The sequence below is a fragment of the Mauremys mutica genome, chromosome 4 (assembly GCF_020497125.1).
Source record: "Mauremys mutica isolate MM-2020 ecotype Southern chromosome 4, ASM2049712v1, whole genome shotgun sequence".
Lineage (NCBI taxonomy): Eukaryota > Metazoa > Chordata > Testudines > Geoemydidae > Mauremys > Mauremys mutica.
The window spans coordinates 125,149,953-125,289,619 of NC_059075.1; the positions used below are offsets into that span (position 1 = coordinate 125,149,953).

Here is a 139,667-nt window from a genome sequence, read left to right on the forward strand (position 1 = left end):
GGAGCCGGGGAGGAGGGCTGGGGGTGAGCCCAGGCGCAGAGGGGGCTGTCCGGGGGGGCGCTGCTCCGGGGCTGCCGCCGGCGGCTGCTGCCTCCTGCGCTTCGCCCTGGCGGCTGCACAAACCCGCGATTCAAACTTCTGTCAAACTCGCAGCGAAACTTCGCGGAGTCACGTGGAGACCCAAAACCCAGCCCCCTGGGGGCACCGGCGCCCTCTGTCCGCAGCCGCGGCACTGCCGGAGTGTCCGGGCCATTGCCAGGCTGGGGGCTGCCTCTCTCACACCCGCCAGGAGCCCGCGGCTCAGGATCGGGGGTGGGGACCCGTGCCCTAAATTCCCCCGATAACTAATGAAAATCAGGGACAGGCACGAAGCCATGAGCTAGGATGAACCATTTTCTCTAATGCACAATAATTAATAGTCGATGATTAGTGACTTTAGCGTAGCAAACCAACAGGAATAGCCACCCCGAATAGATGCAAGCAGCGCCATGGTTCTGCCTCTACCCACCTCTCCTGGGGGCTGGGCACTAAAGCAAACACATAGTAAAGTTTCCCCACCGACCCCCAGGCAGTTTGCAGGTGCATTTGTCACCCCCAAGCGCCTTGTGCACATACTCGCCTGGTGCTGGGACACACAGTAATTCTATAAAAGCAGCAAAGAGTCCTGTAGCACCTTATAGACTAACAGACGTGGGCTTGGCTACACTTACAAGTTGCAGTCACTAGGGAACAGCGGGGGGCTCTTTTAGAGCAATGTGGATTCCGCCCGGGACCCTATGCGGCTTGCCTGTGTCTGTGCCTGAACAGATGCCTCACCCCAAACACTGATGAGGTCCTGCAATTCACCAGTGCTCCATGCTGGGGCTCGTTTGCCGCGTGGAGGCATGGTCACCTGTAACTGATTAAAACTGATTGCACTCCACACCTGGCTGCAGCAAACAGGAAGGAGATTTTTAAATTTCCCGGGGCATTTACAGGGACCTGAGCCAAGAGCAGTAGAGTGCAAACTGATGTGCAGAGTGGCTGAACAGGAATTCTGGGATACCTCCTTATTAAAGCCTCCACCAGCGCTGCAACTTGTAAGTGTAGCCAAGCCCGTATTGGAGCATGAGCTTTCCTGGGTGAATACCCACTTTGTAAGAATACCCACGTTGTCCCATGCGTCTGATGAAGTGGGTATTCACCCAGGAAAGCTTATGCTCTGTTAGTCTATAAGGTGCCACAGGACTCTTTGTTGCTTTTTACAGTAATTCTAAATTCATTAATACCAGTTAGCAGTACTTTCCCTCTTTCCTGTATCGCTCATCTATCTGCCTGCTCCATGCCTACCCTACCATTGCAGTCTGAGCATCTTTGAAGTTCCAGGGGAGGGTCTCCAGTGCCTTTACATAGGGTCAAGCACCAGCTCTGCCATTTTTCAGGTTCAGGAGCCCTTACTGTTTAAAGGACAACTCTTCTAAATGCTCTAAGATCTGCATGCTTACTTGCATTGCCTTGTAATTTGGCGTGCATCATGGGACCACAGGGTAGAATCACTATTCCAGAATTGGGCTCATTTGAGAATGGGGTTCCCAAGCTACAGCACCTCCCTACACAAAAGTATTTCTTAAGGTTGACACATTCTGCCATTTTTTAATTTTTATTGCTCAGACCTGGGGCTCAAAACATGTTTCTGATCATGTCCCAAAATGATCTCAGGATCAACATTCATCCCAGCTAGTGCATGGCATTCACAGCCCCTTTGGGGAAGCAATATTGAAAACATTATTCAAAAAAGGAGTTAAACTCACGGTATAGGCAAGAGCCTAACACTCACATGTTGAACAGATTACAGTGCACATGTGAAGAAAGACTAGCCAAGAGAGCTGCTAGCCTGCTAGCCTTCATATAGCCTCAGGGAGCATGGCCATTGAAAACTGACCAACATGCAGGCACTTTAAGTTTGAAACCTACTCTTATCAGAAATCTGAGAGTGAAATTCACATCTCTCCAGGTTTGTTCCTTTGTTTTTTAATCATTATTATTTTTTGGGGGAAATGTAATCTGAGCAGATCAGATAATTCAGAAGGCACTCAGACTATGTGAATGGTTGGTGGAGGGAAGCAGGAACTAGAGGCAGAAGAGTGGGTGGGAAAAGGGGTTTGGGGCTGCAGTAAGAGAGAGGGATAAATGGGAATGGGCAGGAGGAGAGGAGAATGGGGGAGGAAGGGATACTAAAGAAGAAATGCTCCACTTTCCTCTCACAGGCTTAAAGTTACAGTAACCACCACATAATAAAACTCTCAAGAATGTAGGATATAGACCATATCTGTGATTTCTTTCAGCAACTATACACTGCAAACATTTAAAAGAATGATCATTATCCTCAATGCACTATAAAAAAGTGTACACATATGGGAGTGGGGAGGAGCACTTAGGGCTCACACAGCAACTATGGCCTACTGGAGAGACCACTGGACTGGGACTATTCCTGTCACTTCACCTCTCTGTTCCTCAGTTTCCCCATCTGTAAAATAGGGATAATGATGTAAAATGCTTTCAGATCTACAGATGAAAAGTGCTATATAAGAGCTGGGTATAATTATTACCTAGCCACAGAAGCATACCAACTACAAACCTACCTGATAACTACAACTACCTAAATGACTCCTACAACAAACACTTCTCTTTCTATTAAAAAACCTAGCAAATTCACAGACAAAAACATCATTAATACAGAGTTCATATTGCTCTTTAGGCCTTCCAGAACATCGAGTTCAGCAAAACTCAAACCTCTCAAATCCAGTAACTCAAGAATTAAGGTATTTGAAGCATAAACTTCTGAAAACCAGGAAATACAGGCTTTGAGACACATGTCCACACAACCTTAATGCTACCCTCCTTGAGTGATGATGAGTATGCCCATAACAGCCATATTTGTACTCTATTTGTACTCTGCCTTTGCAGATAGTGCATATCATTCAGGGAATAAGGGCACAGCTGTAGCACAGAGTCAAGCACCTTCTCTTTGCTAAGGCAAAACTTGAGTTTAGGTGAGCATTGCTGATCAGGAGCTACCTACAATTGTTCTACACTCAAACGCCAAGCCTACTCCCCAGAAACAACCCCATACTTGTTAAGTTTTACAGCCCCTTCGCTTCCTTTTACAATCCATTCACCTGTACTCCCAGGAGTCCATCTAACACTGTATTTTCAGTTATCCATCATTAAACCCACAGACCACTCTCATATTCCTCCTCTCTGCTTACAATCCCATGGCAAGAAGATCCTTGTGCACTACTACTGACATAACCTACAGAATTGTGTGCTGACATGAGGTATACTGGATCCCTTAAGGCAGTGGTTCTCAACCAGGGGTACGGGGCCCCCTGGGGGGGGTCTATGATCAGGTTTCAGAGAGGCTGCCAAGCAGGGCCAGCATTAGATTTGCTGGGGACCAAAGTAGAAAGCTGAAGGCCCACCTCATGGGGCTGAAGCCCAGGACCCTGAGCCCTGCAACCCAGGGCTGAAGCTGAAGCCTGATCAACGTAGCTTTGCAGGGCCCCATATGGTATGGGGCCCAGGCAGTTGCCCCACTTGCTACCCCCGGCTTTTATATGCAGAAAACCAGTTGTTCTGGAAGAGGTGGGCCGTGGAGTTTTTATAGTTTGTTGGCAGAGCCTCAGAGAGAAAAAGGTTGAGAACCCCTGCCTTAAGGTACACATGCACCTCTTTCCTTTTGTCACACACATGGGGGTGGGAGGAGCTTAGGCCTCTCTGATCTCCTCATATCACAATCAGAGCTCAGTCAAGTTGCTCCAACTAATGCTTCCACCATTCAGTACAGCTACACTTCAAACAGGGAATGCAGCTGTAGGCCAAACAGGTAATTACCCAGTGACTTTTGCCAGCTCCAAGGGGGCAGAGTTAAGGTTGTGTTGGTGTATACCTCAACTCTTCATTTCCTGGGTTTCAGAAGGTTGAGTGTCACTGAATTTGACATTCTGGAACCCAGCAACCTGAATGTGATGCTCTGTACCTCGGGGGAAGACCCTGAAACCCCATGTTCATCCTTATAATATGATTATGAGGTATGCAATGCAAATTTTGTCATGTCAGGTGTCTTTGGAAGGCTCATTGATGCACTGAGCATTGTTGTTATAGTAAAGTTATAGGTTGTAATTTCCTGTGTATAGTTATGAGGCTGAAAATGTGTCCTCATGGCTTAAAACAAGCCCAGGCAAAACACTCCAGGAGCAGAGGGGCAGTTCACACCTCATCAGGGCATGTATGGGACAAACCCAGCCCAATTTCACTGACCTAGGCAGCAACAAAGGATCTGCTGGACTCCCGAGTGAGTCACCCCACTTCCTTTGGGCAGTTTGGGACTACAATGAGGTAATGCTCACCTGACCCCAAAAGGGGGGGGGCAAAGCCAAGAGGGAAGAAAGAAAATGATAAAAGGGAGTGACGTTTGCCATCCTCTTCCTCTCTCTTCCACCTCTATCTACAGACATCACCACCAAGAAACTGAAGCGCTGAGAGAAAGGGGAGAGCCTGGCTGAAGGGCAATCAGCCAGCTTGTGGTGAGAAGCATCTAAGTTTGTAAGGGCACTGAAAGTGTTAAGATCAGCTTAGAATGCGTTTTGCTTTTATTTCATTTGACCAAATCTGACTTTTTGTGCTTTGACTTATAATCACTTAAAATCTATCTTTTGTAGTAAATAAATACCTGAAGCAGCGTGTTTGGTCTGAAGTGTGTCAAAGACTCCCTTTGGGATAACAAGCCTGGTACATATCAATTTCTTTATTAAATTGACGAACTCATATAAGCTTGCAGCATCCAGCAGGCATAACTGGGCACTGCAAGATGGAGGTTCCTAGGTTTGTGTCTGGGACCAGAGATATTGGCTAGTGTCATTCGGTTGCACAACCCAAGCAGTAGCTGGCCGAAAGTGGTCAGTCACGTAGCTGAGAGCAGCTTACATGCCAGAGGCTGTGCATGAACAGCCTAGGAGTGGGGATTCTCAGAGTAAAGCAGGGTAAGGCTGGCTCCCAGAGTTGAGGATTGGACTGACCTAGCAGATCACTGGTCCAGATAACACCAGGGGAACGTCTCACTGAACTCTGTATTAACAAAGCTTTTTGTCAGCGAATTAAGAAATGAACCCTCTTGTCTATATATTCTTACCTCCCTGAGTGGGATCAGGACCATTGTTATCCCTGTTTTTACACATGAGGAAACTGAGACAGGAAGGGAGGAAATGACTTGCCCAACATCACTCAGCAAATGTGTACAGCCAAGAACAGTCAGGTGCCCTGATACTATGGGGATGGGCATGGAAGCCAGATTAGAGAGACCAGTAGTACTCAGGCTCTTCCATACTAGGACCCATGTTACCTCAGAAAAATTTTTCAAGATGCTCCTCCCATTTATCCATAAAGAAAGCATGGATGGGTGTGACCCCATCAAACCTGTTTGTGAGTTCCTGGTTAATAACCCATTCAGCACCCCTAGCTCTGCTGCTTCCCAGGCCCCTAATTTAACCACTATACCTTGCTTCCTTTTTTGCTTATTTCCCAGTTCCCTGACTTATGTTGGTGATCCGACTGTCCTCTAGATATGAATATGCTGCACAGGGGACTAGAACCTCATGGAGTTTTGCCAGCCTTGTTTCTCTGGTGGTCTGTTCTCCTCCCCCATGGAATGACAGGGAGTTGCCCCCTTTAATGGCAGGTCACTATGCCCCAGTTAACTGAACACCAGAAGTTTTCTTCTGTGCCAGCAGAGAATCCCATGGCCTGCAGTCCCTACTGAGCCTACCTTGGCACTGCTGGGGTGGTGGGCCCCTCTTAGCCATTCTTCTCCCCAGTGTAGAGGCTTTGTTGTCTCCCAGGGTGTGGATCTGAACTTGTTCTCTCACTAGTAACAGATCTGGCTGAGAGGCACAGTCAGACCAGAGCTGGTTTGAGAAAGAGTGAGACAGATGAGAATAAAAGATTGACACTAGTGCTTGTGCAGACCCAGCAACAGGAAGCTATGCTACCATGGGATGGGAAATGGAGGTCACAAAGGGTGGAGGCTAGTAGTGGCGCAGCGTCCCAGTTCCTACTTGGCTGTGGAGCCGACAGCCTCTGCTGTTTGTCCCAGAATCCATCTCCCCTGTTGCTAGGAAAGGCTGTTCTAAGACAAGCCCAGCTCTTTGTCTTTAATTCAGGAATGTCATCATCCCCTTAAGGCTTGTCCAAGCTTACCTTTGTGAGCTGGGGAGGCCCAGCATGGCATAATGGGTTAGTCTCAGAGTGAAATGCAGGGCCAGTATAAGCCAGGACTATGCATCACTTAAGTCTCCAAAATAATCTGGCTGTTGGCATGGGGGTGACTTCCTAGGTTTTCAGAAACAGATCTTCACTAGTGCAATGCCATCCTCCCCAAAGCAGATCCAGCCTCCCCAAGGCCCTGTGCCTCTACACCAGGGGTTCTCAAACTGGGGTTGCACATGCAGCGGTGCAGAAGTAAGGGTGGCAATGGGACGCTAAGTCTGCTGTGAAAAGTGATATTGACAAAGTTTCTTCGCATGCTCCAATATTAAACAGTAACAATTTTAAAAAATAACTTTTCTGCTTATAACAATTTGATAAAAATGTGTGTAGTTTTAATTTAAAAGAGAAAAGGTAAAATCATTTAAAATCATAAAGTTATAAATCTAGCATTTAAACTTAGTGTTAAATATAAAAAATGTGTTTTTAATATTTAAGGGGAAGGGGGGTCGCACTCAGAGGCTTGCTGTGTGCAAGGGGTCACCAGTACAAAAAGTTTGAAAACCACTGCTCCACACTGACTCTTAGACCCTTCTGGTCATCTCCTGGCTAAAGAGCAACATGGGTCCAATAGAACACTCCCCTGTCAATATGCAGTCTCAGAGGTTCCTCTAAAGGGAGCCATGCAGGGCTGGCTCCAGGCACCAGCGAAGGAAGCAGGTACCTGGGGCGGCCAATAGAAAGGGGCAGCACTCCGTGCATTGCTGGGGCAGCACGTCCAGGTCTTCGGCGGCATTTCAGCGGCTTATCAAGTGCTCCACGTTACTTTTCGGCGGCAGTTCGGCGGCGGGTCCTTCACTCCGTCTTTTCTTCTTCAGTGGCACTTCGGCGGCAGCTCAATTGGGGTTTTTTCTATTTTTTTTTTCACCGCTTGGGTCGGCAAAAAAGCTGGAGCAGGCCTTGACCCCATGGCATGGAGAAGTGCAGCGCCTGCATTAATTGGTGGTAGCATAACTGAAGTGGGATTATGGTGACATGAAAGATTAGATTAGATTAGATTATGCATGGGGGACAAGGCATGGGGAGGGTTCATATCCTACCCCTGCCACCTCCCCAGCTGCAAATCCAAATTCTTGCAATGGGGCTTCACCAAAGCCTGAGGTATTGGGAACAACACAGTGCCACAAAGACAACACTTCCCCTTCCGACAGCCTCTCAGAAAAGGGGTTCTTCTTCGAGTGATTGCTCCTATCCATTCCATGTAGGTGTGCGCGCCGCGCGTGCACGGTTCTTCGGAACATTTTTAGCCTAGCAACTCCGGCGGGCCGGCTGGCGCCCCCTGGAGTGGCGCCGCCATGGCGGCGGATATATACCCCAGCCGGCCCGTCCGCTCCTCAGTTCCTTCTTTCCGCCCGTGACGGCTAGTAGGAACAGTGGAGTGATCTGCTTTCCTCCACAGCCTTAGCGTTCTCCGATCGTTAGTGTATATAGTTATCATAGTTGTTAAGTTTTGTTAATAGTTCTATAGTTAGTGTTACGATAGTCATTAGGGAATTAGAGGGGTTAGCCCTCTTCTTCCGCCCCGGTGCGGGCTTATGCCCGGACCGGCGGGTTTCAAGCCCTGCGCGGCTTGCCAGCGGTCTATGCCGGTGAGTGACCCGCACGACTCCTGCCTCCGCTGTCTTGGAGAGTCGCAACGGTCGGACAAGTGCCCCATTTGCGTCGCTTTCAGGCCTCGCACGAGGAAGGAGCGGGACTCACGGTTGAAACAACTCCTCATGGAGTCGGCCCTCCAACCTCCGGCACCAGCACCGGCGGCGCCAAAGACTGCCTCAGCTAGCAGCGCGCCGACCGCACCCAGCCGCCCCGGTGCCGATGATGCATCTTGGCACCCGGCACCGAAGACCCGGCACCGCTCCATCTCCCCGGGAAAGAAGCGCAAAGTGCCGAAGACGGTCTCGGACAAGCACAAGAGACCGTTAGCCCAGCCGCCTCCGACTGTAACGGTGCAGGCTGAGGCTGTGCACAAAACGTGCACCGTGCTGTCGACTCCGGCGCCGCAAGGTCCATCGAGTCCGGCACCGCCCGGCTCCCTGGTACCTACCGAGGAGGAGCTGAGGCTGCCGTCCACGCCCGAGGCGTTCGCGACGGCAAGACATTTGATTGACCTTACCGCTGATGCAAGCGCTCAGCTGCCGGTGCCACCGGTGCGGACTCTCAAATCTATTGGGAAGCCACTTATGATGCGCCCCCCGTCCCCGGGCCTCCGAGCTGATCGCAGCACCGCCGCCAGATCTCGGTCCCGATCTCGCTCACGGCACCGCTCTCCACCGCACCGGGCACGACGATCCACGTCGAGACGACGCTCCCCGTCTCCTCGCCGGTCGCAGTCCCGGTACCGCTCCCAGTCGCGGTACCGGTCGCACTCCCGGCGATGTTCCAAGTCCCGGTTGCCGAGTCGCCGGCACCGCACCAGGTCCGGCTCCAGGCACCGCGAGAGGCGTCGAGAGTCACGCAGTCACTCCAGGCGCCGCCGCACGCGGTCCAGATCCGCATCCCGGCGCCGTCGGTCGAGCTCCCGGCACCGTCGGTCGCGCTCCCGACGCCGCAGGTCGAGCTCCCGGGGCCGCCGGTCGAGCTCCCGGGGCCGAAGGTCGAGCTCCCGGCACCGCCGGTCGAGCTCCCAGCACCGCGCCACGCGCAGGTCCCGTTCGCCGGCTAGACCAAGTGACGACCGGCACCGTCCGTCGGCACCGCGGGGGCACTTTACTCCGGCACCGGACGTCCGCCCGGCCACCGCTTCGGCCCCCCCCGGCCATCAAGAGAGCCCTCAGTCGCTTCCCCTGGGGGCAGCGCAATTGACTTCCGGGCGGGGTCCCTCCCACCAGAACATGGACCTCAACAATGGGGATTTTGGGTGCCTTGGGCCGAACATGAACAGGGGCCTCCCCTTCCGCCGCGACAGCCAGGCTCGGTGCGCTCAGTACCGGTAGCCACGGTCAGCAGGCCACCTCCGTCCCCCACTCCACAGGCCGCCGCTCACGGCACGCACTTAGAGCATGAAACGCGGGCACCTATTCCCGCAGACACGGAGCAGGCACCGGAAGAAGTGCTACCGGGTCCTTCCTCATCCTCCTCCCCCGATGAGGCGGTGGCAGGGGCGTCACCGTCGGAGCCTCCGCCGATCGACCTCAAGGCTCACCAGGACCTTCTCAGAAGGGTAGCTAAGGCCATCAACCTACCCGTGGAAGAAGTCCAGGAGGTCGATGACCCCATCACGGACGTGGTGGGGGCGGAGGCCCCCGTGAGGGTAGCGCTCCCCTTCATCCGGACAATTCAAAAGAACAATGCCGCTATCTGGCAGTCGCCCTCTTCCGTCCCGCCTACAGCGCGCGGGGTTGAGAGGAAGTACTCGGTCCCTCCGAGGGGGTACGAATACCTTTACGTTCACCCGGCTCCGGACTCTCTAGTTGTCCAATCTGTCAATGACCGGGAGCGACACGGACAGCCCGCCGCTGTGCCAAAGTCGAAGGAGTCCAAGCGCATGGACTTGTTAGGCCGAAAAATTTACTCAGCAGGCGGCCTCCAACTCCGCATCGCCAACCAAATGGCCCTGCTCTCGAGATATACATTCAACATCTTGGGCTGCCTAGGGAAATTTGCAGAGCTCACCCCGCAGGATTCCCGCCGAGAATTCTCGGCACTGCTGGAGGAAGGAAAGCTGGCTTCCCGAACCTTAATTAAGGCAGCGGTAGACGCAGCGGACTCGGGGGCCAGGACCATAGCGTCAGGGGTAACCATGCGACGCATTGCATGGCTTCAGTCCTCTACTCTGCCGCCGGAGGTCCAACACACGCTCCAGGACCTTCCTTTTGAGATGCAGGGTCTATTCTCAGAAAAGACTGATACCCGCATTCAGACCCTAAAGGACGGCAGAGTGGCGATCCGCACATTAGGAATGCACACGCCGGCCACCCAAAGGCGTTCCTTCCGGCGTCAACCTTATCGCCCCTTTCAACACAACCGACCTCGCCCGCCTAACAATCGGCGCTCAGCCCCCTTCCGCCGCAGACCATCGGGCGGGCGGCGTAATCAAGCCCAGGGATCGTCCAAGGCCCCTCAAGACCCAAAGACGGCCTTTTGATGGGACGCCCGAGGGCCGCTCACCTCTCTCCAATCAGGATCCACCCCTTCTGTTTTCCGATCGCCTTTCCCGCTTCCTCCAGGCGTGGTCATCTATAACATCAGACAGTTGGGTCCTCAGCACTGTCCAATACGGCTACCGCCTACAGTTCATTTCGCCCCCTCCCTCCCACCCACCCTCCCTGTCCCTCTTCAGGGACCCCTCTCACGAGCAAGTCCTCTTACAGGAGGTCCAATCTCTGTTGAGCGTGGGTGCCATCGAGGAGGTGCCTCCCAGCAGGCGAGGCAGGGGATTCTATTCCAGATACTTCCTCATCCCCAAGGCGAAAGGAGGCCTTCGTCCCATCTTAGACCTCCGGGAGCTCAACAGATACCTGTGCAAGCTCAAGTTTCGAATGGTAACCTTGGGGTCCATTATCCCTTCCTTGGATCCTGGAGACTGGTTTGCTGCCCTCGACATGAGGGATGCCTACTTTCATGTGGCAATCTACCCCCCCCCACAGACGCTTCCTGCGCTTCATGGTCAACGGAGCTCATTACCAGTTCGCAGTGCTCCCCTTCGGCCTCTCCACCGCGCCGAGGGTATTCACCAAGTGCATGGCGGTCGTCGCCGCAGCCCTCCGCCGTCGTCGCATCCACGTCTACCCATATCTCGACGACTGGCTGATTCGGGGCCGCTCCCAAGAGCTGGTGGCGAATCAGGTGACTGAGATTCTACATCTGTTCCGGTCTCTCGGCCTGCTTGTCAACACCGAGAAGTCCCTCTTAGTTCCAGCGCAAAGAGTGGAGTTCATAGGAGCGGTCCTCGACTCCAATCTGGCCAGAGCGTGCCTCCCTCGCACTCGGCACGAGACGTTGGCCTCCCTCATTCGGGAACTGCAGGCCTTTCCGACCACAACAGCGCGATCCTGCCTCCGCCTCCTGGGTCACATGGCAGCGTCCACATTTGTGACCGCACACGCCAGGCTGCGACTTCGCCCATTCCAAATGTGGCTGGCGTCGGTGTACCGCCCTCATCGCGATCCCCTAGACATGGTGGTAACGGTGGCAAAGCCCGCTCTCCAGACGCTCACCTGGTGGCTGGACCCGGAAACGGTCTGCGAGGGAGTTCCGTTCCGCCCGCCTCGCCCGTCAATCACCTTGACGACGGACGCCTCGGCGCTGGGCTGGGGGGCTCACGTAGGAGACCGACACACCCAGGGTCTCTGGTCACCCCAGGAGCTCTCCCTCCATATCAACGTCCGGGAGCTGAGAGCGATCCGCTTAGCTTGTCTCGCCTTTCGGGCTCACCTGCAGAACCGCTGTGTAGCGGTCTACACGGACAACACCACAGCCATGTTTTATGTCAACAAGCAGGGCGGAGCGCGGTCCTCCCCACTTTGCAACGAGGCATTGCTCCTCTGGGATTTCTGCGTAACCCACTCGATTCGCCTCGAAGCGTTTTTTCTGCCAGGAGCGTAGAACACGTTGGCCGACCGCCTCAGCAGGTCCTTCGCCTCTCACGAGTGGTCCCTTCGCCCAGATGTGGCTTATTCCATCTTCCAGAGGTGGGGCTTTCCCCAGATAGACCTCTTTGCTTCCCGGTCCAACCGCAAATGCCACAGGTTCTGCTCCTTCCAAGGTCAAGCTCCAGGCTCCCTCTCAGATGCGTTTCTCCTGTCATGGACAGAGCCTCTTCTCTACGCGTTTCCTCCGTTTCCGCTCGTCCACCGAGTGTTACTCAAGATCCGGAGAGACAGCGCCCGCATCATACTCGTCGCTCCGGCCTGGCCCAGGCAGCACTGGTATACCCTGCTGCTCGAGCTGTCGGTTCGGGAACCCATTCCCCTTCCGCTGTGGCCGGACCTCATAACCCAGGACCTCGGCAGGCTTCGTCACCCGAACCTGCAATCGCTGCATCTTACAGCTTGGTTCCTGAGTGGTTAACCGACGCAGAGAGGGATTGCTCCGCAGCGGTGCAGCAAGTTCTGCTCGAAAGCAGGAAACCTTCAACGCGAACTACTTACCTCCCCAAGTGGAAGCGCTTTGCCCTCTGGTGCGACCAGAGAGGTATCAACCCTTTCTCGGCCCCCATCCAGACTGTCCTCGACTACCTTTGGTACCTCAAAGGTCACGGTCTTGCAATCTCGTCCCTCAGGGTGCACCTGGCAGCGCTGTCAGCATTTCGACCAGCTATAGGAGGTCGCTCGATCTTCTCCAACCCGATGGTATCACGATTCCTTAAAGGGTTAGACCGTCTCTACCCGCAGGTGCGTCCTCCTGCTCCGACATGGGATCTTAACCTGGTCCTCGCCCAGCTCATGGGCCCACCCTTCGAGCCCCTCGCTACGTGCTCTCTCCTCCATCTTACCTGTAAGACGGCCTTCCTCGTGGTGATCACATCCGCCAGACGGGTCTCAGAGCTCCGCGCCCTGACGGCGGGTCCCCCGTATACCGTCTTTCACGGGGACAAGGTGCAGCTCCGACCACACCCGGCCTTCCTCCCCAAGGTGGTGTCGGCCTTCCATCTCAACCAGGAGATCTTCCTCCCGGTCTTCTTCCCGAAGCCGCATGCCTCACCTCGGGAACAGCAGCTGCATACCCTCGACGTCCGCCGAGCACTCGCGTTCTACATCGACCGCACGAAGCCTTTTCGGCGTTCGTCCCAGCTGTTTGTGGCAATAGCTGACCGCATGAAAGGCGAGCCAGTTTCCTCGCAGCGGATTTCTTCCTGGGTGACGTCCTGCATCAGAACGTGTTACGAGCTTGCTCGCGTTCCCCCGTGCCGACTCACCGCACACTCGACGAGGGCACACGCCTCATCGGCCGCTTTCCTGGCCCATGTCCCCATCCAGGACATCTGTAGAGCGGCCACCTGGTCTTCAGTCCATACCTTCGCTTCCCACTACGCGTTGGTGCACCAGTCTCGAGACGACGCAGCCTTCGGCTCTGCGGTATTACACTCCGCCACGTCTCATTCCGACCCCACCGCCTAGGTAAGGCTTGGGAATCACCTACATGGAATGGATAGGAGCAATCACTCGAAGAAGAAAAGACGGTTACTCACCTGTAGTAACTGGTGTTCTTTGAGATGTGTTGCTCCTATCCATTCCAATCCCGCCCTCCTTCCCCACTGTCGGAATAGCCGGCAAGAAGGAACTGAGGAGCGGACGGGCCGGCTGGGGTATATATCCGCCGCCATGGCGGCGCCACTCCAGGGGGCGCCAGCCGGCCCGCCGGAGTTGCTAGGCTAAAAATGTTCCGAAGAACCGTGCACGCGCGGCGCGCACACCTACATGGAATGGATAGGAGCAACACATCTCGAAGAACACCAGTTACTACAGGTGAGTAACCGTCTTTTTCGCCCTCTTCCTGCTGATACAATCTAGCCCATGGGGATTTGCACACAAATGGATTTGAACATGTGGCTGCAAATGACTAAAATCCAATGAGACATACAAAAGAAAAATTGAAACCAGCTAGAATTAGATTCCCCCCCAATCAGTGAGACTTGGCATATCTGTGCTTAGTCTGTCTCAGAAAGTTCATTTCTTACTGCTGATGTAGAATAACTTCCCCTATCTGCCACACAGAAAAGGCCTGGCTTATTGGTTTAAAATAAATCTAATCTGAGATCTGATTTGTTAAAAAGTTAGGGACAGGAAGTGAAAAGCAGAGATCTACAGAGATTTGAGGAAATGATTTCACAAAATCCAGGAGCTGAAATTTAAAAGGCAATTAGAGCCAGTGATCTCCAATGTTCAACTTTAGATACCTCGGGTGAAATCCTGGCCCTATTGAAATCAATGGCAAACTCCCATTTACTTTGATGAGGTGAGGCTTTCATCCTATAGACCTAATTTTCAGAGCTGCCCAAGCTCCACAACTCCAGATGAAGTCAGTCAGAGCTGTGGGAACCCAGCATGTCTGAAAATCCAGCTCTAAATGTCAAACTGGGATCCCAAAAATGATGCACCCAAAATGAGAGACTGCTTTTGCAAGTGTGGACCTTAATGTCATGATTTCTAAGCAACCAATCATTCTGCTGTCTCCAGCAGTGCCTAGGTTCTATACAGTGATAGGCACTTCCTAAATACTATGGATATTTGTTTCTGCTTGCTATTTCCCCCTTCTACGTTCCCCAAAGTGTGACTGTGGTGAGGGGGTGGAGCCAAGGGGATATGAGGAAGCAGCTGGGATTGTGGAGTTCAGAAATTGTAGTTGCAATTGCTGGTGGGAGGAAGGGAAAGATTAAAAAACCAGGCAGCTGGTATCAGCATCCCAGTGGATCAACTGTTTTAAAATGAAGTAGGAGCTCTCCAAAGGGTGACTTCAATGGAGTTTCCAAGCAAAGAGGAAGAAGGTGATCAGAGAGAGGAGAGTCAGAGGAGACATTGAGAAAGGGCATGGAGTCATGAAGTGGGAATGAGGTGGTCTCAGATTCACTTTGGGGAATTAATGTTATTCTCTCATTAATTAATTCTTCAGATTAGTCCACTGTGTATTACTGGGAAATACAAAATAACTTGAAACTTCCAGGTGATGCTATCATTTGTGCGTATTTCCTGCTGAAAAAGCAGAGAGCAATTCAAACTAGTGAAAACAACGAGGAGTCCTTGTGGCACCTTAGAGACTAACAAATTTATTTGGGCATAAGCTTTCGTGGGCTAGAACCCACTTTATTGGATGCATGAAGTGAAAAAAACAGGAGCAGGTATAAATACATGAAAGGATGGGGGTTGCTTTACCAAGTGTGAGGTCAGTCTAATGAGATAAATCAATTAACAGCAGGATACCAAGTAGGGTGACTAGACAGCAAGTGTGAAAAATCGGGACAGGGGGTGGGGAGTAATAGGAGCCCGTATAAAAATAATCCCCAAATATCAGGACTGTCCCTATAAAATCAGGACATCTGATCACCCTAATACCAAGGGAGGAAAAATAACTTTTGAAGTGGTAAGAGAATGGCCCATTACAGACAGTTGACAAGAAGGTGTGAGTACCAGGAGGGAGAAATTAGTATTGGGGAAATTAAGTTTAGGTTTTGTAATGACCCAACCACTCCCAGTCTTTATTCAGGCCTAATCTGATGATGTCCAGTTTGCAAATTAATTCCAGTTCTGCAGCTTCACGTTGGAGTCTGTTTTTGAAGTTTTTTTGTTGAAGAATTGCCACTTTTAAGTCTGTTATTGAGTGACCAGAGAGAGTGAAGTTCTCTCCTACTGGTTTTTGAATGTTATGATTCCTGATGTCTGATTTGTGTCCATTTATTCTTTTGCGTAGAGACTGTCCGGTTTGGCCAATGTACATGGCAGAGGGGCATTGCTGGCACATGATGGCATATATCACATGAGTAGATATGTAGGTGAAGGAGCCCCTGATGGTGTGGCTGATGTGGTTAGGTCCTATGATGGTGTCCCTTGAATAGATATGTGGAAAAAGTTGGCACCAGGGTTTGTAGTAGGGTTTGGTTCCTGGGTTGGTGTTTTTGTTGTGTGGTGTGTAGTTGCTAGTGAGTATTTGTTTCAGGTTCGGGGGCTGTCTGCCAAGGTCTGTGAGAGTGAGGGATCATCTTTCAGGATAGGTTGTAGATCCTTGATGATGTGCTGGAGAGCTTTCAGTTGGGGTCTGTAGGTGACGGATAGTGGCATTCTGTTACTTTCTTTGTTGGGCCTGTCTTGTAGTAGGTGACTTCTCGGTACCCTTCTGGCTCTGTCAGTCTGTATCTTCACTTCACCAGGTGGGTATTGCAGTTTTAAGAATGCTTGATAGAGATTCTGTAGGTGTTTGTCTCTGTCTGAGGGATTGGAGCAAATGCGATTGTATCTTAGAGCTAACTAGCGAGTGAACAGATCTCTAAACATGCTCTAAATTAGCTGTTCTGTACATAATAGGGTGATCTGAATGCCTGATCTCTCACCATCTTCTGGGAGTCTCACTCTGATCTCTCTTGTTGGTGTAAAACTGGTGCAAGTGAGAGGTTAGGCCAAGTCCTGAATCCCAAACCCTTCTCCAGAGATGGTAAACTATCCAAGCCGTTCATATGTTCATTAGGTAGAAAGGTCTCTGAGTCTATAATGGAGTTGTATTATACATCGAATGAGTGGTAATATTGCACAGACATTCCACAAGTGTGTTTATATTTAACTAGCTCTGTGTCTTTGCTCCTGCTTTTAAATCCATTGTATAAAAAATAGGGCTTAATATTTTGGCATGCTAATTAAATACTTATCACAGCATCGGACCTCCCCCCTTCCTCCCCACACACTTGTTAAAGCCATCTGTGTGGGAGGCATAAGGCTAGCTTTGAATGCAGGTGGGTTCCACACTGTAGACAAGTGGAATGGCAAAAAGTTGCACCTGTAAACCACATGGGCAGTTAAAATACATTTGGTTTTATGAAATACTGATGTTGTCTAGACTAATCTATCTATGGAGGCTTTATACCACACTCATCATCTTGATATCTGAGCACCTGGGATGTAGTTATAGTTTCTTAGCCATAACATTTCCATGAATGCAAAGGTGGACACGTGCATCTGTCATATACAGCATTTTGGAATGTACTGTTTCACTAGCAGCTTTAGAATAGCTAAGCAGATGAAGCTAGGATCTTCAACAGGGTAAGGTGTCTACTAGTTTTGAGCTGGCATGAATCAAATGGGGAGGGTGGGCTCAGCAGTCTATACAAGCAGAAACTTATGAGAGGGAAAGAGTTTTTTTATGACGTTCTCTTGCTATATATACTGCACAGCTGGGGATGAAATAGAACTTAAAAGCCTCGATGGTGCTGTCAGGAGTAAGGAATGGAGTCTTTGCTCAAATAACATAACATAAGAACAGCCGTACCGGGTCAGACCAAAGGTCCATCTAGCCCAGTATCCTGTCTACCGAAAGTGGCCAATGCCAGGTGCCCCAGAGGGAGTGAACCTAACAGGCGATGATCAAGTGATCTCTTTCCTGCCATCCATCTCAACCTTCTGACAAACAGAGGCTACGGACACCATTCCTTACCCATCCTGGCTAATAGCCATTTACTTAACCACCATGAATTTATCTAGTTCTCTTTTAAATGCTGTTATAATCAGACAACTCACTCTCTATAGCTTAACCAATGGAACCTTAGAGCATTAAACTCATCCAGGCTGGAATGTGGCCCAGTGGGTAGAGCAGTGCTCTAGCAATAGGAATCCTGGGTTCTACCCCCAATGTGGTCTAGTGGTTAGACCAGGGAACTTGGAGTTAAGATTTTTAGGTTCTCTTCCTGAAACTTGCTCTCTGACTTCATGCAAGTCTCTTCCCTTCTCTGCACTTCAGTTTACCCCATTTGTAAAATGGTGACAATAATAATAATGGAGGGGGTGGGGGAAAATGAATAAATAAATATTCGTGAAGTACTGTGATGCCCTTTTTAAACAATAACAAAAAGATAGACAAAAAATGACTATGAAGAACAAGTGGGTAGCCAAAATAAAAACAATCATTCAGGGCCAGATCCTCCAATTCTGGCATGTCCTAATCTCCCATTGAAGCATTGTATTGGAATTGGAAACAGTTCAGAAAAGGGCAACAAAAATTATTAGGGTTATGGAACTGCTTCCATATAAGAAGAGATTAATAAGACTGGGACCTTTCAGCTTGGAAAAGAGACAACGAAGGGGGGATATGATGGAGGTCTATTAAATCATGACTCGTGGAGAAAGTAAATAAGGAAGTGTTATTTATGCCTTTGCATAACAAAAGAATAAGGGGTGACCTGATTAAATTAATAGGCAGCAGATTTACAAACAAAAGGAAGTATTTTTTCACACAATGCACAGTCAACCTGTGGAACTCCTTGCCAGAGGGTTCAAAAAAGAACTAGATAAATTCATGGAAGATAGGTCCACCAATGGCTATTAGCCAGGTTGGGCAGGGATGGTGTCCCTAGCCTCTGTTTGCCAGAAGCTGGGAATGGGCAACAGGGGATGGATCACTTGATGATTCCCTGTTCTGTTCATTCCCTTTGGGGCACCTGGCTTTGGCCACTGTCGGAAGACAGGGTACAGGGCTAGATGGACCTTTGGTCTGACCCAGTCTGGCCGTTCTTATGAGAATGTTGGGTGCATGAAGAATACACAATCAGGCCCTTAATATTAAATATGGTTTAGTTTGTGGTCCAGTTAACTTTGGGTCTGGAGGGTAATAAATAAATATTTATAGGAAGGTTTCGGTGATAAGGTTAGAATCAGCATGTAACCACTGTTTTTAATAACTTTGCCTTGTTTAAAAGTTCGGGAATGCAGATTCACTCAGTAGTTATTACTAGTGGAGGTAGTGGTCTGAGGATCATATGTGTAAGGGACTGATTCAAAGTCCACTGAAGTCAATGAGAGCCTTTCTATTGACTTAAGTTGGGCTTTGGATCAGGTACGATGAAAGAAATGTCATTTCACAAACAAGTGTGACAACAAAAGCGACATCCAGATATGACATATAAATCCACCTTCCGCTGTGTCTAGGGGGCAGGGGGACGAGATCAGAATGTAGCAACATCAGGGCCGCCCAGAGGGGGGGGGGCAAATGGGGCAATTTGCCCCAGGCCCCGGGCCCCACAGGGGCCCCACGCAAATGCTCCAGCCCTGGCCCCACCTCCGCCTTCCCCCATTCCCCCGGCGCCTCAGTGCGCTGCATTCAGGAGTGGTCCTGGACAGAGCTAAAGCGGCGTGGCTCAGGCAAGGCCTGAGCTCCTCCCACTTGGAGCTGTGTGGTAAGGGGGTGGGTCTGTGAGCTCCAGTGCCGCTGAAGCCGCGCTGCTGCAGCGCTGTCCAGGGGCCAGGGCCACTCCTGGACGCAGCGCATTGAGGCTCTGGGAGAGGGAGGGAGGCAGGGGTAAGCAGCATGGCAAGGGGCCGGGGGGTGGGGCTGGATAAGGGGCAGGGAGTCCCGGGGACAGTCAGGGGACAGGGAGGGGGCAGAGGTTTTGGGGGGGGTAAGCAGCATGGCAAGGGGCCGGGGGGTGGGGCAGTCAGAGGACAGGGAACGGGGGGGTTGGTGGGGTCCCGGGAGGGTGGTTGGGGAGGAGGTATCGGGGGGGCAGTGAGGGGACAAGGAGCAGGATGGGTCAGGAATTCTGAGGGGGGCAGTTGGGGGGCAGGAAGTGGATGGGGGTCAGATAGGGGGCAGTCAGATAGGGGGCAGTCAGAGGGGCCGGGGGGTGGGGCTGGATAAGGGGCAGGGAGTCCCGGGGACAGTCAGGGGACAGGGAGGGGGCAGAGGTTTTGGGGGGGGCGGTCAGGGGGTTGGATTGTGGGCATTCCGGGGGTCTGTAAGGACTTGGCGTGGGGCGGGGTGTGGATAGGGGTTGGGGCAGTCAGAGGACAGGGAACGGGGGGGTTGGTGGGGTCCCGGGAGGGTGGTTGGGGAGGAGGTATCGGGGGGGCAGTGAGGGGACAAGGAGCAGGATGGGTCAGGAATTCTGAGGGGGGCAGTTGGGGGGCAGGAAGTGGATGGGGGTCAGATAGGGGGCAGGGCCAGGCTGTTTGGGGAGGCACAGCCTTCCCTACCCTAAAGCTCATTCAGCAGTTTGAGGCTTGCAGACAGCTATTTAACACAAAGAGCCAAGCAGTTATCTTTTCCATGAGGGAGGGATCACATGAGAATAGAATAGCAATATCCTACACCACCTACCTCCTTCCCAACCCTATCAAGGGAGACCCCCGATCCCCTGGATTACCCGAGGCTCCAGAGGGGTTAATTCAGTGGTTCTCAAACTTTTGTACTGGTGACCCCTTTCACATAGCAAACCTCAGAGTGTGACCCCCTCTTACAAATTAAAAACACTTTTTTATATATTTATATATTATAAATGCTGGAGGCAAAGTGGGGTTTGACGTGGAGGCTGACAGCTCGTGACCCCCAGTAATAACCTTGTGACCCCCTGAGGGGTCCCGCCCTCCAGTTTGAGAATCCCTTGGGTTAATTTAATTTTAGCACCCTGTGTCCATTCACATGCATGTGCTATTTTGAGCATTTCAGTTTTCACAACATAAGCTCATCCCAGATTCTGGAACAAGCTCAAATGTTCAGTTCGTGGAGTATGTACATAAGCTATACTAAAGACAAACCCACAGTAACTGTCTCCAGTTTGTGAGGGACTCCATGGAGCCAGTCTCTAGGAAACAGATACATTCATGGAGGTTAAGTCCATTAATGGCTATTAGCCAAGATGGGTAAGGAATGGTATCCCTAGCCTCTGTTGTCAGAGGGTGGAGATGGATGGCAGGAGAGAGATCACTTGATCATTACCTGTTAGGTTCACTCCCTCTGGGGCACTTGGCATTGGCCACTGTTGGTAGAGAGGATACTGGGCTGAATGGGCTGGCCGTTCTTATGTCCTAAGCTAAATGAGCCCAAAGTTATGGAGACAGATATGAGTCAAGGAAGCCAGCAGAGTATCAGAAACCTGGAAAAATCTCTGACTGGATGGGCTCAGGCGTTTGGTCACAAGCTGAGGTGGTTCAAAAGTTTTGGATTTTTTTTAAGCAGATTTCTTATTGTTTCTTTAAACAAACACAGCAATCAGCAAATATTTGGTCACACACTTCTGAAACCCCAAACCATGTTCAAGTTTTGGCAGACTAATTTCAGCTTTTCAATTAAAAAAACCACAACAAATTTTGAAGGAAAGCAGACATTGTCCATGATTTTTTTCTGCTTTTTAAAAACCCCTAGTTTTCAATCCAGAAAAAGTTTTGACGGAAAATATTTGTCCAACCCTTTTAATGAGCTTTAGTGCCTTTTAGCACTAGCTGATGCTGAGAACCGGTGATACCTTGTAAAGGTGACTTGAAAAGAAGTTTTCTCAAAACTGGGTTTGTGCCGAGATGCGGAAGGTTTTTAAATGTTTATTTTTCCCAGGGCTGCCCGGGGTGGGGCGGGGGAGGCAAGTGGGGCAATTTGCCTTGGGCTCCCCAGGGCCCCCCACAAGAATATAGTATTTTTTTTATGTAAGGGGCCCCTAAATTGCTTTGCCCCAGGTCCCCTGAATCCTCTGGGCGGCCCTGAGCAACATAAACACATGTCAACTGAGTAGACGAGATCAAACATAATATCTTGAGAGCAAAGGTTACATGCATCCCTCATTCACAGGAAGCCATATTTAGGAGCTTCATCATATCTGAAAGCTGGCTCATCCGCTTATCCCAAGTGACTCCTATTGTGTGTCACTAAAATGTACCCCTATGCGGATGATGATAATGGTCCCTTCTGGCTTTAAATCCATTGATTCCCATTTAATCAGGGTTGCTGTAGCGGGGTGGTCACCGGCTCCTGGTCTGAAAGGGGTTAAAAGGCAGCCCTTGGAGAGGGCTGGGGCTGGGAGCCTTAGGCTGGGTTGGTTGGGGAGGCGGCCTCAGCTGTGGCCATGCCCCAAACAGACCCAGCTGGCCCTATAAAGGCCAGGGAAGCCAGGAGCAGACACACAGTCTCCTCTAGCTGTGGAGGGAGACAGGCCTGGCTGCTGGAGAGTTACACAAGGTACCTGGAGTGGAGCAGGGCTAGGGGACGGCCAAAAGAGCTGGAGAGCTCTGGCCTGGAAACCACCCTGGCTGCGGCCTAGTATAAGGCCAAACAGGTACTGGGGTTGCTGGGGACAGCTGAAGGCTAGGCAGAGGCAGCAGGTCCAAACCCAACCTTGCCTGTGATGAGTGGCTTATACTGCAGTCTGTCCCAGGGAGTGGGGGCTAGATGGTGACTGGCAGTAGCCTATGATTGAGGTGAGGTGAGGATAGAGGGTGGGGGTTCCCCAGGGAGGGGAGACCCTGAGAGTGAGGGGTTACTCGCAGGGGGAAGTGCCCCAGATAATGGGGCTCTGGAGTCCTGGAAGGCATGTGGGGGCCCAGTGGCAGTGGGACACTGATCTGCAGAGGGTGCTCCAAGGCTGGAAAATGAGCTAATTCCCAGGACACCAGCAGGAGGCGCCGCAGGGGTGAGTCCTGCACTGTTACAGTTGCTTACATGGGATTTAGGGGGGTGTAAACCTTGTGCTATGGTAAATGTCATGCTGTGTGAAGTGTCAGCACCATATAACCCAAAACAATTACTTAAAGAATAATATGTTCTGTTCCTAGAGCACCTTCTGTCCAAAGATCTCCAGGCTCTATAAGCTTCACAATTCCCTGATAAGGTAAGTCTTACAGATGGGCAAACCAAGGCACAAAAATGTGAAGTGAATCAGCAATGTCATACAACAAATCAGTGGCAGAGCCAGGATAAGTCTGTCTTTTAAAACTCTCCTCCCATAATTTAAAAGATAATTTCTATGTATGAGGTACCATAAAGAATTGAGAATTTTCTCAGCCAGCCAGAGTGCAGGGATGCTGTGTAGTAACTAGCACATAATTGCACACTTCTCAATTATGTAGTTCCCAGGAGTCTGAGTGGCAGAGATTTCTGATTTGTATAATTATGTCACACTTATTTTTCAGCAGTCATGCAGCATAGAAATCCTTGTAGTGGTCCTCAGCTAATCAGAATAGAGGTATTTGGGGAACACCTATACAGGTATTTTTCAATAACTATCTATCTGGGTGGTTCTGGTCACAAAAGAACCATCTGAATAGACCAACAGAACATGCCAGTGCCCATTCTGGCACCAATGGCAACATGCAGCCAAAACCTTCCTCACCTCATCACCTCTCCAGGGTTTGTCACCCCTGCTTACTATGTCACATCTAGAATTTTAATCACACTCTCTTTGTGGTGGGACTTACTATGTCTCTGTGAAGCATCCAGCATCCTTCTATGAGCCAGAAAATAATACTGTAATTATACTCAGACTATGCAAATCTTTGTACTCTGATTGGCTACTGTCTTCCATACAACACAATCAGAGCCCTGAGGTGACAGGATGAAAGCCCATTGCAATAATAAGTAAAAACATAAAGCTGTGTTGGATTAACTTATTAATAACTGTATTCTGGACCAAAAAGTTCTGAGGCCAAAGGCTACTCCAGGATCCAGTTTTCATGCCTACAACAGGAAGCAATCATATCAGAGAGTCATAGATTTGAAAGCCAGAAGAGACTATTATGATCTAGTCTGCCCTGCTACACAACATAGGTTAGAGAATTTCAGCAGATAGATCCTGCATCTAGCCCAATAACTTCTGGCTGGGCTGGACCAGATCTATTAGGACCTCCTATTTGATCCAAAGACTCAAATGATAGAGAAACCACCACATCTGTAGGTCAGTTGTTACCAGTCTGAATTCATCTAGCTTCAGCTTCCAGCCACCGGTTCTTGTCACGTCTTTGTCGGTTAGATTAAAGAGTCCTCTACTTCTCCACATGTAGGGACTTGGAGATTGTGATCCAGTCACCTACCAGGCTTCTTATTAAAGCTTCTGTACTGTGTCAAACTCCTTGGGGAACCAGAAATTCTGAGGTCTAATCCTAATTGGGCCACTTGGTGTGTGACCTTGTTGGTCATAGTTAAGGCTACATTTTAGTCATGGGTAGTTTTAGTAAAATTCATGGGCAGTAAACAAAAATTCACAGCCTGTGACCTGTATATGACTTTTACTATATACATCTAACTAAAACGGGGGTTGGGGGTGCTCTGGGAAGGCAGCCCAGGACCACTGTGGTAAGGGGGAGGGGTGGGCAGGCTCCCTACCCGGCTCCAACCAGCATGTCCCTGGAGCTCCTAGAGGGAGGGGCAACAAGGTGGGCTCCACACGCTGGTCCGGCCACAAGCACCAGCTCTGCAGCTCCCATTGGCCAGGAACCACAGCCAATGGGAGCTATGGAGGTGGTGCCTGAAGATGCGAGCAGTGCGCAGAGCCCCCTGGCTCCTCCGCCTAGGAGCCGAAGAGACATGCCAGTGGGAGCTGGGGAGCCCCCTCCCGAGGTAAACGCTGCCCCACACCCCAACTTCCTGCCCCAGCCCCCTCCTACCCACCCAAACTGCTGCTGCCAGCTCAGGGGCTGCCCGGCCGCTGCAGAAGTCACAGAGGTCACAGGAAAGTCAAGGAATCTGTGACTTCCATGACAGACACACAGACTTAGTCATAGTGACTTGTCCATTTTCCTATGGGGCCACTGATTTTGGGTGCTCACCTGAGATTTTTGCCCAGATTTTTGGAAGTGCTGAGCATCCCCAACTCCAAATGAAGTCAATCAAAACTGTTCCTGCCCATGCCAAGGCTGACTTTGGCTCTAGAAGTTTTCCCTTGTTTTGTCAGCTGGGTGAAATGAGAGATCCGGAGCAGCCATGTTGGTTGTGGGCACCCACATGACTGATATATTTCCAAGGCAGTAGTCAGAGTTCTGAGACTTGCCTTTACCAGATGCTACCATCCAAAGTTTAACAGCAGCACATCCCTGCACTCTGTCTGGCCGTGTTCATTCCATGCCAGTATAGCAGCCACACATCTGAACAGTAACTAGCTAACCACTCATCTTCTCTAAGGAACGATAAGCAGATCAGGAACTGGTGTTTCAGTGCTGGCAGGGCCGGCTCCAAGTTTTTTGCTGCCCCAGGCAAAAACATTTTCCTGCGCCCCCTTGGTCCCACCCCAACTCTGCCCCTTCCTTCCCCATTCCAACCCCTTTCCCAAATCCCTGGCCCCACCTCCTCCCCCAGGCGCACTGCATTTCCCCTCCTACCCCTCCCTCCCAGGCTTGCCTAGGAGGGAGGGGGGAGAAGCGGAGTGGCAGTGCACTCGGGGGAGGAGGCGGAGGTGAGCGGGGGGGGGAGTGGTTCCTCTGCCCCCCCCCAGGTTATTTCCTGCAGCCCTCCCTGCGCCCCCCACCGCTGCAGCTCACCTCCGTTCCGCCCGCTCCCCTGAGCCTGCCGCTCCGCTTCTCCCCGCTCCCTCCCAGGCTTGCCACAAAACAGCTGATTCGCGCTGCAAGCCTGGGAGGGAGCGGGGAGAAGCGGAGCGGCGGCGTGCTCAGGGAAGCAGGCGGCAGTGGAGCGGAGGTGAGCTGAGGGGGAGCAGTTCCTCTGCCCCCTGCCCTGGGTTACTTCCTGAAGCCCTCCCTGTGCCCCTCACCACCGCAGCTCACCTCTGCTCAGGACCGGCTCCTGGCTTTTTGCGCCCCAAGCAACAACAACAAAAAAAGAAAAGGGAGCCAGAGTGCCGCCCCTTGGAAAGTGCCGTCCCAAGCACATGCTTGGAGCGCTGGTGCCTAGAGCCGGCCCTGAGTGCTGGTGCCTTTCTGGATGCATTTCAGATTGACTCATTAATAGATGCAGTCTCAAGACACCAACTAAGCACAAGCAGAGCACAGATTGCCAGTTGTGAGGGAAAGTAAAGGCAATCATCATTAGAGATGCCTTTATCTATATCTGGTCTGGTTGCTGTCTCAGAAATTCAGCCATAGGCAGTGAGGCTATGAATCCAAAACTCCAGTTGGTGCTCTGGTCTCTGGATTCAGCTCAGTTTCTGAAATGTCACTGCTTACTGTGGGGTGAAAGCCACCCCTGTGCAGAGGGCCATCAGAAGGGCTAGCATATATAAAGTCTTTTGAGGGAATGAGTAAGATTTAAATAATACATAGGCCTTGCATTGGTCCTCTGCCTAGGTGTGAATGTCACTCTGGTTGTTTGATCCATCTAAGGTCAGGCTTATATAGCCCCCATTCCTGTAATATGTGAGCACTTTATAATCTTTATAGCATCCCTTGTGAGGTATAGAAGTGACATTTTACAATGGGAAACTGAGGCACAGAGAGGGTAAGTGACTTGCCCGTGGTCAGACAGGAAGTCTCTGACAGAGCAGGAACTCTAAAGGCCTGCCACACCCTAGGCTTTAGGACTAAATGCTGGACTATATCCTTCCTCAAACATAGGTGTCCCACCAACCCACTTTCCCACCAGGTGCAGGCTTTATACCAGGAGAGTGGGCTAAGCAGTGCATAGGGACTATCAACATTCCTAGAAGCTACAGGGTCAAAGTCCAACGCAAATAACTCATTCCATCGAACGAAGTTATGCTGTGTTTTAGATGAGACTTTTGATTCTCTGACCTTGTCTGGTCTGTGTCGGTGACAATAATATATTCCACTGATTGGAAGAATAGGGGATTGGCCTGCCAGCCTCAATTAAAATTTTCCCTTCCTCTTCTGGGATGCTGCGTACTGGCTGGTGGTGGTTCTCCACACTAGAGATGGTTGTAGGGTTGCCAACTGTCTAATCACACAACTGAATGCCCTTACCCTGCCTTTACCCTGAGGCCCCGCCTCCTGCTCACTCCATCCCCTCTCCCTCCGTCGCTCTCTCTCCTCCATCCTCACTCACTTTCACAAGGCTGGGGCAGGGGGTTTGCTGTGGAAAGAGGTGAAGGCTCCAGCTGGGGGTGCAGGCTTTGGGGTGCAGCCAGGGATAAGGGGTTTGGGGTGTAGGAGAGGGCTGGGGCATGGGATTGGGGTGTCGGAGATGTTGCAGGTTCCAGGAGGGGGTTTGGGTGAGGGAGGGGGTTGGGATGCAGGAGGGGGTTCAGGGTACGGGCTCTGGCCTGGCAGCGCTTACCTCAGGCAACTCCCAGAAGCAGCCTGCATGTCCCGCTCCTAGGTGGAGGGACCAGGGGCTCTGCGCACTGCCCACTCCCGCAGATGCCGCCCCCGCAGCTCCCATTGGCCGCTTCTGGGAACCACGCGGAGCCAAGGCAGGCAGGGAGCCTGCCTTAGCCCCACTGCACTGCTGACCCAACTTTTAGCGGCCCAGTCAGTGGTGCTGACTGGAACCGCCAGTGTCCCTTTTCGACCAGGCCAAAAACCAGATGCCTGGCAACCCTAGATGGCTGCTTTTCAGTGGTGTATGTACACGGTTTGTACAGTGCTTTGAGATGAATGGCACCATATTAAACCTCCGTTCTTATCAGCAGGTTTCACCAACAATACTATCTAGTGAGAAATAAGACACTCATCTCCCCAGCTTTCTTTTTTATGAAGGCAATTTTTAACAGGCATAAGCTGTGAAAAAGAGTTGCCAGGCTCCCTAAATAGCAGTTCCATCCTGTCTCACTGCTTGCAGTACCTCTTCCTAAGTCTTGTTTACACTGGGAAATTTACCTGCTATTGATAGTGGTACAGCAGAACTGGTGCTGAACACAGTTTAATTGCCAGCATAAACAGGATTAAATACTGTTCAGTTACATCTACCGAGGCAGTCCATGGTCAGCAAGAGGTTAATTTCCTTGTGTAGAAAAACCTGCTGCAGCTAAGCTCTGAAAGTGGGGCTATGACAGCTCTTCTGTCTGCTGGATTTTGGCTGAATTGTCTGTGGACTCCTAACAGCTCTCTTCATACAAGAAGAATCATTGCAAAGAGAAGGTCTGGATGGTGCAGGGAATTGCTAGCAGACTCTGGAGGCTTTCATACCTAGGTTGCCAGTTTGAATCCAGCTAAACTTGTTACTTCAAAGCATGGGGCCTCCTCCCTTGGCCAGGCCTTCTACCCCATTATATTTATGGCAAACTCACTCTGAGGATGGTGAAGAATGGTGCAGGGTAGGAGCCTTGGGCTGTCTCATTCAGTGTCCCTACAGCATCCTTCCTGGAGTGGAGATGAGGAAGCAGCTGGTTCTGATGCTGCTGCTATTGTTCAGGGCTGGATAATGGGAAAGTGAACTCAGAACCTTCATCAATTAGTGGGGTGACATGAAAGGAAAATCATATTCTTCTGGGGTATATCCATGTCCCACATGCTGGCTGATCTGGTGCCCCTTCTTGCTGGTTGTAAGTCTATAACTTCCCAAAGGTAGCTTTGGAATACCACAAGCACTGATCACTGAAATGGAAGGTGCAGCTAGCCAGAGATGTTAACAGGGTCTGGGGCTACTCTAATTGATGCCAAGTCCCAGGCAGGCCCTCAGCCTAGCCCAGAATTAAGGAGGTGTATAAGTACTTGCTGCACCTCCTGAGGTATGGCTCCTGAGAGGCATGGCTCAGAATCTAGCTCAACGTTTGGAATGTGCTGAGATTTTTTTCCTATTCCAGATAGTTTTTGTAGATGGCTGTTTTGAAGCCAGATTCAGCTCAGTGTTAATATTTAGATGCAGCATCCCCAAGGCAGAAAGTGCTGGAGGTGAGGAGGCTGCTGTCAGCAACCAAGTCATGGCAGTCTAGCCTAATGGTTGGAGCAACAGTCCAGCCTACTATTTAGAGCTGAATCCAGCTGGGGAGAGTCCTGGACTGAAGTCAAAGGTCAGAGCCAAGAGTCAGAAGCCAACGCCTAAGCCAAATGGTAAGCCGGAGTCACAGTCAGAAGGCGTAGCCGAGGATCAGAGTTAGGGTGGAGTGGGGTGCTGAGGCAGAAGCAGGTACTAGCTGGAATTAGGGCAGGGCTAGAGAGAGCAGGGCCACCCCGGGGGAACGGGGGTGGGGGACAAGTGGGGCAATTTGCCCCGGGCCCCACAGGGGCCCCCACGAGAATATAGTATTCTATAGTATTGCAACTTTTTTATGGAAAGGGCCCCCAAAATTGCTTTGCCCCAGGCCCCCTGAATCCTCTGGGCAGCCCTGAGAGAGAGACAGGACCAAGGGCAGCTGCAGACAAGGAGCACATTGAGTAGCTACTGGAGTGCTGCTGCTACTAATGACCTTAAGTATCATCCTGCTGACTCCTACTGCCAATCAGGTGGCTCAGTCAGACAGCTTCTATCAGGGCCAGCTACACTCATTAGGTTGTCAGGAGAATGGCTCAGCTGCAGGCCCCTGACAGTATCCTCCTTCAAGAGTCCCTCCAAGAGGCCATGGGATCTGGTTTCAGAGGGTATTTCTGGTCAAAGACACACGAGTTCTCGAGCCTGGATGTTTTCTACCAGCTCCCATGATCACTCTTCTGATCCATAACCCTCCCAATCCACCAGATAATAGTATTTGCCTCAAACTTGTTTGGAGTCTAGGATCTCATGGACCTCATACTCCTCTTGGCCCAGGACATCTGTGGGAGGTGGGGTTGGTGTAGAGCAGCCAGGACAGGAATTTCCCACCTAGGGTTTGAGAAGAGACACATAAAAAACGGAGTGGACCTTTAAGGATTCTGGCAACTAGAGCCTAAATGCTACAGGGTTTATTTGTTCCGTGATCTTAAATAGGTCAAACTGGTGGTCCAGTTTGGCTGAGAGACAGGTGGATTTGAGATGTTTGGAGGTCAGCCAGACAGTCAGTGTGGCTTGGCGGTTTTGCTCTGCATGATGTTTGTATACCTGCTTGGTAGCTTCCAGGTGTTCAGTATGCTCTTGATGGACCCAATGAAGATGGACAACTAGATCTGCTGCGGTGGGGACTGGGGAAGCTGTAGGTGTGGCTGAATGAAAGCAAGGGTGAAAACCATAGTTTGCATAGAATGGACTATGTTGGGTGGATGCATGGGTGCAGCTGTTGTATGCAAACTCTATGTATAGCAGGAAAGTGACTCAATCATCTTGACAAGAATTGAGAAAACAATGGAGGTATTGTTCAAGGGCCTGGTCCAACTGTTCTGTCAGCCCCTTTTTCTGTGGGCGATAGGCTGAGGAGATAAGCAGTTCCATTCCCAAGAGTTTGCACCAAAAATGGGAAGTGAATTGTGGACCTCCATCTGAGACTATTCCAGTCAACATCCCATGGCACCGAAAAATATAATGTAGAAAAAGGGTGGCATGGCTGGGTGGTTGGGAGAGAACAAATGGAAATGAAGTGCACCGTATTAGTAAGGAGCTAAATGGGGACAAGGATTACAGTGCAATCCTGGGAGTGAGGTAACTCTACGGTGAAATCCAAGAATACCCAGGAACCATCTTTAACACCTTGTGTCAGGGATGGCCCTCTGGGATGTAAAGGATACCTTCTGTGATAAAGTAGACCCTCCTTCAAATGAAACCCCAAACTGGACAGAATACTAGGACCTTTTAGGGTCTGACAGATCTTAGTAGCCTGGAGGTCTTGGGGAAGCAGGGGCATCACATCTGTGTGGTGTCACTCTAATAAAATTAGATGGGTATAAAATGGTAGCTAAGGGATCCATCTCTGACTTGGCGTATTCGTCCTTGCACAACAGGGCATCTGCCTTCCCATTCTGTGATCCAGGACAGTAGCTGATAAGTCAAAACTCACAAAGAAAAACAACTAGCTGGTTAAGGTTACGAGCAGTTCAGAGATATTCCAGATTCTTGTGATCAGTAAGAACCTGGACTGGGAACTGAGTTCCCTCTAGTACGTCTCCACTCTTTGAATGCTACTTTTATTGCAAGTAACTCCTTATCCCAGATATCATAATTCTTCTCAGCAGGGGTTAGTTTTCTTGAATAGACGTTTCAGGGATGGAGTTGGTTGCAAAGACTCATATGTTCTGACAGAATTGCTCCAACAACAAAGCTTGAAGCATCTGCCTCTGGTGAAGAGCTTGGCAAGATCTGGGTGTACACATTCTTTAGCTGATCAGATGCACAGTTTGCATCTACTGACTAGAAGAAGTGGACCCCCTTTTGGAGAAGCACAGTTATCAGGATTACTAAGTGAGAGAATCCTTTGATAAAATGCATGTAGAAACTGGCATAACTGAGAAACCACTGATCACCTCCTATATCCTTCAGGGTATTCCACTCAGAGATGGCAGAAACCTTTTGGGTGACCATTGTTAGCTCTTTGGGGGAAATGATATACCTGAGGAACTCAACTGCGCCTTTGTCGAACTCACATTTCTCCAGTGTAGCATAGAGATGGTTTAGGCAGAACCTGTTGAGAACATGGCATACATGTTGCTTGTGCAGGGTCTGGTTTTCAGAAAAAACAAGAATATCATCCAAATAAATAACCACAAACCAGTTCAATATGTCCCAGAAGATATTGTTGACAAAATGCTGAAATGTCACTGCAGCATTACAAATCCAAAAGGCATAACTAGATATACAAAATGTCCATATCAAGTGAAGAAAACAGTCTTCCACTCATCACCCTCTCTGATTCAGACCAGATTGTAGGCCCCATAAAGTTCCAACAATAAAAATATTGGCTGAGTGGAAGGGGGTAGCAATTTCAGACTGTTACTTTGTTCAGAGCTCAATAGTCAATGCAGAGACTCAAGGAACCATCCTTATTCACCCTGAAAGATTGGAGCATGACAAAGTATCAGTTCTCTTTTTATAAAAAACATTAGCATAATCCCAATATTTCACCAGAATTTCAAAAGCTACTGAAGGAGTCACAGGAACAGCAGCAGTTGCCCTCAGAGTATCTCCTGTGGTCTCTGAATTCACAGGTAGATGGTGCAGATCACAGGGCATTTCTGGTCAGGAACATGGTTTTGGGAGGCAAAGCTGACAACAAAGTCTTGATGTGAAGCATATTGTTCCTGGACCACAGCAGCCGACTGGATCATGGGTGGCGAGCTAAGGATGACGGGGGAGTGAGGTGTACAGATCAGACCAAACTGTAGAACCTCCCTGGTATTCTGGAGCATGGTAACCATCAAGGGTGCCATTTAATGAGTAACCAGGCTGGAGGAGAGGGGAGAATCCATCAAGAGACTCCACCAAACCAGGGTTGCTCTTGTGCTGAGATGGAATATTGTGAATCTGGGCAAAGTCTAAGTCCATGAAATTGTTGGAGGCCCTGAGTCTGAGTGCCCTCAGCTCTACCCTCTGCCATGGTGGGATGCTGCAGCCATAGTAGCAGTTGGAGGGTGCTGGCATGGTGTCCATCCATAGCCAAGGTACCAATAAACACAGAGGGGCTAAAATTCTGGAGTAAGGCAGGGAATACAGTCTCAGTCCAGACCCTCTTATTGAGGCTGAGGCATGGAGTCTTTCTGGTCAAAATATGGCCCGATACTTACGAGAGCATCCCATGTCATGGTGTCCAGATTCCCTACAGTACAGGCATAAGCCTGAAGCATGACACCAGCCCTTCACAATGTCAGAGATACAAGGCCAAACTGGCTGATCTGCCTGGGCTCCTGTGATGAGAATGTGGAACATGCCAGGAACTTGACTGTCTCCCCAGGCAGCGTTCAGTCAGGCAGTTGTCAATGCTGATACACAGTTTGACCAACACGTCCAGGACAGACAGCAGCTCCAGCCATGCCAGCTCATCCTTGATTTCCTTGCTTAGGGCATTTCAGAAGCAGTAGCACTGCATTGCCGCGTTCCATTCAGCGTCTGCTGCTGGGCGCTGGAACTCTGTGGCAAACTTAGCGACTGACCTGTTTCCCTGACGCAGCCCTTGAAGCGCATTCTTGGAAGACTCCACCCAATTTGGATAGTCAAACACAATCACCATGGCTCAGATGAACTCTTCAAATTACCCCATTGGGGGCTAGAAGTCTCTTGGACAGGAGATGCCCAGGCCAGGGCCTACACACTTAGTAGACTAATACAAAGTCCTACTCAGGTCTGGTCAGCACAGAATGATTGGGGCCATAGCATGAATAGGAGCTGGCACGGGTTCATGAAACTACAGAACTTTCCAAGGTCCACACCAAACTTATCCAGCACTGGAATCTCTGGCTCCCTTGAAGCTGGGGCAGCAAACACAGGTGGGATGGCTGGAGCCTGTAGGACTTCAATTTGTACCTGCAGGACCATAACCTGAGCCTGTGGGGTTTGCAGAATTCCCGCAATGTCCTGCAGGGCTGCCCTGATGGAATCCATCTGAAGGGCAATCCGGCCCCTTGCCTACCCTTGTTCAGTCTTTTGGGCTGCTCAAACTCTCAATGACTGAGTTACAGGCAGGCTAGCCTAATGGTTGGAGCAACAGTCCAGCCTACCAGATAAAGCTGAATTCAGCTGGGCCAGGGTGCTGGAGTGAAGCCAAAGGTCAGAGCCAGGAGTCAGAAGCCAAACCCTAAGCCCAAGAGTAAGCCAAAGTCATAGTCAGAAGGCATAGCCAAGAGTTGGCGCTAGAAGCCAAAGCTGAAGGATTAGCTAGAGTCACAGTCAAGAGTCGTAGCCGAGGATTAGAGCCAGGACTCAGAAGCTAGGATGGAGTGGGGTGCTGGGGCAGGAGCAGGACTGCAGAAAGGGACAGGACCAAGTGCAGCCACAGGCAAGGAGCACGGGGAGCAGCCACTAGAACAGGGGTTGGCAACCTTTCAGAAGTGGTGTGCCGAGTCTTCATTTATTCACTCTGATTTAAGGTTTCGCGTGCCAATAACACATTTTAACCTTTTTAGAAGGTCTCTTTCTATAAGTCTATAATATATAACTAAACTGTTGTTGTATGTAAATTAAATAAGGTTTTAAAAATGTTTAAGAAGCTTCATTTAAAATTAAATTAAAATGCAGAGTCCCCCGGACCGGTAGCCAGGACCGGGCAGTGTGAGTGCCATTGAAAATCAGCTCGCATGCCACCTTCAGCATGTGTGCCATAGGTTGCCTACTCCTGCACTAGAATGTTGCTACTACTGAGCTTAAGTATCAGCCTGCTGACTCTCGTAGCCTATCAGGTGGCTCAGTCAATCAGACAACTACTATCAGGGCCAACTGCGCTCAGTTTGGCAGGAGACTGGCTTTGCTGCAGGCTGGCCCCTGACAGCTGCATTGCTGCGAAGTGACCTCAGCCTTAACATGAAAAATTCCCTTTTAAACATCAGCATCTCTATTCGCTTTCAAAATCTTGCCCAACAGACTCTAGGAAGCCAGCAAGATTATCTTTTTCCTCTTCTTATGGCAACAGCAACAGCCTAATGTAAGTGTAGACATGGTATTGTAGGGCCTTGATTTTAACTCACATTGCCTGGTTTTCGCTAATGATGTCTTGCCTAGTCAATCACACTGAAACATAATGGCAACTGTGTAGACTGTCTAATCATTGCCTTCTGCTGGACAGGATCAGAACTGCTCAACTATGCATTTACTAGGCTGAAAGATGGAATGGTTTATGAAGCTTTTCTCTTATTTCACATGTTAGGGGGGTCTTTGCTTTTGGAGCAGAAAGATTTGAGTTCTAACCCTGCTGAACCAGTAAAGGGGTTGCAGTGCACCGTATAATGACACATGTGAAGACCTGGATGGCCACTGATTTATTGCAAGCCATAAAGTCCTTCTCAATTTTCAACCTGTGTCTAAATACCAGGGGTCTCAAACACATGGCCTGTGGAATTATTTTCTGTGACTTGCCATATCTCCCCTCACCCCCCCCCCCGCCTTCGCCCCCCTGAGTGTGCTACGTCCCCACTCCTCTGCCTACCTCCCAGGGCTTCCTGCTGCCAAACAGCTGTTCGGCGGCACTTAGGACTTTCCAGGAGGGAGGGGGGAGGAGCGGGGACGGCATGCTCAGGGGAGGAGGCAGAGAAGAGGTGGGGCTGGGGTGGGGATTTGGGGAAGGGGTTGGGATAGAGGTAGGGAGGGGCAGAGTTGGGGAAGGGGTTGGAATGGGGGTGGGGAAGGGGTGGGAAGAGATGGGGCAGGGGTGGGGCCTCATGGAAGGGGTGGGGTGGAGTGGGGGTGGGGGTGGGGCTGGGGGAAGAGGTGGGGGCTTTTGTATCTTTGTATGAAAAGGTGTCAGTGATGCGGCCCTTGCACCAATACACTAGTCTTCATGTGGCCCTTGTGGTGATTTGAGTTTGAGATACCTGCTCTATACCCTGCCCTCCCTACTATTTATTATGCCGCTCTAGCGCTGTATCTAAAACTATAGATATATATAGTAACTCTAGCTCAGGAACCAATCCATGCAACAAACCTCGATGCCAACTCTGCCCACATATCTACACCAGCAACACCATCACAGGACCTAACCAGATCAGCCACACCATCACCGGTTCATTCACCTGCACATCCACCAATGTAATATATGCCATCATATGCCAGCAATGCCCTTCTGCTATGTACATCGGCCAAACTGGACAGTCTCTAAGGAAAAGTATAAATGGACACAAATCAGATATTAGGAATGGCAATATACAAAAACCTGTAGGAGAACACTTCAACCTCCCTGGCCACACAATAGCAGATCTTAAGGTGGCCATCCTCCAGCAAAAAAACTTTAGGACCAGACTTCTAAGAGAAACTGCTGAGCTTCAGTTCATTTGCAAATTTGACACCATCAGTTTAGGATTAAACAAAGACTGTGAATGGCTTGCCAGCTACAGAACCAGTTTCTCCTCCCTTGGTTTTCACACCTCAACTGCTAGAACAGGGCCTCATCCTCCCTGATTGATCTAACCTCGTTATCTCTAGCTTGCTTCTTGCTTGCTTATATTTACCTGCCCCTGGAAATTTCCACTCTTGCATCCGACGAAGTGGGCATTCACCCACGAAAGCTCATGCTGCAAAACGTCTGTTAGTCTATAAGGTGCCACAGGATTCTTTGCTGCTTTTTCTAAAACTATAGTGGCTGGTTGTTTAAATTTCACCCAATTATGTTTGCAGAATACAACACATCTGTATAGTGTAGAATATATTGTAGGGAAAAACTCTTGCATTGGCTGGGCGTGGGGGATTGAGGCTAGATAATCTCATGGACCTTTTCTATCTCTAACATATCTGTAAAAGCAGCAAAGAGTTCTGTGGCACCTTATAGACTAACAGATGTATTGGAGCATGAGCTTTCGTGGGTGAATACCCACTTCATCGGATGCATATCTGTGTGATTGTTGCATTGCTGGGCACTTTGCAGATGCAGGCAGACGGTCCTGGCATGCAGGAGATACTCCACTGGCTTTGGAAGTGCTAAGTCTCTGCTGAGATAAACCCCGCTGGTTGGATTTACCCCTTTCCCTTTGTTGTGATGGTGAGATGCAACAAAATAACTACTTTGGGAAGGCAATGATGCCTCAGATAAACACCCGGGGATGGATTTCCATTCAAAGGCATCTTCCTGCCTAAAGTCCAACTGTTCCCCTGTTCCTGATCTACTGTAGCTTTATAAATAAAACAACACAAGCTGAGAGTGCTGCAAACTGCTGGTGTAGACACATGAAACTCCTTAGCAGAAGGTGTGAGCAAATATTTTTTTAATCATCACAGTTACCTCTAATTATAATATTTAAATATATCCAATTATAATATTCTAATTATATGTAAAACACCAAGGGGCAGATTCACTGAAGCAGGCTTAGGAAGGTGCAAATGACAGCTCTCTGCACCAACCTGTACCTCCTCCCCCAGCCCTGGGAGGAATTTACCCACTGGATTAATTCCACCCATCACTGCAGTTTTGATTCCAGCCAGGGGCTCCAAAGGATCTTTGCTTACAGAAGCTATTTCTGTGCATCCCTCAGGTTCCTTGCACATGTCCCCTTCCCAACCAAGACTGCTCACTCTTTGGGTTGCAATGGAGGAGGAGGGGTGGGACCGAGGGGTTCGGCATGTAGGAGGGGGCTCAAGGCTGGGACAGAAGGTTGGGGTGCAGGGGGATGAGGACCACGGCTGGGGGTGTGGGATCTGGGGTGGGGCTGAGGATTAGGGGTTTGGGATGCAGGCTGCCCCAGGGCTACAGCAGGGAGAGAGGACTCCCCGCAGCTCTCTCTCCCTGCAGCAGCACCTGGGCTGGGTGGGGAGAGGTGCCTCTTCCCCCTGTGGCATCTCTGGGGCTGGGCCGTGGGAGAAGTGCCTCTCTCCGGCCGTGGCAGGTCCAGGCCAGGCCAGGCTGGTGCTTGAGGAGGGGCACCTCTCTCCCAACCGCAGCAGGTCATCTGCAGTCTGGGCCGCCGGTCACAGTCTGCGGCTTCAGGCTCTTCCCCCCTCCCATCACTGGCAGGCAGCTGGCGGCTCCTGTCTGCCAGTGACAGAGGGCAAGGGTGGAGAGAGGAGTGAGTGGGTGGAGGGTGGGGAGGAGAGAAGCCCTGGGCCGGTGGGCCTAGAGGGATTGGAGAGGAGAGGATGGGCTGGGCCACCAGGACCCCTGCTGAGCGTGGGCCTGCTGCCATTATAAACCTGGTACTGTCCGGGCTGGTTTAGGGCCGGGGGAGGGGCATCACTCCCTGCCGTGGCAGGGCTGGAACTGCGGGAGGGGCATCTCTCCCACCACAGCCCTGAGCACCTGCACAGCTCTTAATAGGCTGCTGTGCAGCCGCGTGGCCACGCAGCTTAGAGGGAACTTAGGTCCACAGTACCACATACAAAAATAATCTGAAGTAAAAGGAGAAGAGAACTCAGGATAGTCCAGACTTAAAGGGGAAGGGGGATTTTATGTCTAGCATTAAAGATCATGGACTAAGACCCTTTGAAAATAAGAGAAGATGCTGACTTAGTTGTGCTGGAGGGCCCTGGTATAACACAAACCATAAGTAGGGCCCTATCAAATTCATGACCATGAAAAACCCATCATGGACCATGAAATCTGATCTACCCCATGAAATCTGGCTATTGTAGGGGAGGGGCTGGATTGGGGCTCCTACTGTGCACTGAGTTTCAACTGCTAGTCCTGGACAGGCTGGGGACAGACAGGACTTCCTCTTCCCTTGCATGGGCTGCTCCCGGGGCTGGGTCAGACTCACCTCCAGGAACCTTCCCCAGCTGCAGGAAGCTCCAGAGCTCTGAAGGCAGCATGACTGCAAGCAGCAGCGCAGAAGTAAGAGTGGCAATACTATACAATGGCACCCTTACTTCTGTGCTGCTGGTGGTAGCAGCGCTGCCTTCAGATCTGGGCAGCTGGAGAGCGGTGGCTGCTGGCTGGGAGCTCAGAGCGTGGGAGGGGCAGAGATGGGGGTGCCCAGCTGGGGGCTCCTACCATGCATCAGGCTCCAGCCCTCCCTAGCTGGGCTGGGACTTCCTCTTACCATGCACGGGCTTCTCCCAGGGATTGGTCAGACCCACCTCTGGGAACCTACCCCAGTTGCAGGAAGCTCCGCAGCTATTGGCTGGGAGCCAGGTCTGGCTCTAGGCACCAGTGCAGCAAGCAGGCGCTTGGGGTAGCCAACAGAGAAGGGCGGCACATCCGGCTCTTCAGCAGCAATTCGGCGGCAGGTCCCTCAAAAACACTGGAGCTGGCCCTGCTGGGAGCCCAGCTCTGAAGGCAGCACCACTGCCAGCAGCAGCCCACCAGGACTAGCAGCTGGAGCCAGGGCTGGCTCCAGGCACCAGCTTAGCAAGCAGGTGCTTGGGGCGGCACATCCAGGTATTCGGCAGCAATTCGGTGGAGGGTCCCTTGCTTCCGCTCGGAGTGAAGGACCTCCCGCTGAATTGCCACAGATCGCGATCGTGGCAATTTTTTTTTTTGGCTGCTTGGGGTGGCAAAACCCCTGGAGCTGACCCTGGCTGGAGCCTAGCACATGGTAGGAGCCCCCAGCTGGGGTGCCCCAGCCCTGTCCCTCCCCAGCTCTGGATCCAGCTCTCAGGAGTTAAAGGGGCCTTGGACTGGCTATAGAGGAAGGGGGGAACCATGGCACCCAGTTGACCATAGGGCCTTGGGTAGTCACCCACATCACCCACCTATAAGGCTGGCTCTGTCCCCTCCAAAAGTGATGACCCCCACACCCTACCATGCCACCCTCACTTCTGCGCTGCTGCTGGCGGCAGTGCTGCCTTCAGAGCTGGGTGCCTGGCCAGCTGCCATCCTCTGGCCAGCCAGCTCTGAAGGCAGCAGTGCAGAAATAAGGGTGGCAATACCTCAACCCCCCTACAATAGCCTTGCAATCCCCCCATGACCCTTTTTTGGGTTGAGACCCCCCCCATTACAATACTGTGAAATTTCAGATTTAAATATTTGAAACAGTGAAATATATGATTTTTAAAATCCTATGACTGTGAAAGTGACCAAAATGGATCATGAATTTGATAGGGCCCCAGCCATGAGTTAACATCTCATAGGGGACTTATATGTACATTCAGAAGAAGATGATTCACAAGTGGATTTCAGTTTTCAATCAATCAGTCTCTAAACCATTAAACCTATGTTTACTGAGTGTTTGCAAAACAGCAAGTCTGAGATTTACAGAGGTCTGAAGGTGGTTTACCAGCAGCGCTGGTAATTCAGAATTTGTGATTTGTACTTCATTATTTATTCTGTACAATATGTAAAAATCATATTTTTAAAAATATTGTAAAAAGTAATACATTTTGGAGTATTTTTGTTGCCTTCTGCTTCTAGAGTTGCTAGGGTGCATTCACTTTGTGATTTGAAAATTTTTGCTGCAACAAAGGGGGGGTGTCTTTTTTTAATATGAAAGCTGAGAGTCTTGTGCAATCTCCTGATCTCTGCAGGTGGGGCTCTAGCAAAATACCACAACCACTGTGAGACTTGTCATGAACTCACCAGTTGTGCCCAGTAGTGAGTGGTGGGGACAAAGGTTACTGCCACCCTGGTCTGGTTACTCTGGACCTGGTGCCCCACTGGGAGCAGGAGCAACAGAACTCAGGACCTGCTGGCCTCGGCCCCTTCTACTGCACCTGTACCGGCCCCGGCCCCAGCTCCCCACTGCTAGGCCCACTCCTCCCACATCCCGCCTCTTTCTCCCTGCTGGGCTCAGCCTCCCCCGCGCGACCTGTGCCGGCCCGCCCCTCACACCTGCTGCCCCACCCCCCTCATTACCATCTGGGTTCTTCCCCCATCGGAAGAATTGAAGAGGGGGGCGGGATCCCCATACACGTTAGACACTGGCAACCAGCAGCCAATCAAGGCTTGGCAAGGTAGCTTTTGACCAATAGCAAAGAGGCAAGACTGGATCCCGCCTCGGACGCCTATTGGCGATGGTACGGTGACGTATTAGGGTGTTTCACCAATTGGGTAGCGAGAGGGGCGGGTCCGCGCAGGCGCAGTACGGAGCCGGTTGCTGACAGGGCCGCTCGCCGCAGGTATCGGGCCTGGCGTGAGACTTGGATCCGGACTCGGCGTTTCCCTGCCCCGCACGCACCGGCCTTCAGCCCCGCGCGCGTCGCCGCCATGTTCCTCACCCGCTCCGAATACGACAGGTGAGTGAGGGCGGGCCCGCCCCGGCGCGGGCCTCGGTCCAGGCCCAGGATCTGCCTCGTCATGGAGCCCGGCTGGGCCTGGGGCTGGGTCACGCCGGGGGCGGCCCAGCCTCCGAGACCCCTGCGCAGCCTCTCCCGCTGAGCCCCCCAGCGCCCGCCCCTCTGCCTGGGGAAATCTGCCCCCATGAGCCTCCCAATTCCCTTTTCTCCTTCCGCCCCCAGCTTCCCAACTGTCTCTTGGTGGGGAAATCCCCGCTTCCAGACCCTGTCCTTGGGCCTCTTCCCTGGTGCTGTCAGTGGGGATGAGAACGAGGCCTCCAGTGATTCCCCTCGGGTGTTCCCATTACCTTCACCTTGGCCCTGAACTGGCCCCCCTTAGTGGGGGAGTACAGACCCCACTACATCCTCACTCTGGAATGGTCTGTAGACTACACCTCTGGTGGGGGCCCACATTTGGAGTCCCTGGGGAATGCTTTAGCCACCCAGCCTTAATGTGTCTGAAGTAGGAAACTTGGGGTTTGTTTATACTGGCACTGTACAGCCCCCTCCGCCGAGCGCTGCAAGTTTCAGCGCTGTAAAGTGCCATTGTAGCCAGTGCACCAGCGCTGGGAGCTACTCCCCTCGTCGGGGTGGCTTTTTTTTAGAGTGCTGGGAGAGCTCTCTCTCAGTGCTATGTCATGACTACACAAGCCATGTTAAAGCACTAAAGTCAAAGGAACACCCTCAGATTATCCCACTACAGTATCTTCCTTTTCCACTCATGGCACCCAACTCTCCCTGAAGTCTCTTGAGATTAAATACCAAAAGTGCTGCAGTATGGCTAAAAGTCTGATGTAAAGCAGCAGTAACCAATTGGAGTCCAAGTTAGCAAGGTCATTTTGGCTCTGTCCACACTACAATTACAGGTGGCCGTAGACTTCGTTACAAGAAAGAGACACATTGGATGGGTTTCAGAGTAGCAGCCGTGTTAGTCTGTATCTGCAAAAAGAACAGGAGTACTTGTGGCACCTTAGAGACTAACAAATAAATTTGTTAGACATATTGGAGAGAGGTAGTTGTAGAGTAGTTGGAGCCTTGTCCCTAATTCAACATATTGTGCCTTTTGTATTGTAGTTTCACTGCTGTTCTTGAACACTTGGGCCCTGTCTATGCCATGGCTCAATCTGCTTTAAATATGGTGGTGGTTAGCAAGTGTTAATATAGTTTCCCTGACCTGAGTAGATGAGGCCTACTCATGTTAGGCCTCCTACTGTCTGGCTTGCAACTCAAACTATAGTGTAGGCAGGGCCTAAGAAGCAGGCTGGGTTAGTCACAGAGTGACTCCGAGTTTTCAGGCTTTTGGTTTCATTTTTAGTTGGACTGAACGCTATGTTTTGCATGGTTATAAAACTGCCATCAAAGCAAATAAATAAAAACTACTCTCAGAAAGTTTAGGTGACCATGTAATCATGAGCTAAGCGTTTTGTGGCGATCTGACAAATGTGAATTTGCACATGCACCCTTGCACTTTGAATGTATTTGGAATTGTTCAAATAACAACTTTTCAATTAAAAAAAATAGCTAATTGTTCCTCATACAGTTACAAATCCTAATACAAACTTGCAATTGTATTCCAAAATGATTGCAATATATATTGATATGACAGCAAAGTCACTGGGTACAAAAACAACACAGGAATATAGAAATCATGGTGAGACAGTTTTTCATTGATTTGAGGTTTATTGCTGAGAAAAATGCAAAGTTAATTAACTTTGATAAATGGCTAAGTTGCAGCTAATGCTTCTACCTTTTTATGGTTTTGTGTGTGTGTGTGTATAATTCAGATGTATAAGATCCTGATCCTGCAAGGAGACTTGTGTGGGCTGAGCCTCACTGAAGTCACTGAGGCTTTGTTTGTGTGCAGTGATCCACCCACGGAGCCCTGTGCAGGTGCAAGAGTCTCTCCATATGGAACTCATTGCAGATTTGAGGCCTCAGGGTAGATCCTTTTGCATGGTAGGGTATAATCCAGAATTCTGTTGCAGCAATTAAAAATAAAAATCTGAGTGACCCTGAAAGAGAGTTAGCAGGAAGATATTTACAACTTCTTTGATGTACTGTAACAATACTATATACATCTCACATTTCTATATGATTAAAATACTGTGGGGAAAATAGCTTTATGTGCTGCAAGGCTACTTCGGACTGGCAGCGTGGTGGGGGTAATTAGGAAGAGAGTAACCTCAAAATGTAGCTTGTTGCTGCTGTTGCGAGTTGTCTTGGTGTCCCATCGAGCTGTTTCTTCCCATCTGAAGTCTCTTCAGTTGTCAGCAGCTTGATTGTTCTACCCTCTATAATATCTCTTTTGGGGATGGGAACCAGCATCTATTTTGCCCATCCCTTGCATGATGATCATCTTCATGGGAGCAGCTGGGGGGCTCATTCAACAGCAATTCCTAACGTAAGTTTGCCTGCAAATTGTGGATCCAGAACAAGATAGTACAGGCACACAGCCCTTCTAGCTCTAGATTTTGGGTAGTTGGTGGGACAAGGCTGCTTGGATTCCTTCCACTCTTTGCAGGAGTGTCTCTTCTCTCTCCCCCCACCCCCTTCCACATATCAATATGGCACTTCGTTCTCCTTCCCACTCCCCCACAAAGGTTTAAATAGATATTCCCTTCATCCCTTTCCACCAATAGGTTCATTTCTTTAGTGTGGTGTTGCTCCTATTTCTAACTGCCCAACCCAAAATACCAATTAAGTCTCTTTTATGAAGAAGGGCTATATGCAGTATTGCTAGAGTAGTCCAAGATTTTTTGTGGGTGGTGGCATGGAATGAGTTCCTGGCATATGCCAGTGGCTGTCTGTGCCCTGGGTATCAGCATCTGGACCAGTCAGGTGGGGCACTGTGCTGTACCAAGTATGAAGTTTCATACAGTTATATTTAAAATGATACTGTCTTCCAAGGTGAGGCAGAAGTCACGTGTTAAGAAATCTCCCAGAGTCCCCACAGATTTCTGGATGTTAGTGAGGCATTTGGTGGTGGCATTGGATTCACGTAGGCTACATCTGCACTACAGCACTTACAGTGGTGCAGCTGCACCGATGCTGCGCTTGTGGTGGAGACACTCTAAGCCAGTGTTTTTCAAAGTACAGATCAGGCCCTGGGTCACCTTGCTGATTCAAATTATAACGATTGTTGCTGCGCAGCAGCTCTAAAGGAACCTGGAGAGGAGAAAGGAAGGAGGTGGGTGGGAACTGGGGAGGGGAGCAAGGTGGGGCTTGCAGGGCTGCTGCAGGCATCTCCCCTGGCCCTCCGGAGCTTGCTGTTGTGGCAGGAGAGAGGGGCCCTTCCCCCGGAGCTCCATGCAGAGGGAGAGAGGGGCCTTTCCCTCGGGGCTGGGGGGAGTCCTCTGGCCCCAGCCCTGGGGCAGCCTGCTTGCTGCACCCCAAGCTTCTCATCCCTGGCCCCACCCCAGAGCCCGCATCTCCAGCTAGTGCCCTTACCCCCCCACATCCCAACCCTCTGCCCCAGCCCTGAGCCCCCTCCAGCACCCTGAACCCCTCATCTCCAGCTCCACCCTAGAGCCCTCACCCCCAGACAGAGCCCTCACCCCCTCATGCCACCCTCTGCCCTTCCCTGGGCCACCTCCCACACTCCTTACCATGGGCTTACTAAGGCTAGTGTCGGTTATGTAAAGTGGGTTAACCTGGAATGTTTTGCAATATTATGATTTTATGAAAACTCTAGTCAAAAGTTATAATTATGTTGGGTTACGAGCATCAACAATTTTCTTCAACTGGGTCATGAGGAAAAAAGTTTGAAAACCGCTGCTCTAAGCCAACGGGAGAGAGCTCTCCTGTCGGGTTGTTAACTCCTGCCTCCGCAAGAGGCAGTAGCTATGTAGGTGGGAAAAACTCTTGCTGAATATAAGCAAGGTAATAGCTTTCCTGAGCCAATAGGAGCATATACTTTTTAGAGTCCAGTGGCCATTCTAGCATTTGCTTGTGGAAGGTCCCTTGAAGCATTACTTCCTACATTTATAATTGGACTCACTGGAATTCTAGGGCATCTTCTGCTTCTTTGTCCAGTCCCTGCTGCTTTTTCACTTCTTCCTCTTTTTAAAACTTGTGGATCTACATCCCTCTAGTCCAGGGGTCGGCAACCTTTCAGAAGTGCTGTGCCGAGTCTTCATGTATTCACTCTAATTTAAGATTTTGCATGCCAGTAATACAATTTAACATTTTAGGTCTCTTTCTATAAGTCTGTAATATATAACTAAATTATTGTTGTATGTAAAGTAAATAAGGTTTTTAAAATGTTTAAGAAGCTTCATTTAAAATTAAATTAAAATGCAGAGCCCCCTGGACCAGTGGCCAGGACCCAGGCAGTGTGAGTGCCACTGAAAATCAGCTCGCGTGCCGCCTTCGGCACGTGTGCCATAGGTTGCCTACACCTGCTCTAGTCAATATCTGCCATGTTGGTGTTCGCTTTCTGAATATACAGGTGGCATGCTGCTGGATGAGGAATGTACCTCTATAAACTTATCCAGCCATTGACTTTAATGCACTCTTTCTGCATTACCAGCTGACTTGACTTAGTGCCATTAGGTCCCTCTGTGGAGTTGAAACAGGAACTATTTTCTCTGATGTTTGTCCTTAAGTTTTTGGCCTTTTCTCTAGCTCTGATTTTGTTTTCTTCATTGCAGGGGTGTGAATACCTTTTCTCCAGAGGGGCGGTTGTTCCAGGTGGAATATGCAATTGAGGCTATCAAGGTATTGCAAACCTCAGCCATTGTTGATACATTGCAATCTGTAGCCCAAATGCTTCTAATTGTGATTGGGTTTAGTCACTAAGGATGGGAGAGCTCTTAAGAAAAGTCCCGTTGTTCATTTCAGTAGTTGACACTCTTCATTTGAAGCGAGGACTGAACCAGTGCCCTATCATTATTTATTGTTCCCTTTTTGTGTACACACACCTGGTGGAGCGCTTATGTTCATACAGTGATGCTGGTTAATAGCAATCCTGATGACATCTTGCAGTTGAGAGCCAATCCCGTTCCATTGATGTTCATGGGCTTCGGGTACTGGCAACAGGCTTGCCACTTATTAACAACTTTTTCTGGAGGAAAGACCTCAGCTGCAGGCAGGTTTGCAGGGCTATAGCAAGGAAAGGAAGCGCTTGAGGCTGCACAGTACGTCTCTCGGCACGCCCCAGTGCTTCCTTCTCTGGCTGCAGCTCCACAAACCTGCCTGTGACCAGGAACTGCCATCCATGTCCCTGGCACTATGGGCTGGGAGGGGAGGCTGTGGGCTGGGCAGTGATAGAGAAGGAGACTTCAGCCCAGATGCTGGGGCTTTCCATAGAGAGTGTAGGTGCTGAGGCCCAACAAGGCTGCACAATACCTCTCCCTGCACTTTCCTGGCTGTGTCCTGTCCTGGCACCAGGGTCTCAGGCTGTCCTAGTGCTTGTTCCCTGGCTGCAGCCCTGCAAACCTGCCTTCTGCTTATTGGCAACTTCTGGACAGCAGCAATTTTTACTGGGAACCAAGATGTTGCTAATAAGCAAAATCTATTGTATAATCAATTGAATTGAATGTTAGTTATCACTTAGGAACGCCACAGCCTGGAGTGGGGGAATGGGAAAGACCTCTTCCCCAAAACTACACAGTCAGCAAAAGTTTGGGGAAACTACTGAATGCCAACATACTGCCAAATGTTGTGACTGGGACCCCCCAGTTCTAACTTGAGATTATTAAAGATCCCATGGCATTTTTGAGAGTTGGCGTTACGCCAACATACAAACCAAATTCTAATGTGAGTAATTACATTCTAGCTCCTTAAATGCCCCCCTATAGCTTCAATTAAAAATATTCACTTGATGCCCTGAACCTTCTTGGGCTAATGGAGCATTGCATTCTGGGATGTGTAGTTTCCACATACCGCCTCTCTCAAAGATTACCATTTTATAACTACACTATTCTGTGTTAACTAGGTGACCTTTATTTTTTTGGCTAATTGCCAAAGAAATCGGGGGTTTGTGAAGTTTGGCAGTGCCTGTTTATAATGGTTGGGAATGTTCTTTCTGTTGCAAGTGATGCAGTTGTCTCATTGCACATGCACAAGATATGTTTTAAATGAATTGAGAGATGGAGGTGTATTTTTTCTAATATGTAAAGAAACCAACAGTTTCTCCCCAAATTTGATGCAGAGGGTTTTAGTGTAAATGGCATTGAGGAAAGAAATCTTTTTTTATAGGTTTCTCGATGGCCTCTATTTAGGAATTAGTGTTAAGGGTCCCTACAGATGAATATCTTCTGTGTTACTATTGCCCACTCAAACACTTTGGCCACAAGGAGCAGGCAAGGTGCAGCTATTCATTTTCGAGTTTTTGGAAGCAAGAACTCTTACATGCATCCTAGTAGTCAGCGTGTTGCTCAGAAAATACATATAATAAAGCTGAAATCTAATCCATAGGATAAACTTGCTTGTCTTTATTGTCAGTTCCACCAATAAGTCTGGAAATGAATTAAATTTATGCTGCTCAAATATTGCCTTAAAGATGCTTGGTACATTATTCCATGTATCGGGAGTACAGGGGGGTCCTTCATTTTACAGGGAATAAATTGGGGCAGTTGGTAATGCAGTCTTTGCAGTACCTCAAACAATAATATTTTGTTTCATAATTACAGTCAAAGCTTTGAATATGGTTCAGGCAAGATATATACTTAATAAGGGATCCAGGTGGTTCAGTCATTGAGAAACATGTAGGTGAAGATGATGCACACAAGAATTCCCTAAATCTGGATGTTGCATTTGACAGTGGCATGATTTAAGGCTTGTCTACATGGGGAAATTTACTGATATAATTATACAAGTAAACTTCCTTGTGTAGGCAAGCTCTTAAAGTTATGAACAGGCAACTGATAGCAAAGTATTTAATCCTAGTTTTGGTGCCCTGTGTGGCCTTTGTTGGTCACCTCACTTCATTATTCATCATTTCCCTGTCTCTAAGAGGAGTGTAATACTTAATTATCTCAGAGGGGAGTTGAGGATGCAGTAATTAAGGCATGAAAAGCGGTATGTGGTGTGAGTGCAAAGTATCTCTCACTTGTACACTAAGTAAATTCTGAGACGGTAGGGGATTTCACAGCAAAGGAAAGAATAAAAGTGACTAAACTAATAAAATTATTCTGAAAATATTAGTTATATCCTGTTTTAAGGCCTCCATGGAAATCAATGCATCTGACTTTAATTTTGTTCTGCAAAAGAAAATTCACAAGGCTCTTTTTAATCTGTAAAATAAAAAAAAAAATCTGAGAGATTACGGTATAGCTCGGGGAAGAGATTAATTACTAATCTGCAAGAAGGTTTCTGGGTCTCAATGAACTTTCAAACTGCACATCCTGAGCAGTTTAACTTCCTCTGGTTCCCAGATCAAATTCTGACCACTTAGTTTAGCTCTCACTGTGCATTATCCTGTATTTGTTGTGAAGGTACATAATTGTAGGTACCTTAGTGCAGCGGTTCTCAAACTTCATAGCACCATGACTCCCTTCTGACTACAAAAATTACTACACAACCCCAGGAGGGGGGACCGAAACCTGAGCCCCGCCGCCCCAGCTGAGGGTGAGGAGCAAAGCAAAGGCCAAGCCCCTCCCCGGGCAGGGGGTCTGTACTCTGAGCTCAGTTGCTCAGGTCTGAAGGCGAAGCCTGAGCCCTGCTGCCCAGGACTGAATCCCTCGGGCTTTGGCCCCAGCAAGTATAACGCCAGCCCTGGCAATCCCATTAAAACGAGGTCGCAACCCACTTTGGGGTCCTGACCCACAGTTTAGAACCCCTGCATTAGAATATGCAGAATCTTTTTCTGCTACTGATGTTGTAGTACAGTAATGGCATCATTCTGGGGGGTAGAGATATTACAAATGATGTAGGTCAAGATGAGCATCCTCATTTTGTGTAATTACTAGGGTGCCTACACTTTGGTATCTAATGTTGTAGACTATGTGTGATGGTGGTAACTGTGTGTGTGTTCTTAGCTTGGCTCCACAGCCATTGGGATTCAGACATCAGAAGGTGTTTGCCTGGCAGTGGAGAAGAGAATCACCTCCTCGCTTATGGAACCCAGCAGTATTGAGAAAATCGTAGAAATAGATTCTCATATAGGTAAGAGTAATGCAGGTTTGTTCCTTCTCATGGTAAGGCCTGTTGCATCCTTCCAGCCCTGACGTGTAATGAAAGCCTCTCCTCCAGAAGAGTTTCATGAGAGACTTGTCTTGAAACATGGCTTCTGAAGTCAGCTCTCAGGCCCTCACGTGGCTTTCTTGGGTGGGAACAAACAAGCAACTCCCAGCAAATACTGGGTACTGGTTTTCCAGGCTCCAGGCCAGCAGGACATAGTTGCAGGAGCAGGAAGCAGCAGCTGAAATGCTCCTCCTGTTTGACCTCCCTAATGAAAGCTCATCCCCAAATTTAGATCTGGGAGGGCACGGAATTATTGCAATGTAAAGGTTTGATCCCAGGCCAGTGTCTGTGCTGGGAGCTCACTGATTGGACCACTAATGTTAGCCTGTTCCTCTGTGCTCAAGGCAGCTTACTGCGTCTGCAGGGGGCCCAAGGAAGACTGATTGCCAAATATGTCAGCTTAAAAAATTAGAGCTCTCCTAAGCACTAGTCTTGTAAGTGATGAGAATTGGGGTGGGCTGTGCTGCTTGTGAAGAGACAGGCTAGATTCCCAGAAAAGAAACTTTCTCCTCTGCTTTCTTATGATACAGCCCTTTCCACAGCTACCAGCAGCCATGTGGTATTACAGGTTGAACAAATCTATTTATTTATAGCCTCTTATTTCAGCCAGCTTATAGCAAGGCGAAGCTTCACTGATGTGGTGCCTCCTGCTGGTCGTCCTGAGAATTAGCTCTTCCAGCCCAGAGCGCCTTGCCTGCCGCTCGCCTGCTGCTGGCCCGTGTCCCTCCTGGACCCTGGTGCCCCTCTACGTCAGGGTTCTGCCCCCAGCAGTAACCCACAGTCTGGGTCTCCCTACCCAGGGAACCCCCCCAACCCTCTATCCCCACCTTGCCTCAGTGGCTACTGCCATTCACCATCTAGCCCCTGCTCACTGGGGCAGACTGCAGTCTATAAACCACCCATCATTGGAAAGGAGGGGTTCAACCAGCTGCCTCTACCTATTCCCAGGCTACACTTCTGTAGCCCCAGTACCTTTCCTGGCCTTTAGCAAGGCTTGCAGCCTGGAAGGTTTTCAGGCTGGAGCTCCGCAGCTCCTCTGGACTTCCCCCAGCCCTGCTCCACTCTAGGTATCCCGCTCAGCTCCCAGGTAGCCAGGTCCTTCTCTCTACAGCTAGAGAGAAACTCTCTGCGCGCCTGGCTCACAGCCCTTTTATAGGGCCAACTGTAGCCTGATTGGGGCGTGGCCCCAGCGGTGGCTCCTTCCCCAGTCAGCCCAGCCTTTCACAGCTGCAGCCCTCTCTGGGGCTGCTTTTAACCCCTGTTCTTCAGGAGTGGGGCAGCCACCTCACTACACAGCTACAAATGTGCAACTTGGTGGTATTGTGTGTGTATATCAGCGACATGCATCTGACGAAGTGGGTATTCACCCATGAAAGCTCATGCTCCAATATTTCTGTTAGTCTATAAGGTACCACAGGACTCTTTGTCGCTTTTTACAGATCCAGACTAACACGGCTGCCCCTCTGATACTTGTGTGTATACCAAATACTGTCAAGCAGAAAGGTGACTCTTCCAGTACTTAGATTTTTGGTCAATAGCCCCACGGGTCCTCCCACTCCAACCCTTCACTCTCACATGTGTTGTAGGTCCCCAGCCTGAATTCTGGCTGCTTTGTGCTACCCAGCCACTAATTAATTCACTCTTACATTATGCCACCTGTGTTCAGGAAGCTGGTGAGTGGCACCCTGTGGAGCCTGATTGCTTTCTCAGACCTCTTACTGTGCCAGTGCCAGCTAATAGAGAAGCAGCCAGCCCTGTTTTCAGGGGAGGTTAACTTTATTCTTTCCAGCTGGTTTGGCTAGTGTCTTGGATTCTCTTCCAAGGTTCCAGATTCGGTTCCTTTGTCAATTCACTGCAGTGGTGGTTTTTTTGCCCTGATGAGCCATAGCTTTAGCCATCTAGCTGAGTAGTAGAACCTCACCTGTCTGGCAATTCTATTTGCATCCAGTGTTCTTCACTTTCTGACCTAAACTGTTGTACAGTGTTACTGAATGCTGTTGCACAGCAGGCACGTTTGGCCCGGTGGGTGAAGGAGTACTTATGTCACTAGTATAGTGCTTTGAGGATTTGGGAGACAAAAGTGGTAGATAACTTCATTTATTAAGTTATTTGTCACAATTTCTCCCCTTTGTTTCAGGCTGTGCCATGAGCGGACTAATAGCTGATGCAAAGACTTTAATTGATAAAGCAAGAGTGGAGACACAGGTAAAGCTTCCTCTGTTGTTATTCCCCCTCCCCAAAACAGTGACCTGATTCTGAGAACAGATTATTTTTGTGGCCAATTGGATGGTCCCGGTACTTGCAGACCTGGGTAGCAAAGGCAAACAATGCTGAGTAGGAGGAGAAACTTGGAGTCAAGCCCAGCAGCTGAAATTTCACAGGTGTTTGGCAGAACTGACTCTCTTGCTCTCATTTGTTGTTTGTTTTGGTCTTTTTAGTAGTGAGAGCTTGGTATGAAGAAGGAACTGCATTAAATTCTCTTGTAGAGGGGCTTTGCCTGGGGGACTCACAGCTGGTATGGGTGGATAAAGGCACATCAGCACTGCTCCTCCCCTTCTTTTGGAGTAACATGAACCCTTCTCTCCTTTCAGCTGAGTGTAGTTCTAAGATGCCCTGGCTTTGCAATCACCCTGTTAGTGGCCCAGGGTCTCAGGCTTCCCTAAGGGAGCAGCAAACTAGTAAAGGGACCAATCCACTACTTCTGAAAGAAGCCCTTGTGAATTGGTATTTCCAAATTACTGGGTTTTTCCCATCCCAAACCAGGCCATGAAGATGCCCTTCTTCTGAGAGGCCCATGTCACAGACACATGTCCTTTAGCTTGGGATGTCACTTCTGAGCACTTCCTTGCATTATCTCCATATGGTAATTGAACGTACTGCCCTCGTAATGCTCCAAGCCCCTGCCAGGTTAGGAAATGGAACTGGAGTCCAGAAGCTGGGAATGGGTGAGAGGGGATGGATCACTTGGTGATTACCTGTTCTGTTCATTCCCTCTGGGGCACCTGGCATTGGCCACTGTCGGAAGACAGGATACTGGGCTAGATGGGCCTTTGGTCTGATCCAGTACGGCCGTTCTTATGAGTCTTCCGCATGGCAGTGAAGAGCACCCTCACAAGGCTACATGGCAGGCTCGTTATCTTTGAGACCCTTTTATTCCATCAGAGCATTGGCTTGTGCATGTGTCCTGTTGAGGATCACGTGCAAGAAATGGCTTTTGGAAAGGGATGGGTAGTTCAAGCCCTTGTATTATCTTCTCCTAGAATCACTGGTTTACATACAATGAAATCATGACAGTAGAGAGTGTGACGCAGGCCGTATCCAACCTAGCCCTGCAGTTTGGAGAGGAGGATGCTGATCCTGGTGCTATGGTGAGTAGGTGCTGGCACAGGACACTTTCTGAGTGTAAAACCGTTGGATTTCCTCTGCCTTAACAGTCCTGGTCTCTCTCAACCCTCCTGTGGTTTTGTTACAGTCTCGTCCATTTGGTGTAGCACTGTTGTTTGGAGGAGTCGATGAAAAAGGACCCCAACTGTAAGTTCAACTCTCTCGCTGATTCATGCTCTTCTTGGGAAGAGGTGGGGCTTCTACCTGGAGCACCACAAGATAGTCTTATTAGACAAGAAATAGGGAATTGCATAGAAATCAACATCTTGAGCTTATCTCAGTATGTGTCTGGGGATACAACAAGCTGCAGTGGTTGCCTGTTCAGTGTTGAACAGAATATCCTTGCAGTAAATCCTGATTTTAAGTCTTATTTAAGTTGAGAATAAAGTGAGAAGGGGAGATCTTTCTTACCCTTCCCCAGAGAACTAGCAGAACCACTCGTAAAATAATATCTGGAGCCTGCTATACCATTCCTTAGGGAGGGGGTGGGAGCGCTTGTAACCAGAAACTCAATGTGCTCCCAAGATCCAGACCTTCCTGGAGTGGTGGGGGGTGGAAGCTCCATGAATGCAGTAGGAGGAACAGCTCAGTCAGAAGAATCTCTAGCTGAAGGTCTGTCTTTCTGGGTAACCATGGCCTCAGTCCCTAACAGAATAACAAAAAATCCTGTTCATGTGAAATGCTTCCGCTAGGGTTGCAAATGATAGTGACAGAAAGGGGTGCAACTCTAATTCTAGTTTGGATACCCTGGTTGTCTGTTGGGTTTGGCATTTGCTTCAGGGCATTTTCTTGACCTTTCAGCCCCTTTGGAATCTTGGTCTGAATTTCATCTTGCCCTCCAAATGCCAGCAGGAGTTACCTGCTGCTGGTGTGTCTTGTCTCAGCAACCCCTCAAATCTGCCATACAGGATGATGCTGGCTTTAGCCACATATGTACCCTGAGCCTCATGTACCCAGGCAAGCTGCCACTCTCTAAATTTCACCAGATGAGTCCTTAGCTTCCAGCTGTAAATTGGGCTCTGCAGCGAACTTGCATCCGATGAAGTGGGTATTCACCCACGAAAGCTCATGCTGCAAAACGTCTGTTAGTCTATAAGGTGCCACAGGATTCTTTGCTGCTGTTTCATTATTGTGAATCTTCTGGGGAAACCCCTTGCAATGCAATGGCATAAGACACTCTTACCTGTATTCCTGGCAGGTTTCACATGGACCCTTCTGGGACATTTGTGCAGTGCGATGCCAAAGCAATTGGATCTGCCTCGGAAGGTGCACAGAGCTCCCTGCAAGAGGTTTATCACAAGGTAATGGAATGAGTTCAGAATTACACCTGCTGATTAGCTAGCTGATGTTTGCAGTGCCCTGGGAAGTAGGTATTACCCCTACTTCATGAGTGGGGAAACTAGGTACGGGGGCTAAATCCTGAAGGGTAATACCAGAACACCCCAATGCTAAGGTATGGTATAAACACACTCCCCAAAGATGATACAGGGACACGCTAACCCCTCCTAAGGATAAGGTCAGGATGACAGCGTGATGGATAGAGATGTTTTGATCGAACCAACAGGTACAAGTTAAAGGGTGGTAACTAACCATATCAGAGAGGCAATATGTAACTTGTTTGTTTCGGTGTATAAAAGAGGGATTGCCGAGGGGGTGTGTCTGTCTGGACTAGTGGGGAGCAGAAGGTCATGCGTGCTCACTGAGCTGCGCCCATTGTAATGGGTATACACGTGTTAAGTGTCCCCATAGAACAGGGGCTCTCATAACAAATATTTTGGTGGCCTCAGAGTGTGGCCACCAACTCTTGCTGGTGGCCGCTCTGACAAACCAGGTTCTCTGTCCCTGTCTCCTACAACCCTTCAGCGAGAGCCTGCTTCAGGCAAGGGGGTTGGGAACTCACCAGCCATTTGCAGAGTCCCAGGCTCCCTTTGCCTTGCCCAGGCAGGAGCGGGGTAGCTGTCCAGGGGAGTGCCCCAGCAACCGAACACTGCAGCCACCTCCGATGCCACGCACACCAGCCCCATGTGCCTCCAGAGGCGCTGTCCAAAGTCCCTGAGGAGGGCACAGATCCCTTCTGGCGGCACCAGCACAAACACCAAGGCAGCGCATCTCGCTGCTTTTGGTAACAGCTATTCAGGAGCAACGGCTGGATGCTGCAGGTAGAGGCCATTGCTTCCCCCCCCTTTTGAAGGCTGTTGTGGCTGAAAAAAAATCCATTGGTGGCAGCATTTGAGAAACACTGCCATAGAGTTTACCAGGTGCTAGGACCGTTTTTCATAAACAATAAACCTGGCCGAACACCTTTGCTACTGATCCGAGTCTGTGATCTTCTTGGGACTTTAACCCATACAGCAGACCTTGATTGATCTGGTCAGAGCCAGTACATTACAACACACATGCAGCCAACAACTGATAGCAGCTAGTCATCCATTCTTGGGTATCCTATAAACCAGGCCCGCACAACATGCGGCCCGCGGAGCGTCACTGTGCGGCCCCCGAGGGGATTCTAAATCCCCCGCACACGGTGCTCTGCGGGCAGCCCAGAGCCCTTTGAATCCCGGCCGCGGCCAGGAATCAAAAGGCTCTGGGTTGCCCGCAGCGGCAGGGAGCCCAGAGCCCTTTAAATCCCAGCTGCGGGCGGGAGTCAGAGGGCTCTGGGCTGCCCGCAGAGATTCCCAACCGCAGCAGGGATTTAAAGGGATCAGGGCTCCCCGCGGCTGCGGGCAGCCCAGAGCCATTTGAATCCCGGCATGCAGCCGCTGTTTGCCTGTGCCCCAACTGCCCCCCAGGATCCCACCCCCTATCTAAATGCTGCTGCTTCTTGTCCCCCGATTGCTCCCTCCCAAGACCCCTGCTCCAACTGCCCCTTGGAACCCCAGCCCCTATCTAAGCCTCCCTTCTCCTTGTCCCCAACTGCCCCCTCCTGAGACCCCCCCAACTTTCCCCTAGGACCCCACCCCCTACCTGTCCCCTGATAAACCCCTGGGACTCCCATGCCTATCTAACTGCTGCCTGTCCCCTGACTGCCCCCCTGAACCTCTGCCCCATCCAACCACCCCTGCTCCCTGTCCCTTGACTGCCCCCTGGAACTCCCTACCCCTTCTCCAAACCCTAGCCCCCTTACCGTGCCACTCAGACCAGCGTGTCTGGCTCCATGCAGCTCCAGACACATTGCTGCCATGCTCCCCCGTGGAGCCCACAGGCAAACCCCACCCCAGCACCTGCCTCCCAGATTTGAACACCTCAAAATTCAGGAGTGCTCAAGCTCAGTTTGGGCAGCTGTTACTTCATTTCTCCCAAATCAAATATACTGATCCACTGTAACTTGCTGTAGAAAAAGCAGGATAAAATTGAGCAAGAAATGCTTATTAGCACTGGAATTGCTATTTTCAACAGCCATTGCCTTTTTGTTTGTTTAAGGAAGACAGTGATATTGCACTGGCAAATTCCCCATAGAAAGAAAGAGTGGAACAAAAGAATAATAAAGGCACCTCAACTTTTCCTCATTTATGGAGGACAGTCTTATAATATGCATCCAGATATCCTCCAATCACACAAGCTGAAAATTGTTCCACTTTACTGCAGCTCTGTAACCATATGGGAACCAATCCTGTCTGTGTTTTGTGCACATCCAAAATTCCTGCTGAATGACCTGCCCTGGGAGTGTTACCAGTGACCCAGGGCTGGGGAGGCAGGAGGTGTGTGTGGGGGGGAGAGGCACTGGTGGGGGAGAGCCCAGGGCTGGGGCAGCAGCAGGCGGGGGAGGGCACTGGTGGGGAGGAAAGGGGGAAGCCCAGCGCTGGGGTGGCAGGGTGTGTGGGTCAGTGGGGGGAGAGCCCAGGATTGGGGCAGCAGGGAGGTACAGGGGGGAGCCCAGGGCTGGGATGGGGGGCAGCGAAATTTTTATTTTGCTTGGGGTGTTGTCAGAGTGGTACCGGTATGGTGCTCTGCTTTCTCCTTGTTGATATCACTCGGCTGCGTGCGTGAGTTCCCTCTGTTTGCTGCCCCAGCTCTGCGCAGATAGCTGACACAGCAGACCCGACGAGAACCCCCAATAACCACAGAGTCCAGTAAGATGCAAAGCCATGTTGGCTAGGTTTATTGCGACCTCGGACACCCGTGCAGGGTCCCCGTAGATTACTTAGTCTACCGGGCGTACTGCGAGAGAGTGCCTCTTGGCAATGGACCCGGCTCGGTGGCGGGACTTTCCACTCCCCCTTTGGCCGGACAACGACACCGCCTCAGGGATGCATTCTTATACACAGATACAAACAAGTTACACATCACACCTGACGTATTGAGGTGCAACCCCTCTACGTAGCAAGGTACAACCCCTCTACGTATTAAGGTGCCGCCTTCTACCTTGTACATGTTGGTTCGATCAAAACAACATTTTACCCTTTTGCCCCTGTCATTGGGATGGGTCGGCCTGTCCTCCTGTTATCTATGGAATGTTTCAGTATAGTGTGTTCTAGTGCTGTGTTTATGCTAGGTGAATATATGTTTATGCAGCATCAGCCCTTTTCATGCCAGCTTCTGTGAGCAGGGCCTACCTCTGGCTTACAGCTTAACTTTGCTTTATGTTAGCAAAGTCTTGACCATTACTTTAGTTCAGGCCTCAGGCCTCATACTGGGCCTTTATACCAAGGTTTATATCTTAGAGCCTCCTCTTACTACATGGGGCAGCAAAAAACCTAGAGCCGACCCTGCCGGGTTCCCCCAGCCGCCGGAGCCCCGAGCCCTTTAATTTGACCCTGAGGGCTCTCAGCCACCTCTTCAGTTGGGAGCCCCCGGTTGATTTAAAATAAAGTATCACCTCCCCACCCCCAACCTTCCTTTTTGGCCTACAGCTGTTTTGGTGGGGCGGTGCTGGGGAAGGAGGGTTTGTTTCTGCAGGGCTGGACAGCCCTGGGGCGAGGTGTTTCTGCGGGGCTGGGAGGTTTCGGCCCTCGGCTGTTTTCTTTGGAGGAATGTGGCCCTCGCCACTTTACGAGTTGTGCAGGCCTGCTATAAACCACTGGCTCTGGACATTGGCTCATGGGGGGGCCTCACATGTTAGAGCACGAAGATGTCTGTGAATATGGAGGTCAAGTTTTCATAATTGTTAAAACATGTACGCAGCAATTTATTACCTTGCCTGAACTACATTCCTCACTACTGCAGTGTTGGTAATACATATAATTTGGTGACATTTTGATTTGCTGCCAATGGTATCTTGACATGATATTTTGGAGCAGGACAGAGGGAGGACATGACTTCTAGGGAGGATGTGATTTTCTTTTTTCAGAGGACTGGTTAGAGGGGTGTGCTAAGCAATGAAACTGAGTGGCTAACTTTTGTGGCTTGTTTTATTTAACAGTCAATGACACTGAAAGAAGCAATCAAGTCATCCCTTGTCATCCTAAAGCAAGTTATGGAGGAGAAACTGAATGCAACTAACATTGAGGTACGTGCTGCTGTACTGTTCTTCCTTGTATAAGTTTGTAGGAGTTTGCAGCATTTGGACTACAAGAAAAGTCTATCCTGTTTATATTCTATGCTTCCCTGGTCCAAGTCTCTGTGGTTGCACAGCAAGTGTGTCCCCTTTTGGTGTCTCACCTGATACTAAATCAGGGCTGGTTTTAGATATTTGTCAAAACAGCAGTGACTGGGATGAGGGGACTTTAAAACAGGGCCAATCCGCAACTCTTAAGCCTTCAATCTCTTCCTGAGGTGGTGATTCTTGTCTGTTTCAACATCTATATATTTCTAATGTGCTCATTGGCATAATATCACTGTGTTGCCACATAACTCCATGTGGCATATCTGAAGTAAGAATGAAATCCTCAATCTTTCTCTTGCTGTGGGCTCTTGGGAAAGTGTTGTTGGGCTCTTCTGCCCTGCTAATTGGAGAATGCTTGTCTGAGTGAATATCTGAATCCTGCAACACTCCCTGAATGTGGCTAGGCTAGGCTTTGTATTACTCTCCAAAACCTTGAAGGGGGGGCCCTGCTGAGAGCACTAACACAAGATCTCAAGAGTTGCCAGAGTGGACATGTCATGCCAGCTGGGCAATTTTTTTAGGGTTTCCCACTGCCATCCTTTCTTGGCACTTCCAAGGAATGAAAATTATACAGCTTCAGGACTTGCTATTCTTAGTCTTGTATCAGTGCAAAAATCCTTGTTAGATAACAAGACCAAAGAGATGGGTTTCCCAGGCTTCAGATCTCTGGGAATGACTTATGTAGAGTCTGTTAACCTCCACTTCCTAGTGATGAGCAGCAGCCTTGCCAGATGTAATTTGGTTCAGACATGCTAATGCTTTTTTTGGGGGCAAATAAAAATTGTTTTCCTCTTGGTAAAGGGTAGGTGAATAGATTTCTTTTTAGCAAGGCTGGTGTATAACATTTGTTTCTATTTCTGGCAGTTTACAAGATAACTGAACCTTAAAATCATGTCATTCTGACTACTAACTTGCTCTTGTGTTTCTTCAGTTACTGATGTGATTTCAACAGCTGCTGTCTCTAGCTGGTAACTTTCAAGCTGAAAGTAATAGGCACACACTCTAATTTTGGGTGCCTCTGTTTTTGACTGCCCACCCTGAGATGCCTGGGGCCTGACTTCTCAGAGTTGTGAGCTGCAGGTGCCTTAGCTCTGGCAGTCCGTGAAGAATCAGTTGCTGAAATTATAATGGAAGTGAGGTGGGGAAGCGAAGCAAGATGACGGTCAGAATGATGTGATTTTACATTTTTGTATGCACAACCTACTAAAGCACAGAAATACTTTGGGTCCAGTATAAATGCTCTGAAGTCCAGTAAACTTCCCTAAGCGCTGTTCCTGAACAGTACCAGCAATAGGAGAGAAGTTTGACTACATTAGATACTAGCAGCCGTTTGAACAACAAAAGCTACTAGCAACAGGCATCTGACACTAGCTGTGCTGCTTGTGTCTAATATTAAATGCTGCTAGTGAGCCCTTCTGAGATGATAAACTGAGCTGTCCTGGAGAGGAGAGTGCCAGGTTGAGTTTGCACACTCAGAGCACAATCTTGTGCCATCCCCAGAAATGTTCCAATTAGCAAGGACTATGTCATGAGCATTTTAACAGGGTAGCAAGCCCCTTAAATGAAATTGGACTCAGCTATCCTTTTTCAGTCCAGGTGTGCTCTAGTTCAGTGTAATGAGGGTGAGGCTGCCCCAGGAGTTATAAACAAGAGCTCAGGATCCTGAGGTACAGTTTAGAATGGAAGAGAGTCCAGAGGCTTGAGAGTAAGGAGCTCAGAGGAAGAGCAGAGCTGGGCCGAGAGCTCAGGGAGGAGATGTCCCTGAAGCCAGATCAGGTTGGGGAAAGCAGAAGGCAAGAAGGCAGTTGGAGGTGGGGCCCCTACAAACTTCCTCAGGCCAGAGTTCTGATGGCTGAGAGTGGCAGAGGGTGATGCCTCTGAACTGGAGAGCTGAAGCTGGAAAGCCAGAGAGGGCTGAAGGACAGATGGGTGAGCCTGCTGATGTCTCAGGCAAGAGCTGGAACTATTCCTGAAAAGGAACAAGGTTGGAGAGAATCCCCAGCTAGAGGCACTGAGATGGGGCATGTTGAGAAAAGCCAGAGCTGTACTTGGTGTTGGACTGTTGGGACAAATGTGCTATTTGGACTGTGCTGGGGGCATCTTGGTTTATGGTAGGTAGCAGGACTTCTGGTAATAAACTAAAACTGCAACAAGGGCTACTTATGTATTCCAAAGGCTGTACTGAGTTTATTTGAGGAATAGAGGGAAACTGAGACAAGGGACCACTTGCAGGGCTGCCATGAGGCTACAGTGGGGTGCCCAGTAAGGGGCCACACATTTACTAGCATGTTTGCTCATTATTACTATCTTACAAATCCAGTATCTTGGTCAGTAAAGCTTTCTTCTGGATGACTGACTTGTAGTACAGTGTGTGAAGAAATCAGTGCAGAGTAATGTGTACAGTATACTTATGTCAGGTCCTCATTTAACAGGGCTTAACTGTCCTCAGCATACCTCTATATGCACTGAGGAATCACTATCAGGTTTAAGTGTGAGAATAATGTACTGAGGATTAAAGGGGCACTGTAGACTGAAATCACCCTTCTAGTTGAGAATGTTTGACTTAGTTACTATATCTGAAAGGCTAGAAGGCAAACTGAAGAGAGAGTTAAGGTTTGGGGTTGGGTTTTTTTTACATTTGACATCACGGTGTTTGGGTTTTTTCACATAGAAGCGGGGTGTAGAAAAACAACATGAAAATGTGGTAAAGGAACAGTTAAAAATATACGTTGACAGCAGGGTTCAGGAGCCAGTGCAGCACCTGAAACGTCTCTCAATTTGCTTTTTCAATGTGACTGTTTCCCTTTACTTAACCTCTTTCCTTACAGACAAGTTTTAAAATCTAGAGCAGTGGTTCGCAACATGTGGTCCACGGGCTGCTGGGCCCAGTCAGCACACAGCTGCGGCCCATGTGACATCCTCAGGGCCATACAGGTAGTATATATATTGTGTGGCTGTGGCCCACATAACACACAGAGAGCGATATGCGGCCCACAATGGTAAATAGGTTGCAAACCACTGGTCTAGAGATTGGACAAATTTGAGTCGTTCACTAGTGTCTTTGAATGGTGGTTTGAGGGCATGGGTAGAGTTGTGCTTAAAGGGTTACCCAGTCAAAGTGGGTCCAGTATCTTAGGCTAAAACTATCAAAAGCAGTTGGTGATTTTTAGGTGCCCAACATGAGACTTCTTAAACAGAGCTGTCTTTCAGAAAGTGCCAACCGCCCGCCATCTGAAAGCCAGGCCTGGTTAAGGTGTCCCATGTTGGGACTCATCATTTAGAAAATGCTGGCCTTAAAAGTTCTTGATTTTTATACTCTTCACCTTTTACATCTTCGATGTTCTTTGCTCCCCTGCTGGTGTCTGTGGGTGACCACAAAGCAGAGCCAGTGGGGCCCAATGGAAGCTCCAGGACATGCAGGGCCTGGGCCCTTTTTGTTCTGCACTTCGGTGCCCAGTCCTTCCTCTTCCATTGATGTATGGCAGCAGCATACTCCCCATTCCCTAGAGAGTGAAGACTTCTGCCTCACTTCCAGAACTCAGTACATCCCAGGGCGGTCCAAGGAATGAAGATTCTGTGCCACACACACTAGCAGCCATGGATGCTCCCCAGTCCCCCTTGTCAGCTGCCACTGCTTCTATTCTTTACTGCTGTCTTTCCATATCAGCCCCATTAAATGGCTCTTCAAATGTTCAGTTGTTCATTTTCCAATTTCTTCTTAATATTTTGGTGCTTGGTCCATGAAGGTTCCAGGCAGTCTGCCCTAGAAACTGAATTCCTTTGGTCCAAACAGCATCAGGAGATCCATGCCCTGCTCTGCCTTGCCTTGATAATGTGCCTCTGTCCTGTTCTCCTGGGGTCACTTCCAAGAGAGTGAACTCCCTCTCAGCCCAGGTCCCCTTGAATCCCTGGCCCTCTTGCTATCTCCATGTGAGCCACTAAACAACTGATTGAGAAATGGCAGTGACTGATGTTCGCTACTGACCAGGTCTGTATTTGAAGTAATGACTTAGATGCAAATTGCCTCTTTGGTTACCAGTTTCCCAAAGATACTCAAGCTCAGTATTAACAAATTGTCCCCTAATGATATGAGTTGTTACAGGCTCATTTTTAGAATGCCTGTGTAACAGGACAGGGCTTGTAACCCTGGTTGTTATAGAAGAGGGCAGCTGGCTCCCTAATCTTGCCTCCTGAAGATGTTGGTCAAAAGATGTTTGCCTGAATCTGATTAGAAATGGGACTGGGCTGAATTGCAGCTTGTCCTCCCCCTCCTCCCCCCCCCCCCCAAGTGTCTGCTGAAAAATTAGTGCTAACCGGTCTGTCCCTGCAGAGGGAGAAGCAGCTGAACCTGAGCCGTTCCCAGTAGATGTTTCCCTGAGCTGCTGCTACGATGAGGAGATTGAGTCAATTAGAAGCTATTTCTGCAGCAGGCAGCTATTTTGGGGAATCAAAGAACATGTTACAGGCTGGAACGATCTTGCTGGGCTGGCGGATCAGGCAGCCGAGAAGGAACAGCTGCTCCATCTCTGGCAGTTTCTCTGTTTCATGCCCTGTGCTGTCACTTACTCACGTATGCAGGCAAACAGTTATACTGAACCCTTTCTTCTTCTCCTTCCAGCTTGCAACGGTGGAGCCCGGAATGAAGTTTCACATGTATACGAAAGAAGAGCTTGAAGAAGTCATCAAGGATATCTGAAAAACACAGGGCTTGAGAGAGAGACTCCCTCAAAAGCCTCATTCCCTGGTCTAAGTGAACTGAAAGAAGTCAGTTCGCTTTGAGTGCCCGTGATTTTATTTCCAGCAGCGTTATGTGCTTGCTCTTTGTAGAAGGCTCTAATGGTTTTTTTTACAGGTTCTGTACATAAACAATCTACAATAAGAAAATGAGAATAAATCCTTTTGTTACTCTATCTTGATTGTCTTGTATTGAAGATCTGGGGTGGGGGGAGATGCGGAACAGATATAGAACGACCTCTGCTGTTTACTGTTTTACCTTGCAGCAGTTTAAGCCCTGCATCTAATGTATGTTCTGCAATCTGGCATCCCTAATAAAACTGCTCTCCCTGCCCTGCTATGCACACTGCTTCTCTGAACGGTATGGTCTGGTGTTCCCAGACATGGCATGACCTCCAGCACCCACTCTGGGGAAGATCCTTTCTGGCAACTCCAATGGCAAAGCTCCCTCTTGTGGAGAATGCTGTAATAACATACTATCTGTAATGAAACATCTGATCCAATGTCACTTATCGGAGACGGATCCCCCTTTGTGTATCCAGTGCGTCAAAAAGACCCCCTGCTAATCCAGATTCATCTCGCCCATTCTCCATGTGTCCAAGGCTTGCCTGTAGTTTTGACTTCTGTTGAAGGTTGTGAAATCAATAACTGGATTTGACATTCTTTCTTAACAGGAGCCTTAAAAGTAGGACCAAAGAGCATGGTAGGATACTTATACCCTTAACTGGAAATGAATTTTAATGTACCAAAGTCCTGTGACTTTATTTTCATAGTTAATTTTCATAGTGACTACTTTTCCCAGATGTGAAATTGCTTTGAGATTTATGGGTGCAGTATTGCCCTGTTAACAATCAGACTAGTGTCATTTATCTCTGGTGATTGTCATTTAAATCAGTGTCCTTTTTGCTTATCTAGAGTGAATCTTATCCCATTATTTGTCTCACTTTTGTTCCCAATTGAGTAACACACAGCATTAGTTTCTCTAACCAGAGGAGAGCTGTAACTTCTGCTGCACAATCTGGGTACAGGGGATTGAGATCAATGTGTGTTGGATTGTTAAAAGTAAAAGGAAGCTCTGCTTAATAATCAAACCACAAATGTTTGTTCCTGTGAAATCAAGGTCTTATTTTACTAATGCTATTTCAGAATTTAGGAAATTAGCTGTGTGGTGGTTCCTGCCAGTAGAGGGGTGTGGCTACAGTTCTGTTGAGTGGGTGGCTCTTTAAACCCTTGCATACGATTGAGGGTGGACCTACCTGAAGTTTCACCTTGTCTTTCTTATTTTGAAAAATTAAACAGTTTCATAATGAAGAAATTAGAACTTTTGTTTTTTGTGAAATAAGCAACTGAGGTAGCATTTTTTAATACAGGCATTGAGAGACTCTGAGTAGTGCAGAGAAGAAAACTTGCTCTGGCAAATGGGAATGCTTAAGACATCAATTTCTGTAGAATTTACTGAAACAGAGAACTAGTATTCTTATGCCTCTGAAAAAAACCTTTTCACTGTGACTCTGAAGTACAAGCTTTCTGTCTCCAGCATTAATTTCATGGTTGCTTTTAGCTTTTTCCAGCAGCAGCATGAAATTGACAAGACTGGTCAGTTTCACTGTTGCTATTCCTTCCCTTGTGGAAGTCTGAACACCAAGAATTGGGTCAGTTTTCTTTTGCTGTTGCTTGGGAATGATCTGAGCAGCAGCAAAGGGATGCAAGGGGGCTGTTGAAGGCAGGAGGAAGACCTCATAATGGAGGCTGGGTAAGGTTAGAATAGCAGAGCCCTCCAGAAGGCTAGGCAGAGGGAAAACTCATCCTTCCAGCTGCTGGGAGCATGAAAGTTTCAAATCGAACACGAATAGACACACAAGGTAGACTCCAAAGCAATGTCCAGACAGCATCCTTATAGGAATCCCAGCATCATCTTTCTAGCAAGAGTGGGAGGCTGGACTTTACCAGCCAATTGTCTGTGGACCTTAAAGGAGAGAAAAAAAAAAAGCCATACTGGGTCAGACCAATGGGCCATCTAGCCAAGTATCCTATCTTCTGACCATGCCCAGTGCGAGATGCTTCAGAGGGAATGGGCAATTTCTCCACACCAGTTATGATTTTATAGATCCCTATCATATCCCTCCTTAGTCATGACTTTTCTAACCTGAACAGTCCCAGTTCTCCTTGTATGGAAGCTATTCCATAACCCTAATCATTTTTATTACTTTGTACCTGTACCTACTGTTCATGGAGGCTCCCTCATATCCGGTACTAGAGTCATTGTATGTTGGATTCTCTTGTTGCTTTGATGACAAGTGTTCAGCTGGTGTTGACTTAAGTGCTGCGTTTATTTGGTTTTATGGCTTCACACATGGGAAGCGAGTTTGATCCTGGATTTGCAAAATACGGTTGCATGTCTTGCGAGTGTAGTGGTTGTTGAGGGGAGAGTTTGAGGCATTGGCCTTCTGACTTGCTCTCTTCTCCTGCAGAGATCTCTCACTCTACTCCTCAAAAGTAGAGAGAGCCTCATGGCACTGACCTCTCCGTCTAGGTCTGTCCAGTGCAACAAGTTCCCACGTTTCAGTGACTAGCATGCTTTGAGGTTGGCCTTCAGGGTGTCTTTATATCTAAGGATAGGTCGACCCTTAGAGTGGGTTCCTGTGCTCCGCTGGCTGTAGAGCACCGCTTTTGCTATATAGGAAACCTCCATGCAGACCAGGTGCCAAACCCAGCAAAGCTGAACCTGGATGAGGATGCTCTCAATGGCAGAGATTTGACACCTCTCAAGGACTTAAGTGTTAGGGCTCCTGTCCTGCCCCTTGATGTTGCAGATGGATCTTAGGCAGCGAAGGTGGACGCTCTCCATTTGTTTGATATGGCATCGGTACAATGTCCATGTGTCGCAAACATGGAAGAGTTGGGTGCGTACAACAGCATGGTAGATTATCTTGGTTCTGAGGTAGACTCCATGCTCCCTTTGGAGGAGCCTGTGGGCGAGCCTGCCAAATGCCAAGTTTCCTTCACCAGGTGCTGAGTGATCTCGTAATCCAACACTGCATTGCTGGAAAGTGTGCTACCCAGGTAGCAGAATTTCCTGCCTGAGTTGAAGGGTGTATTGTTAATTGAGACAACGGGATCATTGTGCTCGTGATGCTGATGGTCTGGTGCTGGCGGGTACAGGCTGATTGTAAAACCAAAGCATTTTGAGGCTGAGGCATAGGCAAAGCAGTTCACGGTAAGCTGATTGTCCTTGGGCGTGTGTTCAATGAGGGCACAGTTGTCAGCAAACAGGAGCGGTCCTAATAGCTGTTTGATTACCTTGTTGCAGGCCCTGAGTCACTGAGATTGAATAGACCCATTCTCCACCCCCATCCAATCTGAACTGGATGTGTACTTCTCCCTCCATCAAAGTCCTGGAATGCGAGCAAGAGCATGGCTGAAAAGACAATGGCAGAGAATGGGAGCCATTCTTCACCCTTGTTTGGTGCCATTGGTGACAGGGAAGGCTTCTGATGAGTCACCACACTCCATCACCCTGGCCATCATGCCACCGTGAAATGAGCAGATGTTAGCAATCACCTTCTCTGTGCAGCCAAATTTAAGAAGGCGTTCCCATAGGCCCTCGTGATTCACCGTGTTGATGGCCTTGGCCAGGTCAGCAAACACTATGTACAGGTCCTTGTTCTGTTCACGAGCCTTCTGTTATGTTTGTCAGGCTGAAAAAATAATGTCCAGGGTGTCACAGCCAGCACCAAAGCCACACTGTGACTGAGTCAACTAGGTGAGAGACAAGCCTGTTGGGGACAACCTGAGCAAGGATCAGACACCAGTGAGATGCTGTGATAACTATCGCAGATAGATGTGCTTCCCTTCCTCTTGTAGAGATGGACTATGAAAGCATCCTTATATGCCTGTTGCACCATACCCTGTTCCTATAGAACCTTGAAAAGGCTGGTGGGTTTCCTGATTAGGTGGGCACCTCCACATTTGTACACTTCAGGTTGATGCGACACTATCAGGGCATGGTGACTTGCCTGTGGACAGCTGCCTTTAACTTTGTCTAAAGAAAAGTACACGGTCAGCTCCTCCAGGCCAGGACACTGCAGGAGTGAATCAATGGCATTGTCAGACATAGTTCAGGAGATGATCAATGTACTTTGCTCAGCAAGAGAGAATATTGCCTTTGTCTGTGAGCAACTGGTTACCGTTAGCTGTGAGGACAGTGACTGTACCACTGGATGTTGGGCCATACACAGCACGAAGACCTTCATAGAAGGTCTTCATGTCATGCTTGTCAGCAGCTTCCTGCAGTTCTAGAGCCTTCAGCTCCCACCACTGGTTCTTCATCAGGTTTGCAGTGTTTGGCCTGATGCTACCAGGCCTTCCTTGCTTATTTCTTATCCAAAATTTAGGATGTGTGTGTGGTGTGCATAGTCTCCACTAGCCGGTCTATCTCATGGTCATTCTCATTGAACCAATCTTGGTGTTTCTGCCTTACAAAGCCAAGAACCTTGGATGTGACATCTGAGCTTCTGCCTGGTTGCATCAATGTCTCCAGAGTTCTCTGGGACCTCAGCTAATGCAGTCTCTGGTGTCTGTTCGAACTTTGCTTGTTTGCTGGGGTATTTCATGGCAGCTCATTGATCTTCTTTGGTGGTTTGTGGTGTCTTCTAGGGCACTCTGAGAAGTGTAGCAACATGCTTCTCACAAGGCGATAGTCTGACCAGCATTCGGCTCTTCTCACAGTGTGGGTGATGTGCACATCTTTAATGTCTTTAAACCATACAATTATGTAATCCATCATGTGCCTGTTTTGATCTGGGATGCATCCATATTGTCTTGGCCTGTTGGAAGACTGTGTTGGTAATGGTGAGATTGAGCTTGGCACCCTTGGAGAGAAGTAGTTGGCTGCTGGAGTTTGACCTTCCAATGCTGTGATGGCCTAGCACTCTATTCCCCATGTCAGAACTGGCTCCCACACTAGCATTAAAGTCTCCAAAAAGGCCTGCTTTGTCAGCTCAGGAGGATATGAGCTGCATATCTGCCCTAGTTTGTGGAGAATGACCATCGCCATAAGGCCACCTGTGTGCAGAGTTGTGACTAAGGACTGCCAGCAGCATCCTCTGCCTGTCCCCGTCACCACAGCATTTGGGTAAATTGTTCACATTGAATGAGCTAAATGAGTTTGGCTGAACAACCAGCACTATGAATGGGTTTAAGTGAGAGAGGCTTGCGCAGAGCCTTACCCATGCTCTCACCCAAGCAGCTGTTGCTGCGCTGGTGCAATAAATGCCACAGGAATGGCAGCTGTCGTGCATGCAAGATTTCTATTCGGAATTGTCTTTCTCCTAGGTGAGCTGCCGAGCTGAGCTGAAAAGCCTCATCTACCATAAGCATAGGGATTGGCCAGTGACTACTTATATCACACAGGTTGCCCTTTATATGCCATCACAAGATATGTGCTTCATTGACCTGAGTATTATAATCCCTGACTCTTACTAAAATCTACAGATGAAAAGTAAGTCTCAGCTCCATTTTACAGATGGGGAAACTGAGGTATGGAAGTGAAGTGACTTGCCCCAGGTCACAGCCAGTGGCAGAGCCAGGAATAGAATCTAGGCCTTTTGACTCCCAATCCCACTCTGCCTCCGTGCATATTCCTGACAGGCCTTGTTTGCAGACCTATAATCTCAAAGGTCAGTGCCACTGAAACTTGCCCATTAAAAAGAAATGTAGGATTCAGGTATCTGGAGGTCAATGCTAGTGTTTCCATGGCTTGGATTAATATGATGCACAACAGCATGTTGCCTTTATAGCACCATTCTTCTCTGGTTCTCAATTGTTGTGCAATTAGTCATGGTATCTGACAAGAAGAATCCTGCTGTTCCAGGAGATGGTGCTGTTCCTTTGACTTTCCTTTTCAAGGAAACAAAATACAACAAACACATCTTCCCTGGGTGGGACTCAAAACAAAGAAATGTCCTCTATATCCTATCCTAATCACCTGTTTACTGGTACCAACTATGATCCTGCCATGGTATTCTAACTAAATCAAGGCTTTGCGTTCTGATCTCTGATCCCTCGGCTCTAGGGAGAAACACTTGAAGTTGTTGTGAGTCAGCCAACAAGTCAAACGCAGAACAAGTAGGGCATCTTCGAATAATAGATTTTGCTCTCTTGCCACATCCCACTCAAATGAGTTTCATCTGGGCTCTTTTTGATGCCTTCCCACAGTACTACTCAGATGATATGCAGTGCTGTTAGGCAGTTGTAGAAATGTCAGATATTTGTCCTTATGTTTTTCAAACTTGAAATCCAAATGAATGCATGGAAAAATAGCGTTTGTGGAGGGGATGACACTGATATAAAATTAAGCTCTTTTCTTTCCTGCAGTCCCCCTCTCATTTGCTAGGGAGCATGGAATGAGAACAAAATGAAGAGTCAGAAACTTCTGATTTTTAATCTGTTTGCCCGCTGACTTAATCTGTGGCTTTGGGCAAAGCAAAGTCACGTAACCTGTCTTCTACACATCTGCCAAAGCGAGATAAGCGATCTCACTTCCGCATAGTTATGAGGCTTAGCCACTGTAAAGCTTTCAAGATGGCGAGTGTTACACAGTTGGGTTAGGAATTTTATCCTTTGCGCCTTTCCTTCATCTGAATATCTGTAAACTCCATACCTGCCTTGGGCCAAAGGGGGAGCTTTAATCTCTTTGATGATTCCAGTGGTGGTTTCTGAATGGTCTTACTTTCCGCATGACCCCTGCCATGGAGTTGGAGCTTAATTTGTTACAAAGCTGCTCTTTACCATCAAAAAGCACTGAGTTTCATTGTGTGGGGGTAGAGCTGCACTCTTCAAACAGCAGCATCGCACTGTGGGAGCTGAGGTTTGTTCTCCTTGCTAGGATTCTGAGACTGTGTATGTGTGTGGCCATGGTCCAACTATCTTGCATAACATTTTAAATGTGGATTTGTAAGGGCATAATTATAGCCCAGAATGAAAAACCTTTCAGAATGTTTATGCTAGCGAAACCAGTTAAACGTGCATGTCCATTCACTGATGGAGGAGGCAGAGAAGCTGAACATCTTTTCCAGCCTACCTACTAAAAGTATCTTTTTACATTCCTTCTGTGTAGCGCTATATTGCATCCCTTCACTGAGTCCCCATCTCTTACTCCATCTAATTCAATCTCATTGTTTTACTAATCTCACACCTCATCATGTGTGCTCTCATGTCCCCTTTCTCACTAGGTTTGTATTTCCCCATCTTCTCATTTTACTGATCCTTTTGCCTCCAGTTTTTGGCTTCATGTCTCTGTCATGCTACTTGCCTAGGCCTGGATCAGTTACCAAGCTCCCCCTCTATCTCTCCCTTTCAGTCTAATTCTCCAGCAATTTCTTCCCAGATGTCCCTAAGATCCATGCACTGTCTTGAGGGTGAAGTCCACTGGTGAAGGGCATGTGCCTTAAAGCATGTAAAACATCATGTCAATTTGGGATTCTAAAAGATTTATGTTTTCCAACCTTTGCAAGTAGCCATCTGTTTGTGCTAAATCCTCACCTGTAACTAGAAGCTGCTTTCCACTCATGCCATGGGGTCACTGAGGGTTGGAATTGGGGTTACTCTTGTTCCTGCCCAATTTACCATGGCTTGCACTGCTCACTGGGCCAGCTACCCCTAGCATTGCTACCATGAAGCACTCAAAAAGCTTGATGTGATTTTTGAACCAAAGACTTTAAAAACATTTTAAAGAAATGACCTTCTGGTTTTTAAGCCTTTAGAGCATGCTCTGGGTCCCGCTTTCAACTTTGTTCACGGCCAGGATGGTTAGAAACTTTTATAACTACTTGATTGAGGGCTTGGCTACACTTGAGAGTTGCAGTGCTGGTGGAGGCTTTCCAGCGCTGCAACTTAGTAACTGTCCACACCTGCAAGGCACATCCAGCGCTGCAACTCCCTGGTTGCAGCGCTGGCTGAACACCTGGTCTGCTTGGGGTGTAGCGAGTGTGGACACACACCAGCGCTGTTATTGGCCTCCAGGGTATTAGCAGATATCCCAGAATGCTTTTAACTAAATTACTCTTTGTTTTGTTATGCAGCCTCTCTTTGTTTTGTTGTGAACTCAGAGCTCCGGTGCTCCGGGAGCTGCTTATCTAAAAAACAAACACAGCTCCTGTTTGCTGTGATCAATCTGTACCTGACTGTGAACAATCAAATGAGATAACCCCTGTGAATGAGGCAGGCAGGGAGTGAGTGTTTGCTTGACAGAGAAACAGCGGGGGCAGAGGGGAGAAAGGGAGTCGGTTGGATGCAGGCTGTTTGCAGTTAAGAGTTAAGAGTAAGGGGTCGGGAACATTTTCTGATTTTGCAAGGCAGGAAGTTAACACACAGTGTTGGCTCCAAAAATCCACTCTCTCTCTCTCTCTCCCCCGCTCCCTGTCACACTACACCCCACCCCACCCCCCTCTTTTGAAAAGCAAGTTGCTGCCACTTGAATGCTGGGATAGCTGCCCATAATGCATCACTCCCAACAGCGCTGCAAATGTGGCCACACACCAGCGCTGGTAGCTGTGAGTGTGGCCACACACCAGCGCTGTTCCTACACAGCTGGATGACCAGCGCTGTAAACTCCCAGCGCTGCAACTCTCAAGTGTAGCCAAGCCCTGAGTCTCACATTCACCTGACTTCAGCTGGAGCTGTAAGAAAAACACTGTCAGGTGAATGTCAGATTGTTTGTTTGAAAAGTGTGAATTGGGAGTGCTTTGTTCCAGGTGGGCCTTGAGTGGGCCTGACTGTTATAAAAAGGCAGTCAGCAGCAAACCGGCTGAGCAGCTAACAGCGGAGGCTAACAAGGGGAGTTTGCCTGGGAATTCGCCAGGGGAGAGCCCACCGAGGCTGTCATCTCGCGGGCTTCTGTGCGTTGCTGCAACAGCTGAGGAAGCTCTTAGAAGGAAGAAATTATGGAAGGTGAGCGTTCAGCTATTGTAACCTGCACAGGATATGCCATGTTTGTCTTTCTTCCACAGGACAGAAGTGACTTTATCTGTACAAAGTGCAAGCTGGTCTCCATATTGGAAGAGAAGGTTTGAGATACGGAGCAACAAGTATCGACCCTGCATTGCATAAGAAAAAATAAAGATTTCCTGGACAGACGTCAGGATATGCTTCTACGGGCACAACGTTCTGAAGAATCTGAGCAGGCTGCGCAGAGGGGAGAGGGACGGTGAAGAAATTTGGCAGCATGTGACCTCCAGAAGAAGAGAGGAATGTCCATGTACCAGCAATGCAGATACAGGTGAGCAACCGTTTTCATGTTCTCTCCACAGGTACTAATGTGGAGAGTGGACTAGATGGTACATCTGAGGGAAGGAAGCAGAAGGAGACTTCACCGATTGGAAGGCATGAGATGTACTGTCCTAGGGATGGGGGTTCCACAACCACCGCTCCCAAGAAAAGGAGGTGGGTGGTGGTGGTTGGGGACTCCCTCCTCAGGGGGACTGAGTCATCTATCTGCCGCCTTGACCGAGAAAACCGAGAGGTCTGCTGCTTGCCAGGAGCTAGGATTCACGATGTGACAGAGAGACTGCCGAGACTCATCAAGCCCTTGGATCGCTACCCCTTCCTCCTTCTCCACGTGGGCACCAATGATTCTGCCAAGAATGACCTTGAGCGTATCACTGCAGACTACATGGCTCTGGGAAGAAGGATAAAGGAGTTTGAGGCGCAAGTGGTGTTACCGTCCATCCTCCCTGTGCAGGGAGAAGGCCTGGGTAAAGATCGTCGAATTGTGGAAGTCAACGAATGGCTATGCAGATGGTGTCGGAGAGAAGGCTTTGGATTCTTTGACCATGGGATGGTGTTCCAAGGAGGAGTGCTCCACCTAACGAAGAGAGGGAAGAGCATCTTTGCAAGCAGGCTGGCTAACCTAGTGAGGAGGGCTTTAAACTAGGTTCACCAGGAGAAGGAGACCAAAGCCCTGAGGTAAGTGGGGAAATGGGATACTGGGAGGAAGCATGAGCAGGAGACTGCAAGAGGGGAGGACTCCTGTCTCATTCTGAGAAAGCAGGACAATCAGTGAGTTATCTTAAGTGCTATACACAAATGCAAGAAGCATGGGAAACAAGCAGGGAGAACTGGAAGTCCTGGCACAGTCAAGGAACTATGATGTGATTGGAATAACAGAGACTTGGTGGGATAACTCGCATGACTGGAGTACTGTCATGGATGGATATAAACTGTTCAGGAAAGACAGGCAGGGCAGAAAAGGTGGGGGAGTTGCATTGTATGAAATAGAGCAGTATCACTGCTCAGAGCTCCGGTATGAAACTGCAGAAAAACCAGAGTCTCTGAATTAATTTTAGAAGTGTGAGCAACAAGGGTGATGTCATGGTGGGAGTCTGCTATAGACCACCAGACCAGGGGGATGAGGTGGACAAGGCTTTCTTCCGGCAACTAGCAGAAGTTACTAGATCGCAGGCTCTGGTTCTCATAGGAGACTTTAATCACCTTGATATCTGCTGGGAGAGGAATACAGCAGTGCACAGACAATCCAGGAAGTTTTTGGAAAGTGTAGAGGACAATTTCCTGGTGCAAATACTGGAGGAACCAACTAGGGGCAGAGCTCTTCTAGATCTGTTGCTCACAAACCGAGAAGAATTAGTAGGGGAAGCAAAAGTGGATGGGAACCTGGGAGGCAGTGACCATGAGATGGTCGAGGTCAGGATCCTGACGCAAGGAAGAAAGGAGATTAGCAGAATATGGACCCTGGACTTCAAAAAAGCAGACTTTGACTCCCTCAGGGAACTGATGGGCAGGATCCTCTGGGAAAATAACATGAGGGGGAAAGGAGTCCAGGAGAGCTGGCAGTATTTTAAAGAATCCTTATTGAGGTTGCAGGAAAAAACCATCCCGATGTGTAGAAAGAATAGTAAATATGGCAGGCAACCAGCTTGGCTTAACAGTGAAATCCTTGCTGATCTTAAACGCGAAAAAGCTTATAAGAAGTGGAAGATTGAACAAATGACTAGGGAGGAGTATAAAAATATTGCTCAGGTATGCAGGAGTGAAATCAGGAAGGCCAAATCACACTTGAAGTTGCAGTTAGCAAGAGATGTTAAGAGTAACAAGAAGGGTTTCTTCAGGTATGTTAGCAACAAGAAGAAAGTCAAGCAAAGTGTGGGCCCCTTACTGAATGAGGGAGGCAACCTAGTGACAGAGGATGTGGAAAAAGCTAACGTACTTAATGATTTTTTTGCCTCTGTCTTCACAAACAAGGTCAGTTGCCAGACTGCTGCACTGGGCAGCACAGTATGGAGAGAAGGTGACCAGCCCTCTGTGGAGAAAGAAGTGGTTCGGGACTATTTAGAAAAACTGGACAAGCACAAGTCCATGGGGCCGGATGCACTGCATCCGAGGGTGCTAAAGGAGTTGGCAGATGTGATTGCAGAGCCATTGGCCATTATCTTTGAAAACTCATGGCGATCGGGGGAGTCCTGGATGACTGGAAAAAGGCTAATGTAGTGCCCATCTTTAAAAAAGGGAAGGAGGAGGATCCGGGGAACTACAGGCCAGTCAGCCTCCCCTCAGTCCCTGGAAAAATCATGGAGCAGGTCCTCAAGGAATCAATTCTGAAGCACTTAGAGGAGAGGAAAGTGATCAGGAACAGTCAGCATGGATTCACCAAGGGCAAGTCATGCCTGACTAACCTAATTGCCTTCTATGAGGAGATAACTGGGTCTGAGGGGATGAGGGGAAAGCAGTGGACGTGATATATCTTGACTTTAGCAAAGCTTTTGATAGTCTCCCATAGTATTCTTGCCAGCAAGTTAAAGTAGTATGGACTGGATGAATGAACTGTAAGGTGGATAGAAAGCTGGTTACAGTGGACGAGAAGCTAGATATGAGTCAACAGTGTGCCCTTGTCGCCAAGAAGGCTAATGGGATTTTTGGCTGTATAAGGAGGGGGCCAGCAGATCGAGGGACATGATCATTCCCCTCTATTCGGCATTGGTAAGGCCTCATCTGGAGTACTGTGTCCAGTTTTAGGCCCCACACTACAGGAAGGATGTGGAAACATTTGGAAGAGTCCAGTGGAGGGCAACAAAAATGATTAGGGGGCTGGAGCACATGACTTATGAGGAGAGGCTGAGGGAACTGGGATTGTTTAATCTGCAGAAGAGAAGAATATGGGGGGATTTGATAGCTGCTTTCAACTACTTGAAAGGGGGTTCTAAAGAGGATGGATCCAGACTGTTCTCAGTGGTACCTGATGACAGAACAAGGAGTAATGGTCTCAAGTTGCAGTGGGGGAGGTTTAGGTTGGATATTAGGAAAAACTTTTTCACTAGGAGGGTGGTGAAGCACTAGAATGGGTTACCTAGGGAAGTGGTGGAATCTCCTTCCTTAGAGGTTTTTAAAATCAGGCTTGACAAATCCCTAGCTGGGATGATTTAGTTGGGAATTGGTCCTGCTTTGAGCAGGGGGTGGGACTAGATGACCTCCTGAGGTCCCTTCCAATCCTGAGATTCTATGGTCCTAGATGGAGCCTGCCAGCAGGGTTAGCTTTAAGTCTATTATTAATGTAGAATCATAGAATATCAGGGTTGGAAGGGACCATCTAGTCCCACCCCCTGCTCAAAGCAGGACCAATCCCCAGAACAGGTTTTTACCCCAATTCCCTAAATGGCCCCCTCCAAGATTGAGCTCCCAACCCTGGGTTTAGCAGGTCACTGAGCTATTCCTCCCCCCATAGAACAGGCACCCAGCAAAAAAACCCATCGGGCCACAGCTTGGGGCCTAGCACAAGGCCTGGACTGGGATGCCTGGGTTCTGGTCTCAGCTCTGGGGCCCGGACCCAGTAGGGGAGTAGGGTATTGTACCCGTGGGGTAGCTGGGGGGAGCGTGGAGGGACCAGGCTTCCACAGGGCGCTGCGCCTTTAAATGCTCTGGGGAGCGGGACTTGTAGACACAACATTTCCAGGTTGCAAAATAGGGGCTGTTAAAGTCAACCAATTAAAAAAACAACAAACGTGCTCTGCGCATCCACTAGCCAATCAGAGAACGGTCGCGGGGTAGATTAGGATTGAGGGGAAATAAGATTAACGGTGGGTCTAGCCAATCACTTTATGCGAGGTCAGCCAATGAGCGAGGCGTGTCTGGAAGAAGGTGGTGCTTGGGATGCATGATTGACAAGGAGGGAACCTAATCAGAAGGTAAAGGGTCTGGTCAGGTTCGGCCCATGTTACGTTGCTAGGGGGACGGTGTGAGTGCTTGCGAGATAGAGACGGACAGTTCATGAAGCCAATCAGAATTATGAGGCTCGCTCGGCCACACGAACAGGGAAAGAGCCCTCATGGAGGGCGGGGCTTGTTTCCTGGTACGGAGATTGCCGTTTCCTTTAACCAATGAGAAGTGGGAGCTGGGTGCGTGCTGCCCAATGGGGCGGCTGTAGGCGGGCCGCGGCGAAGCCGGGGTCCGGGCTCTGGCAGGGGCTGGGCTGGTTAGTGGCGATGGGGTTGCGGGAGGCTGCGCTGTGGGGGACCCTCCTGCTGCTGCTGGGACCCAACCGGCTGGAGGGGGGCCGTGGCGGGCCGCTGCGGAGACGGCGGGCGGTGGAGCCGGGCTGCGGGGAGCTGCGCGGGGTCGAGCCCATCCTGGGCAACAACACCTACCAGGTGCGGGGCGGGGGGGCGGACAGACCGACAGACCCCCTTCCCCCCCCCGCCGCTGGGGGCGGACAGACCGACAGACCCCCTTCGCCCCCCCCCCCGCCGCTGGGGGCGGACAGACCGACAGACCCCCTTCGCCCCCCCCCCCGCCGCTGGGGGCGGACAGACCGACAGACCCCCTTCCCCCCCCGCCGCTGGGGGCGGACAGACCGACAGACCCCCTTCGCCCCCCCCCGCCGCTGGGGGCGGACAGACCGACAGACCCCCTTCCCCCCCCGCCGCTGGGGGCGGACAGACCGACAGACAGACCCCCTTCCCCCCCCCCCCGCCGCTGGGGGCGGACAGGCCGACAGACCCCCTTCCCCCCGCCGCCACTGATGGTCTTGCCGTGCCCAGAATAGGGGGTACTGCCCTGTGCCAGCCATGCCTGCCTGGTCTTGGGGGGCTCCCACGCTGCCTTGGTCTTTGCCTCCTATCAGAGCCCCAAGGACGGCAATTCACCTTCCTCCTCTTGCAGGGAGGGGCCCGGAGTGCTAAAGCTGGCCCTCCCACCTTGTTTTCTAGCACTGGTTGCTAGTGCCTTCAAGAAATCGCTGCATACAATAGGTATTGGGGAGGGGGGCAGCTGGTCTTTGCCTGCGCAGCCAGGAGCTGAGGGGGTTAAGTTTGTATAGAGCAGGTTCCTGCCACGTGAGTGTCTATTATGGTAAATGTCAGTGTGACCTTTGGTAAGTCACTTCCTCGGTTGGTGCCTCTGTTTCCCCATCTACTGAATGGGGATAATGGAACCCATTTTGCCTGGAGTTAGAGAGGTATCTTTAATGTCTGAGCACTTGGTTTACCTGCATGTGTCAGCGAAGGGCAGGGTCTTAATGGCTAGTCTGTGCGCTATTGCAGGCCCATAGAGGACCTACAGAGAACCCTTTAACGTTGTGTTAAACACCTCGGTGTGCCTTCACCTGAACAGCATTGTAACTTCTCCCTGACTTTCAAAGTGAGTTTGAAAACAGGTCACCCTGCTGATGCTGAGTGAGCGGCAGAGGGGCCCATACTGCTGCTCCTGTGAGATTGTCAAGCGTCTGAGGTGCTGAGTCTTGTTGCATCTGTGGAACTCTGTAGCAGTCTCTTAAAAAAACAAAACAACGACGACGACAACAACTGTTCCCCCCTGCCCCCCCACCCCACCCCAGTCGTCTGTTAGCCACAGTTCACTGACCTGGTAGAGTGCAATGGCTCCAAAGATTGCACCTGTATGTGTACTGCAGGAACCTGTGCTCCACTGACGAGCATAGGGGCATATAATCCAAACTGTAACAGGCCCTTAACTATAGCAGGGCAATTCAGTGCTGCTGTTGCATTAATAATTTGCTGTAGAAAATCCTATTATTTGGTTCCTTCTATATCCCTCCAGTCTCTCCCTATTCCCTTTATGGCTTTAGCAGATGTTTGTTTCACTCTTGGTGTTTTTCTTTGTGGTTTAATTCTGTATCTGAGATGTATTACCATTTTGGGGATCCCCTGAGAGGCAGAACTGTGTCTGGCAGGTTTACCCCCTTTCCTCTGGGGAGGGGTCTCTTAGCTGGGTAGAGCCTGAGTTAACATTTGATGCAGTGGCTTTTCTTTCTGCATTTTTATATTTTAAACTTTAAGTAATAGCTGAGATGCTATTCCCACAGAAGATGTGGTGTGTCAGCACTTCACCTGAATGCAGTAGCTTCTTAGTACAGTGATTGAAAGAATGAGGTGGAAGATTAAGGAGATGCTGCCAGGTTTGGTAGACCTAAAATCTAATGTCCTGGTTATTTCCCATTTGCACAGACAGCTTAAACTTCAGTCACCTACCCCCACAAAAGCTAAATGGGTTAGTCCTCTCTCCTAGTACAGGCCTCCCCCACCAACAGCCACCTTACCAATTGCTTACTAGCCAGGAGCTAGTAGAAAAAAGGAGATGTTAACCCCAGAAAGATCTAGGAGTACTGTGCTGGAAGTCCCAGCTGCCTTCTGCTTTTCTGTAAATACTCTGTTTTATTGTTCCCTCATGCTCCCATCCTGCTTGCCTGTGGCATCCTGCCTGATACCTTGATTGTAACTCTATGGGGGAAGGAGTATTGTCCTAGTTACTTGTCTGTCCAGCACTTAGCACAGTGGAATCCTGGTCTTTGATGGGGGTTCCTGGTTGCTACTATAATATAGCAACTGGGAAGGGTCCTGGGATTCTTACTATTGTACTATTATCCCCCCCACCTGCCTCAAATAGGTGAGCTTCCTGGCTGCTTGGAAGGGCAGAGGTTTCCTCTACTCATCCCAGAGAGCCTCTGGGCTGCAGCAAGCCGGGGAGGGAGTGTGACTATTATTCCCCTTCTTTCCCCAGCCTCTTCTTTGAACCCTTCTCTCCCAGGAGCAGCTCCAGTGTCTGCCTCTGCTTTTAGCTTTCCAAATTAACAGGTGCTGGGAGAAAGAGACATAGATTCTAAGGCCAGAAGTGATGATCCTGGTCAGTTTTGCCTACTGGCCACAGCATTCTCAGTGCTATTGTTAATCTGAACTGCTCTTGTTAATTTCATGCTGTTGCTTGGCAAAGCTATGAGCAGAAGCAGAGGCACTGTCTGCAGACTCCAGAAGATAGGCAGGTTTTCTTCGCAATCATAAGGACTAAAACCTTAAATTCTGTATCAACGAGTGGTGAAGCCTACCACTCACTAGGTAGTAGTAAACCGGCCTGGCTTGAGTAATTAGGTTTTAAGCCCATTTCTATCAGCCTCTTCTGTACCTGATGTAGGATCAAAAGTTGGGATTCATTTGCTTACTCTTCCTGACATGTTGGAGGTATTTAGTCCCAGTGTAATATTACATCGTTTGTGGGTGCTTTATCCTGCCTTTGTGGTGGATGGGCCCTATGGTATAATGTTGTTCTGCAGTGTATCTGCTGTCATCCTATTGTGTCTGGAGCTGAGACATAAAAACCTTCTCTGGCTTCCTTCCAGGGATTGCAAAGCCCTTTACTAACACTGAGTTTAGCATCCCAACCTCCCTGTAACACAGGCAGTTTTATCCCATTTTATAGTTGAGAAACAGGCTTAGAGAGGGCAAGTGTCTTGCCCAAAGTGAGTATATGACAGATCTCAGAACAGAGCCCATATATCCTGATTCCTGTTTCTTTGCCTTAACCCACACTCCCATCCTCTCTCCCCTTCAGCGCATAGCTTCTGTAGGCATGTAAAAAGCACTTAGTGTCTAAAAGAAACAGGCTGTGTCAGAAATCAGCATTGGGGAATAACATGGTGTCTCAGCTCAGAGAAGAATATGAGCATTTGTTTGCTAGGACTGGCAGTGTTTTGTCCTAGCCATCTGTGATAGAACAGATCGTGTCTGCTGGAGACGAGAGAACGAGCCATAGCTCTTACGCTTTTATTATGGGCCTCTGGACTCCTGAAGAGGGAGTGAAATCTGGTATCTTCTTACACAGCTTTCAGCCTCTGTTTTTGTTTAGCTTGCACTCCCCCAGCCCTTGAGGGTCCTCTCCTCCCAGAGTCTCTGCTTTATGCTTGAGAGGCCCAACATCTCAGCTATGTCTGTGTGTGTGTCTGTGGGGAATATAGTCTGTTCCCCATTCCCCATGGAGGGGAAAGGGTCTGTCAATCTTCAGTCCAGGGAGGCCTGGCCGGAGCTTTCTGTACAACTGAAGTACTGCTCCCTAGTTGGCCAAGTCAGATGACACAAGACACTCCTTCCATCCTCTCCTTGCGCAGGCCAGCTAAGATAATTTCCCAAACCCTCTGCAGATTGCTTCCTGGGTAAACAGCTCTGTCTCACAGCAACACTTCTTCCTGGGATTCTCACTGTACTGGGATTTCAGTTCCAAAGCTTCCAAGCAGCAGTAGGGGTGAGGAGAGAGCCAGTGGGTTTAATTCTATTGGTTGCTGGGCTTTCCTTCTCTGATCAGATGCTGAAACGTGTGCCCACATGTGGCTGCCTCCTGATGGGTTTGAAAACTTCCTAGCTCAAGAATACACCTGCAAATCCAGGGTGGGGGTGAGGCTAGCATCAACCAGTGTGCTCTCCTGCCTTAACTGCCAAGTTAATGCATAGCACCTGCCAGCTGGCTTGTGGAATAATAGCAACTCCTCCTCCCTTTGCAGGTGTTTCCTCTGGGTTAAACATGCCATATGGGCAGACCTGTTTGGGTCTGAAGTGTTTTGTTGCCTTATATGTAAGAAGCAGCGCGGCCTAGGGGGCTGCGCATGGGACTGCGAGACAGCAGCTCTGGGGTTTCCATCCTAGCTTGGAAGCTACACTGGTTTATGCCTTGTGTAAGCCAACGGAAAGTGTTGCAAAACCCCCTCACTGCTTGCAATTCTTCTATCTTACAACACTTCCATGTGTAAACACAACAGTGTTTGGGGGCAGTAAGGGAGTGTGCTTGAGCTTCTCTGTGGCCTGGACATCATAGAAGGGAGCTATGCCGCATGCTGATGCATCGCAATGGTTTTGTCAGAAACCATGTGGCTGTGGGGACAAGTGAGATAGCCAGTTGCTTCATGCCATCGCTGTCCCTGGAGCAACACTGAGTAGAGCTGCTTAGCCTCTGCACCTCAGTTTCTCTACTGTAAAATGGGAGGCTACCTCTACCATTAGGGAGGGATATGGAAAAATCATTGATGCAGTTTGAAAACAGAAAGTGTTAAACAGCTGGGGAATGTTAAACTAGAGGGGAAGGCCTCAGAGCGATTTGCCCTGGATTTGGGAAGCTTTCTGCGTGAGATCTCTTACCTACTTAACCCATTTTGAGTTGCTCGTTGGCAGCCTGGCAGACAGCTTTTCTCTGAAATAAAGTGATTCTTGCCCTCTAAACAGGGTGAGGTCCCAGTTCAATGTGAAGAAAAGGGACTTTCTGGCAGCAGAAGTGGGCCCTGCTCCAGCTCTGCTCATGCTTGAGGACATTTCATTTATTCTGTGTTCAGAGCAGCAGTCGCCCAAGCATTTCCCAGCAGAGCCGGAATTTCCGGTTTAGAGACCGTGCTGACCAGCAGCGCGAATAGGAGAACTCTCTGCTGTCCTGCTTGGTCCCTGCTGCACTGTCAGCCCTTTGCACTCTTGTCCGAGCTTGAGCCATGCAGGGCTGGGTGGTATTTTCTGCCCTACGGCCTCTAGGTTTGGGAAGACACAATGCTCTGTTGCGAGGCTGGGAAGGTCAAGTTCTGAACTCCTCCTCTGGTTTCCAGTGAGGGATGTTGTTTTGTATGATCAAGGGCTGCAGATGCAACCAGCCACCCTCGCTGTGTAATTAAACTGAAGAGGTGGCTTTGCTGAGTGCCAGACCTCTCCAACGGCAAGGGACAGGGCACCTGAATAAGGAAAGGCTTAAAATAAAATTCCTAGCTTTCCACCTTCTCTTTATCGCCCTCCCAAATGGAATTTAAACAGGTGGTAATGAATACCCAGCAGGGATGTAGTGCTCCCATTCTGACATTTCCAGAGTGCTTTGTAGGAATTGCGGTGGCTGCTTCTGGGGTGGAGCCCAGCAGCTGCCAAACAGCCACGCTGCTCCACGGTTTGGGAAAGCAATGGAGAGCCTTGTTTCAAGCAATGTAGTGGCTGTTGGGGTTGGATGAGAACACTGAGGTTAAAGCTTTTACTCTTGAGGAAAAGTACTTGGGGTCTCTAATGACTATAGGTAATCAGGCCCTTGCATTTAGATCTTTCCAGAGATGGAGGATGGTCCAGTGGTTAGGGCTGTGGCCTAGGACTTGAGACACCTGGGTCCAATTCCCAGCCCTGCCACAAACTCCCTGTGTGAGCTGGGGCAAGTCACTTAGCCTCACTTTGTGCTCAGTTCCTCATCTGCGCAATGGGGATAATAATCACGGAGGAAGATTGGAAGGTGCCCAGATAATGGCAGTGGGGCCATCTAGGTACCTTGGATATCGTACAGTATCAGAAAAATGGCTCCTATAGCATCTGGATTTTCATCAAGGATGTTTCTTATCCAGCTACAGCACAATCTGAGCCTGTGGGGTGGATGTGGGTTGTGGTTAGACGGGTGGGGTCCTCTAGATTCAGACTGATCCAGTAGGTCAGCCTGGTGAGTTTTGTTGGCTGTTGGCAGGACTCGGGCATTACTATCCCCTGTATTACTGTACTGGATATACTCTACTGCCCCCGTCCTGTATTTTGCATTTCAGGAGCTGGGTGGCTTGTTTGTGTAAGGGAACATCCTGTCTCCCAGGTGACTGGGTGGAAAGCTGCCTCTCTCTCTAGATGTATTGCCCAGTCTCCTGTTAGCACACGTGGCGTGGGCGTGCTGGGGTATATGTCAGAACGTGGCTGTGCAGCTTTCAAAAAACCCTTAAACCTTGGCAGAACGCTGAGTGATGGTGATGCCAGACTGCAGGAGCTGGGAACAGATGCTGATCTCAGTGTCTCAGAATCCTGGTGTGCTGACAGCTGCATTTCAAAGCATGGTCTCTGTCAGGATAAGATACAGGGTCAGGAAGGACAGAAGGGGGGCTCTTCCCTTCCAAAAAGCAAATCTTAGCTCAGTCATTGGAGACTTGAGACCCTTGTGCTCTCTGCCAGATCTACCTTCCTGCTGCACTGTTGGAGGGGGCCTGATGTGCCAAAGGCTCTTAATAAAAGGCCACGGTGACATAAGTGACCCATACTTCACAGGGTGTGGTTCGCCACAGGGGTGACTTTGTTTTCCTCTGCCCTTCCCAGGGAAGGGGTCAAGGTCCCGCCCTTTCAGCCACTGCTCTAGGATTTGATGGCATTGGTACATGCTGAACCTGAACCCAGCCTAGCTCTCCACATGGTGTGATTTGTTGCCTTCTGTGCTGTCTGGTGCCTCCTGTGCTAATATGCACTGTCTGCTCATGCTCAGGCGTATTGCAAAGGCCTCAGATGCCTAGCTGGACTTTTCTCTCCTAGCACAAATGAGGATTTAAAGTCTTTGCACTGCTGATCGTTTACTGGAGGAAGTGAGCACTGTCAAGGCACAGACCGGATAGAACTTGACAGGTCTCGTCCCTGCCTAGCGTTTAGTGCTAGATGGATGCTCTCTAGGTGGTCAGCCTAGTTGATCCCCAAGGTCCTGTCCGCCTTGGAATCTGTGACCGAATGAGCCATGTGAGGGCTTGTCTACACTGGCACTTTACAGCGCTGCAACTTTCTCGCTCGGGTGTGTGAAAAAATATCCCCCTGAGCGCAGCAAGTTGCAGTGCTGTAAAGCACTCGTGCAAACAGTGCCCCAGCGCTGGAAGCTGCGTCCTTTATGGAGGTGGTTTTTTTTAGAGCGCTGGGAGAGCTCTCTCCCAGCACTGCACCGTTAAAGCGTTGCCAGTGTAGACTAGCCCTGAGCAGGGCCGGCTCCAGACCCCAGCGCGCCAAGCAGGCGTGTGGGGCGGCATTGTCGGGGCAGGGCGGCATTTGGCTCCGGCGGACCTTCTGCAGTCATGCCTGCGGAGGGTCCCCTCTTCCCGCGGCTCCACTTGAGCTCCCGCAGGCATGACTGCGGCGGGCGTGCTGGTCCCGCGGCTCAGACGGAGCTCCCGCAGGCATGCCTGCGGATGCTCCACCGGAGCCGCGAACCAGCGCACCCGCCGCAGACACTTCTGCCCCGGCCGCAGGACCGGCGCCGCCCTGCTTGGGGCGCTGTAATTTATAGAGCCGCCCCTGGCCCTGAGTTCCCCTCTTCCCTCAGCTGTGATCTGAGGGAAGGGATGCTTGGGCTGCATGTGTGCCGGCATACAATCCCCCTCCTCGGACGGGATGAGTGCACATCTTGTCTCCCAGGAAAGATACAACGGAAAGGTTGGCTGGGGGGATGGGTGGGAAGGAGTGAAAACTGGGTTAATGTCTTTTTAATATGGATACTTGGCATTTCCGTAGTGCTGGTCACTGAAGGATCTCAAAGCAGCTTGAACGTCAGTGACTAACTCTCCTTTTGAGAACCATTCTAGAGACTGGGGAGAGCTGGAAATAGGGCCCAGGGTCGCCCAGAGGATTCAGAGGGCCTGGGGCAAAGCAATTTTGGGGGTCCCTTCCATAAAAAATTTACAATACTACACAATACTATATTCTCGTAGGGGGCCCTGTGGGGCCCAGCGCAAATTGCCCCACTTGCTTCCCCCACCCCACCCCGAGGCAGCCCTGGGAAAAATAAACATTTAAAAACCTTCCGCATCTCGGCACAAACCCAGTTTTGAGAGAACTTCTTTTCAAGTCACCTTTACAAGGTATCACTGGTTCTCAGCATCAGCTAGTGCTAAAAGGCACTAAAGCTCATTAAAAGGGTTGGACAAATATTTTCCGTCAACTTTTTCTGGATCAAAAACTAGGGGTTTTTAAAAAGGAGAAAAAAATCACGGACAATGTGTGCTTTCCTTCAAAATTTGTTGTGGTTTTTTTAACTGAAAAGCTGAAATTAGTCTGCCAAAACCTGAATATGGTTTCGGGTTTCAGAAGTGTGTGGCCAAATATTTGCTGATTGCTGTGTTTGATTGTTTAAAGAAACAATAAAAAAATTCTGCTTAAAAAAAATCCAAAACTTTTGAACCAGCTCAGCTTGTGACCAAACACCTGAGCCCATCCAGTCAGAGATTTTTCCAGGTTTCTGATACTCTGCTGGCTTCCTTGACTCATTTCTGTCTCCATAACTTTTGGTTCATTTAGCTTAGAACATAAGAATGGCCATACTGGGTCAAACAAAAGGTCCATCCAGCCCAGTATCCTGTCTACCGACAATGGCCAATGCCAAGTGCCCCAGAGAGAGTAAACCTAACAGGTAACGATCAAATGATCTCTCTCCTGCCATCCATCTCCACCCTCTGACAAACAGAGGCTAGGGACACTATTCCTTACCCATCCTGGCTAATACCATTAATGGACTTAACCTCCATGCATTTATCTGTTTCCTAGAGACTGGCTCCATGGGGTCCCCCACAAACTGGAGATGGTTACTGTGGGTTTGTCTTTAGTATAACTTATGTACATACTCCACGAACTGAGCATTTGAGGTTGTTCCAGAATCTGGGATGAACCTATGTTGTGAAAACTGAAATGCTCAAAATAGCACATGCATGTGAATTGGATACAGGGTGCTAAAATTAAACTAACCCAGGGGTTCTCAAACTAGGGGTCAGGACCCCTCAGGGGGTCATGAGGTGGTTACTGGGGGTTGCGTGCTGTCAGCTTCCACCCCAAACCCAGCTTTGCCTCCAGCATTTATAATAGTGTTAAATATATAAAAAAATATTTTTAATTTATAAGGGGGGTCACACTCAGAGGTTTGCTATGTGAAAGGGGTCACCAATATAAAAGTTTGAGAACCACTGAATTAACCCCTCTGAAGCCTCAGGGAATGCAGGGGAGGGGGGTCTCCCTTGGTAGGGTTGGGAAGGATATTGTTCTTCTCATGTGATCCCTCACCCAGTGGCTAATTTTAAATGAAGCTACCCTCTCCTATGAATCTCCCTATGGCACTGAAATGAAATATAGACCAGGGTAGGCAACCTACGGCACGCGTGCCGAAGGCAGCACGCGAGCTGATTTTCAGTGGCACTCACACTGCCCGGATCCTGGCCACCAGTCTGGGGGACTCTGCATTTTAATTTAATTTTAAATGAAGCTTCTTAAACCTTTTGAAAGCCTTATTTACTTTACATACAACAATAGTTTAGTTATATATTATAGACTTATAGAAAGAGACCTTCTAAAAAAGTTAAAATGTATTACTGGCACGTGGAACCTTAAATTAGAGTGAATACATGAAGACTCGGCACACCACTTCTGAAATTGCCCCACTTGCCCCGCCCCCCCACCCTCTGGGCAGCCCTGCTTATTCCCAGTCCCATTCTCCAGCCCGCACAGGGATGTGGTAGGGTCACAGGAAGTGGTGCTGCGGTCCGAAGGGGCACTCTAATACTGGAGCTTTCCTGGACTGCTCCCTCGGCTGTTCCTGAGGATAGCTTCATTTTCACTGGGGGCTTTTCCCCTTGGCCCAGCCTCCTCCTCCAGTAGGGGAGCTGTCGGACACAAGTCGTTAACCTTTCCCATGACAAGTGGAAGCGATGGGCATTCTCTCGGCTTTGGAAAATGTCCCATTTCACTAGATGTCGTATTTGACATTATGGGTTGTGAAGATGCACAGCACATCTGGGCCTTTATTTTTAGCTATGCTCGTAGGTAATATAAAAAGGTAATAAATATACCAATCTCCTAGAACTGGAAGGGACCTTGAAAGGTCATCGAGTCCAGCCCCTTGCCTTCACTAGCAGGACCAATTTTTGCCCCAGATCCCTAAGTGGCCCCCTCAAGGATTGAACTCACAACCCTTATGAACGTAACAGGGTCAAGTCATCTCTAATAAGACGTGAAATATTAAAAACGAGGGCATTTTTCATACTAATTTTGCCAGAGATTCTCTTCAAGCTTCTACACACAAAATCGTTCCCCACCTTAGAAGGCATTCCCCTTCAGTTAGATCACACCAGCACCGTGGCTGCTTAGCCAGAGCTTTCTGCTGATGCCTTCTAAGCAGCAATGCTCAGGTTCCTGTCACTGTTATCTCCTTCTCTAAGCACTGTTGATAATAGAAGAGCTGATCAAATGGACACTTCTGCTTTTTAAAAAAAGCACAACAAAGCCTGTCTGTCTGTCTCTAACCCGTGTGTCCTGGTCAGTTTCCAACTGATGTGGCTAGCTCCTAGCTCAGTGGTTTGCAAACTTTAGCAACCTGAGGACCCCCACTTTCATTTAAAAATGTTCATGGACCCCCAAGTCAGCTTCTGTTTTTCCCCAGGGGTGCTCAACCCCCGCTCAGCCCCAGGCCCCACCCCACTCCTTCCCCCAAGGCCCCACCTCTTCCCACTCCTGCTCCACCCCTGCCACTCCTCTTCCCTGCCTCTGCCCTCCCCTGAGCATGCCCTGTCCCTACTCCTCCTGTTCCCCCCTCCAGTGCATTCTGCACACTGCAAAACAGCTGTCCAGCAGCGTGCAGGAGGTGCTGGGAGGGAGGGGAAGGAGTTGATCAGTGGGGCTGGCGCCCCAGACATGACTCGCAGACCCCCCCAGAGGTCCGCGGGCCCCAGTTTGAGAACTGCTGTCCTAGCTCCTTAGAGCCTTCCTCTAATTGCAGTTGGATTGCACTACCTTTTATGTCTTGACCTCTGCCATTTCTCTGGTGCTGTGGTGTGAGCTCTGCATGGCAGGGGCTGTTTGTGTGGTGCTTAGCAAAATGAGATGCTGATGTTGGTTGGGTTCTCCAGATGCTACCATAACGCAAATAATAAAGGAACAGCTGCCATGTTCCATTCCAACTTCAGTGCCCTGGGAAGAGATCTCTTCATGCCCCTTACCTGTACACTGTGGTGTTGAGGCTTAGCTGTTAATCACTCTGTGATCATTTATAAAGTGCAAAGTAGCTTTCCTTCTGCCTCCCTGAGGGATAGTCAGCTGAGGTGAAATGCGTTTGAGTTGCCAGCATCTGTGCTAAGGAGATACGTGAATAAGCAAGTTTTAACTGCTTAAGAGGAGTGTCTCTATCCTGCTTCTAGTCAAGCAAGCCCTGAATCCGCCCACTAGCCTTCTAGCATGGTGATGTTCCTGGGTATGGCAGCCTCTCTCATGCAGACAGCTGCATTTAGACAGCAAACTCTGTTGCCTCCTTTGTGCTGCTGCAGATGCCACTCCTAGAGTTCCTAGTTTAGCCCCTGCACTCCTGCTGTGGGCCCAAATGTCATCTCATAGGAGGTGGGAGGGCTGCTATCCACAGAGCCCCTTCTAGCTGTAAGAACTTATTGCAATGTACCTGTAATTAAATGCTAAGCCCATTTTTTCCATTTCTGCCTGAAGAGGAGCCATTAAAATCATCCTTTATTAACAGAGACTGAGTAGCAGGGGCTACGCTACCATGAAGCTTGGCTACTGATGGACCGGTAGGCCAGAAGCACGAGATCTTTTACACTGCTGTGTAGCAGAGTGGCCTCCTGTCACATGGCTGTCCAGTGGATGATTTGATGGCCTCATAGCATGAGGCCTGGCGAGATTAAAGCACAACCTAGTTCCTAGAGAAGCAGAATCTTCCCGATCTCGCTTGGCTGAAGTGGAGGTGGGTTTAGAAAACCTGTTGGGATTGTTGGGTGAGTGAGCCATGTGCCACGGGAGTGACTCAGTGCTCTCAGCAGAACTGTTCCCCATCTTGCGTCAAAGCAGAATCTTTATGTAACTGTTGCCTCCTGGGAGGAGGGGAGCGAGGAGGTGGATTTGCCTGGGGTTGGGGATGGCTAGGACAGTTATGCAAAGTCAGCCTCCGTGTTTGGAGGTGGCTGGTAGCGGGCAGTTTTTTGCCAACCATTTGTAAATTTCCCCCGTGGGTTTCCTCACACCGGAAGCCCTGGCTGTGTTGTCTGGATTACATTCACTTTGGCATGTCTGTAACCTCCGTTGGTATCCCCCGTCCCATCTGTCACACAAGCAGCTAATTTACATTTCTTCCATTTTTTTTAATGAGATGCTAATAGGTGTCTCTCTCATGAATCTGCCAATGCTGCACTGGCTCCCGGGGGGAGGGGCACAGCTGCCCTGACTTCTCTCCCCCTTTCTGCAGCTCATAGGTTCTGCTCTTTGTCTGCACTGTACCATACCCATCACTCTGACACTGCTGCACTGCTGTATGCCATGCCATTTCCTCTTTCCTTCCTTTGCTTGGAAGGTCCCTCTGCCTCCCCCTCTCGTCCAGAACTTTCCTCCTTCACCTGCCTCGTGCGGCTGGTGTAGGCTGCTGCCAGTCCCTGGCTGTGGCAAGTCCCACCTGTGTCTCCCTGCCTCTCTCCTTGTCTGCTGAAAATGCCTCCCCTGTCTCCCAAAGTCCCAGTTCCCTGCACTCAAGCACATCGTCAACCACTTCCTGCACACTCCAAACGGTGAGACTGCATCAAACTCCACACTTGTTCTTGGGTCCATTTCAGAGTCACCCGGGCTAGTGACTCTCTAAGGGCTCGCTCCAGCCCACTTCTTGGATTTTCTGTCTACTCCTCCCCTTGTTTGTATAGCATCAGCTCTCGTCGGTCCTTCACGCCATCCTTGTTGGTGCAAGAGCCTTCTCCACGGCCTCCTTGTCTCCTTTCGTCTTCCTTCTGATCGCCCCAGGAGCCTGCCATTTGCACAGGTCTGGCATAGCTCAATAACCGTGTTGGCACAGCCCTGCCCCTGCGCTACTGAGGCCGTAAGGTGCCCATGGCTGTGAAGAAACAGCATTCTGCACTCTCCCCCAGTTGTTCCCTGGGTCTCTGCTCCCCTCCAGCGAAGGTAACTGGACACTTGAGGTTGAAACTGGTAGTGCTTCTCCTGTCGCAGTGAAGGTATTGAGGGCCTCTCAGAACAGAGCATTCCAAGGTCCCAGGTGTATTTCCATGGTGACTGTCTGGCCATCTCCCAGGTTTTGCCTGTAGAATGCTGGGATTCCTGTTCCCAGAGCCACAGGTGTATCGGAGTCGCTGCTCTGGGAGGGGGAGAGGTTTCTCTGCCTGAAACCCAGATCTCGGTTTATGTCCTATCCAGCTCAGCCACTGATCTAGGATTTTATGGCGTAAGTGCTGGCTGAGCTGTAACATGGCAAGCCTCAAAATGTAGCGAGATTGTGAACAGATTATGAGGCAACCTTTGAGACTGCAGGGCAGGGCACTGATGGCGTTCATTGTTCTGCTCAGGGGAATATTTGCATTGCCAGGTTCCTCCTTGGCACTAACATAGTGCTAGCTAGCCAAATCCCAGCATCACTGCTCTGCTGGCTTCATCTCTCTGGTGTCTCGCTGGGCTCTTGAGGCCGGGTCCAGTTTGTCCCCTTGCTTAATGGGAGCGTTCTGCGCACCTTTTGCTGTGGTCCTGCCTGGCAGCCAGCAGGAGCTGTGGAAAATATTATCTGGAGGCAGATGCCTTTGCAGGGTGGCAGGGCTGCGCTGTTTACTCTAGTGCTCGTGATAAAGTGCACAGCCCAGTTTTACTGCTCTACAAGGCCAAACAAATGCACCAGAGTGTTTCTTGTCGGCGTGGTGGTGCTCTTACAGATGACTAGTTATGTCCAACAGGAAAAGAGTCCAGCTCTGCTTAATTTTCAGCCGTTACTGCCCCTCTGGGTGGGGATCCTTCTCAATGCCAACTGTCTGCTGGGGAGCTCTCTGATAGGAGAGGTGGTGTTAACTCATGAGGGTGTGAGATCTGGGAGCAGTCTGTGCTGCTCACTCTCGTGTTCTTGCAGGGCTGGATTAGAAACAATCGCAGGTCTCATGACGCTTGTGGGGCCCTGGCTCCTGGTTTAGCAATGAAGCCCTATTAGGGGAGGGTGACCACGCCGGGCAAGCATCTGCACTTAAGCAGAACCAAAAGGTGAAATCAGCTTCCCCTAGCAGAGCTGCTATCCTGCACATGTGTTCAAGGGCAGACACAAGGGGAACCTGACTATGCTTTTTCCATATTGCAATAACTCGCTGATGAGTATCAAGTGCTAAGGGGAAAGGCCCCAGGCCCCTGCAAAGCTTTGGGGTAGAGACAGGATGGCTCTGTAGTTCAGATGTGAGCACGTCAGCCCCTTGGAGAGGTGGTCAGTGGGGGCTGAACTTAGCACCTTCGACCCACAAAGCTTGAGTTCTGCTTCACTCTGCCTGCCTAGCACAAGCCGCCCAGTGTTACCTGAACTACCGAAGGGACAAGGTGGTATTGAGAGAGAGGACTCGGGACACCTGCCTATGAGATCTGCCAAGGAGACAAACTCTGAGTTGTCACACGTAGGGTGTGTGGCAAGAATCCACTGGGCATTTCAGCAACATCCCACGTAAGGGGATGTGTGTGGGTCGGTGAAGGAAGCCACCTGAGGGAGCATGAAGCTGGAGAAAAAGCCCCTGCTGGGGTGTGTCTCCTGGCTTTACTGATTCAGCAATAGACTGCCCAGGTAATCCTTAGCGACCTGTGATGAGTGGGGGGGAAATGCCAGTGGGCTGGACAAATCTTGGGCTGGCAGCTGGGTGGTTATTACTGCCTTGGGATGGTGTGTGTAACCGGGAGGTACTCCACCATGCAGATCAAATTTCTCCTGATCCTCTCCCCTCTGGTGACAGGAGGTAGAGGGGCTTGTTGCCTGATCTGGGGTGTGGAGCACAGAAGTTTGGTTGTGACTCCAATCTTTTTCCTTGCAGTATGTCTTTGATGACTTCAGCGGCACTGTGTCACTCTCCTGGGTTGGAGACAGCACTGGAGTAAGTAGTGCATTTGATCTGAATGGGCTTTAAAAGGTAACTCTTCTAAATGACGGGGCAGTGGTGGGGGTGGGCAAGCCGGAGAGGCAGCTGGGAAGCACAACTTGGCTTCCGGGAAGCAGTGTCCAACTTGAGCACAAGCATTCCTGATACTGGACACTCCCAGTGTTCTATGCGCCCAGACATTTAATTCTGCCTAGAAAGGTCCCCAGTGGGGGCTGGTCTAACACTCCAGCTAGATCATTGGCACGAATCTACATAACCTACAGCAGGGGTGCAGTTATGCTGGTAGAACGGTGCTTAAACTGGTGTTGCTTATTTAGGTCCAGTTCCCGGAATGAGCTGCACTGATAGGACACCTTTATCCTCATGTGTCTGTGCCACCCTGGAGCCTCACCCCAGAGCCTGCACCCCCAGCCGGAGCCCTCACCCCTTCCCACATCCCAGCCCTGTGCCTGAGCCCCGGAGCCCACACCCCAACCAGAGCCCTCACGTCCTGCACCCCACCCCTCTGCCCCAGAGCCCGCACCCCCAGCAGGAGCCCTCACCCCTTCTCACATCCCAACCCTCTGCCCCAGCCTTGAGCCCCCTCCCATAACCCAAACCCCTTGGCCCCACCCCCGCCACTCCATCACCTCCATATTGCTGCACAGAACAAAATTCATTCTGCACATGGATGTAAAAAATTAGCAGGAACATTGCAGTGGTCCCTTCGGGCTTTGGGATCTATGGAAGCTCCTGGCATTTGAGGAGTGGGATGGTGCTGGGCCGTGCTCTTGTGTGACTGATGCCCATTAGAAGTGTCTGAACATGGAGCAAGTGAGCTGCTGCTAGGAAACCTTCACAGCCAGCACTGCTCGCTGAGAAGCTGCCGTCGGAGGGTTTATCTATAGAGCTATCGCAAGGTGGCTGCTCCTCCAGCCCCTGGAATTGACCCTCTAAATTACAGCTCCAGGCAGGGCAGGGCTGTGCTGTCTTTATCAGGCAAGGCGACCTACACTCCCGTGGGCTCCTGCAGGAAAGAACTGCTGAGGCAGCCAACCTCCCTCACCCTCATCAGACGGCCGCTGCGTCCCAGACAATGCTGGTTCTCACAGAGCAGCTTGGAGGCTCAAGCCCGTGTCTGAAGTTCTTGGCTCAAGCCCTGGCAGAGTTGGCTCAGCTTCTCAGCCTCCCCTATGTGTGGGCCTGCTGGGCGAGACCAAGGTCTTGTCTGGGCTGTGGACATCAAAGATCCCTTGGCCTTTCTCATGGGGGGGAATGGTTTGTCCTAAAGCCTGGCCAAACCCCTCCCCCCACATCAGTGTTGTGCATTGTGCTGTCCGTAGCTTAGTGCCTTCCACCCTAGAAGTGGCTGCATGTTGGGAGGTGAAGGTGCCGTATATCCCTGTAAGACCATCCTTTGATACTAGCTCATGGCATTTGCTGCCTTAAAGACATTGGGATTGGCTGTTGAAAGAGGTAGGTTGAGCCAATAACCTGTCCCTGGATTGGCTGGAGGCCAGATGACAGTCTGATCGCCTGCGATTTGGGGGTACCTTCCCAGCAGACTCATTTCCTGCCCTGGCAAATACAAACCTTTTTGGCCAGTGAGTCCCTGTCTTGTTAAAGCCGTTCTCCCTGGGAGAAACCACATGAGAGGGGTAAGAGTGGGGTGGAGGGTTGATCAAAGCACTAACTGACTATCCTGAGGTGGATATTTAAGGGGCTGTCAAACCCCTTCTCAGGGTCAGTAAATCCAGTGGCAGGGGTGAGCTGAGGGCTGCACTCGCAAGCTGCCTGGAGGATGAGCTCTCCCCAAGATTGACTCTCTGGTCCTCTTCTTTGGCCAGGTTATTCTCGTCCTGACCACATTCAAGTTACCGCTGCTGTTCGTGAGTTTCAAGCAGTCCAAACTCTACAGGAGGTGAGGCCCCCAGTGCCTGATGCATGCAGCTGATTTGATTAACTCAGTGAATTAGCGAGCTGCATCATCTGGCTGTCGGACCTGATGCTGCAGCTCTCTCTCTCTTGCTTGCGGGAGGCCAGCCGTAAGCGTGGCCTACCCACTAGGGGAGGAGTTGAAGGGAGGCTGAGCTACCAGCAGGTTCAGGCAGCCTCCTGGGGTGTGGTGGGGGAGGCAGGGCTTCTAAACTGGTGCCGACTCACTCCACTGTGTTACCCCAGCTGACAGGTGCTGGGCTGCCATACAGGAATGGGAGATGCCTCGAGTGGGGATAATTGCCAAGTTCTTGGGTGTATCTTGCCTCTGTCTCTGATGTGCCTGGGAGAGGGTGAGGAATGCAAAGAAACTGCCCAGCCCAGTGGGGGGGGTGGCGTGCTACAGGATGACAAGAACAGCTCTGGGCTGCTCTGCTGCTCTGGGAATCTGGGTGTTCGGTCGCTGAGACTCTTTTCATGCCAGTGAGGAGCTAGCACTCGGTGAACCTGGTGCGTGGTGCCCGGTCACTCACTTCCCTCTACAAAATCAGGCCCTGGTTCTGCATGTGCACAAGTGACCAGTACCCACAGCTTCCCAGACTTCTCTGCACTGATGCAAAGGAGTAGTGATCAATGGTTCCATGTCTAGTTGGCAGCCGGTATCAAGTGGAGTGCCCCAAGAGTCGGTGCTGGGGCCGGTTTTATTCAATATCTTCATTAACGATCTGGAGGATGGTGTGGACTGCACCCTTGGCAAGTTTGCAGATGACACTAAACTGGGAGGAGTGGTTGATACGCTGGAGGGTAGGGCTAGGATACAGAGGGACCTAGACAAATTAGAGGATTGGGCCAAAAGAAATATGATGAGGTTCAACAAGGACAAGTGCAGAGTCCTGCACTTAGGACGGAAGAATCCCATGCACTGCTACAGACTAGGGACCGAATGGCTGGGCAGCAGTTCTGCAGAAAAGGACCTAGGGGTTACGGTGGACGAAAAGCTGAATATGAGTCAACAGTGTGCCCTTGTTGCCAAGAAGGCTAATGGCATTTTGGGTTGTATAAGTAGGGGCATTTCCAGCAGATCGAGGGATGTAATCATTCCCCTCTACTCAGCACTGGTGAGGCCTCATTTGGAGTACTGTGTCCAGTTTTGGGCCCCACACTACAAGAAGGATGTGGATAAATTGGAGAAAGTCCAGCGGAGGGCAACAAAAATGATTAGGGGGCTGGAGCACATGACTTATGAGGAGAGGCTGAGGGAACTGGGATTGTTTAGTCTGCAAAAGAGAAGAATGAGGGGGGATTTGATAGCTGCTTTCAACTACCTGAAAGGGGGTTCCAAAGAGGATGGATCTAGACTGTTCTCAGTGGTAGAAGATGACAGAACAAGGAGTAATGGTCTCAAGTTGCAGAGGGAGAGGTTTAGGTTGGATATTAGGAAAAACTATTTCACTAGGAGGGTGGTGAAGGACTGGAATGGGTTACCTAGGGAGGTGGTGAAATCTCCTTCCTTAGAGGTTTTTAAGGTCAGGCTTGACAAAGCCCTGGCTGGGATGATTTAGTTGGGTTTGGTCCTGCTTTGAGCAGGGGGTTGGACTAGATGACCTCCTGAGGTCCCTTCCAACCCTGAGATTTTATGATTCTATGATTACGGGGCTCATTGGAGACTGGAATATCCTCAGTCCTGGGTAAACACCTTTTTGGGGAGGAGGAGCCTTGTAGGCCGGAGCTGAGCAATGCAGGACTGAGCTGGTGGTCTTGTGACTCCCTTTTGGGCCGGTCCTGGGTGATTGGAGCTCTTGCAGGTTGGCTCCTCCCTAGCTCGAGTGTTGGAAAAGCAGCCGTTTGCCATGGAATGCTCTGTCTGCCGGCTGCACTGAGCAGCTGCTTTGAGGTGCCCAGCACAGTCCTGCTTTGAGGCTTTCTAATCCCAGCAGTTGTCCCTGAAGCATCAGTGACACCTTGTCCCCTGTGCTGCATCCCAAGGTGTCTCCTAGACCAGGGACCAGGGCCGGCTCCAGAGCCCAGCGGGGCAAGCACCCGCCTGGGGCGGCCCTTTCCCGGGGGGGCGGCAGGCTGGGCCGGCGGACCTGCCGCAGTCATGCCTGCGGGAGGTCCACCGGAGCCCCGGGAGCAGCGGACCTGCCGCAGGCATGACTGCGGACGGTTGGCTGGTCCCGCGGCTCGGCTGGACCTCCCGCAGGCATGCCTGCGGCAGCTCAACCGGAGCCGCTGGACCAGCGAACCGCCCGCAGCTGCGGGAGGTCCAGCCGAGGCGCGTGACCAGCGGACCCTCCGCAGTCATGCCCGCGGGAGGTCCGCTGCTCCCGCAGCTCGGGGGCGCCTCCCGGGCATGACTGCTTGGGGCGGCCAAATTTGTAGAGCCGCCCCTGCCAGGGACTCTCAACCTTTCTCTGTCTGAGGCTCCCCCAACGTGCTATTAAAAACTCCACGGCCCACCTGTGCCTCAACAACTGGTTTTCTGTATATAAAAGCCAGGGCCAGCATTAGAGGGTAACAAGCAGGACAATTGCCCAGAGCCCCACGCCACAGGAGCCTCCACGAAGCTACATTGCTCAGACTTCTGCTTCAGCCCTGGGTGGTGAGGTTCAGGGCCCCAGGCTTCAGGCCCATGTGGTGGGACTTCAGCTTTCTGCCCTGGGCCCCAGCGAGTCTAACACTGGTGCTGCTTGGCGCCCCCGCCCCTGGAAACCTGCTCACAGCCCCTCAGGAGGCCCCAAACCCCTGCTTGAGAACCACTGCTCTAGAAGAGTCATTATCTACTTTCTTCCCTCTCAGCGAGGACTATGGAAAAACTTTCATAGACATCACAAAGCTCATTAACCACACCTTCATCCGGACGGAGCTTGGAATGGCCATCGGCCCAGAGAACTCGGGGAAGGTAGGAGACAGCTGCTGATGTGCTCTTGGACAGCATGCACTCCCTGGAACTGCTCCTGAGTCAGGGATGGAGCTGGGCTTCATGAGGGCTGCATTCACACTGCATAGCAATGCACTTCTGTTCACTGAAATGCACCTCTCCACATGGCAGTGCTGACTGGTGTTCAGAGGAGGGGTGGTGGTGTGCTCCTGGATACTGCTCCCAACACTCCACTTACCTGCTGGGAGACTGAGGGGAAGTCACGTCACAGCTCTGTGCCTGGGTTTCCCTGTCTGTAGAACGGGGATAGTGCCTTTCTGTCTGGGCTTAGCCAGAGCCTATGAAGCCCTTGGAGCCCCATTGCCAGGAAGTGCACGTTCTGATCCCATTGCCGGGAAATGGGGGCTGAGTGAGCCACACAAAGCCCATTTGTATTGGAGCAGGTCAGTACAGCTGCTGCGGGGGACGTGGCCGAGGCTGACTGTCACGGTGAAGGCGTATGCACCCTCGCTGACCTGGTCTCCCTCTTGCTCCTTGTCTAGGTGATTCTGACGGGGGACATGCCTGTGCCTGGAGGGAGCCAGGGAGGAAAGATCTTCAGATCGTCTGATTATGCTAAGAACTTTGCTCAGACAGATCTCCCCTTTCAGCCCCAGAGTCAGGTCATATACCACCCGCAGAACTCCGACAACCTGCTGGTCCTCAGCACCGAAGTAAGAGACAGGACGCATCCCACTCCCTCTCATCTCTGCTTTTTTACATAGCTGCCAGTATGCTCTGTGAGATGTCCTGGGATTGAGTTCTGTAGCGACACCTGGCGGGGTCGGGTGGTAGCATCCCACAAGGGGAAGAATGACACATCACAGCTGCTGTGTCCTTTAGCCCTTTAGGATTCTGGGGGATGAATGTCTATTCCTGAGTCTGAAACATACGGTCGGTACTTTCCAGGGAGTGTTATGTGGCCTTGTATTTAGAAGCCCTGATGTGTGTTCCATTTCAGAGGGTTGGCTCTGCATTTTTTTAGGCCAGATGCTATTTGAAGCATTAGAGGTAACACAGCCAGTAACCAGCAATCCTGTCTGACTACTGAACTTTTCAGAACAGCCTCTGGGTGTCCAGGAACTTTGGGGAGAAGTGGGAAGAAATCCACAAAGCTGTTTGTCTGGCAAAATGGTGAGTAGCCGAATGGTAACTCGGTGTCCGCTGCTCTAAGCTCTCCTGCCAAAGGAAAGCAGGAGCTGCTCAACACTGCTTGTGGCACTTCCATCAGCTCTCCTGCACTCTTTTTCTGCCCCCTCTCTCTTCCCATAGAGGAAGCCCAACAGCATGCGGGGTCCATGCCACTCATGTTTAATACATTTTGATTTAGAAATAAGTGTCCCATCCCACTGGGGGCTGGGGAGCCTTCCCTGCCATAATGCAATGTCCTGGACTCAGATTCTTCCATCAGGAGCAGCAGCATGGACTGAGTGTTCCCTCAATGGAAGGCTCCACTCTTTTCACATGGAGTGTCTAGAATTCTGCACACAGCCACGGGCTTCTGGCTGGGCTCATCTGGTAACCTGCCTGACTGGCTTCACCTAACTGTCTGCTCTGGAGCCTCCCCATACCCTGGCCAGCCACCCTTCCTTACTGGGGTTATCTGAGTGTCTTTGTTCGTCACACACTTCATTTAGACCTTTGGCTGTCTGATAAATACTCCAGTTCCTGCTTGGCTGCTTCACTTCTCTAATGTGTGTATAAACTACTGTGCCTGTGCTGCACCTGTTCATGTCAGATTCTGCCTATGTATGCCCACAATCTTCCTTCCTGGCTGCTACAGAGGGAGGGGGGCCACTTAGAAGGTGAGAGGACCTTGGATTTTTTGGAATTGATTCCCAGTTTGCTTAGTCTCTCTGGATTTTGAACTCCTTGGAGTCAGCAATGCCACTCAGCATTCTGGTCCTAGATACCAAAGTGACACATGCATCCGATAGCTTTCAGTTCAGACTGGAACAGTTTAGGAACCATGGGCTTGGGTGCCATGAGTTTGATAGGTCTCAGCCCTGCTTCTGGTAGGTAGAAGCTTCATCACAAACTTACTTGTATCTAGTCAAACTAGTCCTTCAGTGACTACCTGGACAGGGCCAGTGTGTGCGGTATGGATGGTATCTGATTGCAGTTCACAGACCCCTTGGATGTTCCCCAGACTTTTGAGCAAAAGGACCCACGCTTCTCTGAAAGGCCCTGTAGCAGTCCTCACTGGTGCATGTGTGGTAGAATCCCAGTATACCATTGGGTTAGAAGCTATCCCTGCTCAGGGAGTCTGGCTTCACCTGTGTCCCCATGTTGTGTAAAATTATGGGCATGTCTACACTGCAATCGGAGATGTGACTGCTGCCTATGTGGGCATGCCTGCGCTAGTTGTAATATAACTAGTGCAGCTAAAAGGAGCAGAGAAGACATGCTGGCAGGGACTCTGGCAATGTGTTCTGGGTGTGCTTGTATAGCCTGCGCCGGTGTATGTGCTGCTGCGTCTTCATGGCTATTTCAGCAATGCTAGTTAGAAGAAAGTTAGCACAGATCTGCCTACCAAAGCTGCAGTTACACCTCCAACTGCAGTGTAGACAGCCTGACACAGCTGTTGATCCGCTTTTCTTATATCAGGTTTCTAAGCACTTTTTTCCCCCTCCTGTCTGTTTCTAGGGGCCCCAACACCATCATCTTCTTCACCACCTACCTGAATGCCTCCTGCAGTAAGTACTCCCTGGTTCCAACTAACAGTTGTGCAGTATCAGCGAATCAAAGCCACTTTGTGTGTGTGTGAGGCCAGAGACTTCACAAGCCTGTTCCCTTCAGCTCCGTGTTCTGAAAACTCCTTAATAAATCATCAGCTGTTAGCAACTGACTCATTTGCCCAAGGAGCTAGGGACAGGCCAGTGAATGGTCCTGAGCCCAAATGCTCTGGAGGTTGGATAGAGCTAATTGGTGGCTATTTTAACATGCGATTCTGAAACCTGTCAACTGTGTGTGTCCCCCTCCTGCCAGGCACCATACAAGGTGACTTAGATGCCTGGATTTACAGGTTAAACAATTTATGTAAATTACATCTCCAGTCTGTTTAAATGTAGCAGTCCCACAGGTCAGAATTCTCCAGGTGCTCTCCAGCGATCACGAAAGCATGATGCCATAATACCCTCACAAAACTCTAAGCAAACCGATGGGTTTGATGCTGGGGAGTGGGTGAGGGAGAACAGAGGCTGGCAGTGCTCATGCTACAGCTCCTTTGTGTGTTGTGGGAGAGTTTGGATGTCGAGAAGTGAGGCGAGATGGATGTCTGGGGGGAGATCTTGCTCTCCTTAGGGGTTCCCAGAGACTTAATCACTGCCAGCTTGAGATGTGATGGTGGGATTCCGAAAGGTGGGTGATGTTGGAGCGCAGATGAATCCGCCCTGTTCCAGGGCTGCGAGCGCAGAAGGTGGAAAGGAAGCTGAACAGGCTGTGTTGTGAAGTAGAGCCATGGTTGTCTGAGGTTTCGGGGGCAGCCTGGTGTGGAATTCTGCCACTGGGCAGGCTGAGGCTAAGCTGCTGATGGCAGGATGTGGGCACGTCAGGGTGGCAAGTCTGTGACAGACAGTCTGGTAGCCTTTAGAGCAGACTGATGCTTCAGGATGAGGTTCTGCCCGGAGTGCAGGCGGGGCTGGGTGAGAAACTGCTGTGGTGAGGCAGGAATGGACTTTAAGGGGGATCAGCACTTCCCAGCCTCGGGGTTTGTCTACACTTAAAACACTGCAGTGGTTCAGTGAAGATGCTACTATGCCGACGGGAGAGCTTCTTCTGCCAGCATGGGTACTTCAGCTCCTTGAGAGGCGATAGCTAGGTTGCCAGAGAATTCTCCCATTGACCTAGCCCTGTCTACACTGCGGGCTTTGGCTTAACTACTTTGTTCACACCCTTGAGTGACGTAGTTATACCAACCTCACCTCAGTGTCCCCTCCTCTACTGCAGCAATATTAATTCTCATTTCCTTCTCTTAAGAAACTGATCTTGGGTTTTTGGAGCTAAAGAAAACCAATGACTTTGGCAAAAGCTTCAAGACCATAGGAAACAAAATCTACTCGTTTGGCCTAGGAGGTCGCTTCCTGTTTACTTCCGTGGTGACAGAGAAGGTAGGAGATTTGCTTTACTCCTTTCTGTCTGGCTTCCAGGTGGCCCTGCGAGTCCACAGAGTCGCAGCCTTTCTTTGTTTCCATGTGGGAGGCCATGCCCCAGGTTTGGATAGATGCCCTGGTTTGGGTTTGTGGGTGCAGGGTCTGTGTGAATGTGATTGTGCCTTAAGGGGCTGGGAACAGGCAGGGGCATAAATGAGCATGTGGCTGTCCAGAGTTGTTCGTCCCATTCCTGTGTCCTGATCTAGTACCGGGACTGTTCTCGCTCCTGCTTCTCTTCCCTGTCACCCTCTCTGATCTGTCTAGGCCCCCGGAGCATAGGCACTGATGAACACTTTGTACTCTTGCATCCGACGAAGTGGGTATTCACCCACGAAAGCTCATGCTCCAAAACGTCTGTTAGTCTATAAGGTGCCACAGGATTCTTTGCTGCTTTTACAGATCCAGACTAACACGGCTACCCCTCTGATACTTGAGTACTGTAGCCATTGGTGGTGCAGCATAAAGATTGTGCTTGTCTTCCAGGGCAATACAAGGAGGATCCATGTCTCGACTGACCAAGGGGAGACCTGGAATATGGCCCAGCTTCCATCTGTGGGTCAGGAGCAGTTCTTCTCCATTCTGGCAGCTAACGAGGACATGGTGTTCATGCATGTGGATGACCCTGGAGGTGAGTGATAGAGGGCAAGTGGGCGATGCGTGCCTGAATAGATCCAAATGTCAGTTCCAATGCTTCATCCAGTTGGAGCTGATTGTAAATCTCTACTCAAGGGAACACTGTAGTCTTCTGATAGCAAACCCTAGGAAATGCAAAGCCAAGCTGACAATTCACGTAACTCCCCTGCTCGTATGTTCTAAGTATAGAAACAACCGTAACTTTGTCCCGTTCTGCACTGACCTGCCTTGTGTACCCGCTGCACCTTCCATGTAGGAGGCAGCATTCTGAAGGAGAGCCCAGCAAGGGCTCTAATTCCTGGTAGCCCATGGCTGTGGGACTCCCATAGCCACATACATACACTATGGTTTTGTACGTTGTGGGTCTGAGATGCATGTGGTTTCCACACTGCCCTGCACCCCATCATTTAAGTTGCGTAAGTTTTGGTCCACACCTTAAGTTTGTTCCCTTATAAGTATTTGCCCTTTATCTGTGCCAAATCTTTCACTGTGGTACTTACGGCAGCTGAAAAATCTGTCCTTTGAATCTTGTGGTCCTGAATCCAGACTGCTTTGATGAAGAGAAGTGCATCAGTCTCCTTTATTTCCTCCGCAGTTGTTCATGGCCTTGGAGGGTAAGAGCAGCTTGTAGTGCTGGAAAGACAAGTGCCCTTCAGTTTAAATTCCCGAGTGCAAACTAGGAGCAAGACCAAAGCAGGCCAGTTAGATCACAAGTCAGTTTTCAGAGTCGCTGATGCAGTCAACATGTTTGTTGCTGGAAAGTAGGACTGTCTTATGAGTAGTGATACAAGGGCAGAGTTAAGGTTACCTGGCTAGCCTTAACTCTGACTTTCCAGGCTTTCTAATGCTTGTGGAGTGTTCCGAACAGTGTGGCATTCTCTCAGAGGCTTTTCCTGTGAGTAACTGATCTTTACAGTCTTAACCCTGACTGAAATATTTTGCTAGGGAATATTCTTTAAGACTTCAGCAGATGGCCCTGCTCCTTCTCAGACCAGTCCCTTTGTGGAGGCTTCCTTTCTAGTGTCAAGACCGGACATCCCATGTAGCTCCCTGCCGTTCCGTTCTCCAGTCATGGAGAGAGCCACATCAGGCTGGTGGACGAGGATTGAGGGGGTCCCCTCTGCGCTCCTTGCTGCTCTCCCCATGCCATAGCTGTATGTGTCACATGAAGTTGCCTGTCAGATACGTGTAAACACTTAAATTATCCCCCCAAATCCCTCCCCAGCAAACTCCTCCATGGCACCAGGCTTCCAGAGTAGCAGATTAAGCCAAACTTCTGCTTTCTAGGCTGCATGCTTTGAGAGTTAATGACTCAGAGTTACACTGAGTGTAATCCTCACTTCTGCACCACTGTCTGGCTTCAGACTTACCAGAAAAGCTGTTCCCGGCACATGATCATGCCTGTGACATTTCAGTTGCACTGGTTTTGGTTTGGCAAAGCTAAGGGGCTCGGGATCAGGGCTTCCCTGGGCATTGGACAGAGAGAGACCTTTGCTCAGATGGCCCTGTTATCAGAGTACTGTCATTGGTTTATCCTCTCACACCCCTGGGGGGCAGGGCTGTTCTCCCTGTTGTACAAATGAGGAACTGAAGCCAGAGAGACTGAGTGACTTGCCCATGGTCTGTGATCAAGCCCGGAGTCCCTGTCTGGCACCCTAACTGCTGAGCCATCGTTCCTGGCAAAGCAGAGGGTGAAAGTGCTGTCTCCAAGGCCAGCTGTAAGGAGAAGCAAAGAATTTGGCATCTAGTAGCGTCACACCACATGAGCGCTGGAGTTCATGGGCCATCTTTGCTTCTCCTCTGGGACTTGCTGCTTCTGTCTGCCCCCACCACCCCTGCCATGTGAACTAGAGATAAATTGCTGATGTGATGCTGTGTCAGCACTGGCAGCATTAGGTGTGACTCTGGCATGTGGAGGCTTGAGTCCGGGTGTGACCAGGAAACTTCCCTGGCCTGGTAACCTGTTTCACAATTACACTGTGGGCACTATCTGATTGCCCAGCTGTATCATCTGTCTGTCTTGCAGATACTGGGTGTGGCACAATCTACACCTCAGATGATCGAGGCCTCATATACTCCAAGTCCCTCGAACGGCATCTCTACACTGGCATTGGGAGTGAAACTGACTTCACCAATGTGACCTCGCTGCGGGGCGTCTATATCACCAGCGTGCTCTCTGAAGGCAAGCGCTCACTCTTGGGGGATGGGCTGCACCCAGCAGGACGGCTGTGGTAGAGCAAAACCCTCGGCATCGGGGAAGGGCCCAGGCTAAAGCTTCAGTCAAGGCAGATCCTTTCTCTTGAATGCTCCTCCCTGTTCCTGGGGGGCGAGATGCTCCCGGGGTCTGCACTAGGCCTCGGGAATGCCTTGGGGCACACCGAGGCCCAGGAAGGATGGGGTGGATCTCTGCTGTCCTTTGCCTGCTCCTGTTTGAGTCCAACCCTTACTCTGTCTGCAGGGCTCACTTGGGCCTGGCTTACAGGACTGGATAGCGTGCAGTCCTTGCTCATGTGAGTAGCCCCATTGAAGTCAGTGGGCCCGTCCTGCTCCCATTGATGCTGGTGGGCCTGCTCACAGGAGTAAAGTATCGGCTGGCCCCTGGATGCAAAACAACTTTCAGTCCAACACCCTTTCTCTGCTCATGCATGAGTCTCCTGCAGGGCTGGAAATGGCCACGTTTGGGTTCAGCCTGGAGGTCTTCAGGGAAGAGCCTGAGTTGGCTTCCAAAAGCCTGGACAAATTTATTCTGGCTGCGTGGGGGGAGGGGGGCGAGACCTAGACCTTTCTATACACAGGACTGTACTCTTTGAGCTTGAAAGCATCAGGTTGTTGGTAGAGCCTCGCTGGGGTTCTGTGCGGCTCAGCAGGCTACGGCACTATGCAGGCACACCTGGGGGCATCGCTGGGAGGAAACACAGCGCTCTCACTGCCGTGTCTGAATTTGCAGCTGAAACGGTGCAATGATATACAAAGGGAGACGAGTAGTCCATGGCAGTATGAGCTAATATGGTGAACGGCGCTAACTGTGCCATGCAGGTCCATTCTGCCTTCTAAGGCAGAGCAGGGAGGGAGCCTGGCTGGCTTAATAATGATTAAAAAAATCCTTGAAACTTGCTTGCTCCTCCTTTGCCTTCAAGGATGGTTCTTCGCCTCCACTGTCTCCTGGACAGCCTGCTGGTGTAACTTGGGAGCTTGCTAATTGCCCATTACTGAACTATTAGCCTGAACCAATCCTTGGGGTCCTACTAGTCTTGAAGCCCTGAACTGGAACAGTCTCAGTGCAGTGATTGTACCTGGAGAGACACTGCCTCAGTGCCGTGTAGCAGGAGCTCTCTACACTGGGAAAAGGGTGCAGCAGAAATATACATGGGTCAGCTGCCAGGGAGAAATCGACTCATCACCTTCTGCTGCAGCCAGGCTGCCTGTTTCACGGGGGTGGGATGTCAGCTAGATGGACGGGACAAGGGTCCCGTCAGACTGTATTGCCCTCTTCAACGGGAGGGCTGAGTTGGAGTGAGCTGAGTGGAATACAAAACACCGAGGGTTTCACACCAAGTGTTTCCCCCTCCCCCCAGACCGTTCCATCCAGTCGGTGATCACGTTCGACCAAGGTGGTGAGTGGCTGCCAGTGAGGATGCCTGTCAACGCTAAGTGTAACTCCACAGCAAAGAACAAGGATGAGGTTTGTCCGTCTGGGGTCCCAGGGCAGCCAGGCTCCGGTGTGGGGCACTGCCGTGTGTCGGGACACAGGCAGGGCAGACTTGGCCCCATAGTTCATTTTTTGTAAGCAATCTTTTATTTAAGACCACTGCATCTTCCTATGCGCAAGTCCAAGGGGACCTGTTCCCGTGGCAGGGCTAGTGGCCCAGACACTGCAGCATCAGGCCTGCGTGCGGCGACTGCTCAGTTTATTCCCATCCTGCAGCGTGAGTGAGATGCGTAATAAAGTGAAGTTCAATAGTGACACCAGCCAAGACTTTACAATGTGTTAACCCAGGCTTTTGTGGGGTATCTTTGGGGGCAAATGGCTGCCTTTCCTGTGTGATTGGTCTGTGCCTCGCACAACATGGAAATGACAGAAGCAGGTAAAGGTCCCTGGCTCTACATTAGTTGAGTGGCCCAGGGTGGGCACAAACCTGAGCTGGGCTTTGCTGAGATGCTGGTGGGAAAATGCCAGGAAGACACCCCCTCCCTCCCAAAATGTGTCATCTTGTCTCCTAACCTGGATTCTCTGATGTTGTTCACAGTGTAGCCTTTACATCTATGCATTGTACGGCATCTCCCTGAATCACAACGTGCCCATGCTGCCTCTGTCTGAGCCCAATGTGGTGGGAATAGTCATCGCTCACGGTAACGAACCTGACTGCTACCAACACAGGGAGAGGGCAAGTGGAGGGGTATGTGGGTGGGGCAGAGGGGTCTCTCAGGATCCATCCTCTGGGCCTTGGGCTGGCAAGTGACAGGTTTAATCCATTTGGGGTGAGTTGCTCGTTCCGACAGAGCAAGGCTGGGGGGGCAAGGGAAGGTCAGAGGAAATAAGTCTGTCTGCCCCTGAGGAAGGGACACTTCCTGGACTTGCTCTAATCCCCGTGGTGTTGGGCTCTGGGTTGCAGGCAGCGTGGGGGATGCCATCTCCGTGGTGAGCCCAGACGTTTACATATCTGATGATGGGGGCTACACCTGGACATGGGTGCTGGAAGGACCCCATCACTACGCCATCCTGGACTCCGGGGGCATCATTGTAGCCATTGAGCACAGCCTCGAGCCGATCAATGTGATTAAGTAAGCCTGAGCTCCACCTGCTAAAGGGGATGGGGTGTGTGTGCGAGGGGTCTGTTCTCTGGTTCCGGGAGGCTCTGGTGAGCGGTAAGTGGAGCTCTGTCCATATAGATTGGTGCTGAGGGAGAAACCAGGCTGCTGTCGGTGTTGGGATTTCCCCTCCCTCCCTTGTTCTGCAGCTGCTTAAAGGATCTTCTATGGGAGTGGGGCTGCTGAGAGTGGAAGGAGCCCTCTCCTTTGGCAGATACTGCTTTGTGCTTAGCGCTCTGTCAGTAAGCTCCCCCTTCTGGGCCTTCACTCCTGTGCACAAGCCAAGCTGCACGGCCTGTGCTGTCTTTCCACACCTCTTCGCCTTTGAACGTAACGGGGTCACAGAAGGTTCCACCTGGTCTCTCCTTGGTTGGGACCCCAGCTCCTCACTGTAAGCCTTTTCTGTCTAGGTTCTCAACGGATGAAGGTCAGTGCTGGCACAAGTACACTTTCTCCAAGGAACCCATTTACTTCACCGGTCTGGCGTCGGAGCCAGGAGCCAGATCTATGAACGTCAGCCTTTGGGGCTACAGAGACTCTGTCTTGCCTCGCAAGTGGGTCTCCTACACCATTGACTTCAATCATCTCCTCAGCAGGAACTGTGAGCGTCTTTTACTTCCTTCCTTTCCATGCAGAGATGGGGGTGCGGAAGGGCTGAGGGGCAAAGTGGGGGAGCAATCTGAATAGATGAGTATGGATGCGTTAGGACTGAGAGATACAGACTGGTTTCAGCTCCCATAACAGTGGAACATCTTCTCCAGAGAGGCTGCTGTAGAGTGACTGTGCCTCTCTAGACTGCACACATCACACTACTGCTCCCTTTCACACCTGGGCATGCTTGTGGGATTTCATGCAGGAATCCAAATTAAGCTGTAGCAATTGGAATCCCCCGTCCCCAGATTTCCTATGATTTGGTCCCATCTAGAATCATAGGGTTAGAAGAGACTGCAAAGGTCAGCTAATCCAACCCCCTGCCAAGATGCAGGACTTGTTGTGTCTAACCCAGAGATGGGCAAACTACAGCCTGGGAGCCACATCCAGCCCTTCAGATGCTTTAATCTGGCCCTCAAGCTCCTGCCGGGGAGCAGGGTCTGGGGCTTGCCTTGCTCCATGCGTGCCGTGGCTTTGTGTGGCTCCCGGAAGCAGTGGCATGTTCCACCACCACCCCCACACCCCGGCTCCTACACGTAGGGGCAGCCAGGGGGCTCTGCATGCTGCCCCTACCCCAAGTGCTGCCCCCACATCTCCCATTGGCCAGCGACCACGGCCAATGGGAGCTGCAGGGGTGGTACCTGTGGACGGGGCAGCGTGCAGAGCTGCCTGGCCATGCCGCTGTATAAGAGCTGGAAAGGGGACATGCCGCTGCTTCCGGAAGGAGCTTGAGGTAAATGCCACCCAGATCCTGCACTCTGATCTCCTCCAGTGCCCCAACCCCCTTCCCCAGCCCTGATCCCCCTCCCGCACCCTGAACTCCTCATTTCTGGTCCCACCCCAGAGCCCGCACCTCCAGCCGGAGCCCTCACCCCCTCCCGCACCCCAACCCCCAGTTTTGTGAGCATTCATGGCCCGCCATACAATTTCCATACCCAGATGTGGCCCTTGGTCCAAAAAGTTTGCCCACCCCTGGTCTAACCTATCCCAGACTGACAGCTCCAGCCTCCTTTTGAAAACCTCCAGTGAAGGAGCTTCCACAAGCTCCCTAGGCATCTGTCCCATTGCACTGTTGTTTTTACAGTTAGGGAGCTTTTCCTGAGGTTTAATCTAAATCTGCTGTGCTGTCGTTTGACCTCATCGCCTCTTGTCCTGCCCTCTGTGGCAAGAGAGAACAACTTTTCTTCCAAGTATCTGAATCATAGAATCATAGAATTCAAGATCAGAAGGGACCATTATGATCATCTAGTCTGACCTCCTGCAAGATGCAGGCCACATAAGCCGATCCACCCACTCCTTAAGCAAGCGACCCCTGCCCCATGCTTCGGAGGAAGGCGAAAAACCTCCAGGGCCACTGCCAATCTACCCTGGAGGAAAATTCCTTCCCGACCCCAAATATGGCGGTCAGCTGAACCCCGAGCATGCGGGCAAGACTCTCCAGCCATACCCTCTGGAAAAAGGCTAACAATATCCTATCATTGACCCATTGTACTAATTACCAGTGTGGCACTTAATTGACCTATTGACTAAGCCCATTATCCTATCATACCATCTCCTCCATAAACTTATCTAGCTTAATCTTAAAGTCATGGAGGTCCTTCGCCCCCACTGTTTCCATTATCAAGTCCCCCCTTAATCTCCTCCTTTCCAAACTACACATAGCCAGTTCCTTCAGCCTTTGCTCGTATGGCTTGTGTTCCATCCCTCTGATCATCTTTGTCACTCGCATCTGGATCCTTTCCAGTTTCTCTACAGCCTTTCTAGACATTGGTGACCAAAACTGGACACCGTACTCCAGCTGAGGCCTAACCAGCATTGAGTAGAGCAGTACTATCATAGAATCTCAGGGTTGGAAGAGACCTCAGGAGGTCATCTAGTCCAACCCCCTGCTCAAAGCAGGACCAGTCCCCAACTAAATCATCCCAGCCAGGGCTTTGTCAAGCCTGACCTTAAAAACCTCTAAGGAAGGAGATTCCACCACTTCCCTAGGTAACCCATTCCAGTGCTTCACCACCCTCCTAGTGAAAAAGTTTTTCCTAATATCTAACCTAAACCTCCCCCACTGCAACTTGAGACCATTACTCCTTGTTCTGTCATCTGATGCCACTGAGAACAATCTGGATCCATCCTCTTTGGAACCCCCTTTCAGGTAGTTGAAAGCAGCTATCAAATCCCCCCTCATTCTTCTCTTCTGCAGACTAAACAATCCCAGTTCCCTCAGCCTCTCCTCATAAGTCATGTGCTCCAGCCCCTTAATCATTTTTGTTGCCCTCTGCTGGACTCGTGCCAATTTTTCCACATCCTTCTTGTAGTGTGGGGCCCAAAACTGGACACAGTACTCCAGATGAGGCCTCACCAATACCGAATAGAGGGGCATGATCATGTCCTTCGATCTGCTGGCAATGCCCCTACTTATACAGCCAAAAATGCCATTAGCCTTCTTGGCAACAAGGGCACACTGTTGACTCATATCCAGCTTCTTGTCCACTGTAACCCCTAGCTCCTTTTCTGCAGAACTGCTTCCTAGCCATTCGGTCCCTAGTCTGTAGCAGTGCATGGGATTCTTCCATCCTAAATGCAGGACTCTGCACTTGTCCTTGTTGAACCTCATCATATTTCTTTTGGCCCAATCCTCTAATTTGTCTAGGTCCCTCTGTATCCTATCCCTACCTTCCAGCATACCTACCACTCCTCCCAGTTTAGTGTCATCTGCAAACTTGCTGAGGGTGTAGGCCACGCCATCCTTCAGATCATTAACGAAGATATTGAACAAAACCGGCCCCAGGACTGCCCCCTGGGGCACTCCGCTTGATACCAGCTGCCAACTAGACATGGAGCCATTGATCACTACCCGTTGAGTCCGATGATCTAGCCAGCTTTTTATCCACCTTACAGTCCACTCATCCAGCCTGTACTACTTTAACTTGCTGGCAAGAATACTGTGGGAGACTGTATCAAAAGGTTTGCTAAAGTCAAGGAATAACACGTCCACTGCTTTCTGCTCATCCACAGTGCCAGTTATCTCTTGATAGAAGGCAATTAGGTTAGTCAGGCATGACTTGCCCTTGGTGAATCCATGCTGACTGTTCCTGATCACTTTCCTCTCCTCTAAGTGCTTCGAAACTGATTCCTTGAGGACCTGCTCCATGATTTTTCCAGGGACGGAGGTGAGGCTGACTGGCCTGTAGTTCCCCAGATCCTCCTCCTTCCCTTTTTTAAAGATGGGCACTACATTAGCCTTTTTCCAGTCATCCGGGACCTCCCCCAATCGCCATGAGTTTTCAAAGATAGTGGCCAATGGCTCTGCAATCACATTCGCCAACTCCTTTAGCACCCTTGGATGCAGTGCATGGGGACTATCGCCTCCCATGACTTGCATGCTATACCTCTGTTAATGCAACCTAAAATTGCATTTGCTTTTTTTTGCATCTGCTTCACATTGCTGACTCATGTTGAGGTTGTGATCCACCACAGCTCCCAGATCTTTCTCAGCAGTGCTGCTGCCATTATCCCCCATTCTGTATCTGTGCATTTGGTTTTTCTTCCCTAAGTATAGCACCTCACGTTTGTCTTTGTTGAATTTAATTTTGTTGTCTATAACCTTGTTCTCCAATTTATCACATTCCCTCTGAAATTTAGTTCTATCCTCCAAAGTGTTTGCAACCTCCCTTGTCTTCCCCATCCCGCCCCCACCAGCTTTGTGTTATCTGCAAACTTGATCTATTCCTACATCTAGTCATTAATAAAAAAAAGATGTTAAACAGCACCGGGCCCAAAACAGATCCCTGTGCAACCCCACTTGACATCCCTCCAATCTGACATCATTCCATTAATAGTTACTCTTTGTTTGCGGTTCTTTTAACCAATTATGTATCCACTTAATGATAATTCCGTCAAGCCCACATTTCTCCAGCTTACCTCTCAGAATGTCATGTGGGACTTGTCAAAAGCCTTGGTGAAGTCCAGGTATATTATGTCCAGCGCACTACCCCTATCCACCAAACCAGTTATCCTGTCAAAGAAGGAAATCAAGCTGGTTTGGCATGATTTGTTCTTGGTAAACCCAGGCTGGTTGCTAGTGATCACCCCTTTATCCTCCAGGCATTTGGAAATGGAATGTTTTATACGTTGCTCTAGTAGCTTCCCAGGCATCGTGGGGATGAACAGCATCCGGCCCTGCTGACTTGAATTCATTCAAATTGGTCAGAAGATCTCGGACATGTTCTTTACTTATCCCGATCTGCAGCCCTTCCCCTTTGTTGTCTGTGATAACTTTGTTAGTCGTCCGGTCACAAGTTATTTTTTTGTGAGAAGACTGAAGCAAAAGAGACATTGAGCAGCTCTGCTTTCTTATCATCTGTTACCAGCTCCATTGAGCAGCGGGACCACACTATCCCCGATCTGTCTTTTTTTATTCTGACGTATTTGTAGAACCCTCTCTGTTGTCTCTAACGTTTCTTGCCAGTTTTAACTTCTTCCTTGCCTGGGTTTTCCTGATTTTGTCCCTACACACTTGGCTACTCCTTAGTGACATGCCCCTCCCTCCATTTCCTGGATGTCCCTTTTTGGTTTGTAGAAAGCTAAAAAGCTCCTTGTGCAGCCCCGACGTAGGCTGCTGCTACGGGTGGGGTAGTGCCTATGCTGTGATTCCCTTGCTGTAGAATTGTGCTCCGGCACAGAGCGGTCATTTAGAGCTTTTTGTACCTGTGGTTTGTCTGTGGTGAAACGCTTGAACAGAGTGTGGAATTCTGCAGTGTCTGCTTGAGTCTGCAAACAGCCATGAGGCTAGCTCTGGGTATGAACGCTGGAAGTTTCGTCATTAATCACTGCACTGCTGGTCACTGCAGAACATTGAGGCAGTGTGCTTAACCTGCCCTCCCAAACCGCTCCCACACCTCTCCAGGGTCAAAAGCCCCAACTACCAGTGGCTAGCACCTCCAGTTTCACGCCGACCACTTCCGTGATGCAGTTAGTGGCTGCGAATGCAGGGGCAGCATACAACGGAACTTGCTCTTCACCCACTTCTGTGCTGCCCTCCTTCAGTAAAAGCCTTCACTCCCAAAGCGTGACCAAAGCTGTGCTGGCCCCAGGAGCCTGGGCACAGCCTTGGGTTTCAGCTTGGTGTGGAGAACATGGAGGTGTAGGGGGCTTTGTTTTAATGGGCTCGCCTCTTGCTAGTGGTTAGAGCAGGTGGCTGGGCAAGTTGTGATGTGACTAGGGTGACCAGACAAGAAGTGTGAAAAATCAGGACGGGGGTTGAGGGTAATAGGAGCCTATATAAGAAAAAGACCCAAAAATCGGGACTGTCCCTATAAAATCGGGGCATCTAGTCACCCTAGGTGTGACCTCAGGCAAGGCCCAGACCCCTCAGTAAAACAGGCCTGGTTCCCAAGCTGCAAAGATGCTGCACAGCCTCTCTGAGAGCCTCTGCTGGACGCTGCCATGGTAACATCTTGGGCACTTCGTTTCCTGAGGGTTGTGTAAATGAGAGGAGTCTCCTGCGCTCAGTGCAGAGCTCTGAATCTTCCCAACGTGCTAGATCTCACGGCTCCTCTGAGGCTGGTGCGATAGGGAGTGACACACCCATGGCCACCAGAGCCAGGATAGAAATCAGGGGTTCCTGGATTTAATCTCATGCACGATCCTGTAACTTCCCAGTGAGATGAGGGGGTAGCTCCCATAGGCTACTTGGGAACCGGGGTTCCCTACCAGTGTCCTGAGGCCCACTGGCAGCAAATGACTTCACCGGGCAGTCAAAGCCCTGCGGATGTTGCTAGGGTTTTTCAGGGCAGATTTTAGTGTTGATGGAAAGGAATGTGGTTGATGCTGGCTAGAGCAGGTGGTGTAAAATCCCTCCCCCTTCTCCCAGTGCCCCCAGGTATTACCCATTACTGCCTCTCCTGCGAGCGAGCAGACTGTCCTGCTTCATTGTGCCTGAGTCTGTAGGAGGTTAGGCTGGAATGGCCACACTCCTTTTCTTGCTTTCAGCCCCGTGAGCTGTAGCTCTGGGGTTGGCAGCTGTTGCCTAGGGTCAGTTCCTGTCTTCTCAATTACATCGTCTCGTGCCTGGAGTCTGATCACCTTTCTCCTCTCGTAGGTGAGGACGATGACTATACTATCTGGCTGGCTCACTCCAGCGAGCCCGGCAGCCGCACTGATGGCTGCGTCCTGGGCTATAAGGAGCAGTACCTGCGTCTCCGCAAGTCATCTGTCTGTCAGAACGGCCGGGATTACGTGACGATGAAGCAGCCATCGGTCTGCCCGTGCACGCTGGAGGACTACCTCTGGTATGGGGAGCAAAGGCTCGCTCCCCTTGCGTGGCAAGGGGGCTGGCATAGTTGGGCAAGGGGTGATGTCTACTCTGCTAAGGTTACTAGAGTGGCACTGCATCAGGTGGCACTCTCGTCTGGGGCTCAGGTGGTGGCATAGGAGCTGCCTTCGTGCTGGACCCACTTGCGTGGATCATCTAGCCTGGTTGGCGTGTAGGGTTTGTCAGAGCATCGCCCAGCGAGTCAGGGATCCCACTCCTAGTGCCTGGCAAAGGCAACCTGCTCAGAGTGCACCACACATGGTGCCATGCGTAACTAGGGCATGGGGGGATCTCTAACCAGACCCTGACTTCCCTACGGTGTATGTGGGAGTGCCAAGAGCTCACCCACAGGCCTAGCACAGCATGTATCCGCTTGGCTAAAAGAGTCCACTTCAGGTGCTCCAGGACTGTCTGTGTGACAGCGCTCTAGCCGGCTAGGTGAGTTTCACCTCTGAGCCATCACTCAGTGTGTCGCTCACGCCCGTCTCTGCTTTTTGTCCTTGCGCTGCAGCGATTTTGGCTATTTCCGCCCTGAAAACCAGTCTGTCTGCGTGGAGCAGCCGGAGCTGAAAGGCCACGACCTGGAGTTCTGTCTCTATGGCAGGCAGGAGCTACTGACGACTAGTGGGTAAAGTGGCTTTTTATCAGGGATTCGCTCAGCAAACCCTGGCCCTAGATAGGGGCAGGAGCAGCATGGCAGGGACTCCTGGGAGCAGGAGGATAGATCTTGCTGCTGCCAGTGGGTAGGGCTACAGGGTGGGAATTAGGAGGACCTGGGTTCTGTGCCAGGCTGTGTCACCAATTCCCCCTCTGGGCAACGATGGCACTTCCCAGCCGGGCCCCAGGGCTTTGGGACAAGTGCAGCTGTAGCACACTCAAGTGGGAAACTGCCCTTCTGGTCCTGGGAGGCCAGTGCTGGGCACAGACCCCTGCTGCTGGGCACAGACCCCTGCTGCTGGCCTTGTGCTGTTTGGGGGGGCAGTCGGTCATGGAGCCAGACCTCAGGGGAGCTGCCCAGCTTCAGGAGGCTGTTCCTCTGGCCAGATAGGGCTGGAGATCTCCCAGCAGGTCTGGGCGTAGCTTTTGGATCCTGGCTAGGAAACCACATTGCTCTGCACACTTTCTGCCCCTCTCAGGGTGGGGGTGGGGGGTTTGATGTCTCCAAGAATGGCCAGACAATCTCTGAGCTGGCCTGGGAAGCTCCCTCTTGATCATCAGGCCCTGCAGGCGCTTTCTTCCCTGACATTCCAGGTATCGTAAGATCCCAGGAGACAAATGTAGCGGTGGGAAGAGTCCGAGCCGTGAGGTGACGGACCTGAAGAGGAAATGTACAAGCAACTTGTTGACCCCCAGCCAGCTGGTAGGTGATAGCAAACGTGTGGGGAGCCAGCCAATACCAGGGCGTGAAGTGCTTGGGACCCTTGGGGTGCAAGGTTCTTGTACAAACGCCAGGAACTGGAGCAGTCTTGGTTTAAATTTCATGTTTTGTGAATTTAGCAAAGCTTCCTTCTCTCTCTCTCTCTGCAGTCCGCTGCCTCCAGCTCCGCTCCCATAATCCTGGCTGTCGCGGGCGTAATGCTCCTCACCATCATAGCTGGAGTCCTGATCATTAAGAAATACGTCTGCGGGGGCAGGTGAGGTTTGGGAGGGGTTTCACATGCAGTCGCTCTGGCTGAAGTATTACACATCTCATAGATTTTAAAGCCAGAAGGGGCCATCGTGATCATCTAGTCTGACCTCCTGCACGTCACAGGCCACAGAACCTCACCCACTCACTCCTGTAGCAGACACCTAACCTCTGGCTGAGTCCTCAAATCATGGTTTAAAGCCGTCAGGTTACAGAGAATCCACCATTGACTCTAGTTTAAACCTGCAATTGACTCATGCCCCATGCTGCAGAAGAAGGTGAAAAAACCCCAGGGTCTCTGCCAATCTGAGCTGGGGGAAAATTCCCTCCCAACCTGAAATCTGGTGATTAGCTAGACCCTGAGCATGTGGGCAAGACCCAGCAGCCAGACACCTGGGCAGGAATTCTCTGTAGTAACTTGGAGCCCTCCCCATCTAGTGTCCCATCACTGGTCATAAGGGATTTTTGCTACTGGCCGTCGCTGCTGGGCCACATGCCATTGTAGGCAGTCTCATCGCACCATCTCCTCTATAAACTTATCAGGCTCAGGCTTGAAGCCAGTTAGGTTTTCTGCCCCCTCAGCAGATTCGGCCATGCTGGAATCCAAGGTGTACATGCAGCACCCTGGCTAAAAGTAGCAGTGTAGCCCAGTGGCACAGCTCCAGCGCAGGCTGTCCGAGATCCCGGGCACCTGCTCGTGTTGCTAGTGGTTGTACCTCAGACTGCGGCGTAGGCATATCCTGAGGTGGCTCTGAAATCTACCAGCTTCAGTTAAGTGAAGGTCATTGATGGTTAGCAGCTCCTGAATCCTTCCCACAGTCACTAACCATTCCACTGCAGAGTATGGGGCACCTTAAAGGCCTGGAAGTCTTCCCCCAGCGCTGGCTGCGTTAGAAGGTCTTGCTGTTTGACATGCCAGAGGTGCAATAGACAGCATGGCATGGCCTTGACTCCCGTGTCTGCTCCACCCCCAGGTTCCTGGTCCATCGCTATTCTGTCCTGCAGCAGCACGCAGAGGCTAACGGGGTGGAAGGGGTTGAAGCTCTGGATGCAGCCAGCCCTGCTAATAAAGGGGGCTACCACGATGATTCTGACGAGGTAGGTGATTGGAGGGTGATGCAGATGCAGCAGAGAGCAATGCCTGAGCATGGCATGTCCTCCTCGGTGTCCTGGGGAACCAGGGCTTGAGTTGGACACTGGAAGGATGGGGTTAAGAATGGCTGCTGCTCCCATGCAGGGAGGGGACTGAATGTCACGGCCATCTGAAACTGCCCCTTTGTTTGAGCAGCCCTGGTGGAGTGCAGACCACAGCCACCGGCAACGGGAGCGTAGGGCTGCCGCTGGAGAACCTGCCTCCCACTCAGTGTCATCCCCAGGCTGCAGAAGGCCAGGCCGGTCATGAATGAGGGCCCTGAGCCGCTCCAGCCGAAGGAGCCTTTGGGGGGGCTGAGTGGGCAGGCCAGTGGGTTCTGAATGGGGCAGCTGGTGGGCTGCAAACGTATTCGAGCCTGGGAATGTCTTCAGTGGCTTGGAGAACACTTGATCTTGGGTCTCCCTTTCAGCCTTGGCGGGGCAGGCTAGTTCCCAAGCGTCTCTGAAAGCCACCCCCATGTGGGCTGAATGGCCTGTGCGAAGTAAGTCAGTCCCAGTCCCATTCCTAGGTGGTCTGTACGAGAGAGTAGCACAGCGGGCCCCTGTGCCGGCTGGCTGAGCCCCGGACACTGCCCCCGCCCCCATTTCCTTAGCCCTCTGGGCCAGGAACTGTATGGTGCATGTGAGAAGCTTGCACTGCAGTGGTGCCTGTCCTGTCGATAACAGGACTTCAGTCCTGGGGCTGATAGGCAGAGGAGTGGGCTTGTGCTGACCTGGTGGCTTTGCCCACCATCCTAGCTATCACACAGGCTGAGATTTTCACGTAGTGCTGAGTTCCCAGGGGCCCCGTGGCTTCCTGAGCATGAGGGAACAGCAGCAAGCATGGTGTCCTGTTCTCTCCCATTCCCGGGGCAGGAGGGGAGTGATCCTGGGCTGGGATCTGACCGAGATCGGGGAGGCTCTGGCGCTGTCTGCCTTGAAGGGTGAGCACTCGTGTTCTCTCCTCAGGACCTCCTGGAGTAGGGGCACGTTGCTGCTCGCTGGCACTGGACAAGTGGGTTTGGACGCTGCCACGGATCTGCAGAACAGCCAACGCCTCCTCCAGCCCACGCTTCTCTGCAGTGGCTGCCCGTCCCCTTTCTGAGGGACTCCACTCTCCTGTCGCTTCCCTTGAGACTGTCCAGAGCCAGCTGCGCTGCAGACCCGGGGAAGAGACAGGGAGCTGCTGCAGCGACCTGGCGGCCCAGAGGCTGGGGGGGAGGGCAGAGGCGTAATTTAACTTTATTTTAATGAGATTTCTTTCCAGCTGTTTGTTTTTTAAGGAAGACTAAATAGGAAGGTGAAACCAGCATTTCACTAAGCACTAACCATGATGAAGGTGCAATTCACCCTGCTGCAGAGAGAAGGCTCTTAACTCCAGCGTCACCCCTCGGGGGCTTATCTCTGCCTCAGCATGGCCTCGGCTGGGCGAAGCTGCTGGTGGCGCTGGCCTATCCCCACCACTTCACCTAGCATGGGCAGGCCTCGGGGCCCCCGCCAGGACGGCATGTCGCTTAGCCAGCACCCCGCAGGGCCACACGCCAAAAATGAGAAGTGATTGGATGAAACCAGCGCGTCAAGTGGAGTTCATCTCCGCGCCAGGAGTAACTGCTGTGACTGGCCCTTGTGGAACCAAAGCACTGAACTGGGAAAGCATCATGTCTGCAAACACTGGCAGCAGCAGCAGGGGAGGGAAAGGGGTTATTTTTAGTTCTAGGAATAAGTGCAACAGAAAACTCAGTAGGAATAAATCTCCTGCTTGTTGGTATGTTCTTCGGGGTGGTGGGAAGCGTGTTCCAGGTGGAGCTGTGCACTGAAATGCCAGTGCTCTGTCGAAGAGCCCCATGGCTTCGTTTAAGGGGGCAGAAGAGAGAGGCTCCTAGTTTTCTAACATCCGCCTGTTTCCCCACCTAAAGCGGTAGGAGACCAGCTGCTTGGTAGCTCCTAGAGCTGCTGTTGATGTGGCCAGGCCTGGCGGTGGCTTGCAGGGACTCTGGCTATTATAAACAGGATCCTCAGTGCCCCACTCTTCCCAGCGGTACCACCTTTGGGTGTGATGTCAACTGGCAAACTGTAAGCTGCTGCTCTAGGCGCATTTCCACTCAGCTGAGTACACTGTAGTGTGTCCATGTCCCTGTTTAAATGTCCAGTTGTCTTCTGCAATAGATGCTGCCCTGCTGATTGTGGAGGGGGTGTCTAGGCCTATGCCTGGCTGGCCTTTGCACTTGGAGGGCTGGGTGATAAAAAGTGAATGTACGGAACAGTCTGACAGATATAACTGGGGTTCGTTCTCCACGGCTGGGTCCCAGTGGGCTGCCATTTGTCCGGTGCCTTGTTAGGCACCAGCGTAGGCCAAGAGCAAGGAACACAGTTCAACCCCAGGCACGCGGGAGACAGGAGTCTCAAGAACTGGTATTTTTCAAACTTGGCTTATTTGAACTGAGCTGGCTTGACTGGAATTGTCCATCTCACTGTCCCATTAGCAGCTTCCCCTCAACTTAACTCTTCTTTGACACTAAATCCATTTATTGCAACTCTTCACGTTGCTAAGTCCCAGCCTTGGCAGGACCTTAGGCATGGCTCTGCTCAGCGTTGCAGCATCAGCGACTTACGAGCATAATGTCATTTTCAAGAGTGCTTGGGCTCTGTCTACACTGCCTGGGTTAGCAGAACTCGAGCTGGCAGACATAGGGGTTGAGCGTCTACATTCGTCTGTAACCCCAGGTTCGGAAGTCTTGAACCCTGGGTCCCAGCCTGAGCTCCAGCATCTATACTGCAGTATGCAGGCCTGAGTCCAGCCACCCCCATCCCAGGCTTCCTAGTTCCCTCCTTAAACGTGGCCACTGAAGCCCTGTGTTCGTAGTGCAGCATGGGAAAACATGACTGTCCAGGGCACAAAAGAAATTTTGGCTCACAGGATTGTGGGTGCTTTCTGCAGACTCCCAGAGCGCGAACCCAGTGGGGCTGCGTCTACACTGCAAAGCAATAGGGCTTGAACCCTGGGTCCCAGCTTGACTCAGGCTCATATCCTCCACCCCTATGGGGTCCTGGATCACTGGGTCCAAACCCTGCGTTAGGATGATTTATGTGTAGACGAAAGGGGGGTTAGGCTTGAGCCTGAGTTCGAACCCTGGGCTTACACTGCAGTGTAGACATACCCCTAGGCTCCGGAGTCTCACTGAAAGTAGGATTTAGGCTCCTAAATCAGTTAAGTGTTGCAACAAGGAGTGGAGCAGCCCTTAAATACCTTCACAAAAATCTGGCTCTAGCTACCGAACTCTTGTTACACTGGGGCTTTCCTTTAAAAATTTACAGGAGGAGCCATGCTGTTCCTGTGGCCACTAGAAGGCGCAGTTTCCCCAGCTGCGGCTGGAAGGCTGCTCTCCGAAGCTGCGCTATGTTTTGGAGTAGCCTATTGCAAGGGAGCGAATGTGATCTGGCGGTGGTGAAGGCAGATCTGGGTGCATTTTCCTGGGCAACACATTGCCAAACTCTACCGTCGTCCCACCAGTATCCGCCAGGTATTTACGCAGCTGGTCATGTAGAATAGGAATGAAGTAGCTTAGCCTGTTTGCCTGGAGAGTGTTTGGCTCCTAGACTTGGTTTAACAAAATTTCTTTTTAAAGAATGAGCTTTTGAGGAGCTTTCCTTTAGAATTTGACTAGCAGCCAAATAGCTGCAGCTGGCCAAAGCGCCAGGAGAAGCTTCGGGTCCACATTCCTCACCAGCTGGGAACAGAGACTGAAGAATAAATGAAAGGTGGCTGCTCTGTCTCTGGGAGTCTCCTGCAGACTGTCTCAAGCACTGCACAGCACGGACATCTGGGGCAGAATCAGACGTCCGTGGCTCTTATTCCTAGAGCGGTCGCTGGAGCTCCAGGCACCAGCCTGCGATGGGAAACAGCAGTAGAGCATTTGGGGGATGGGACGGTCAGATGCATGAATGTAAAACTGGCTACGAATTCTCATGCTCTTGAGACCAGCCTGTTCTGAAGGCGCATTCTCGTTTACAGGCTGTCGAGGAAGCTGGTAAACACTGTGGTTCTCTTTTGCACACCCCCACCCTATTTCCTGCCCCCAAACCCATCAGCCTTGATGTTCACTATGCACGCGGTACATGGGCCATTGGCGTGGAGAGCACCTGCCCCCCAGAAAGCTTGCGTGCCAATGGGGTGAACACAGCCTTGGCGAGAGACAAATGTCATTTTTCTGGTGGGTGACGGTGGATTTCTCCATGGGCCAGTGCCCCCACTGTGCCATGCAACGGCAGCCTTCCTCTCCCTGAGCAAAGCAGGTTGATAATGCTGCATCCCTGTCCCTGCTGAATGGTTGTTGCCCGAGCACTACCCTGGGGATGCTGCTGTTGCGTGGCATTGAGCACCAATGCTGCCCCAATACCCTTGGCTTACCAGCATGGCTGCAGGGCAGATCAACACAGGGATGCTGTGCCAGGTGCCCTGCCCGGGATATGTCACCACGTAACTAAAGCCAGAGCCCCTGCCCTGCCATGTAGAGTATCTCCGGGCTCCAGGCCAAGGGCAGGTCCAGGGGACGGGCTGAGGGGTGTGGAGTGTTCTGTAAACAAACCTGGCTGGGCTATAACTGTACTGGAGAGACAAGGTGGGAGAGGGGGTCTTTTACTGGACGAACGTCTGTTGGTGAGAGAAGTCAGGGCTGGGGAATGACTTTGTACTGGGATTTTTCTGTATATTTGCAATATTTGGGTTAGAAATAAAAACCAAACGGACTTTGTGTTACCTGCTCTGTGGGTGCCTCACTGTGCGAGCGGGAGGGGTTGGCTCCTGCTAGACTCCTCTAAAGCGCCTCTCCCCCCTGGCCCAGCGACAGGCCTCAGCAGACCCCTGTGCACTGTAACAAACACTAGGTGCTTTCTCCCGGGCCCAACTCTCCCCCCCCCCCGTGACTAGCCACCGTAACACACTGTTGGGGCGGGGTCAGGGGATAGCAGCACCATCAATCTGTTTAGCCATGTGCCCCTCTTAAGGGCTCCAGTAAGTCTGTTACTCGGGTGGCCATTTCCCTGCTTAATGCACTTCTCTGGGAACGCACTGATGTCAATAAAATATACAGTTGATTAGACCTATTGAATCTCCATCTTACCAGTGGCAGGAAAACTCCCCTCCCTTTGCTCACATGATCCTTCTGACTTGCAGAGAGAGGCGGGCTTCCATGCCTGGCATCCGTAAGGGGAGCTGTGTGAAAGCAGTGTGGGCTCGCCCTTGGGGCAGGCAGCCAGGGAGCAGCAGGACACTGGGAGGCCGTGCCATGGGCCAAGGCCACTAGTGCTGGAGGCTTTGGGTGATTGTTGGAGTCTGAGGGCTCAGATCAAAGCAGGTGGCTATTGGGTGAGTGTAGAGACCAGAACTGATCCATCCCATCCCACCCCTCCCCTTCCAGGGTCTAACTCAAGAGCCCACTGCACGACTCCCCAGGGCGGTTTGTCCCTGGGCACCTCCCAGGGCTTTTGAAAGGAAAAGCTACTTTAGTGCTTTGAAAACCTATTGGCAGAACGGCTCAGGGCTGTGTGTAGCCACTGTACAAAGCACGCCCCCCGTGTGCTGTAGAAAGCCAGTTCCATAACCGGCGTGGTCAGCATGCAAACCAGCGTGCTCCGCCGCTGAACTAGGGTGACCAGATGTCCTGATTTTATAGGGACAGTCCCGATTTTGGGGGTTTTGTCTTATATGGGCTCCTATTACCCCCCATCCCTGTCCTGATTTTTCACACTTGCTGTCTGGTCACCCTACGCTGAACTGCCATTTGTGTGTTACTGTCACACCCTGGAGACCTGCTCGTGGGTGGGATCCCCCGTGCTAGGTGAACAAAACGACTGCCCCTGCCCTAAGGCACTGAGGAACCTGTACTGTGTGCACTAGATGCCTACGGGCTCTCGTAGAACCTGTTTGTATTGTGGTAGCTGCCTGGGATATGTCCACACTGTGGCTGGGCACGAGCCTCCCAGCCCGGGTAGACAGAGTAGTGCTAGTAGGCAGTGGTGGAGGCCGGCCCCGTGGAGCAGGACCCCAGTGTGCTAGGTGCTGTACAAATGTTACCAATCTGGTTCTGGTTTTCTCAGCATTCATTGAGCTGCTCTGGCACCCAGCGAGGCTGGGGATGTGGGCTCCCAGTACGCGCTTTAGGAAGAACAGCCTTGTGAGGCTTGGGAGCTCAGTCTAATTTTGAGTCGGTTAAGAGGTGACTCTTCTGGCCAGTGCTACCTAGGGAGACAGTCCCTGTAATTCAGGGTCTCTAACTGGGCACCCCAGAGCCTAGCAGGATCCAGGGGTTCCCAGCTGAAGTTAACATCCAATGGGAAAGAAGATGTAACTTCTTGAGGGTGATTAACTGCAGGAGCAGCATAGGCAGCGATGGGGTCACTGGGAGCGTTGTCTGGAGTCTGTAAACAGAGCTTGGGGGGAGCAACTAGTTTAACAAGTCACTGGGCTGCTCACCAATCCCGTCTGCAGGGAAGAACAATTCCCTCCAGTGCAGGAACAGCTGGGTGACGGGCTCTGGCCTGGGCCATGCAGGAGGTCAGACATAGCATCAGCATAGTCCTTAATTCATAATCCTGCTGGCCTTAATTCAGTGAGAATTAGGCCTTGCATTGGACAAAGGGACTTCAAAGCCGGGTGCTTATCTCCTGCTGATGTAACCACAGCGCTTGCTTATCAGACCTTGCCATCTGCATTACTTCGACACTGTGGGATCGGGCATGTTCTGCTCTGTGCATCCCCATCCCAGCCAGTCTCTCTGCTGCCTTGTGCCCTGTTGGGCGGTGCTGTGATTGGGAACAGCTGGGGCAGCACTCTAGGCTGGTGTTTGTTCCATTCTCCGCAGCAAGTTGTGCCTGTGTCCCGCTGGCAATTGGTGTGGGGTGGGCAGCAAGATCCTTGCAATCAATTCCCCTCCCTCACAGCTGCTCCCGGGCTCTGCACCCCCAGAAATCAATCCAAGCAGCCTGGACTTGTGTAAACGCTTCCCCTGAGCCAGGCAGTAGAGTAACACCTTTCCCAACGTGAGGCTGCTCGCCTGTCCCTGGCTGTGGAGGTGAGCGCTCTTAATAAGCACTGTGGCGCCTCTTGACAATCCATGCTAATGATGGACGGTGTTTGGAGGCTTTAATGATGTCTTTAGGGTCTTGGTGAACGCAAACACCAGCTTAATGAAACAGACGGTCTGCCAGTAAATCTTTCTGGCTGGAATTTAGCAGATTTAACCAGTGACACCTGCTCTCAGGGGGGAAGGGGGAGGAGTGTGGGGTGGAAAGCAGCCCGGAAGGAAGGTGGTGGTTGAGGATTCAGGGATGTGATTGTTTGGTGTTGGGGGACCCTGCCATGTTTCTGAGTGTCTTTCTCCGCCACACGCCGTTTGAACCACCAGAGCCTCAGACTGGGGCTTTAGCAGGTAAAAGAAAAAATTAGCTCCTGCGGGCAAAACCTGACTGCATTTCCAGCCCTGCTGTTGGTGCAGTTCAATGAGCGAGTGCCAGGAGCTCTGTTACTGGAACAGAGACATAACCACACGCCCTGGTCCGTCAGAGCCTGCACTGCGTGGCTGCAATTTGTGACGGATCTCCCTGCTTAGGCTGTGGTTGTTTTAAACTTAGAAATATCAAATCTTGTCCCTGCTCCTGCTGGAGATCTGCTTGGAGTAGCAGAGAGCTGGAGCTCAGCTTCCTCGGCTCTCCACTGCAGGGGGATGCTGAATCCTTTATAAAGGGCTCTCTTCCCAGGTGGCCGGAGTTTGGATTGAACACTGTTAATACTGGAGTGTTAAACAGCCTGATTAAAAATCCCATCTTTCCACTGCTCTGGCTCTAGCCCCATGCAATGTCCTGATCTTGCTAGTTCTCCTGTTCTCTGAGGGGTCCTCCAGCAAAACAACAGGGGAGAAAGTGATCAGATTGTTTGATTTGTTCTGTTTTTAGTGCGTTAAAAAAGCAAGAATAACCTTTCCCTTCACTTAATAAAGTTGCTCTTTATACATAAGAAAGAAGTGCCAAAAAAATAATGCTGCCATTTAACACAAAAGTCCTTCCCACTGTTGTGGTAGCAGCAGGGGTGAATCCAGAGCCAGCAGTCCTGGCTCCCATCCTGGCACTGGGAGAGGAGTATTGTCTAGTGGTTGGATCAGGGAAAATGGGAGTTTAGACTGCTGGGTTCTGCCCTGACTCACTGTGTGAACTTGGGGAAATTAACTTCCCCTTTGTCTCCATTTCCTCATCTTTAAGAGGGGCAGAATATCTCCCATCTGGGGATGCTTAGGTGGTCTGTGTTTATAAAATGCTTTGAGACCTGCAGGTGGAGAGCTCTACAGAAGGGCAAAGTATGTGGAACAACTTCCAAAAGTACACGTGATCGACCTGTAAAAGGCAGTGCTGTGATGACAGGACAAATACTCACCAGCCATGGACTTACCAGGACTCCGGTATGCCAACATGGACCATTATTAGTCACCTGACTGAGCCCAGCTCTTGCATCAGATTTTTGAGGTGCATGTCCCTGCATGAAGGGAAGCTATTAGAAATCCCTGCTCTTCCTTTAAATAAGCTAAGCTCTGTCCCAATCCCCTGTGGCAATAGTTGGGCCCAGTTCCCATCTGGCCCAAGCAGGTGGAGCTGGTGTGAAGTCAATGGAGTTGTAGCTGCTTAGGCCAGGTCTCTCTCAAATTCCCTCGTGTTAGAGTTTGGATTCAGCACCTGCTGGGTCCTGTTGAAGGGCAGTGATCTGCTAGAGCAAACATTTATGAATCTGCTTCACATTTGGAAAGGAGTGGGTGCATTCAGTCTGAACGAGCTTCCTTCTACAGCAGGGAAAATAACAGAGCAGGAAAGTCATAGAATCTCAGGGTTGGAAGGGACCGCAGGAGGTCATCTAGTCCAACCTGCTGCTCAAAGCAGGACCAATCCCCAGGCAGATTTTTGCCCAAGATCCCTAAATGGCTCCCTCAAGGATTGAGCTCACAACTCTGGGTTTAGCAGGCCAATGCTCAAACCACTGAGCTATTGCTCCCCCTGTAAGTCTTTGGGGCGAGTGCAGTGTGTGTGACATGTTCTGTAAGCACAGCTCCGGGAAAGCTCGCAGTATCAAAGCCCAGGATGCAGACCACAGTTGTGGTAGTCAGAGCACTGAGTGAATAACTGACTTTTTGGTTCAGTAGCCAAAATTAAAATAATAATAATAATAAATAAATAAAATAAAGGGGTGGGGGGGTGAAACTATTCCCCAGATTTGCCCTGGATTTATGAAAAATACATTTTTTAGCAATATTTCTGTTCACTGAAAATTTGTTACCCGGCTTCACTGTGTGCCTCATGTAGTTCCTTCCCCATCAGCCCCCAGTGTCCTCTGGAACAGCGAGTGCTGTGAGTCAGGCTGGACTGGGGGTTCCAGTCTCGATCCAAACTCCCCAGAAGCTCAGCGATGGCTGGATCCAGGGCGTCGATTTCAGCCTGCTTCTCGGTTATTTGGAACAAGTGGCAGAAGTAAGCAGAGTCCCCTTGCTCACCCCAGTTCGCAGGTGGTTTCTCCACCAGGCTGACTGATGGCCGTCTGTGCCTTGTGGCTGATCTCTGCGCTGGAGCAGGTTGCCTGTTTGCTCAGCCGGAGGGACTGTGATGGGCAGCCCTGGGCAGAGCAGGGGTGTTGCCGCCTCCTGAGGTTTTTCTGGCTGGAGTTTATAAATTGTCTCTCATTAGTCAGCAGGGGTTTGCTCGGGAAAGTGACAAGGTCAAGACAAGAGCAGCTGCCTGGCACTGCAGCTTCATCCAGCTGTTCCCTGCAAGGGGCACCCACGCGCATTGGAGAGGTGAGTCCTTTTGGCTTGGACACATCACGGGCTCCCAGCTTACAGGCCAGGGAGCCAGGAACCTCTCTGCACTGCAGAAGGAGACGCACACAGAGGAGCGGGTTCGTAGAGCTGCATTTCAAATACAGGAAGGATGGGGTGTGTCGGGAACTTGGACATCGGGCCTGCTCCTGCACCACGGAAGTTCAGTTCCTGACTTCGGTGGGAGCAGGATCGGGCCCATCGGGCGAGTCCAACGTGTAGTGCAGGAGAACGAGTGTCTGGACTCATGCAAAGCGTGATTCCAATGAAACTTGGGGGAATCTTCCCGGTGACCAAACGAGAAGCTACCTTCTAACTAGAGCAGCACAGGAAACGCAGCGTCAGTTCCTAGCTCACTGGCCAAACCAAACCCCCGTTCTGAGGGAAGTTTCCTGCTCCCTCTCTGTTGCTCTCTCTGGGTGAGCAAACAGCCTGCCCGTGAGAGGGTGCTGGAGTTCGGGGAGCCTGTCTGCCCTTCAGAAACAGCCACATGTGGAGGTTAGCGGGGAGAAATAACCAACAACAGGGTTGGTATTGGACAAGGCCCAGGCAAACCGGCCCTGCTCCAAAGAGCTTGCTAGGTGCTTTTCCGAGCGCAGCAGAACCTGAGGCGCTCTGGCCTCCTAGACACCCAGCTAGAGCCTCTGTCCCTCAGCCGTGGACACTGGGCTCCTGCACATTCTCCCACTTTCCTGACGTGCTTTGAGCATTTTATTCTCCAGCAGTGCCTGGCTCTCCCAAGGCTGCTCCCCGACCCCCCAGTACGTTTCTCTAGTGGTGCGGTCAGACTCACTCTAATTAAATCCACCTCTTTGAAATTATTTGGCTGCTCCTGCCTTTACTGGGCTCTTAGTGCTACGAATCCACCACTGGCCTCAAACTACAGCTCCCGGGGTGTCAGCCGAGGCTGTCTTGCTCGCTAGCTAAGCAGGAGCCTGGGGTGCCTGGGTTCTGTTCCCTAAGCAGTCACAGATCCCTGCTAGAGAAACCTCTGCGGGGTTAGTATTTGCTCTGGCATCCTACAGGGCTTTCCCATCAGGGAGCTTTGTTCCCTCTGTGTCTGGATTTCTAGTGGTTTTGTCCCCAGGAAGCTGGAAGTTTTGTTTCTGAGGGTCAGAATTTCTCAGGCTGTCTGGTGAATTTGTTACTCATCCCGCTTCCACGCACCAAACCTCCGTATTTTCCTCTTGGGGAGCCGTGCTTCTGACCATTCTCCGAGGGCTGGACCCTTAGCACTGCTGCTTTCTCTGAGGCCTGGTCTACACTACAGATGTGTAGTGGTATAACCACATCGCTCAGGGGTGTGAAAAATCCTCCTCCCTGAGTGATAGTAATACTGACCTCACCCCAGCGTAGACAGCTCCCTGTCAACGGGAGAGTAGCAGCGTCTTCACAAACGTGCTACAGCAGCGCAGTTGCACCAGTACCGCCGCCGTGCTGGCCGTGAAGACAAGCCCGTAGGTGCTGAATGCCAAGCTAACTTTGCCCTTTGATTTCCAGAACAGAGCGACAGGGCCAGCTGCAGCCGAGCTCCGCTTGACAAGGCACGTCAGCGTTGCTATGACCTTCAACTCCAGTGCAGGGAACAGCTCCAGCTCTGTGCTGAGTGACCTCTTCCTCCTCCAATCCAGGAGGCTCTTTGCTTCCATCTACTTTCTCATTTTCCTGCTGGGCATGCCTGGGAATGTCCTGCTGCTCCTGGTCCTGATCCCAGACCTCATGAGGACTGGTGCCAGCCATGTCTCCCGCCTGACCGGGCCCCTGCTGGTCAATATTGCTCTCCTGGACCTCCTCTTCTTCCTCTATGTCGTCCCGGTGATGTTTGGCAACGTGCTCTTCAAGGGCTGGCCCTTGGGCTACGTGGTGTGCGTCACCTACAACAGCCTATCCCTCTCCATCATCTTTGCCGATTTCTACAGCCTGCTGGCAGTCTCCCTGCTGCGCTACGTGGCTGTGATCCACCCCACGCGCACCATGGCTGTGTCCCAGAGGCTCATCGCCTGGGCCTGTGTGTTTATATGGACGCTTGGCTTTCTCTTCTCCATCCCCTTATGGATTCACTACACAACAGTGGAGGTGGAGGGGGAGACGTACTGCGTGAACCAAATGCCCAAGCAGCAATTGGCTCTTTACTTCAGGCTCCTGGGGGGCTTGGCGTTTCTCCCCCCCATGCTACTGATGATCCTCTGCTACTCCAGCATCATCTTCACTCTGTGGGTTAGAAGGGGGCTGGCCGTCCACACGGCCTCCAGCCTCCAGGTTAACAGGCGTGCCACGGTCATGGCTCTGGTCACCGTGGTGACCTTTGTGGTTATGTGGGTGCCCTACTGGCTGGTGGTTTTCCTCACGAAGGATGATGAGTTGCTCACCACAGGCCCCATATATTTGGCGTCCAACCTGACCACCTTGCTGGCCTATGCCAACCGCTGCGTCAACCCCATCATCTGCTTCAGCCTCTCCAGCCAATGTCAGGCTGGGCTGAGGAAGCTTGTGAGGCGGACGGGGTGCTGCCTCGAGCCAGGGTGCTCCAAGGACCCGGTCAGGATGGAAGCTGTGGGTGGCGAGGGAGGAGCACTGTAGGGGCTGATGGGGCTGGGCGGAGCTGGGATGAGGAAGGCATGGAGAAGGTCTGACGCTCTCCATCCTGGTTACGTGTGACCATGCCCGTTCCGGGCTGATCCCGGTCCTTTTCTCATGGGCCTGGGCCACACATAGAGGGGATGAGCTGGGCCTCATCACTCAAGCATGAGCCTCTATTGCCTGTAGAGCAAGAGGTCCCAAGTTCAGTCCCCATGGCTGCTGGGTGTGCAATATTGCATGCGCCTGATTAGCTCTTCAGCCCCTGTCCCGGGGCAGGGGCACCCCAGACTGGGCCATTCCCAAAGGGCTCCGTAGACACCCAGACTCCCAGAGGCGGTGAAGAAGCCAGCAGGGTGGGCAGCCTGACTGGCTGAGAACCAAGCACATCCCATTGCATGGGGTAAGCTGCTGCCTCAACCTTGCTTGGCTGTCTTGGTTCTAGACAGGAAGCTCCATGGGGCCGCAGCGGTGATATTGTCACGGGTTTGTACATCCCCAGGCATGCGGGCCCAGCCCGGCTTGACCAGAGGAGAGGGGCTGGATGCAGCACTAGGTGATGGGCTCTCTGGGCTGCGTGCTGCAGGAGCTCAGCCGCCAATTGTCACAGTCCTGGCAGGCCTTAAAATCTGATTCTTTAGGCATTATTGCAACATGGCGTTAGCAATAAATCAGGGGCCTGGCCCTGCCCTCACAGGGGGGGCTGTATCATCTGGTCCTTAGCACGTGTTACGTTAGCACCCAGGAGCCCCGTGTGCCAGGCCCAGTTCGAGTGCACAACACACCGTCAGCTCTTTGGGGTAGGCGCTAGCGAGGTAAACTAGTAGCTCCCCCAGCCTGCCGTTCCCCACACTCACTCGGCTCCGCTTTGACAAGAATTTTGGTCTCTGTTATGTGCCCCTAATACTCTAGCAGCTTCATTACAAAATGTGAATAAAAACGAGTGAGTGACAAGACTGTTCCCTTGTCCAGTTTGTTGGGCGGGTGGGGTGACGCTGGGTTCCTGGAGGCCAACGGGCAGAGCTCTGCGAGAAGTATCAGCCACAGGGGACCTGGCCTCTGTCTGTTTGCTAGCTCTTGGGTATGATTGCTTTCAATATCATTTAGGGGGTAGATTAGTGTTAATTTATTATAGTCGCACCCACCAGCCCCACTTGAGAGCGAGACCCCAGTGTGCAAGGTGCTATACGTATGTGCACACATAGCTTTGTCAACGCCAATGTTTGTGATTTAGCTCTACCAGTGTAGTTAGATCTACACCCCCCGCCGTGGATATAATCAGAGCAGGAGAAAGGTGGCTATGCCAGTATAACTATTCCTGTAAGGCAGCGGTTCTCTAATGGTGGGTTGGGACCCTAAAGTGGGTTGCGACCCGGTTTTAATGGGGTCAGCAGGGCTGGTTTAGAGTTTCTGGGGCCCAGAGCCAAAGCTGAAGCTCAAGCCCCATTGCCTGAGGGCTTCAGGCCTGGGCGGTGGGACCATAGGGGCCGAGTCCTTGGGTGCTCCAGGGCTGGTGAGAAAAATTAGCGGGTCCTTAGCACCCATTGGCAGCCAAGCTCCCCCCTCCCCTGCCCCCCAGCGCCTCTCACCTGCCAGCAGCCCTGCTGACCAACTCCTCCTCCTCCCTCCCTGGGCCTCTCACCCACCGCAAACAGCTGTTTGGCGGCACGTACAACACTCCGGGAGGGAGGGGAAGGAGCGGGGACAGGCTGTGCTCGGGGAGGAGGTGAGTAAGGGGCGGGGGCAGGGGTGTGGAGTGGGGGTGGTGTCTGAGGCAGAGCGGGGGGGGGTCAAGCACCCCCCAGCTGGAGGGAAAGTCGGCACCTATGGGTGGGGCTCAGGTTACAGGTCCTCTACCTGGGGCTGAAGCCTTTGGGGTGGCAGGGCTTGGGTGGGCTGAAGCTTCAGTCCCTCCTCCTGGGGCCATGTAGTAATTTTGGTTGTCAGAAGGGGGTTGGGGTGCACTGACGTTTGGGAATAAGCTATATCAGCTCTCTCCTCTTGGCTGGGGTACAGCAACCCGCCACACCTGGGCAGGAAGTCTTTAGCGCTGACGAAACTCCAGCTAGTCAAGAAAGGTGCAGCACGTCTGCTCAGCACCACAGGCTCCCGTGAGCACATCTCAACCATCCTACATTCTCTACCCCGGCGTCCCAGAGAACAGGCCTCTGCCCTTCTCTGCACGGGGCTCTGTGGCCTGGGCCCAGGTAGCTCTAAGGGCCTGAACTCTGTGATGACGACCATGGTCGATTAGAGGATCACAATGGTCCTGTCTGACCTGGGAATCTCTGAGCTCTGCTGCTCCGGCCCAGTGCAATGCTCCGCAGGCCGGCAAAGAGGTTTGGGGGGCTGGTGCCCTGTGATATGTGGGACAGAGTGGATCATCTGGTGGTTCCCTCTGGCCTTAAACTTGAATCTGTCTCTCTGTAGGAGACACAATTTCCTCGGAGGCCAGTCCCAGGCTGTGGCACGAACCCCCAGGAGTGAAGGGCCATCCCAAACCTCCCCACCTTCCGATCCAAGTGTGAGGCACAGTTCTCTGACCTGCCACCTCTGCTCTAGCTTCATGTTACTGTGGCTATTTAAAAACAGAATAACCCCCTCCTAAAATCCCCCCAAAACACGACCCCACAGCTTGTGCTGCCCCAGGGGGTGGATCAGAGCGCGAACTGTGTGATAGATGTGGGCCACGTTGCTCAGACACTCCAGTGATGAGCATGGTGTGAGAACTAGCATAAAACAGAATATCCTGGTAAAAGGTAGCTCTGTGCCATTTAACTGTATATAGCCGCCAGCCAAACTGGTGCCATTGGTACAAAGTCTGCAGGTGGGGCAGGCCCTGGTATGAGAGACAGGCCCTGCCCCAAAGCGTGTATGACATAAATCAGTGAGATAGGTCAGTTCTACATGGCAGCGTTTTGTCAGCGTAGCTGTGGGTCAGGACTGTGAAAACATCATGCCCCCTAAGTGACATACCTGCACTGGCAAAATCCCCATGTAGACACAGCGTATACCAGCTTATACCTTTGGACAGGCTAGCTTATGTCGTTTGGAGAGGTAGTGTAATTATACTGGTGAAAGAACTCCTGCGCTAGCCTACACTGCATCTTTGTTAGGGTGTCATTATGTACCAGCAAAGTCTTTGTAGACTAGGTCAGAGCATGAGAGGGGAAACTGAGGTACAGGTGGGGGGTGTGACTTGCCCAAAGTCATCCAGCAGGCCCACGACAGATCCAGGAAGAGACCCCAGGTTTCCTGACCTAGGTGCCATGCCCCAGCCACTGAGCCATGCTGCCTGTTTGGGGAGTTCTTGAAATGCTATAATGTACGCTAAGATTGCTGCGTTTTATGGCATGCAGGTGGAATAGCTGGCTATTAGTCTGTTTCTATATGCATCTGATTTTACCCTGAGATTCTCCTGTGGCGCTCAGGTGGTATCCCAGACAGTGTATTGCTTCACCTACATGGTGAATCAGCTGTTTGTTCCCCGGGAGGGAATTCAGCAGCACTGGCCTCCGGAGGGAACGTTAAAGGTGCTGCTGTTCCCCGGTGGGGTGGAAGGCGGGAGATGCTGGCTCCTGGAACACTAGGTGTGAATGAGCTCAGTGATAATGAGGTCCCATTGGGAAGCAAAGGGGGGTTGCTGGGCTGGAAGATGCGCCTGTCTTCTCCAAAGAACTCGCCCAGTAAGATTCCGTGTCTATTGCCAGCAGCAGCATGGTGGGCTGAGCGCACTTGCTGTGGTTCCCCAGGCCTGTGATGTGACTAAACCTGCTCTGCAGTTAGGTCCTGTTCCTGCCAGGCGCTGAGCACTCCCACGCCGCTCATGCTGACCTGCAGGACGGAGCCCAGGCTGCAGGCAGAGAGCTGAGCATGTCGTTGGTCTCTGGTGCTAATCAGTGTAACTCGTGGCCGCAGCCGTGCACCCCTCAGCTTTGTTTGATGACAAGTCCCAGAGCAAGAGAACATTAAGCTGCTGCAGCCTGGCTTTCATCATTCTTGGTCCTCTTGGGTGCTTGTTCCAGATTGTCCCTTACCCTGCAATAATGAGGCGTGTGTTACGGCAGTGCCCTCAGCTGAAATCAGGGCCTCGGTGCTGTACGTGTGCATAGTGAGAGAGGGACTCTTGGCTCTTTTATTTTTAAAACACTCATGCACACTTGCTTTTTAACATGATGCTGCCCCACCAGCCCTGGTGCAGCATTCAGCTCTGTGCAAGCCATTCCCGGCCCACGGCTCACTCCTTCTGAAGGACTGATGGTTTTCTCCATGTGTGGCAGATCGGGAGTGTCCTGGCTCAAGGTGTCGTGTGGGGTGCACAGACGTGGCTCTCCCCAGTCACAGGTGTTTGGCTCTTGACGTTTGTCTGGTGGCCTGAGAAAGTAGGACTGATAGTGCTGAATCCCCCGAAACTCACTGGTAATAGGAGATATAGCAATCTCCTAGAACTGGAAGGGACCTTGGAAGGTCATTGAGTCCAGCCCCCTGCCTTCACTAGCAGGACCAATTTTTTGCCCCAGATCCCTAAGTGGCCACTTCAAGGATTGAACTCACAACCCTGGGTTTAGCAGGCCAATACTCAAACCACTGAGCTATCCTGAGCTTTGACCCCAGTTCTTCTGTAGTACAGGAACACAGAGCAACTGAGTGCAGAGTGCTGCTGTAGCTGCCCGTCCTGCTGATGCTGCCTCCTGGAAACCATCCCCCAGCACCTAGATCCCTTCTCTTCTGGTTGGGCCCCAGCACAGTCATGGCAAAACTCCTGCTGACTTGACTAGGAGCAGGCCTGGGCCCTTGGTTTCTGATCTAATGTCTAGGGATGTATGAAAATAGGAGCAGTGGGCGTCCTGAGTTCCAGCTGCTTGCGCTGGTGATGGCATGGTCCTAATCTTCCATGGAAAGTCAAAGGAACAGTCCCAAGAGTGAAATGTCTGCAAGCTGCATGGAAATTTAAAAAAACCCATCATAATAGAGGCTCAAATTAAATGTATATCCCCAATTAAAAAGAATAGTAAGAGGACCAAAAAACTGCCACCTTGACTAAACCACAGAATAAAAGAAGCAGTGTGAGGCAAAAAGGCATCCTTTAAAATTGGAAGTGAGGAAAATAGAAAGGAGCATAAGCTCTGGCCAGTCAAGTGTAGAAGTATAATTAGGCAGGCCAAAAAAGAATCCACAGAGCAAGTAATAAAAGACTCAAAATCTAACAGCAATTTTTTTTTTAAAGTACATCAGAAGCAGGAAGCCTACCACTCAGTGGGGTCATTGGATGATCAAGATGCTAAAGGAGCACTCAAGGAAGACAAGGGCATTGCAGAAAAACTATATTAATTCTTTGTATCGGTCTTCATGGCTGAGGATGGGAGGGAGATTCCACACCTGAGCCATTCTTTTTAGGTGACAGATCTGAGGAACTGTCCCAGATTGAGGGGATAAATTAAACAGTAATATGTCACCAGGCCCAGATGGGATTCACCCAAGAGTTCTGAAGGAACTCAAATATGAAATTGCAGAAGTACTAGTTGTAGTATGCATGGGAAAAAAATAGAGGGTGCTCAGCACCCACTGGTGGGCCCCGCCAATCAGCTCCTCCCTCTGCCCCCAGCACCTCCCGCCCACCATGATCAGCTGTTCAGCAGCATGCAGGAGGCACTGGGGGGAGGAGCAGGGGCAGGAAGAGGCAGAGCAAAGGCAGGGTGCACTCGGGGGTGGGGTGGGGCGAGAAGAGGTGGGGCAGGGGTGGAACCTTGGGGGAAGGGGTCGGGGTGAAAGTAACTGAGGACACTTACCGGTACAGGGGGTGGCTCTGGCCCCCAGATGGGGCGGGGCCTCAGGCAGAAGGGACGGGGCTAAGGGGTCAGCATCTCCCAGCCAGCCCTTGGCCCGTGCCACCCAGGGCTCCCGGGTTGATTTAAAGGGCCTGGAGCTCCGGATGCCCTTTTAAATCGCCGGCCCCAGGGCAGCTGCTCCCTTTGCACCCGCACTATCTGTCAGCGGCCGGGAGGGGGCGGGGGGGCAAAAGGGGCAGGGACGTTAAAGCGCTGCAGTGTCCTTTGCTGCGGCAGCGCTTTAATGTGGGCTGGGTGTGGGCCAGTGCGGTACCGGCCCGTACCGGCTCACTTTCACCCCTGGAAGGGGTGGAGTGGGGGCAGGGCCTGGGGCAGAGCGGGGCTCGAGCAGCCCCTGGAAACTCAGAAAGTTGGTGCCTCTGGCTCGGTGCCTCTGGCTCTGTGAGCTCTTCAGGCTGAGGAATGTCAAAGCTCCCTGGAGCATTGAAGGGGTGGAGGGTGCTCATGCCTGCTGGGCAGCCTTCAAAACCATGACCAGAGAGGTCATGGTGGGCATTGTGGGATACTAGGGGAGGCCAGTTGTGTTGACATAACGAACGGCAGCGTCTACATTGGCACTTTGTCTACAAAACTTTTGCGCAAAAAGCCCTATGTCTCCCTTCAAGGTAGGGTTGCCAGGTGTCCAGTTTTTGACTGGAACGTCCGGTCACAAAGGGAACCTGGCAGGATCCTTTCGGCACAGCTGACCGGACGCTAAAAGTCTGGTTGGCCGCAGTAACCAGCCTCTGCCACTGGGGGTGGGAGGAACGGCAGCGGCGGCTGGAGTCCCATGGAGGAGCTGCTCTGTGCTCAGCTGCTGACACCTGACAGAGCAGTGGCTGGCTTCCGGACGGGCTCCAAGAGGTCGGTGCCGCCACCCGGAGGGAATCCTGTCCCCAACTGCCCCAACCCTGCCCCCTTGCTACAGGGACCGACCCCTCCCTGCCCCTTGCTCCGGGGATGACTCTCCCCTCCACCCTGCTGTGCCCTGATTGGGCAGGCTCCGCGTTGGCTCCTCCCAGCCTGGCTCTGCAGGCAGAGGTGAGTCCCGGGAGAGGGGAGTGACGGGGGGAGGTATGGAGAGTGAGCTAGGGGGAGAGAAGTGAGCGGGGATGGGACCTCGTGGGAAGAGGCGGGGTTGGGGCAGGGCCTCAGGGGAAGAGGCGGGACAGGGAAGGGTGTTTGTTTTTCAGCAATTAGAAAGTTGGAAACCCTAGCATGGTGGACACCTCAGCCTTGCGTTACCTGGCCATGGGCAGTCTCCTCCACTCGCCGCCAAAGACGCCTGCTGCCCAGCTTCATGTGCCTCATGGGCTTTGCGCTCTCCATTCCCAGCTCGATGCACCAGCAGGTCGTGAGCACCGAGAGCCGGTGCTGCCACCAAGTGTCCTGCACGATGGAGCTGCAGAGTGTTCTCCTTCACTCTCTCGCCTGGCGTGGCTTTTCTCCCCGCTGTGCTCCTGGGAGATCAGCCAGCTCCTCTGGTGCCTCAGGGGAGGGCTCATCCGCACCGAGAGCTGGTGCCACAACTGTAGGCAGGTCACCACCAAGGTCTTCACCATAGTGGTGAGCCTCATGATCGTGTGGATGCCACATTGGGTGGTGACCTTTCTGCTGGTGAACCACAGTTTGCCACAGCACCCTCCGGTCTTCATGGTCCATGCCGCTTGGCTGGTCCAACTGCCGTGTCAGCCCTGCCGGCTTCTTTGGTTTCTCAGACCAACCTTGGCTCCAGCTGAAAAAACTGTTCGGGGGGGCACTACAAAGCTGAGAGTGGAGGAGGCAGGTGTGCAGACCGGAGATCACTGTCTTGGCTACAGCTCCCAGCTGCCACTGACCCTCCTTGGAGACAAAGCCCTGGCAACAGGCTCGCTCATGACAGTTCAGGCTGGAAATGCCAGGAGAACTAGAGTGAGATGGAATTTTTCATCCAAAATTTTTTTTGGCCAAAAAATGCAGGTTTGAGTCAAAGGAAACATTTTGTGATGTCATATTGATTAGGCTGGATTGTTTCAATTAAAACCAAACCTAAAAAAAATTCTAAAAAAAAAAATCAAAATGTTTCCTTTTTAACATTTTCAAAACCATTTTCAACTTTTTGATTCCAAATGACTTTGTGTTTAGAAAGTTACTTCGATTTTATTAAAATAAAAAAGTGTAAAACGTTCCAACAATGGCCAATGTCTCCTCCCACCCAAAAGGAATTTTTTTTTAACTTTTCAGTTTGTGAAAGAAATTGAAGCAACATTTTTCAAGTTGACCTGAAACTATTTTTTTCCAATTGTTTGGTACTGCAAGTGACCTGAGAGCTCAGTTATGCACCCAACCCTGCCTGTGTTATTGCAGAGCTTCCACATCTGGCTCTCAAAGCTCATCAATGTGTGAAAATAGGGCATTCCCAGATGGTCTCTTGGAATAAACACCGATGGCCACATGGCCCTTGTTTATTCTGCCATTGCCACCAACAGCGTTAGTGCAACGGTGGGTGACTGTCCACAGATGTCTAGGAGTCAAATATTGGCCCCATTGAAGTTCAGGACAAAGCTTCCACTGATTTCCAAGGGGTGCAGTGTGGGCAAAAAAACTGGTTTCAAGACTGAGCTTGAAAGGGTCTGGAGGGGATGGTGTGATGAGACTGGCTACAGCGGCATGGAGCCGATCTGCAACTGCTAGTAGCAAATATCCCCAGCGGCCCGTGATGGGATTGGGACACTAGATGGGGACGGCTCTGAGTTACTACAGAGGATTATTTCCCAGGGGTCTGGCTGGTGGCTCTTGCCCATATGCTCAGGGTCTATCTGCTCATCATATCTGGGGTCAGGAAGGAATTTTCCCCAGCTCAGATTGGCAGAGACCCTGGGGGGGGTTTGTTTTCCTCTTCAGCATGGGGCACGCATCACTTGCAGGTTTAAACTATGTCAATGGTGGATTCTCTATAACAGGGGTAGGCAACCTATGGCATGGGTGCTGAAGGCAGCACACAAGCTGATTTTCAGTGGCACTCACACTGCCCAGGTCCTGGCCACTGGTCCGGGGGGCTCTGCATTTTAATTTAGTTTTAAATGAAGCTTCTTAAACATTTTAAAAACCTTATTTACTTTACATACAACAATAGTTTAGTTATATATTATAGACTTATAGAAAGAGACCTTCTAAAAATGTTAAAATGTATTAGTGGCACGCGAAACCTTAAATTAGAGTGAATAAATGAAGACTCGGCACAGCACTTCTGAAAAGTTGCCGATCCCTGCTCTATAACTTGACGGCTTTAAACCATGATTTGAGAACATCAGTAACTCAGCCAGAGGTTAGGGGTCTGTTACAGGAGCGGATGGGTGAGGTTCTGAGGCCTGTGATGTGCGGGAAGTCAGACTAGATGATCATGATGGGCCCCTCTGACTTTGAAGCCTGTGAGATTTTTTAGAAGTGCTCAGTGCTGCCCTGACTCTGCTCTGGTTGAACTCAATGGGTGTTTTACCATTAACCCCGATGGGAGCAGAGAGAGGCCAACACTGAGTCTTTGTAACCCCCATTCTTGAGCAGACAATACAATGGTTATTGCAAGAATGGTTTTAACAGTGTCACGGCTACATCAGCCATTACGCAAGAAAATTTATTTATACCCTGTTAACATATATAATTGAAATGAGACATTAATTGCTTAAAATCATAGTGTACTTGTTAGAGCTAATTATCACTGAGTCAAATTAAGTGCTGACAATGATTATAGGTAGTGGTGACCCGGTTTCAGTGTGTATGTTGCATTGTTTTCTACTGTATATTGGAATATTTGCTGTTACTTGGTTCTCTGCTAATTTGGGGGAGCCACAGGCCGTGTGAAGGACACTGCACACAGCTGAGTCATTCTGTGATGATGTAGAAGCCATCGCTCATCTGACATCAAGCCAATGGGGTGACGGGTGGGAGATTTCACCACAGAGACCCATCTGGCCATGGGGAAAGCAGTGAGGAGAAAGCAGAACAGAAGGCCCTGCTGTGCATGGGGTGGTTCTTTGCTATGCACCAATGGAACTCCAGCGAGCTGCTGCCCAAACCCCCTGTCACTTGAAATTCTAGCCGGCTTCCAGCTAAGGTCTCCAGGGAGGAGAAATGGCACTGGGTTAACCCACTGCGCCTCTCACTACCCCATACTGTCACAAGGCCAGGCATATGCAGGAACAGGTCCTGCATTGCTTTATTGGCACAGCTAGCTTAGAGCAATATTGGGCATCACGTGGCAGCAGCCCCATGCTACTGACCACCATTACAGCTGGTCACCTTAAAGGGACACTTTCAACCAGCCAGATCCTTCTCCTGCGCCGCTGCGTCTCCTCTCCGTCTGCCAGAGCGAGGATAAATGGTGCAGGCAGGAAGAGTTGGCATCTATTCCACGCCCTGCAGATTCACTGTGTGATCTTAGACAGGTCACTTCAATGTTCGAGGCCTCAGTTTTCAGGTCCGGTAAGTGCGGGTGGTCCTGCTTCGAGCAGGGGGTTGGACTACATGACCTCCTGAGGTCTCTTCCAACCCTGATCTTCTATGTTTCTATGATTCTATTTCTCACTGGGAGGTCTAATCCATTGGCACTTATAAAGCACCTGGAGATCCTCCGGTGGGAAGGGGCTAAATTACAGATGCCGAATGGTACAGACAGAGAAAACATGGCCTGGAGCAGTGAGGGGACATGCCCAAGGTACCATACAAAGCCAGTGGCCCTCACTGCCTCTTGGGGCTGTGGAATGAGGCCATGCTTCCATTCACCGCTGGCTGTCACTGGCCCTTCCAGGATGTGGAACTCCTCCCATGCTGCCCTGTGCTCGTGAATCCCAAGGCTGATGGTGCTCTGTAATGGAGGGAGTGTGGCCCAGCAGGTAGCACTTAGCACCATGCTCTTGGCGTCAGTTCCCAGCTCTGCCAGCGCTGTCCTTTGTCACTGTGGCCACGTCACAACTTCTCTGTGCCTCGGTTTCCCCATTTGGAAGCCAGGGAAATGACACTTGGGGGCCTGCTGGCAGAGGGGAGCTGTGAGGCTCTAACGGCTGGATTGCCAAAGGGATTTAAGCACCTCAAGATGTATAGAGGTGCTTAGTGGCATTTTCAAAAGCACCTATCTGCCCTGATTCCAGTAGGAGTTAGGATTCAGCGGGGCTGTGTGAAATATCTCACTCGGCACCTCTGTGCATCGTTCAATGCCTAAATAGCTTTGGAAATCCAGCCCTAAGGCACTAGTGTTTGCAAAGTGTTTGGGGACCGTTGGATGGAGGGCTCTGGAGAAAGGCCAAGTGCGCTGGGACAGGATGTAGAGGGGCGACTGGTTGCTATTACGGCAGCTGAGAGCCCTTCCCAGGCCACATGGTCCCAGCCTTTGTATGGAAGCTTCGATCCAGCACTGCCCACGGGCTGGATCCCACGCACTGCTCAATCACAGCCCACCGACGCTGCAGCAGAGGAAGCGGAGAATGCAGCACGCCCACTGGGAACTGCTGGGGAGGGTTATGGAGGTATAAATTAACAACCCCCCTGGCTTGCAAAATCCTGCCAGCGGCTCGTTAGTGACCACGAGTGGTGGTCGCAGGGGACTTGGTTCTTTGCGTCTTTGGGAAGCTGAGGATTAAAATAGCTTCCCCTTTCCACACACCCCCTCACAGGCAGCTTTGGGACAAGTCTGCACAGAGAACTGAGTCTTTCTAGCCTGATTTGCCCAGCCCCAGGGAGCCTGGGGGAAACTGCTCTCTTCCCTCCCCATTTCCCATGTGGCCAGGGAGCATAATATGCCCTGCAGCTGCTGACACAGCCTAGAAGGCTGCAAGCGCTGCCCTCGCCCAGCCGGCCGGCCTGCATCTGGGCTCCTGAGCCAGGTGAGTTTCTTCCTCCAGCAGCAGGTGGTACAAATGGCTCAGTCCCTGGGGTGAAAGAGAAGGTGTTTCACTGGCTTCAGAAGAGCCATTTCCCTGCAGCACAGGGATTGCAGCAAGTGTCCATTAGCCTGGGCGTTCAAGCCGCTGCAGTTGAAAGATTGAGAATGAGACCCACCAAGCCAGACACTGGGTGCGGAGCTGCCTGAGCTAGCAGAGGGGAGACGCTGAGTGGTGGGCTGTGCTAAGCCCCTGTTTTCTCGGAGAGAGGCACCTCGCTCTGCTAGTGATCCAGGAAGGGGAACCTGGAGACAGGTAGCTCCAGGCACTTAAGGCGTTTCTTCTGGGAATGAGTTAGGCACCTGCCTTGCTTCACTCAGAATGGCCAGAGGAGGTGCCCACTTGATAACTCTCAGCCCAGTGGTTAGCAATCTCTCTCCCC

General features: G+C 50.9%; 4 protein-coding genes across 5 annotated transcripts in view; 3 read left to right on the plus strand and 1 right to left on the minus strand.

The window, feature by feature from the left end:
• The window catches only part of SYPL2 (synaptophysin like 2), a 16,873-nt gene extending 16,788 nt beyond the window's left edge, over nt 1-85 (minus strand). The window contains exon 1 of the mRNA XM_045012286.1: nt 1-85. This exon is cut by the window's left edge and continues 124 nt beyond it. The gene's annotated coding sequence lies outside the window, so the exon portion shown is untranslated.
• A 39,889-nt stretch (nt 86-39,974) lies between these two features.
• On the plus strand, nt 39,975-62,241 carry PSMA5 (proteasome 20S subunit alpha 5). Its single transcript, XM_045016439.1, has 9 exons — nt 39,975-40,182; nt 44,871-44,937; nt 48,201-48,327; nt 50,543-50,610; nt 51,666-51,773; nt 51,878-51,936; nt 52,988-53,090; nt 57,149-57,235; nt 61,950-62,241. The coding sequence occupies exons 1-9, from the start codon at nt 40,154-40,156 to the stop codon at nt 62,025-62,027; spliced, it is 726 nt and encodes a 241-aa protein (XP_044872374.1). The 5' UTR covers nt 39,975-40,153; the 3' UTR covers nt 62,028-62,241.
• Nucleotides 62,242-75,369: 13,128 nt separating this feature from the next.
• On the plus strand, nt 75,370-119,870 carry SORT1 (sortilin 1). 2 transcript variants are annotated; one of them, XM_045015000.1, is made up of 20 exons: nt 75,370-75,422; nt 90,903-90,962; nt 92,795-92,868; nt 95,682-95,784; nt 96,306-96,476; nt 96,863-96,936; nt 98,449-98,498; nt 99,781-99,911; nt 100,437-100,581; nt 102,613-102,768; nt 104,162-104,268; nt 104,834-104,936; nt 105,200-105,368; nt 105,806-105,996; nt 112,144-112,333; nt 112,868-112,984; nt 113,608-113,716; nt 113,884-113,990; nt 114,958-115,081; nt 116,084-119,870. In XM_045015000.1, the coding sequence occupies exons 1-20, from the start codon at nt 75,399-75,401 to the stop codon at nt 116,096-116,098; spliced, it is 2,220 nt and encodes a 739-aa protein (XP_044870935.1). In that variant the 5' UTR covers nt 75,370-75,398; the 3' UTR covers nt 116,099-119,870. The 2 variants fall into 2 exon arrangements, with proteins under 2 accessions (XP_044870935.1, XP_044870933.1); XM_045014998.1 differs by lacking the exon at nt 75,370-75,422 and adding an exon at nt 75,548-75,720.
• A 3,625-nt stretch (nt 119,871-123,495) lies between these two features.
• Nucleotides 123,496-128,437, plus strand: LOC123368246 (galanin receptor 2a-like). The gene is made up of 4 exons (XM_045012868.1): nt 123,496-123,564; nt 124,472-124,621; nt 124,835-124,944; nt 126,466-128,437. Exon 4 carries the CDS (start codon nt 126,526-126,528, stop codon nt 127,543-127,545), a length of 1,020 nt encoding a protein of 339 aa, XP_044868803.1. The 5' UTR covers nt 123,496-123,564; nt 124,472-124,621; nt 124,835-124,944; nt 126,466-126,525; the 3' UTR covers nt 127,546-128,437.
• Nucleotides 128,438-139,667: the final 11,230 nt, after the last annotated feature.

Bases quoted from the DNA above. Each gene is read 5' to 3' on its own strand.
- PSMA5 (XM_045016439.1), top strand. From the start codon at position 40,154: ATGTTCCTCACCCGCTCCGAATACGACAG. The intron at 48,328-50,542 runs GTAAGAGTAATG...CCTTTGTTTCAG, and splicing joins AGAAATAGATTCTCATATAG to GCTGTGCCATGAGCGGACTA. The intron at 51,937-52,987 runs GTAAGTTCAACT...TATTCCTGGCAG, and splicing joins GATGAAAAAGGACCCCAACT to GTTTCACATGGACCCTTCTG.
- LOC123368246 (XM_045012868.1), top strand. From the start codon at position 126,526: ATGACCTTCAACTCCAGTGCAGGGAACAGCTCCAGCTCTGTGCTGAGT.
- SORT1 (XM_045014998.1), top strand. From the start codon at position 75,556: ATGGGGTTGCGGGAGGCTGCGCTGTGGGGGACCCTCCTGCTGCTGCTG. The intron at 98,499-99,780 runs GTAAGTACTCCC...CCTTCTCTTAAG, and splicing joins CTACCTGAATGCCTCCTGCA to AAACTGATCTTGGGTTTTTG. The intron at 104,269-104,833 runs GTTTGTCCGTCT...TGTTGTTCACAG, and splicing joins CAGCAAAGAACAAGGATGAG to TGTAGCCTTTACATCTATGC.